The sequence below is a fragment of the Prinia subflava genome, chromosome Z, assembly GCF_021018805.1.
Source record: "Prinia subflava isolate CZ2003 ecotype Zambia chromosome Z, Cam_Psub_1.2, whole genome shotgun sequence".
NCBI lineage: Eukaryota > Metazoa > Chordata > Aves > Passeriformes > Cisticolidae > Prinia > Prinia subflava.
The window spans coordinates 22,775,138-22,898,141 of NC_086283.1; the positions used below are offsets into that span (position 1 = coordinate 22,775,138).

The 123,004-nt window shown below is 55.1% G+C and overlaps 1 protein-coding gene across 4 annotated transcripts; it reads right to left on the reverse strand.

Annotated features, from left to right (window-relative positions):
* Positions 1–76,790: 76,790 nt before the first annotated feature.
* On the reverse strand, positions 76,791–118,745 carry STARD8 (StAR related lipid transfer domain containing 8). Of its 4 annotated transcripts, XM_063421900.1 has the most exons (15): positions 118,623–118,745; positions 116,313–116,346; positions 86,358–86,429; positions 84,955–85,036; positions 83,818–83,881; positions 82,170–83,527; positions 81,451–81,624; positions 80,825–80,984; positions 80,363–80,561; positions 80,028–80,238; positions 79,763–79,877; positions 79,251–79,466; positions 78,823–79,040; positions 78,499–78,675; positions 76,791–78,390 (listed from the first exon to the last, which is right to left on the reverse strand). In XM_063421900.1, the coding sequence occupies exons 1-15, from the start codon at positions 118,665–118,667 to the stop codon at positions 78,273–78,275; spliced, it is 3,243 nt and encodes a 1,080-aa protein (XP_063277970.1). In that variant the 5' UTR covers positions 118,668–118,745; the 3' UTR covers positions 76,791–78,272. The 4 variants fall into 4 exon arrangements, with proteins under 4 accessions (XP_063277970.1, XP_063277973.1, XP_063277972.1 ...); XM_063421903.1 differs by lacking the exons at positions 116,313–116,346; positions 118,623–118,745 and adding an exon at positions 106,688–106,881; XM_063421902.1 differs by lacking the exons at positions 116,313–116,346; positions 118,623–118,745 and adding an exon at positions 106,638–106,701.
* Positions 118,746–123,004: the final 4,259 nt, after the last annotated feature.

A 123,004-nucleotide genomic window follows, 5' to 3' on the forward strand; every position in this document is an offset into this window, starting at 1 on the left:
ATAAACCTGCCTTGTCCCAGCTGCGGGACCTCCAGGTGCTTTGCTTCCTTCCCTGTTCTTAACTGAGTTTGACAAACATTTGGAGATAAGGAGCTATCATGAGATATAAAAAAAGGAGAAATCAACATCCTCCATTATATCAAAGAGGTTATCAAAATGCTTATTTCTTCCTTCCAAACAAAACTTAGCTGAAGATAATTTCTTCCTGCCGAAAGGCCGGTGTTCAGTGACATGGTGTTGGGAAGAGGATATAAAACCTTGTTCCATTTCTCTGTTGAAAGGGAGGGGGAGAAAATCCCAAAGCACCAAAGGCCTTAATGCTTCTCTCAGGGAATCTATAGAAAGCATGAGGCAGCCCAGGGACTGCCAGGAGCTGCAGCTTCTGCTTCCATGGAATTTCAGTGCTTCCCAGTCTGCAGGAAAAGCAGGGAATGGTTTTCCTTCCCCTCGCAGGATTTTGCAGACTTGTTGTGTGGGCCCTTGACTGGGTTTCATCCATCCAGACTCTGCCTCTTTTTTATTTTTTTTAAGCAAACTCTTCTCAGAGATGATAAATGCCAGCCCAGCCTCGGCCATTCCCCTCATGCCATCCACCAGACCATGACACCAACCCGAGCTGCAGAATCCCCTCTGGGTGCTGGCAGCCCACAATTAGCCGTGATGAATGGGAGGCTCCAAACAGAGATACTGAAAGATAAGTTGCTCAAGAGGTTTAAAAAATGAATTGTAAGGATTTGGGGTAAAGAATAAGTCGGTGTCTGCCAGGAGGGAGGGAAAGCTGGCTTTAACACCCTCATCATCCAGCCACAGCAGTCCCTGTGTGTGCACAGATCTGGAAGGAAATTTTGACCCATTCAGGCCTCTTTTCTGAGAGCACTAAGAGCACTAAATGTATAGTTCTCATGTGAAAACAAACTGCTGTTTAGTTGGGTTTAAATCCTTATCAGCATCGAGGCACTGTTTGTTCTTAAACAAGGAGAGGCCCGTGTGGAGTGAGATTTCTCAGTAGTTGGAAGGGACAGGGCAAGAAGTTTGTTTGCCTTTTAGCGCAGACCACATGTAAGAGACAACCTCATATTCTGAAGTACAATTATGAACCCATTTTCTCCCCACAAGCTCTGAAACACAGAAAAAGGGCTGTTAAATGCTGAAATATTTGCTTTGCTTTCCCAGCTGAGGAGCCAGAGGTGACAGCAGCGATTTTGTTGTGAGGAGACCACTCATCAGAGAATCAGGGAGTCATAGGATGGTTTGGGTGGGAAGGGACCTTAAAACTCATCCAGTCCCACCCCTGCTGTGGGCAGGGACACCTTCCACTATCCCAGGGTGGTCCAAGCCCCATCCTACCCGGCCTTGGACACTTCCATCTTCTCTGGGCACCCTGTGCCACTTCTGTGGTACATCCCTGTCACACAGGTATCACTGTGGCTGGTTCCCCTGGGTGTCTGGGGTGTCCTGGGCCCCTGTGATGATTTCTAGACCTCAAACCATTTTCTTTTACTGCTGAAAACCTGATTCTAAAGTTAATTTTTCCAGTCGACACACTGAGATCCATTAACTTGCCGGCCTTTGTGAAGCTCATTAGGTGTCTGGGGTCTTTCCCTTCTGCCTCGAGGCCAAGGGAATGGTCTCGTTAAATAAGATGGCAGAATCTCCACGGAGGAGTTTTGCAGTTTGCGCCAATTAACAAATTCAGCAATGCTTTTAACTTTTCTTTTTCAGGTAGCCCGGAGCCCGTGGGCCAGGCACACACTGCAGCGGGCTGTGTGTGTTCAGAAAGGGCTGTTAATAACTAGAATGGCTGCTCCAGGATTGGGAAGAGTTTGAAGCCACCGGGAAGCTCTGAATGCAGAGGAGTGTGGCTGTGGTGGAGGCCACCCTGCAGAGAAAAAGGGAGTGCTGGCCTGCAGGATGTCCTGGGATGGAGGACTGAGGCAGGCTGGCTGTCTGAGGCCTCCGCTGGAAATGATCACAAAGCCTTTAAAGCAAACAAAGTTCCCTGAAACTGAAAAGGTACCATTTGAATGCACTCGGAAAGAGGAGGTTTGAGCAGCACGATCCATTCTGTGTCCGAAATGTCACAAAACATTTGTACAGCTGCTCAGTTGGCATTAAAATCTAGGTCTTGTGCAGGAACATGGCAAACAGCTCCAGGTCACTGGGAGAAGTCCAGGACCTCCAGCCAGGGGTAGCTGGGGCCGCTGGCGTCCGGCAGCCGCGGCGGGAGCAGCTCCTCGGAGCAGATGAGCCGCAGCCGCGGGCAGTGCCAGCAGCAGCCACCGCTCCTGATCTTGGCGGAGCTCGGGCTGGAGAGCGCTTTCCCTGCACGCTGCAAGGGACCGCTTCCCGAAGGACTGCTTCCCGAAATACCGCATCTAGTGCAGGCAGAGCCGAGGAGGATGGAGAAAAGAAACAAAAGGAGAGGGAGGTGCCAATACGGGCAGAGATATCCCGTTCCCTTGGCTGTGAGAGCGGGAGCGGAGCTCCCTGGTGAGCGCACAGCCTCTCCTGATGGTGGGAGCCGGGAAAACAACAAGCAGGCGTTCCGGAGGACTGGCTACATCGGCAGGAGCGTGGCGGCTCTCTCTGCTCGTTACCTCCTCTCTCCACGGCTCCTGCTCCTCACAGGCTGCCTCACCCCGTCCCCCTACGCTGTCCCCTCCTTTGTCACCCGGCCGGAGGCCGATCCCACTGCGGGCACCCGCAGGCGCCTCGGTCCCTCCGGTGCCCGCGGGCAGCTCAGGCACCGCTGCCACCTCAGCAACCACGGGAGCAGGTGGGAGGGCCATGAGAGCCGTCCCTGCTGTCCCACTCCTGGGGAGCTGCCCCGCGCCCTCGCTGACAGCCCGGGGCGAGCACCGGCGCTTTCCTCCCGCTGACAGCCCGGGGCGAGCACCGGCGCTTTCCTCCAGCCCGGAGTAGAGGTCTGCGGCTTTGTGTGAATATCCCAGCTTTGATCCTTTCTCCTGGCTGCGGTTCCCTGTTTACACAGACAACCACAGCTCTTTGTATCCGCACTCATCAGCTCCTCGGAGGCGTTCCCTGATCCCCACGATACGGTCCCAGTGTCTGCGCGGGGCTGAGCCACATCTCCGCGCTTCCCAGCCTGCCCCGACACATCCCCCCGAGCTTCTCGGCACTGATCTGGGTTTGTTGATGGTGGCAGCCGTCCCAGACAAACCCAGGGGGGACGGAGCTCTCCTCCCCGGGCAAGCACGGCTTTTGTTCCCCAAAAGGCCAACGTAGGAGGAGACCCACCTGGAGCAGGCAGCGCACGGTGAGCAGCGGGCAGCGCTCCATGGAGGACATGCCTCGCTTACTCTGCCGCTCCTTCACGTGCGTTAGGTGGGTTTTGGTTCTGGTTTTATTTCTTTTTTCCCCCCTTCTTTTCTTTTATCCTCCCAGCCCTTCTGGCAGGCTTTTGACTGCACATAATGACTTGGAAGGTGCGGCGAAGGTTCTGGCAGCCGCGGCGCGGGGCGGGAGCTCGGCCAAGGCGCGGGGCCGCACGGTGGTTTCATCCCATTTGCAAACTATAAGGCTGCCTTTGAGCGGGGGGGCAGAGCAGGGAACATGTGCTAAACATCATGTCGGGAAGCTTAGCGCATTACGGGGAACAGCGCTGGCCACGCACAAGCAGAGCTGCTCTGCGAGCTGCGAGAGGCAGGCGCGGGCAGGAGCCGTCTCTGTTGATTTAGGGCTGAGTGAACAGTTCTGGCAGGGCAGGTAGGATGGGCTTCTCCAGGTGTTGCAGTCAAGTAGAGTGGCATAAATCAGAGAGCTCTGCCCATGTCTGTCGGACCCCCGAGGAGAACTCTGCTGTGTCTGAGGGCGCACAAAGGAGCACAGGCTAACGGGATGAAAAGAGAGCCCTTGGGAAAATAAAAGCCCAGACACCAGCCTGCAGCATGTGCTTCCAGGCTGGGCCCCCAAAACTGTCCCTCAGCCACCTGGGGTGGCACAGAGATGTCTGCTCCTGCTCAGCACTGCTGTGTCGCCAAGGGGCTCCCGTGCCAAGTGCCTCCAAGGGCCCCAGAGTAACCAGCACATAACCCTCAACCCACCCACGGTGTATGTGTGCTTCCCTTCCTGCTATCCAGAGGCCACGACTTTTGATGTCCTGAGGTGCACCCTGGGAGTCCAGGGTGCTCTCACAACCAAAATACCTGCAGGACTGACAGGCTTCATCCATCATCATGCTCCTTGGGATGGTGGCATGGACGGAAGAGTGAACTTCAGAGGTGGAGTTGTGTGTGCTGACTGACGGGATCGGCTGGGTCAGGTTCCCTGGGATTTCAGAGGAAGGTTCAAAGCTCCAGTGAAAAACTGACATCTCCCCTTCAAAGGAATCCTGGTGTGTCCCTCACTTTCCCCACCGCATGTGGCAGGAGAGCATCGCGTCCGGGCAGGGACTGCGGGCAGGGGCTGCTGACAGCAGCAGCCAGACGAGTGCCAGGGTTCTGCAGAGGCAGAAGGGCTTTTCCAGACCTTCTTGAACTCTGAGCACTCACAAAATGAAATGTCCGGGTATCAGTTTTGGGAAAGAAAAAGGATCAAAGCAGCAGAAGGAAAGCTGAGAGTCTTTTGGCAGATGGAGGAGGATATTCTCCTTGCCAGGCCAAGGGTGAGCACAGGCCATCCTACACACTCCACTGGCAGCCACAGCTCCTGCCTTGCTCAGCCTTGGAGCATCCACTGGATCAGGCAGTGGGAGCAGATCAGGATCAGAGTGGATTGGGCTGGGCTGTTCTGGGCAGAGCCAGCTGCTTCCAGCTGGGTGACAAAGATGCTGGTCCAACATCCCTAGTGTGCCCAAGCTCAGAGCTTCTTCCAACCACTCCAGAGCCCAGCTGCACATTGGGGAATGTGAGCCTAAGGCTGGACATGACTCCCCTTTCCCTGGCTTGGTAGAGCTCCCTGGTGATGCTCCATGTCCCAGAGCACAGAGAAGGGTCCTCAGTGGCATCTCAGTGGCTGTGACCTTCCCCACTGCTGTCCCCTCACGCCACACTGAAGCAGTAGCAGGTCCCACATGGATGCTGCATCACCAGGGCTGGAGAAATGCTTTTTGTGGTGCTCACTTTCCACCCCAGCACGTGAGCAAAGGGATGGAGCCCCAACCTGCCAACCAAAGCCCGCAGCTCCCATTATTTCTTGCAGCACAGCACTCACCTGCCTGCTCGGTACTTGGCAGCCCTGCAGCCAGAAAGGTTTGACACCCAGGAGCCTGGCATTGTCTGGGGGGTGACAGTCACACACATGGCACAGGGAAAGCTCCTTCCCTCCAGCACTCACAGCTCCAAAGGAGAGAGGTAATAACCCCATCTGTCAGGTGTGAAAGCAGCGTCTCCCCTCCATGACCCCTCTGAGAGGAGGGAGCAGCAATTCCAACATCAGAGCTCCCCAAACCAGTCTGACTCTGCAGGAGGCCCTAGCACTACCCCCCATGCCATTCTGGGTGACAGTAGCCCCAGTCAAGCGTGGGCAGAGGGACACAGTCAGCATCACCCTCTTTCCACGAGCAGCTCTCTCTGCTCCACTGCTCCCTCTCTTTTTCCATTTGTTTGTTCATTCCTTCTTTATTCGCCACAATTGTCCTTAATGGAAACAGCATCTCAGCAGAGTCACCCCGCAGGAAAGCTCCAGCACAGAGTGATTTTTGTCGATGGCTTTAATAAAAACATTGAAGGTCTGTTGTTCTTATAGTGCTGTGTGATCCATTAAGTCTATTAAATACAACAGAGGAAAACTGTGAAAAAAGCCAGAGGAGGCCATGATGTTACAAAAAACAAATGAGCTGGGGCTGCTTTCCTGCTCCTCTCCAGTTCCACGGCTCTGCCCTGTGCCTCCCTGGTCCTGCCAGCAGAACAGGGACTGTGCTTGGCCACCCCTCACTTGCCACATGTGCAGGTCTCTGTGTGTATAGTTGGGTTCCCATAAATGTGTTGTTCCTAGATATTAATCCAGAGGATATTAATGCTGAGGACCTGGGAGATCTGCTCCTCCCCGCTGCTCCTCCTCAACACACGTATGCTGGGCTGTGTCAGCTGGGGCCTGACCATGCTTTCTGTGCCCCTTAAAACATCTTTGTAGCCCCTAAAACATCTCTGCACCCCTTAAAACACCTCTGTGCCCCTTAAAACATCTCTGCACCCTTTAACACCTCTGTGTGCTCCACAGAATGCTCACCAGCAGCAGACAGCCTAGATATGAGGATATGTGTCCCCTGCCACCTGCCACAGCTCAGGTCTGGCCAGAAGCTCCAACCTGAGTCTAAGCACTGCTGGAATCCAGCCTTGGCTCCAGGACAGATTCTCCATCCTGCCCAGAACCAAGTGGCTGTGGAGGGGTGGAGGCAAGTGTACTGGGGGGGGAAGTTTTCATGCCTGGGGAGCAGCTGGAGGCATGAAAGTCTTTCTGCCAGGACAAGAGGTGGAGGTGAAGCCAGGAATGGATGGCTGAGAGCAGGCAGGGGCATCATGGCATGGGATCAGCATGGCATGGATCATCAGAGTGTGGAATTGTCATGGCATGGGATCCCCCCTGTATGTCACACACATCTCTAGCTCTCCTGAACCACTCGGGCTTCCCTCATCACCAAATACTCCTCAAACACAAAGGCTGGACTTCCCTGAGCTCCAGGTCTGATGTGCCTTCTGGGCTGTGTCCTCTGGCAAAGCTGTGGGTGTCACCCCCAACCCTCTCCTGACCCTGCAGTGAGGATGGACTGCCTGAGAAGTGCTTGGAGATCCTCTGCTTGGAGAGTGTAAGGATTACTTTGCTTTTAGCTCTTTATCTCTTGTACGTCTTTGTGCATCCTGGCTAGATCTTGCTCTGATCTAAGCCTCTATTCCTAGAAAAGGGATTTAAGTAAGGCTTAAGGCAGGAGGCAGGGAAGCAGGGATGCTGGGGGTCTCAGCTTTGTGGTTCACCCAAGAACAGGAGGAGAAGATGCCCATGGGTATGAGGGGCTGAACTCCCTGCACCTCTTTAGCACATGGCCACACCACAGCCTGGGAAGGTGACCCAGAGCAGCTCCCTCCATGAGCCCAAGGAAATAGTGGGACAGGCTGGAGCCAGCCCCCTGTGGAAAACCAGCCCAGGCCCCCGGCAGCTCTGGGAAGCGCCGTAGCGAGCAGGCATTCCAGCAATTCCCTGTGCAAACAACACGGGATAATCCATCTCTCCTGTTTATTTGCACAAGATAATTTTTTTGTTGACACTCCAGAACCTTCTTCCTCTGGTCCCCCTTCCCTGGGTTCTAGGAAATGCTAACTCCTGGGCTGGCAGTGGCACCAGAGCCCTCCCAAATGCCAAATTAGGAAAGCTGATGGGATCTGGACAGGCAGTGGCCAGGAGCCACTGCAGAAGTGGCTCACACTGGGTTTGAGCCTGGGTATGGTGAGCAGGGAGAGCTGCTGATGCTCTGTCCCCAGTCACTCCCTGCAGTGTCCTATCCTCTCCACAGCATTCCCCTGGCTGCCTCAGTCACTGCTTGCCCACCCCCTTGGTCACCCCCCCAGAGCCCACCTGTCCCCACCAAAGCTCCTCTGTTGGTATTTCAGCTGATAGACAAAAATACATCCCCTGGCAAAGCACCCTCGGAGCTTGGGATGCTCCAGCCCCAGCCAGATGGGCTTTCTCCAGGAAGAGCACAAGGAATCTGTCATGTACAGGGTGATTTTATCCCCTGGGTGTCCTCCTACATTCTGCTGGGCTGTGGTTTGTACTTCTGGAGTTTCTTAATCACCCCTTTGGACCTGCCTTCAAAGACGGTGCCTAATCCCTCCTGGAAACTTCCTAATACCTTTGGCTACTTCCCCGCTTTGTGGCCATGAATTACGGAGGCCCTGGACAGTCCTTCCTCAGCATCAGCTCTCTTGGCTATTTGCCATCCCCAACGGCTTCAGAGGGGTGTTCAGACTTCAAACAGACCCCCAAAACCTGTCATCCCTGCACATCCGCTGCTCCAGTCACCAGCCCTTGGAACGGTATTCCGTGGCTGGGGCTCTGGGGAACCGTAGACAGTACTTGGGACCAAAGCAGCAGAGAAGGGCTCTGTGTGTGGTTTCCAGCAGAAAGAACAATTTGTAATTCTTCTTTTATTGTCCTGCTACACAAGGGAAACATCACTTTGCCAGGAAGTCGTGCCACAATGATTCACAAGAATCAGCTTGGGCTGCTCAAGTTAAAAAAAAAAAAAAAAAAAAAAAAAAAAAAAAAAAAAAAAAAAAGGAGTAAATCACAGAATCCCAGAATGGTTTTTGTTAGACAGGATCTTAAAGCTCATCTTGCTGGTTTATGTGCCCACAATTCCACCCACCACAGCCACAGCTCCCAGCTCCGCTCTGGAGCGGGGCATCCCCAGAGGGTCATCACCAAGGATCATCCCCACCTGGCCATATGTCCCCATGGGGACAGCTCTGGCATAACCACGTCTAAGAGTCATCACAGAAAGCAGAAAACACCCAACACGAATTCCAGAACCCACATCAAAACCCGCTCACAGTACAAAACCTGCCATTTCCTCTTGCTTTTTGGGGCACACACAGACCCCATAGGGCAGCTTGTCCAGACCAGTCCTCAGATTAGGACCCCTTGAGGCATGAGGCTTTTCCTCTTCCATCAGGGGCAAAGTGCAGGTGTCTCTGCAGGGCTCTGCCTCGAAGCAGGAGACTCCTTGATTGCAGAATTGGGTCTGAATAAAGAAGTCTGGTCTAGGAATAACAACACTCACAGCGACAGAGTGCATTATATAATGTCCTATAATAAACAGTATTACGGCATATACCCGGAGACAGGAATGCAGAGGGAAGGAAGGAACAGACGTGACAGTGATAAATCAATCTGGAGAAGAAACACCAAACACAATATAATCTTTGCCTCCTTTTGTCTGGGGCTCTGTAGATGCTTCCAGGTTCGAATAACGGAGCTTGCAGGAACCTGCTCCTGCACTGAGCAGAGTTTATTAAACCCCTCCGTAAACAACCTCTGCAAGGCACCTCTCCCACTCCCGCTGTTCCTCTCTGGCAGCTGTTGGACAGATGTGCAGCGCTGCCGGGCAGGAGGGGCAGCACTTCCAGGTGAGATAATTCATCCTCAAATTGCTCCCAATGAGGATAATATGGGATGTAAGGAAGCTGACAATAAAATTGGTTCTAAAAGTTGCCAATTAGGAAGGAAACGGCGAAAGGGGCAAGAAGAGATGGCGGCTCCCTGATGTGAGTGGTGAAAGACTGTGGGCTCAGGGAGCTGGAGCTGGGGGGCAGAGCTCTCCCCCAGCCTGCACCCCAAAGCACAGAGCAGGGCTCCCGGCAATGGGCAGAGAATGCTCCCCATTCCTGAGACTGTTTCACTGCTGTGGTTATGAGATAATTTAACTTTCGGGGCCTCCCTTCAGCAAGCGGCTTAATCACACATCTCATTTCCAACACTTAAGTGAGTCCATTGACTTCAATGATTTTCTTCAAAGGAACAACAGAGACATTTAAGGCATTGAGCCCTGCTGGATCAGCCCTGAGCTCTCCTCCCAGGGCTTCAAACTGACCACTTGCTTTTATGTAGGGCTGGGTTTTTGCCCTATCTTTGATGCTGTTAATTTACTGCTCTTATGACTTTTAACCAGAGGGAACAAGAGGGCTGCGAGTATTTTTTTAAAAAAACTCTGGAAATTAGCAGGAAAAAATGGTGACCTATGACTCCATCCCAAGGTATGAGGTTGTCATTCCTCATAAGATCTCCTGGAGTTTCACTCAGTCTGTCACGCTGCTCTGGCCAGGAGTTTTAATATTGGCACGAAGGAAAATGATGGGACAACTGCCAATGCTTGGAGCTGCTATCTTAAGTAACATTAATCCAGCACTTCTAGAGTATTCCAGGTGGATTTGGGGTTTCCTAGCAAAAAGGAAACTTTTTTTGCACTTTGGGGTGCAGCTCAATGGAAAAGGAAACCCTTTTTTTTGCACTTTGGGGTGCAGCTCAACAGCTGGTGTGCAGCACCGCTGGTGGGAGGCTGCACAGCCTCAGCTGCCTCTCTGTCACACAAACGGACCTTCTGGGGACAACTGAGGGACACAGCCTGGCCCAGTGCCACAACTTAATCCCCCTGGGCCCACAGGCCCTGAAGGCTCTGAAGACTAAAGGATTTGCAGCCATGACTTTAATGAGCTTTGCCTCTCCATTCCCCTATTTATCTTTACATGGGGAAAAAAAGGAACATTTCCTCCCTTTCTGATGAGCCTGGGGAAAATAGGAATGATTGTACCTCACGCCACCAGCAGCTCCTCTCCAGCAATGACCCCAGGACAAGGAGCCAGACTCTGGAGGACCAGGTCCCTCCTGCCCATGGGCTGTGCTGAGGTGGGGGGCAGGCTTTCCTGGGATGGGGAGCGAGCAGGAGGGAAGAGGTGGGCCAGGAGCAGGGCTGGGGTCCCAGCAGGATCCTGGTTTTCTGGATTGCAGAAGAGAGATCATCTGGGCTCAGCGAGGAGGGTGCTCCTCCATCCATTTTTCCCTCAGAAGGAGGCACAGGAGCAAAGCTGACAGGGCTGGGTCCTCAGGAGCCCTTCCCTCTGTGCCACCCCTCTGCCTCATGCACTCTCCAACCAATCTCCCTTCTCTTCTCCGCTCTTGCCTGTTTGTCTCCTTCCATTTCTGCTCCCACCATGACTCCCCCTCACCATCACCTCCACGCACGCCCTCCCCCGTGCTTTATCTCTGGATACCAAGGAAGATTAGACTTTTTTAATTACGGATCAGTTTGGCTGCGGTGTCTCCAAGCCTGGCCCGGCAGCCGGGCTGGCTCAGATGTTCCCGCGTGCAGCCTTTCTGCCTGGCTACCCTTGTTTATTCCTCGTTCATTAGCTTTTTTGCGTTGCTGGAGATCTGAGGCATTCACATGGCGCAGGAGGCTCGAAGTGACAGCAGTAAAAGCCGCTGCTAGTGAGATTATAGCTGCTCTGAGCTGCTGCTGGCGCGGGTGGGAGCGCTCGGAGGGCAGGGGCAGAGCACTGCCTTTGTGCCAGCTCAAAGGGCCCTGTCAGAGCGCGTCAGGCAGCCTCCTGGAAAAAAGGAACTTTCCAAAACCCCATGAGGACTGGTTAAATTAACCCTTTCCCTGGTGGCCACCCCTTGGGAGGCTCCAGGCAGAGGCAGGGAGCTCCCTGTGCCTGCTCTAGCCCCCATGATGGATTGTGCTTGTGCCTCGTGCTCAGCACAAACCCACCGTGCCCTTTATCATCAGGTTTATTTCTATCAAATCAGGACAGAAACTTGGAAATCTTGCTGTAAGTCAAGTGGAAAACTATCGGTCCACAGTTGAAATGCTCCCCTTTGTCCTTAATACAGGGAATAATTAATTCCCTGAGCTGGCTCTACTCACACACTGGGCATCTCAGAGCCCTTGGCACTGGCGCGGTGGCCCACCCAAATCTGCAGCCACCCAAAGTGGTCCCTTCTCTCTTTCCTGCCCTCATTCCTGTGAGATCCTGTGGGAGAGGAGCAGGAGGGGATGCAGAGCTGAGCCCTGCACATGGCTGTGTGCTGCTGCAGCAAGCGAGTATATCTCCATTAAACCCAAATTCCATTTAATTGCAGAGCATTCCTGAACTAGTGGGGCAGAGGAAGCTGGGTGGTGAAGAGGCCAAATGGTCCTAATCAGCTACTCCATAGCCATCCCTGGAAGTGTTCAAAAAATGTGTGGATGTGGCCTTGGCAGTGCTGGGGGAACAGTTGGAATCAGTGATCTCAGAGGCCTTTTCCACTTTTTAGATTCTGTGACTCCATGGCCGCACAAAGCTCCCCGTGGCCAGCCCAGGCAGACCCAGCTGTGCTGTCACAGTGCTGTGATCCCTCAGGAGAGCCAGGGTGTCTGCAGGCAGCTCCAGTGGTCCCCTGGACAGCGGGGGAAGAGCCCGGATGTGTTGTCATCCCCCAGAGCCCTGCTCCTGGGAAGGGGGCTCCCTGCTCCCACTCCAGGGTGTTTACACTGAGCCCTGACAGATGGGCCTGGGCTGTGGATGTTTATACAGCATGTCCCAAAGGCTCCAGATGGCCCCAGAGCTCCCAGGCCGTGCTCCCCTCTCTACTCCCAGCTGGGCTCCTGAGCCCAGGGCTCTGCCAGAGGGGCACCATCAGGACAGGGATGGTGCTGCCCTCTGAACCGCTCTGGGCTCATCCCTCCCCATTAAACACTGCTGGCAGCATTGCTGGGGACTCTCAGGTGTCACCACTGCCATCAAAGTCCCCAGTAACCATTGGCTGAGGTACCACCAAAGCCAGGGAGGAGAGGGGATGGAAGCCCTAGAGGGCAGGGAACATCCCAGATCCCAGCATCAGCTTCTCAAAAGGGCTGTCCCCAGAGGACAGCCAGCACCAGTGTCACCATGGGCTGGAGCAGGACACTGGTCCCCGTGGTTTTGCGTGGGGGATGGCTGTGGGGCACATGGCATCAGGGGATAAAAACCCTGCAGAAGCAACATCCCTGTGCTGTGTGCGTGTGCAGTGTGCTGTGGTGTGCCACGCTGTGGCCCCGTGTGGTGTGGCGTGACTCCACGTGGTGTGGCATGGTCCCTCCTGGTGTGGAACTGTATGGTGCTGTGGTGTCCCACGGAACGTTGTGGTGTCCCAAGGGGTGACACGCTGTGGTGCCTCAGTGCCATAACCAAGCCGTGGCACAGGCTCCGGGTCTCGGAGCACCCTGCCACCCCAGCCCCGGGGCTGCCAGGGCACAGCTGCTGTCTCACATACAGCGCCTGTCCCCCAACCAGCCTCTGCCAGGAGCCCCACGAACGCCTGGACTCCTCCAGGGACCTTTCCCTGGCTTGGCAGAGGACGGGGCACGGGGACCACACACCAGCCGTGACATTTCCCTTCCCCCCGGCCCTTCCGAACGCACCCAGAACGGGCTGGAAGGGGGATAATTGGTCCCCTCCACCCCGTGCCCGGGGGCACACGCGTGAGAACGGGTCCCTTTCACAATTTGCATCGTTCCAAGGGAAGCACATTTTTTCCCAAGTCCTAATGAATATTGCAGATTCCAAGGGCTCGGGGAGATGAGTCCTGCCAGGCCGGATCGCGCTCTGCAGAAACACTTTGTCACTTGCTGTTCCCGTCACGGCGCTTTAACAGCCCGGCACAGTCGAGCTCATGATTCGGGACAGCGAATGCCTTCAAAGCCCGCACGGCCCCGGCTCCGCTTTCAGGTCATGGAAATGCCACTGTCACTTCGATGTCGAAATGTCCCCAACACGTTGTCAATAGGGATGTGGAATGTCCCCTCAAGGGGAAAGGAGACAAAGGGAGAGGGGCAGCCGCTGCTCCCGGTGCCCCAGACAGCGATCCCAGAGACACAGCTCCCACACTGCCGGAGACACAGCTCCCACACTCCCAGAGATACAGCACCCATATTCCCAGTGACACAGCGCCCACATTCCTGGACTCACAGCACCCACATTCCCAGAGATACAGCACCCATATTCCCAGTGACACAGCGCCCACGTTCCTGGACTCACAGCACCCACATTCCCAGAGATACAGCACCCATATTCCCGGGGACACAGCACCCACATTCCCGGAGGTATAGTGCCCACATTCCCAGTGACACAGCACCCACATTTCCAGTGACAGAGCACCCACATTCCTGGAGATACAGCACCATCATTCCCAGAGACACAGCATCTACATTCCTGGACTCACAGCACCCACATTCCGGAAACACAGCAGCCGCATTTCTGGAGATACAGCACCCACATTCTCAGAGATACAGCGCCCACATTTCCAGAGACACAGTGCCCATGTTCCTGGAGATACAGCACCCACATTCCCGGAGACACAACACCCACATTCCCGGAGACACAGCACCCACATTCCCAGAGACACGGTGCCCACCAGTCTGGCCCTGAGCCCGGAGGTTCAGCACCTCCCTCAGAATTTCACTCAGCACCTCTCTCAGCACTCACACTGGCACCCTGCCACAGGGACATCCCTAAAAAACAGACAGGAAAAGGCCTTAAGGAGCAGCACAGCCCTGTGTCACCCAGCTGCAGCACAGGGACAGTGCCAGCACTGCCACTCCCTGCCTGTGCCCGTGTGTGTGCTCCTGCCTGTGCACAGGCATCGACAGCCATCCCACACACATCCCACACACATCAACCCGCACACATCCAGCGTGCATCTGGCATGCCACCACGATTCAGTGGCTTCAGGACATGTGCCAGTCTGTTCAGGGACAGCCAGACGCCGGGGTGAGGGGCAGCGTCCCCAAAGCTGTTTAATGCCCGGCCATGGAGCACTGATTGCTCGGCTGGGATGCGAGCATGGCCACAGGGCTGAGCACGGCAGCAGCAACAGCAACCATGGACTGGGAGCACAGTCCCTGCCCAGCCAGGGGGGATTCTCAGGAGAGTGGGAATGGAGCTGGCAGTGTGCCGGAGCTGTTCCATTAGCGCTCGCTGCCTCGGCTACCGCTGGTTTGCTGAGCTAAATAACAATAATATCACTCATCCCCAGAGGCAAGAGGCTGCTCTGAGGAGAAGGGACAGCAAGGAGGAAGCTGCTGTGCCTCATGAAAAGGCCGGGGATGTGTGCCAGCAGGCACGGCCCAGGTCCTGCAGGTGACAGGGACAGGGTGGTGGCATTGCCCACTGCACCAAGACAGACAGGTGACACCTGGATAATATTTACCAACAGCCCCAAGTTAATCCTTCTTTTTTTTTTTTCACGGTGTCATGGCACCACATTTTATGGCAAATCATTGTAAAATTGCTGTGAGCACTTTATCTGCCATTCTCCTACAAAAATGCAGTGAATTCCACATCCCAGCCAAGCCTCAGCGCTTGTGGGGACACACTTCCCTTGGCTGCAGGATGTTCATAGGTTGCCACTAATATTTACTACTTGTTTCTATAAATATTTAAACACACTAGGCAAACGTTGGCCCAGTGAATCAAAATGTTTTGCTGTTGCTGAAGGAAATGTGGGGAAAACCCAAGACAAGGTGGTTTCATCCTTGTCTTCCACCCCTGCTCACGTGTGGATCCCAGTCTGCTTTATTCATCACTAATGGAATAGGATACAGGCAGTTAACCCAATAAATGAAAAATTCATTATTATTATTATTATTATTATTATTATTATTATTATTATTATTATTATTATTATTATTATTCACCAGGAATTATCATCTCTACCAGGCTGGCAGGAGTGAGGGCTTCCATCCTTCCTGGTGCTTCTGGAAGGCCTCAGGGAACACCAGAAAGAGCATTTTTCAGCAAGCAGGGGCTGGTGATTGATCAACCAGTCCTTGTGGCTTTCCCCCTTTTTTTTTTTTTTTTTTTTTTTTTTTTTTTTTTTTTTTTTTAATAATTGACACAATAGTTCTCTTTCACACCTCTCTGTACTTTAATCACCTCTAACAGGGGCGCTTCTCAGGTAATCTGACATTTTCAATCTCTCTGTGCACATCCCCCAGCAGCCTTTGGGCTGAGAACAAAACAAACACTAAAATTAAACCTTGTTTTTAATCCTGGGTATTTTTGGTAGTGCTCTGCACTGCTGCTCCTTATTCCTCCAACCCATTTTTTGGCAATCACTTCTCAGATACTTTAAACTCCTTCATCCATGGAATGCTCTTTGGGGAAACAGGAGCCAGAGGAGTTCTCTGAAACCCTCAGCATCAACTCCCTGGTTTGGGTAATTTTGTTTGTTGGTTTTAAAACTGTCATGAGAAATGAACTGCAAAGGGAAGCAGCTTTACTGTGTGGGGTAAATAATTAGAACCTGAAAAAAAAAATTCCCAATTTTTCAATGCAGTGAACCAAGAGGGAACTTTGCCATTTGCACCCTGACCAGAGGGGGTGACACCTACACCTCTCAGCCTGTTGGGGACATCTTGACATCAGCAAATCCTCGTGGCCTTTATATACAAAGGAAATATTTAAAGTGCCCAAGTGCTCCCAGGATGAAGTTTGAGGCAGTTTCTCTCTGCAAGGGCACCCACAAGAGCATGGCCATGGCCTCTCCAGCACAGCCAGGAGACCTGCAGTTGCCTGACCCCAGTGATGGGGCACAGAAGCTCCTGAATAGGTATTTCTCAGATCATCAAAAACATTTCTTTAGGCATTTTCATCTTGTACAGGGAGATTTGCAGTAAAATCCTTCATTTCGATTCTAATACAATCAAATTTTAAGGAAGAAACAGGAATATTGGTTTCCTGGATTTTGATTTTTTTTTTTTATTAAAAGAAAAAAATAGACGAAGAGTAATAACTGAGCACAGCCTCATATATAAAAAAACCTCCCAACATTCAAGTCCATTCTCTTCGAGATTAAACTGAGCTGGTTTGGCTTTTATAGCAGAAAGGAAGAAGGTTTGTGGATTTGTTCACCTTGTGCTTGCACTGAAGGGCAAAAGTGCAAAGGGAGCATAAAAACCTCCCTGACACCTTTCCTTAGGCGGACAGAGCAGTGGGAATGCAAACAGCAATAGCAGTGATCAGTGAAATGCGCCCCAAAAGACAGAGCTCGTGTTGGTGCTGCAGAACTTGGGTCTGATTTGTGGGGTCTGCACACCGAGGGGAGAGGAAAACCCTTTCATTCCCGAGGAGCTTCTGCTGTGGTGCTCGGGATGTGCCACACTGGCGCTTCCAGGGAAATCCTGGGCAGCACAGCCTCCTGAGCTCCTGGGCATGGCTCCCCTGGGCTCCAAAGCCCCCCTGGGTGCTGGCTGTTCCTGTGGGAAGTGTGTCAGGGGTGGGGGTCCCACTCCCCCCCGGACATGGTGGCAGTGATGAGGTCCCTCCCGCCCTGTCAGGAGCCATCGCTGCCTCCCACCTCTGGGTGCCGCACCCAGGGCAAGGGGCCGATGAGCTGGAGCCAGTGGGGTGCTTTTATCTCGCCGTGATAACAAACTGTGGGGGTAACCCAAGCCCTTTCTCTGCTCGTCCCTGTGGCCGCCGGCGTCGCTCCTCCAGCGGGTTGGCTGCCAACAATTCATCTGCTGCCTCAGCTCATTATCTCTGTGGCGCAGCCAGGACATGTTCTGGGTGGGAGAATTTGGGTCAGTGGGTTTCACAGACTGTTCCTTGAGATGCCCTGGCACGTATTTAGCGTTTGGCATTCCATGTGGGACCAGCCACTCATCCCCACGCCCGTGTCTCTGCATCGTCCCAGCTCGGGGCGAGTGTCACGGGGACAGCGAGGGGGCCTCAGGCAGCCCCAGGGAGTGGGTGGGGAGAAGGCTGCAAGGGACAGACAGAGCTGGGAGATTTCAGTCTCCTTCTGTTTTCTTTTGTACAAGTCTGAATATTTTATCTGGCTGCGTGCGTCGTCCCTGAACTTAAAAATAGCCGGGTTCCTTCCTGGTGGAATGGAGCAGTTTGCTTTTCCTAGATTTTTCACGCAGATTTCTTGTTCCCCTCACACCCAGTAATTGCTCTTGGAGCCAGGCAGGCTCAGGGAGGGTACCTGGCCCTGCACACACACACTCCCCTCCCCTCTGTGCAGCAGGAACAGGGCAGGTTTGGGCAGGAGGGTGTTTCCCACCTCCCCAGGTCCTGTTCATGCTGATGCTCCCATCCCTCGGGGTGCTCAGGACAGGACACTGATGGGGACAGCAGATCCCAGTCCTGCTCCTTAATAACCAGCCACCCCCGCAGTGAGTGAACCCACCGGGTGGGCAGGGGTGGGTGAGGCACACATTGGTCCAGGTCATGGAGTGATTAACACCCTGTGCTTAGAAACACATGGAGTTTTGGGGATGGCTCCTGAAGTTTGGTTGACTCTTGTGATATCTCCCATTCTCTTTTGTTTTGTGCAGGGAAATAATGAAAAACAAGGATTGACAGACCTACAGACACAAAATCTCTTTTTCCTGACACTGTGCAAGGGTTAGAGACCATCACAGGACAGGAAGAGTGGCACACCTAAGCTGGGGTGGAGAAGCAAAGGTTTCTCCAGCAGCCACATCTGCAGTGGAGGTTCTGGGCTCCTGGTTCTGGGCTGGTTCAGGTCAGGGTGAGTGAGGAGGCATCACTCTGTGCTGCATTTCCACAGCAGGTTGCATTGGTACATGGATGCATCTCCTCACATTCCCAGAAAATCTCCCTGACAAAGGCAGCATGGCAATTTGGACCCTGGGTGCAGCTTTCCCTCAGCACATGGCGTGAAGGAACGGGTGGTACCACACAGTCAGGTGCCAGCAGCAGCCCCTTCCCTTGTGCACTGTGAGAGCTGTGTCCAGAGCTGTGTCCAGAGCAGTGTCCAGCTCCATGTCCAGAGCTGTGTCCAGAGCTGTGTCCAGAACGGTGTCCAAAGGCTCTGGCTGGTGACAGTGTGAGCAAACTGGCAGTGCTGGTGTGGCCCATCCCCTCAGCCTCTCTCGCACACTCTGCTCCCCAGCCCTGCAGATCTGGGAGATGGGATGGGTGAAGACACGTTGCTGGGCCCACAGGGGACATCAGTAACTGGAAGTGACACGTGCCAGACACTGTCACCCTCTCGCTGGCCACACGCGCAGCCCTGCCAGAGCTTCTCTGACATTTCTTGTCCTGGCGTCTATTTTAAAGGAATGTGACAGTCTAGCTGTGCAAATGCCGTCTCTTGAGCTGGGAATGCTGCGCTGTAGAGATGCCTGTGCAGGCAGTCAGTCCCCATTCCCAGGAACTCCAAGGTCCTGCCACATCCCAGGGATGGAGTGGTGATGCCAGCAGGAGCTGTGCAACAATACCACACCTTCCTTACTGCCTGGGCATTGCATGCAGTGACACAAGGGATCCACGTCCCCTTTCTCAGCCCACCTTCCTTGACCCAAAGGCAGGATTTTTCCCTTCTCACAAGGCCAAATGAGCTGCAGTTCCAGGCTGGGAGCAGAGGGCACAGGGCCTCTTACCTTGGCAGGGATGGTGGTGGGGCTGGGCCACCATCTGCGGCACCTCAGAGCCCTGGAATTCCATCCAGCCCATTGCCTTGCTCCCCTCCATGTGGAGGATTCTCGTCTCATGCTCCCGGAGTGCTGGGCATGCGTAACTCTGAGTCCCTCGTGTTCCCGGGCCGGTGTGAGCAGCTCCCGGCGCCCTCACAGCTCCCCGGACGTGCTGCGTGTGGTGAACTTTTCCCTCCCCCGGCTCCCCCATCCTCCCCCAGCCTCTCCACCATACGGACACAGCTGAGCAGCTACCAGATATTCAGAGCCGTGAAGGTTGATAAACAAAAGTGAGATAGGACATGGCACCAGAAAGACCTCAGCTAATGGAATTTTTAAGCTACTTAATTTGGGGGCTTGTCAACCTTGACGGCAACCCTTTAATAAATGATGTGTTGTAATTCCCACCCAGCTCCCTGGGTGCGGGGGCCGCTGCGGGGCTGGGCGGGTGGGATCTGGCGGCTGGGGATGGCAGCGCAGGCAGCGCGGCGGCGGCGGGGTGGCAGCGCGTCCGGCTGAGCCGCGGCTCTCCCGGTGCTCCCCCAGCTGGGAGGGGTCGGGGACCGGGACGGGAGGACACAGCTACAGCCCAGTGCTGCGCACGGGTGGCCGGGCTGTGCAGCCTCTCTCTGGTGATGCTCTGGACTCGGGGAGCAGCGGGGACCCCAACAGGGCAGAGCTGCGGACCGCAGGGATCGCAGGGACCCCCCGAGCCGCGGGCTGGCCGGGGGAGGGGGAGGGCGGTAAATCTTCCTCCCCACCCCTCAATCTCTGCGCTTTCCTCCGGAAAAATCCTGCTGGCAGCTCCCGTGCCAAGGCGTGCGAGTGCCACCCAGTGTCTGCAGTGAGGGGACCCCGAGGGGGCACAGCCCTGCTGGAGGGCTGGGAAGGGGGCCACCCGGAGAATGCGGTCCCTTGGTGTCCCCACAGTGTCCCCGCAGAGCCCAGCAAACCAGCGAGCAAACCCCCAGCCTGGGGTGCCCCCAAAAGGTCCTCCAGCCACCACCGTGGCGTCGGGGCTGCTCCAGCAGCGGGGGCTGGACGAGGCTGTGGCAGACCCCCACAAGGCTGCTGGCAGACCCGCACCCTGTGTGATCCAAGGTCACTGCCAGCAGGAGTGGGGGGACATGGCTGAGGGGGCACTGGGGGAGCCCCTGATCTCTGGGGGGCTCTGTGAAGAAGAAAGGATGGGGTGTCCTGGAGCCTGCTGCAGGAGGCTTTGCTCCCAGGATGAGGGCAGAGCACATGTTTGATTTAGAAGAGGATTTAAGGCGTTCTGGTCCACTCCTCATAATTTTGTTGTGGCAACTGAGATTTGGCTCGAGTCGCTCTGCTCCACACCCTGGCTGCTCCCAGCCCTGGAAGCCCTTTCCCTCCTCCTGCCCAGATGCTGAAGCACATCTGTCACATATTGGGCTCACATCTGTCACACACAAGCCTGCCTGTCCTCAGCACCATGGCTGTGTAGGACCAGGCTGGGCTGGCAGAGGCAGGTGGTGGCACAGCGACACCCATCCCCTCCCAGCCCTGCCATCCCAGGGGTCTTGCTCTTGCTCCTAAAGGCTCCCCAGACAAAGACCCAGAACAGCTCAGTTCAGGAAGATGAAGTAACATGGATTAAAACTGAAAACAGGAGGTGCAGCAAACCCTCTGGGCATTCCCAATGGGCTTCCTGGGAATGGGGCAGGAGGCAGCAAGGGGGGGTAGCCACAGGCACTGTCCCAACCGGAGCACAGAGATGATTTCAGAGCACTGATGGCTGGGAGATGGCAGCAGCAGCCAGGGCTCCACTGGAGCAGGGGACCCTGGGGGAGATGCAAAGGTGTGAGGAAGAAGTGTCCAGCTGGGAAAGAGCCAGATGGCAGCAAGCAAGGAGCAGATGGGAGATGGAAAACAACCTGCACAGCCCAGAGAGCCAAGGCCTTGGTCCCATGGCTGCATGGAGGAACATCCCACAGCCCCAGGAGCCATGAAGCTGCCACAGGGATGGCGAGGAACCTGCCCAGGGCTGGCAAGGCAGCAGCATCTGGAGTGAGTCCGTGGGTCTCCTGCCCACAGCTCCAGGCTCCTGCAGCACCTCCAGCTCCAGTAGCTGCCCTGCTCTGTTGTGCCCATCTGCTGGCAGCTGGCTGTCTTTGGAAAGCCTCTTTTATTTGAAAAGTAAAGTGTTTAACCATGAGGATTTGTGAGGAGTTGGCCTTGTCTCCCAAAAACTCAACCATCACCTTGCAGAGTGAACACAATGAGGATGGGCTGGAAAAGGGTGTCCAGTATCCTGGGAATAGTACTAAGGAATGGCATCAGCGCTGTACCCCAGCTCTGGGCTGCAGGATGGGAAGCTTCCACTTCTGGTGGCTTGTGCTGACCCTTCAGCCCTGAGGAAAGAAATCTCCAACTAGGAATATTCAGGGAAATTATCTGAAAATCCTGCCTAGGTGTGAGACGGCTGAAATCACATCTTAAAGCAAATTTCTCATTTCCCAAGTCACTCCTGTTGCCTTTAGAAATGTGTGCAGGAGGCCCCAGTCCTGTGGGAAGAGGGAAGTGGATGAAGAGCCAGAGGACCGGGCGGGATCAGCAGCACAGGACCCAGGCCAGGCCGAGGGGCTCAGGATGGGCCAGATGGCTCCAAAGGCTGCAGAGAGAGATCCCGCCTGGAGCCAGCTGAGCCCAGCACTCAGCAGCACTCACCGGGGCTTTATAGCCAGGGAAATTAATTTTTTAAGAGTCCTTCTATGATCTCTGGTCTCTGGTGTTTGGCTGAGCAGGCAGGTGGTCTCCAGCCACCCGACTCCAGTTCCAGACGGCAGGGAGAGGTGGGGAAACCAGAGCCTTCTCCAGACCCTCATTCCCAGGTGTTTGCTTTGGGACCCTCACCCCCGGTGTCTGCTCTGGGATCCTCATTCCCAGCATTTTCTCTGGAAACCTCATTCCTTGGTGTTTTCTCTGGTATTCTTACTCCCAGAGTTTTCTCTGCAATCAGCAGCAGCTTTTCTGCCCATCCCATTGCTTGACACCAGGGTTCTGGAGATGCCAGATGGACACGGCTTTCCCTGCAGCAGGAGGAATGCTCTGAGTCTCTCCTCTGTGCTCTGGTGATGTTTTGGGCTCCTCTCTCCTGCAGGGCACTGGGAGGCTCAGCCTGTTCATCCCATGATCCTGGACAGACTGACAGCTCGCTGGGAATCAGCAGCCTCTGCTTTCCCAGCGACGGTGGGTGAGGGTGCCGGGGAAGCAACACTTCACCACTCCAAGCAATTACTCAGGATTTTATCATTCAAAACTAAAACCAGAGCCTATAAATAACCAGGATCTCTGTCCTAATAGCTGCATTTCAGCGTATTTTTAATTATCATTTTATGAATGGGTGCATTAGAGGATATTTAAATACCACGTCAGCCGTGCTGGTAATGAGGCAGGATTGTTACAGGCCAGGGCTGGCCATATATTACCCCAGTATATACATATGCTTCGACATCACTTTTAAAAATTAGCTATTTCAAGCGTAAAATTATAATTGGTTTGTCTAATAAAAGGATAAATAAATATCTATTTAACTTCATTACTGTCAAAGGCAGGAGGCTTTTCTCCATTGTCTCCTTAGGGTTTTATGGCAGAAAAGCTAATTAGCTGTAATTGGGTGGATCCAAGGCAAGGAAGGCAGGGGCAGCGGTGGTGCTGGCTGGGAATGGGGCACTGGTGGCTTTCCCGGACCCGGTCTCTGCAGGGATGGGAGTCCTGCTGGCACCATGGGCAGGCTCTGCCCCAGTGCCCAGCTCAGGGGTGTCTATAGGGTGATGCCCGTAGAGTGGGGCAGTGTCGGGCGCTGCTTTCCAGGGTCACCTTGGGGTCCGCACATGGCTTTCTGTGTTTTGGTGGTCCCTCTGCCAATCATCCCTCCGCTGTGCCTTGTCTGATGGGCACTGGGATCCCATCTGCTGGCCAGGGCTTGTTCATCCCTGCTTTGGGAGGGATCCTGCTCAACACCCATGTACACATCCCACATTTTCACCTTTAAGAACCAAAGCTCAAATGTCTCCGGCCACCTGAATGATACAAGCACCAGTCAAGACCCCACCAGCCAGCAGAAGGGATGTAAATGTCCTTTTTGGACAGTTCCTGGCCCAAAGAAGAAGTTTGTGTGACACCCCACACAGCCCAGGCTGGAGCACAGACCCTGCCTGATCCCCCACTGCTGACTCCCCAAAACATTCTGAGCACCCCGGTCCAGTGAAAGGCGTCCCTGCCCATGGAGGTGCTGGGATGAGATGGTCTGTAAGGTCACTTCCAAACCAATCTATGATTCTACTCCTTGCTTTTCCCTCCCCCTCTCCCCAGGATCTTCCCTCCCAGCCACTGGGAGAGGGAGGGTGCCTGTCGGGGGGCAGCGGATGTCACACACAGCGACGCCTTGTGCGTGTGTACAAATCTCCTTTGCATATGGGATTTGACACAAGGAGAGACAGGAGCAGGCCTGACACCCGTAGCAAATCTCCAAGCTGCCAGCAACAGCTTTCCTTTCTTAATTTTTTAAAGGAAAGGAAAAAGAAGGAAGGTTAATAATCGCACATTCGCCCCTCGTGATGTGCTGGTGGAGGGGGGGGAGTGTCTGTGCGGGGGCATCAGTGCGGAGAACACGGTCTGGGTTTGCTTATCAGTTCTGCTTGTTGAGTGTGATCCAGGGCTGGGAGAAACACCAACAGACAGCGTGGAAAATTAATTTTTAATGCCTTTTATTAGTGCTTAAGCCATTCTGAGAGGATGAAATAATCCCTGTTTAGGCGGAGTGCAAAGGTCTCTCAGGGCTGTCAGGAGCTGAGTCACTCCACCAGCCAAACTGATCCAAATGCGTCTTCCCAGTCTGAAATCTTCGGGAGCCCGATCCCCCACACACCCCCAACTCCTGCAGCATCTTCCTACACAGCCACTCAAAATAGAGCTTTCCTCCCATGCAAGGGAGCAAAGAGCTTTGTCTTTCCCCTTCCACTCTCTGTCACAGAGTGCCACAATTGCCACCAATGCAGGGACAAGCACTGGCAGCAGGTCACGTAGGTCCTGCCCAGAGTGGGGACAATGTCCCCAAGCGGTCCTTGCAGGTGGGATGGGCTGCATCCTCCTCACAATGGGCACCAGCATCCTTTGTGGTACTGAGAGCTGAGCAGGAGAGCCAGAGCCGTCCCCAGGCCTTGGGTTCTCTGCCCTGCAGAGCCACTGAGGCTGGACAGGACTGGAAACAGCTGCCACACATCTCTAGGAGTCCCAGCAGCTCCAGGCTGGCACAGGCAGTGGCAGGGAAGGGGCTTAATACCTGTCTAACACTAACAGCACATTTGCCTCTGTAGGGGAGGCTATAGGTCAGGCTGGTGCTGGAGAACCAGAGCTTTCCATTGCTTGTCCTCTCCCCAGGCCCTGGAAAGAGCCTCTTAATGAAGATGGAAAAGAAATTTACCAAGGCTGGAGCATGAGGAGCGCTGGAAGGGGATCAGGATCCAGCACTGGGCAGCCTGGGGCTGTTGGAAATAAGTTTGTTTGCCTGGGGCTGGTGCTCACCAGGTGATCTTGGTGATGCCACCTGGACTCACGGTCATCACCTCTCCTCTTTAGTGTGGCAGGCATCCATCAGGATCAGCTCTGAGGGGCCGTGCCCAGCTGTCCCAGGCAGAGCCAGCAGCCACAGCCAGGCACAGGGAGCATCCCCTGCTGGGGCCTTTGTCCCTAGCACTGCAAGCACCCAGCTGGGCTGACAGTCCCTGCACACAGCCTGAAGGCTCCATTTCCACGGGAACATCTCAGCCAGGCCCCTGGGGAATGGGAAAATGGGTTTCCTTCCAATTAAAAAGGATAGTATCAGTTCAGTGAGGAATTAACACATCTCACATATGAGGGCTGAGGGCTGCCCTGGAATCAGAGCTGCAGCCCTGCAGGAGGGACAGCAAGAGTTGGGAGAATTAAAACCTGTATCATAACACACAGTCACAAGAGGGATGAGCCAGACCCACGCAGATGACCCCTTTTTGTTCCTGGAATGTATTCCCTGCTGCCATCTACTTGCCTTCCAGTGCATCTTATTAAGCCCTAATAATACATTCTCTGCCCACTTCTAATGAATTTTATCTCTGTGTGCTCATGAATGTGTGGATATTGCACACACAGAGGTGCATCCCGACACAGCCCACAGGTGTGGGTACAGCACAGACCTGCCCCAATACCTGAGAACTCATCCACATCCCTGGAGGTACCCCAGGCTGAGAGCAACAGTACAGCAGGGTGAGAGCCCAGCCTGCACTGCCCACCTGCATCTCCCAGGCTCAGACACCCATTCTGGGGTGTCAGAGAAGGCAGAGATCTCTCCCCAGGAGGAAGGAAGCTCCAAAGAGCCTCCTCACATGATGAATTTTAACATTTCTCTCCATGTCCAGCCCAAGCACAAATCCCCTCAAAGGCCCAGCCCAGCGCAGCAGAACTAATTTGAAATGTCACTGAGGTCAAGCCCGGCTTCCCCAGCCATTAACCTGCCTCTCAACTCCACACTCCTATTTATTTACATAGGCACATATTTATTTAAGCCCCCGATCCCAGCTCCAGGCAGGAACGATGTTGGGAAGGGAGGAAATTCCCTGCCTGCAGGACCATGAGCAGCTGCTGCTGCCACAGGGGGGACTCTCCCAGGGGCTCCACGTTCAGAGCACGACGTGCAGGATGAGCAGGGGGCTCTGCAGAGAATTGGTTGTTCCAGCCCAGCTCTCTGGTCACGCTTTCATTCGATCCATTCCTGTCCAGAAACAGAAAGCACAGCTTTGAATTTCCAGGCAGATCTTCCACAGGTACAAACCAGAATAACTGCTCCAGGACATGGATTCATAGGAGCTCTGCATTCCCTGTCTTTTCATCTTTTCTTCTGCTCCCAAGCAGATGAGAGTGTAGGGACTTTGGGAGTGCTTCTGCAGGTGCATTTGCTGCAGAAATTTGATCCTATTCCTGTTTTATTTCTGGCTTCCCAACCACCATGATGGACCAGGAGACCCAGAGAGCATCTGGCAAACTCCTCCAGACCCACCTGATCTCTGTCCCTGTCCCCTCGCCACTGTCCTCAGCATCACTGCAGCTTTGTGCTGCCTGGGGATAAAGCCAGAATTCCTTTCTCCCTGCTGTGCATTGTGCTGCCACTCAAAGCCCTCATGTCAGTGCCCTATTTGTCCTGCTTCCCCCCTGGACCAGTCCCACTGTCACAGGTGAGCCAGCCCAACTTGCTGGGCACAGGACATACCAGCACTGCCAGGACAGACACCAGCACAAGCACTCCCATGGGAGAAGGGCCTCCTGAGAGCACCAGGATCTTCCTAAATGCTTTTCCACCAGGACGTGCCAATTAGGAGATTAAAACCTCCTGCTGAGACATGCCTGGGACCAGCTGGGACTGCTTATGTGTGAGTGGGTGCAAAGTGGGTCTCTGGGAAAAGGAAGACCCAGAGGGATGCTGGGGAGGAGGAAGGCTGGAATAGAGATGGTCTGGCCTGGCCAAGCCAGCCTAGGGAGGACTGGAGCATCCCTGTCATAGAGCTGTGCCACACCAGCTTCCCTTCCCCCGCCTCATGCCCAGCAGGTGCTTTGCAGAGAAAGCAGAGGAGATTGGCTGTTGTCCACTGGTTCCTGTGGACTCATATCTCCTGGATCCCCAGGGTCTGGACAGGCTGGACGAGCACACCACCAAGGGGGCTGTCCCCCTTCCCCCCTTCCTGCTGGGCAGCAGCTTGTGTGCCTTGTGAACACAGCCTGACCTTTCTCTTTTTAAATTACTGTTCTCATTGCTCCCTTGCATGTTCAATTCGAGGCTGTGGAGCTGGCTAGCCTGTGGTTTTAAAAAAAAAATATTTTGAAAGCCCTGGCAGGGAATTAAAGGAGCTTGGAGTAACTTGAAATTAGCAGGACAATGTGAGACAGATGTTGTGAAGGCGGGAAGAAGTGCACACTTGCTGTGTCTCCTCTCTGCTGTTGTTTAAAAGACCTTAATTTTATGCTTTTTTCTTAAAAGGAGGCACCTCTAGGTCAGGATAATGAAATCACATTGTCCTCTTATGATATTCCAGCACCTTCTTCTCTTGCTTTCTTCCTCTTCTCGTGTGCCTGGCTCCCAACCCACGGGGCCTGCAGGCATGGATCTGACTCCTGCTGCCTGAGCTGACTCCAGGGTGCTTGGGTAGGGGATGAAAGGGGAGAAAGCAATAAAAAGTGGGGTAATTCTCCCATTTCCAAGCTGATCTCTGATGTGATCTGAGGGAGGGCAGGTGAAGGAGCCTCCTCAGGGATGCTCTGTCTCCTGCAGCAGAGCTGGGAAGTTCATTCCCAGAAGGATGCACTGGCTGGACAGAGCATCTGCCTCTCCACAGCTGCAGCAATTCCCCTTTCAGGGGTGCCCCGCCACCATCACCAGAGCAGGGAGAGAGGCTTTTAACGAGGTTAATCTGCAGCTGCTCCTCCTCAACAAGGCTGGTATGGGGCAGGGAGAGGAGCTTCGAGCTGCCATCACATCAGGGAGAGGGATCCCAAACCCACAGGAATAAAAGGCAAGACAGGTTTTGAGGAAAAAAATCCTTTTGCCAGCAAAGCTTTCAGTGGGTGAAGGTACAGAGCACCTGCCACCTTCCCAGAAGTAGTGGCTCCGCTCCCAGAGTCAGGAGCGGGGCTGGAAATAGTCCCATGGTGGGCTGGAGCAGGGACACAACCAGTGTCCTGCTCTGCTCCTGCCTCCTCCTCACTTTAAACTTCCCTGTTATTTGGGAGCTGCAGCCCTGAGCCCTGCCGCAGCCTGATGGTGCCGTGGGATGGGCTCAGAAGGGAGCCCCAGCTTCCAGCCAGCCAGGGAGGCCTGGCCAGGGAAATTCATGGGTTGGGACAACGTAAATGCCTATGAGACTCCCCCTCAGCATTCCTCCTCTTGCATGAGGTGGCAGACTGGCTCTGGGGTACAGGATTCGTGCAGAGGCAGTGGTGTCTGTGGGCATTTTCCCCATTGCTTTGTAACATCGGATGCCCCAGCTGTCCAGGAAGGTCACACCTTGGAGATTCTCCACCAACTGTGTCCAAATCCAGCCTGACATCATTCTTGGGACAGCTGGGTGCAGGCTGCCTCTGCTTCAGCCTTTACAGCTGCTTGGGGGGAATGTTTCCTGAAGGGGGAGAACATCCTCCTCCCTGTTATGGGGAGCCGGGCAGGTGGGAGGCAGGGAGCAGATCCTCCATGCTGTAACATCTCTGTGGATGCTCTGGTGCCACTGCTCTTCGGTGCTGGGTGTTATGGAGCATCCAAGGCCTGGAATGACTCCAGGACCATGGACTGGAATTATGCAGGAGCTAAGGGAAAGTACCTGCCAGCCCCCCAGTTGTCCCAGAAGTTAATGAGTCTCACTGTCTGATGTCTTGCAGTCGATTCCACTCCCCCTGACTGACCCAGAGGTGGATGTCAATGCTACTGGGATGTGTCACCCCTGAGTGACATCCCCACTTCCATCCCTGATGCCAAAGGGGATTGCTGGATGGCAGCAGTGTGTAGCCCAAGGTAGGGCTGGGGAGGGATGTAATGTTTGTGAATGCTTGGCCCAGAGAAGATTTCGTCTGAGGTACAACCACCTATGAAAACTCTTCCCTCTCCCTCCACCAAATAAAATCCCCCTGTGGTCAGGAGAAAACATGTCAAGCTCTCAGGGAAGGTGGATGTGGCAACGAGCACTGTGGAGAACATGGTGAGCTAAGGCTGCTTATTAAAAACAGGAGATCAACCAATTCCTCCTCTTGGGTGCAGGCTGGGGTCCAAAGCCCTGATCTGGACCCCAGCCCTGGGAGAGAGATCCCAAAACCAGCTCCTGCCCAGGCACCATCAAGGCAGAGCAAGGTGAGCATCCAGTGCCAGCTGGGATGCTCCTGCTTGGAGGAACTGCTGGGGCAGGTGGGCAGGAAGGACTTTTTGGCCATCCTGAAGCCTCTGGAAATCCTCCCTTGTGGAAGAAGCACCAAGAGATAGTTAACCAGGTTAGTCTGGACTTGACAATCACAAAGATCTTTTCCAACCCAAATGATTCTCTGACTGAATGAAGAGGAAAGACACATCCCTGTGTTTGCTCTTTATTTTCCATCACTAAAGCTGTGGGATGGGTTTTGGCTGTTCAGCATCTCTTATTGCTTTGCCAGCCTGGGGGTGGGGCTCACAGGCCCCTGATGAAAGCGACGTGTCACGTTCAGCTCCTGTCACTGCCTGTCACACACAGACCCAGCAGGCAAATCCCTGCAAGTTTCCATAAGGCCACAGAATCTATTTTCTCCTCTCCCTCCTTGGAAGCTGGGCACAGAGAAGCTCAATAAGGACCAGCACACTGAGGGACAAGCCAAGGCCACCGTGGGGAGGGACAGGATGATGCTCCTGGCTGTGAAAGGATACAGCCAATCTGAATGTGACCAGAGAGGAGACGTGAGACATTGCCCTGGGACTGCCAGCGGTGCGGGAGAGCCAGGCTGTCCCAGTCACGCACTGCAGCTGGCAGGTGACGCTTGTGCCTTTGATCTGGAAAGGAAAGAGCCATGAAGCAGCTCCTGGAGCCCTGCTGTGCTTGTGAGGTGCTGCTCAGGGCCCTGGGGAGCACCACAGTGCCAGGAGCTGCAGGTGGGGTGGGCGGTGAAGAGGGGACAAAAGGCAGCTTGTGTGAAGGTGGGGACCCAGGACGATGCCTTAAATCACCCCGCTTTACTTACAGCTCAGATGGCATCAGAGGCAAATACCAGCCCATGAATGCAGCTTTGTTTTTCATTTGGAAAAGTGAAATCCTTGTCGTCTCTGTAGTCAGAGATCCCAAAGACAGCAGGAGTGTTGACTTTGCTCCTGACGGGAACAAGCTCTTCTGCAGATAACTTTAGAAATAACAATGACAGATGATCCTGACCTCTCCCAGGAGATCAGTGTAGGTTCTCACTTGTCCCTCTCTGTCCAGGCCAGACAGGGGAGGTGACATGAGCAGTTGTGTCAGCTGTAGTTACACAGCTGCGGTGGCAGAAGGTGCCCGGCTCCAAGGCTGCTGTGGGTGATGCTTTCACCACCCTTGCTGTCTGCCATCCAGATACCTCAGGTCAGTTCTGCTCTTGCCATTCCTGCTCCGCAGGAGGAGCAGGTTGGGCTATTCCCAGTCTTGCATCTCTGCTGTCCTGTGCAGAGAGGGAAAGGGATGGGGAGCTGCTGGGTCTGTGGGCAGGCTGCAGCAGCCAGAGGCGCTCTGCTCCTCCCTGCTCTGCTCCACGGGCTCCTGCTCCTCATGTGAGTGCTTGTACTGCCTGAAAGGTGCCTCAGTGTCTTGGGTTATGTAACCAAAAAAAGTGTATTCTATTTCATATGCAGAAAGCAGTTGGGAGATGGTTTCTTTTTTCTTTATGTCTTGTAACTCCAGGGGGGAGGAGGGTGGATACCTTCTGATAATAGACCATCTGCTAAAACCAGGTGGGGCAGTGTTTCTTATCTCTTTCATCAATTTTGTCCATCCTCGGGGAATATCTTCTGTTAATGGGCCATTCAGGCTCACCAGTGACATGACACATTGCATCATCCCATTGTGAGATGCTCCACTTAGTGGGGAGGAGCCAACAATTCCCTACCCAGATAAAAACAGGGACACAGGGAACCCAGATATCCCCTTTTCAACTGGATTCTCAGAAGAAGACCAGACTCATCTCACCATCACTGAACCTGTCTACAGGATCATCTCTACTCCAACAGAACCACATCTTTGATCATCTCTACTCAAACAGAACCACATGGGTCACTCCAGGAGGACTTATTTGGACTGCTTCCAACACCCTGACCAACAGGGTGTCAGGTAGTATTCCTGACTGTCAGAGCTTTCTAGGACTTCTTGTTTGTTTGCTTGCTGGTTTGGTTTTGTTTTTTTTGTTTTGGTTTGGTTTGGTTTGGTTTGGGTTTTTTTTGTACTACTGCATTTGTATTTTTTAGTATTCCTAGTAAAGGACTGTTATTCCTATTCCAAATTTTTTGTCTGAAAGCTCCTAATTGCAAAATTGTAGTAATTTGGAGGGAGAGGGTTTTACATTCTCTGTTCCAAGGGAAACTCCAGTTTTCCCTGACAGATACCTGTCTTTCCAAACCAAGACACTCAGGGCTACTGTGCTCCCACATCTGTCTCGCTGTGGTCTGGTTGAGTAATACCAGTGAGGCTCAGGTCTGATGGCAGTGAGCCTCACTGTGCAGAGGGGCTCATCCAGGGGGCCCTGCAGCCACCCCCACCCCATCTGTGTGGTGTAAGATGCTGCAAAACCCTCCTCCCTTGATGAGCACATGCAGAGATGCTCTGCAGAGCCTCGATGCCTCCCAGTGCCCCTTGACCAGCTCTGGAGGGCGCGGAGCCACCTGCTCCTCCTGGTGAATGCTTCCCTGGAAAGGCAGCTCAGAGCCACCTGCTCCCGCTCATGAGTCCTTCCACGGAAAGGCAGCTCAGAGCATTTTCCTCTAGCCCCAGGGCTCTCCGCTCTGCCCATGATGGTATCTTTGGTTCTTTGGCATCCAGTGAAGCACAACAGTCCCTGTCAGCTTTATGGATCTTTCTCGTGCCTCAGGGAGCCCGGCCTGAGACAAGAGGAAGGGCCAGTGGATGTAAATTACTGGCAGCTCTGCTGGCTCCGTTCTGTGGCACAGAAACCCCTTGGCTCAGCGCTTCCCCCAGCCATGGATGAGCAGCAGCTGTCCCAGCACTAGCTCTGCTCTGGGCCCATGCTGGGAGAGAAGGAAAGTCTGGGAAGTGTCTGTGCACTCCATGTCCATGTGTAAGCTGATATATAGATCCGGGTATGTGTGTTCATAAAAATGTTCTGCAGAAGCCAATATTTGATCCAGCACAACCTCCAACTGTTAATCATAATAAATGGGAAAGGGAAATAAATCGAAATAAATGGGAAATGGCTGTTAATAAAGAGGTGCTGTGGTGCTGGTGGGATGAAAGGTAGTGAGCAGATCTCCACTCTCAAGCCCCCTCCTCCACTCTCTCCTGAGCCCATAGTCCCCCAGGGCTGCCCCACAGCTGCTCTTGCAGCTCTTGCAAGGCTCTCATTCCCCAGTCCAGTGTGGGTGGGATGTGTCCCCAGCCTTCCCTATGGACATCTCAGTGAGGGGGAGCGGGGCCAGAGAGAGCTGGAACACCTCGGTGACTGCCCCAGCTCCTTAAGGACCCTGCTCTTGTGAGCCACAGCCACCACCCATGGCTCCTAAAGCCTCTCCAGGGAGGACTTGATGAGGATCATTCAGCAGGAATTCCCTTGGCTGTCAGGCACCACGGCCCTGGTGCCAGAGGACTGTGCCTCATCCCTCTGCTTACATTCCACGAGGGCCTGTGATGTTTGCTGCTCAACCCACAGCGAGATGGGGAGGGAAACTGAGCCTTGTTTGAGTTGGCCATGCCATGGAGAGAGGGGCCCTGGGGACAGACATCCCATTCCATTGGTAGGGAGTAATTTTAGGATTCCCTCCTGTTCAACACTAATGCAGCGCAACCAGCACCTCTCCTCTTTTCCGTTTCAGGTCCATAAAACAGGCGCTGACAGAATTATTTGACAGGCTGGGGGCAGCAGCCTGGGGCTGGCTGGGTGGCCCCATGGTGCTGGGCTGTCCTGCCATGGGTCCCTCATGGCCCCACAGTGCCAGACTGTCCTGCCCCATGACCCTCACAGCTTCCGCAGCCCTGTAGCTCCCGTTATGGAGCACAAGGAGTGGGTGCCTTGCTCTGTGATAAAGGGATGTGTGATTTTATCACCCTTTATAGCATTTTGACCTGGCAGCTTGTCACCAGCCAGGCTGTTAAAATTCCCTTGAGAAATGAGAGGTTCATGGCACATTACTGTTTATAGGATGGTACTTTAACCCCAGACCCAACCCAGCCCCATGCAGCCACTGTCTCATTGTGTCTGGGCTGTTCTCGGGCTGTGCCCCCTCATTCTGCTTGGGAAAGGGACAAGGAAGAGCCTGGTGCTAGAGAAGGGGAAATTTTGACCACCTGTGCCACAGCTTACCGGTGTCAAGTGCCAGCAGGAGCCGTGTGTCAGTCCTAACCCTTCCCCAGACTTTTTGGGGGAGCAAGAACAGGGCACAGAGGGTGGGAGCTACATGGATTGCAGAGCCTTTTCCTGGCTCTTCCCTTACATCAAGGAGGGGCAGCAACGAGGCAGCTCAGTGGAATGGCATGAGAAGGGGAGGGGACCCCTTGGAGATGTTGAAGCAAGTCAGAAATGAGGAGGCACTTGTGGAAATCCAATGTGTCGCTTCGTATATTTGACCACACCAATTCCTAACAAAAGAAAACCCGAGCTCATTACACAGAAACATCAAACCAGCCAAGATAATTATCTCTAATTAGTGCTAATTTAAAAGCGAGGTCTGTTCTAGAGCTGAATTGTTGCATATTTCATTAGTTCATTAGATGCTGAGCAGACAGTGCAGATAAGAGGATCAGTTCAGTGGGATGATATAAATTTCATCCTCCCCTCACTGCAAAGACCTTGGGGGTCCATGTTCACAGCACACACCATGTGCTGGGCCACGGAGCCCAGACAGCCCCCCCAGATCACTCTGTGCTTCATCCGCCAGGGAAGGCTCGTGGAATGCTGCATTAACTGCAGAAATTAAAAAGAGAGACAGGGAGAAACAAGCAGTTTGTCAGTCAATGTTGTCATCTCACTGTCTCCAAATATCAGTCAAATCATTCTGGCTCTCCTTCAGTGCCTGGGTGGGAAGGAAAAATATTGGGCCCCTCAGATTCAGATCCTTGGGAAAAGGAGAAGCCTACCAAGTGGGGAGCGGGTTCCAGTGAGGGTGTGCTTTGGGCTGTCCCATCCTCCCACAGGCTGCAGAGAGGGGGCAGAGGGATAACCCAGGGTGAAGTATGCCCCATGTCATTTTCAATGAATTGTCACCTCCTATCCCATCTCTCCTCCAACCCCTTTTCTCACTTCTCCACACCCTTTTCCATCTCTTCTTCACCCTTTTTCCACCTCTTCTCTCTCTCCTTTTCAGTTTCTTCTCCATGCCTTTTCCTCTCTCCTGCATCTCACAGAACAGTGGAGGTTCCTGTGCAGCAGAGTTGTTCATCCTCTGGAGTCACAGCCATGAATTCCAGCTGTCCCCTGAAGAATCTCTGGAGGAGCCAGTGCAGGCATGCTGCCATGGGCATCTGCCCCTTCCAGATCCAGCACCCACAACCCCACCTTGACTGCTATCCCTGACCCTTTTCCCTCCTGCCACAGCCCTGCCTGGCCCCAGGCAGCCACTACTGAGATGAAGAGCAAAACTGGGGACTTTAAATGGTGATAATGTGAGCAGAAATGAAGGTTTTGGCTTTCAGATCCACTCCAAGATTGCAGGAAAGTAACCCTTCCATGGGCAGGATCCTTGGGAGACTGGAAAACAGCCCCTCTCTGCACACTGCAGGGTTTTAGTCAGATTAACCCGAATTTATGGCTCTTTCAGCTGTAACTGCCAGTGGGGCCTGGGCCTTGCTCAGAGCAAGATTTTGTCAAGTGAAAGGCAGAAGAAGTTTTAATCCTCAAGAAGTTCCTGAGCAGAATCCCAGTAATTGAAGGAAGTTACTGCAGGTGTTTGAAGCTATAATTAATCTCTGAGAAAGAGAGGAAAGCTTTGAGTCCTTTGAAGGAGCAAACCTCGGAGCTTTAGCGCATTTCAGAAGGGAAAATTGAACAGGGATGAGCTATGCAAAGGAAGGAGCAGATACGGATGTCAGCTTTGGAAAATGAGATGCTGGGATGGGGGGGAGAGTGGGAACCCTCTCCCAGGACCTGCAGCGAGGGACCCCAGAGCAGGAGTGCAGGAGGGAAGGGGTGGTAATGAGGACAACAGGATCACCCCAAACTTCCCAGGATCAGCACATGCCAGGCATCGGACCCAAATCCTAGACCTGATTAGCGAGGTTCCTGATGCCAAAATGCTGTTTTGTTTTCTGAAGTGCTGCTGGAGAGGCTGGAGATGGCCAGGGAAGTGCACACATGGCAGAGACAAGAGGGAGCGAAGTGGAAACAACACCAAAGAGCCCAGGTCCAGCACCCGGAAGAATCAATTAGTTAATGGCTGCTTTTCCACATAGGGAATGGTGATTTAATGAAAGCAAAACTGATTTATTGATTACTCTGGAAGCTCACCTTGCTAAGGAGACAGCTCATCCCTGCCTGATCCATGCTCTCCCTCACTGCCAGCTGGGCCAAATGGCAGGAATTTGGGGAGCAGGAGCTCAGGGAAGTGGCTGACAGGATCAGGCTTGCTCATGTCTGAGCATCCTCTGAGTCCCATTTCTACAACACCATCTTGAAATCTGCCCTGTTTCTTCTGCTTTAACTGTATTCTGAGGATGGAGTTGGAGATGCTGCACTCTGAGAAGCCACCACTGGTGGAAAGCTGCTGAGGTTTGTGATGATCTCTAGGATTTTGGGGAGGTTCTTTCCACAGGCTAGGAACCACTCTCCCAAACCATTCTTCAGCAGCATCCTCTGGCCTCATCTGATTCACGAGGGCTCGAGGTGGGTCTTGGAAGTGACCACACAGTCTCCTGGCTGGGTGAGGTTGTCTGTGGTGCACATATTAGTGAGACCTCTCTCTGACAATCCTCTGACTGTGTGTTCCTGCTGCCTCCACAGGACACAGTCCTGTCCAGTGGCCCAGGCAGCAAAGCTCAGGAGGCAGAGCCCAGGGCATGATGTTTATAGCCCATCTCGAGCTCTCCTGATATCAAAGTCGCTCAAAATGTGGGTCTGGTTGGGTGCTGTGCCCTAGCTGCAGAGCCCCCCAAGCTCTGGATCTCCCTGGCCCCCTTGGTCTCCCTCTCCCCCAAGGAATGGTAGAGGCTCCTCCGTTATCCCTCACCGTGTCTTCCCTTGGCTGCCACCAGAAGGAATGTTTGGATTTCATGCTCAATATTCTGGATGCAAGCTGAACATCAAAACCTCAGCAGGGTGCCTGGGAGCATCTGAGGGAGAATATCAGAGGAATCTGTTTCTACAAAGGAAGAGAAACCAACAAAGCCTCTGTTTGGGGATGGTTTTTTCATCCTCGGCTGTACATACAAGTAATAACTTTAGACATGGGTGTTTTTTTATTATTATCACCCTTCCTGATATCAATCTCTTTTTTTCATTATAATAAATATTGATTTGTGCTGTTAGAAAATGACTTCCCCAATCAGCTGCTGATCTTCCCGCAGGCACAACAACGGGGGATGAGGACAGTGGAATCATCATCCCCAGGAAAAAACATCGTGCTTGTGACCCCCTCCCTGCCAGCAGCACCGGGGGGATGGAGCTCGGGGGCAAAGGGGACCATGAGTGACACTTGGGCTCCTCTGGATGGAGGTGGCTGTGACCTGCTGTGGTGGGGGACAGCTAAAACAGCCCCTCCCTCAAATCCCACTTCTCCCTTCTCTCTCCTGCCACAAGGCAGGACAAACACCTTCATAAACCACTAATGACAGCTTTTCTTGTCAGTGAACATTTTCTTACTCCCAGGCATCTTCAGGGCTCTGGCCTCATTCCTCTGCCGTGTCTGTATCCTTCCCACTGCAGCTCTGGGGCCACATTAATTCTCTTCCACGTGGAATTTGTTTTGTGCCTGCAGAAATGTGCTCGGGTTGGTGTAAGAACTGAAATAAAAATAGCTGCTTTCCCCAGAAGAACTCTCTGGTTATCCAAGATGGATCAAACCCTGGAGCAAAGGGAAAGGTAACACCAGGGACTGGGTTGCAGAGTCAGCCCTCCCTGAGCATCCCAGTTCAGCTGTAACTCGGGATGGATTTGGAAATGGGGACAGTCAGGGGAGCCAGGGAAAAGAGCACTGCTTGGGAAGAAAGCACCAGGCAGCTGGGAGGAGGAGGAGGAGGAAGAGGAGGAGGAGGGGATGAAGGCAATTGGAGCAGGGCTTCACTAAGCATTGGGCTTGATCTGTGTCCAGGAGGAACCTGGACACCCCCTCTCTGTGCCTTACTCAGGTGGGAGAGCCATGGCATTGTAAAATCCTAGAATCATTTACAAAAGATTGGAAACGCCCATGGAATCCAACTGTTCCCCAGCACTGCCAAAGCCACCACTAACCCGTGTCCCCAAGTGCCACATCCATGTGTCTGTTAAATCCCTTCAGGGATGGCGACTCCACCACTGCCCTGGGTAGCTTGTGCCTGGACTGGACCACTCTTTCCATGAAGGATGTGTTCCTGATATCCAACTAAACCTCCCCTGGCTCGTCTGGAGGCCGTTCCCAGCACCACACACTCACAGAGCTGGTGGGACACTGCAAATGATGTCCCCGGAGGGGAGACAGGAGACTCCCACCCCGCATCTTCCAGGCCAAGCCCTGGCTGGCATATGAGTGGGAAAATGCAATTTTCCAGCCCGGCAAACCCTACACCACCTTTGCCGGAGGCTGGGGAGGAGGGAGAGTGAGGAGGGGGTTTGGCAACCCAAACATTTCCAGCCTCTGCTTGGCAAAGAACAGGCTTTGCCCTCAGATGTCAGAGCTCCCAGCCTGAACCATGAGTGCAGCCAAAATCATTTTCATGAGATATCAACAGGATCTACAGGAATACAGGATAACAGAGTTTGCTTCTAATCCAGGGAGCCCGTTTAAGAGCCAGAGCCTGGGCTCGGAGCACCTGCCAGCCCTGGAGCAAACCACAGGCAATTTCTGCCAGGGAACAAACCCACAACCTTCTTGTTTCACACCCTCTCTGTGCCCTCGGGCCCTCCCAAGCTACGCCTGAGCCTGGGGGGCCACGGGGAGGGAGGGAAAACAATTGTGTTGCATTTTAAGAAGTGATTTTTATCAGAAAGCTGCTATTTATCAGTTTTATTAAAGTGCCATCTCCCAGACTCCGGGGTCATGAGTTAATCTCAGCTTTCATTAACTAAAAACACACGTTTCTCACAGTGGGAGCCGAGAAGTTGGCTGAAGTGAGGAGAACCTGGCAATGATTTCTGCTTCCCAGGACCCTGTTTGGGGGGAAAGTGGCTCTGGAGGCTTTGCAGCTGAACAACGTTGGGCAATCAGCTGGAGCTCCCAAAAAAGCTTTTGAGATCTGTGCTGGGTGCGGGTGCCTGGCTGTCCTGCAGCACCCAAAGGGACATCACCCTGTCCCCTGGTCCGGGGCAGTGCCAGCCTTCAAGTGAGCTCCAAGAGCCTGGGCAGAGCCATCCAGCTCTGAACAGATCCACTGGAGGAGTTTCTGCCTTGTCGGGACCCCTCTGCCCTTGCTGCATCCCGGCGGGAAGACATCCCCATCCCAGGCCCCCATCCCCGGCTCCCAGCCGGGCGGGAGCAGGATTTGCAAGCTGCTGACACGGACATCCTGCGTGGGCGAGGGAGGGTCTGCCGCGGAGCAGGGCCCTCCAGCAGCCGCTTTCACTCATAGATTTATTGGCGCTGCCAGGAAAACGAAACCATGTGGAGCTGAGGTGCGGAGCCAGGCAAGGAGCTCGCAGAGCAGACGGAAATTTCCTGAAAGGTGAATATGGCAGAGCATTAAAAGACAAATAAATACAAAAGCTTTGCTTTATTCCTCTGTCTCAGCTGTGCTCCAGCTTGCCCCAAAGCCCAAGGAGTAGGAGAGCCCAAGAGTTTACAGTGGACAAAAAGCCAAACCAGAGCTCCCTGTACCCCAAACACCCCAATGTCCCCCAATGCCCACAGCCAGAGGCACATCCCATAAAGGACATGGATAGGACAGCCTGCCCAGCCGGGATTTTCCTCCCCTGCCCCAGGGTGTCTGGAGATGCTTTAGGAGTGGAGGGGGGAAGGTTTATCTCTCCCATATTTCTCTCCTGCAGCAGCACGAATCTTTCCGGTGGAGCCAGAGCACGGCTATTCCTGAGCATTTCCAGGGGGTTTATCTCCAAGTTGTGGGAGATATCTCCCGTGACTTCTCTCCTGGAAGTCATGGGAAAGCCAAATCTCCCCTCGCTGCAGCAAATCAGAGATCCTTGGCCAAAGATCCCCGGTCCAGGGAGCCTCCTGGCACTGCCAGGAGGGTGGGCATGTCCTGGTCCAGGTCCCAGCTTGGCACAGGGCGAGCTTCCGCATGGATTGCATGCAGGGACGGTGTTTTTCCTGCACATACCTCTCCCTGCACCCATCCCCACTCTCCAGCCTCTCCCTTGCCTGCCACGTTGAGCCCAGATGTCTCCTTTAAAGGGGAACGGCAAAGTTTTGTTTAAAATAACACTATTAACAAAAAAAAAAAAAAAAAAAAAAAAAAAAAAAAAAAAAAAAAAAAAGTACAGCCTTTACAAGATGGCCAGCAATTAATCAACTCTCCGTGCAGGCTCCAAACTTGCACACACATTTGAAAGCAATGCCCGTGCAGACGAGTTTCCCTGCTCACCTGCCAGTCCCAGCCCTGAGATTTCAGGTTTCCCCTGCCAGGAGCCGATGGAGCCTTGCTGAGCCAGACCTGGGTCCTGGCCCAGGCACAGCTCCAGGAGATGCAGAGGGAGAATTCCAAGGCTGGAGCTACCCTGCTCCTGCATTCCTTAGGCACGGAGCTTTAGATGCTTAACTGAGAAAACAGGAGAGCTGGATGCCCTGCTTGCACATTCCCCCTGTGCTCCACTGCAGCAGGAATTTTAGGCCTGAAAAATGGGAACTGGGTCTTTTTCCCTTGTGCATCCCTATGCGCCTCTCCTGTGTCACCCCTAAACCAGCCCTGCACAGGCTGTGGAGTGGGAGGGAGCAGAGACCAGGTCCTGCAGGGCTGTCCCAGCTCCTCATCCCCAAGGGGGAAGGCCCATGGCCCCATCTCAGCCCGGGATGGCTTCCCAAGCCCTAAATCTCTAAACAACTCCCCTCCCCCATGACCTGCTCCCTGTCCCCCCCACCCGAGGTTTTCATTTATCAGGAGAATTATTAAAACAGCCATTTCTCAGCTGTCTAACGTTTCAAACCCTGCTCCCATTCATCTGATAAATATTTACAGAGCTTGACATTGTCTTCAGCTCATTCCCTTCTGCAGCAAACAATCCCAAACACCCGCTTCCCTTCTGGGGCTCACGGAGTAGGACTGCCCACCCCGGCACAGCCATGTGCCCCCTCCTACTGCTCTCCTCAGGGGTATGAGGGGGGAATTGCCCACCCTCTTTTGGAATCACCCTCTGTCCCTCTGCACGGGCCGTGGCACGGTGCCAGAGCTGTGGGGGTGCCCCATGGCGCTGGCCACGCAGACCCCATCTAGCCCCACCGGTGTCACCAGCTTCACACCACCATCCCACAGCCACCACCCCCAGAGTGACAGATATCCCAGGTTATTCCAAGCCCCATGCAACCTTGCCTGGGATGCTTCCAGGCATCAGGCAGCCACAGTTTCTCTGGGCACGCTGTGGCAGGGCCTCTCCACCCTGGCTCAGCTGTTTCCCCTCTCAGAGCCGATTTTCTGTGGGGCACAGAGGCGTTGTACCTTCACAGCTGCTTCTGCCACCCAGTATCTGATTGTTCTGCAGGCAAAGGAGGAGGCACAAGAAGCTGAAGTGCTCATTTGTCAGACATCATGTAGAAGCCCAAACCCATGAGGTTTATGTGGTGAACTGTGACACAGCTGAGCCCAGCCATGACCACAAGGAGCCCCATGGGATCTCTTCACATTCCCAGTCTTGACCAGATGTCACCCAGGAGCCCACACCAACCTGTCCTTTGGCTGCCAGCAGCTCCACGGGCATCACCTCCAACCAACCCCAGCCCCTGTAACTCCCCCATGGTCATTAACTTCAGACAACATCCCCTCACCCTCCTATCCCTGGCTGCGCTCAGAGCCGCTCAGCCCGTGAGTGACAGCAAACACGGCGACGGTGGCAGCAGAGACATCAAGTGACACAGCTTTAGCTGCAGCTGGGGCTTTGCAGTACTGAAGTGATGTCTCACTGCTCTGCTGCACTGATCATGTTAAACACCAGTTGAAACCCTGATCACAAAAGAGCTGAGCCCAATATTCCAGCCCGAGGAGGGATGGATGGCAGGAAAGGGAGATCTGCAACCTGCCCTTCACTGCCATGCCATGGAGAGCAATGAAAGGGACCTTTTTGTCTCTCACCCTCTCTCCCTGGGCCAATACAGGCCCTGCATTAACCTCCAGGGCTTCCTCAGCCTAAATTTAAACAGCTCAAGGTTTCCAGCGCTCCCTTTAGGATACTGCTCTGCAGCCTATGGAGCTGTTGTACTCTATGCCGTTTCCCTGGGAGTCAGCCTAAACACTTCATTTCTCCCCCCACTTTGTCCTAATTAGAGCTAGCAAAGTAATGAGAACATTATTTACAAATTATTTGGAGCTGAGGTTTGCACACAGAATTCCAAGCAGCCGGAACACGTTTGCAGGAAGCACGTGTGCCACGTGCAGTGTGTGATATCCAGTTAATACCCACCTGGACCTGTCTGAGTTCACTCCTTAAGGACTTCCCCAAGCCATTGGGTGCTCACAGCCTTCCAGCCCTCAGACAAACCCTCATAAATGCCTTTTCCACCCTCTGGAGGACAAAACATCAACTGGAACATGGGGTGACAATGCAGGGTACCTGCATCCCGTGGGGTGATGGCCTGGGGTATTCCCCAGGCAGCCTCAGAACACACAGGCTCCTTGCCTTGCACCAAGCATGGGGCTTTTTGGGAGCTGCTCTGTCCTAGGATGTGTCTGGAGCTATGTCTCCTTTCTCGGTGGTCTCTTGATGCTCCCCCCAGCCAAACTCTGCCACAGGAAAAGGTCCCTGCTTGCCTGGGAGTCACCTCCAGCAGGACACTAACAGCAGAGCAGCGGTACACTGTCCCTGTCACAGAAAAAAGCCTTCAGAAGAGGCCGAGCAGGATATGAACACACTGCAATCCCCCACATGCTGCCCTTGAGTGGAGAGGGTCTGTGGAGACTCCAGTTTTAAGCCCCCCTTTCAAAGGCTTTTATTACAGACTTAGTCATAAAACTCTGCCTGGGGCGGATTTGGCACTCGGGGCCTCGGCCCGGAAGCCAAACCCTTTTCATTTTTTAATAACATTTCATGAAAATCCATTTGGCCCTTTGTAGCTTGGACAGGTGGGAAAACAATAGAGATTTCTACTCCCTCGCTCCAGCCCAGGACTTGTCCCAGCAGGCTGGGGGCTGCTCCCTTCCCCAGGATCCTCAGGACCCTACAGCCAGGGGTGGGACAGCTGTGGTGACAGGGACCCTTTGGCAAAGCCCCGAATTATTGAGGGGTGTGTGAGGGCTGCGCATCCCTCCCAGTCTCCAGGTCCATCTGCAGGAGGCTGGGGACGTTTTATCCACCCCAGAGCTGAGATGAGGGGATGCTGTTGTCCCCCATTGCCTTGCCCAGGATCGGAACCCCTGGCAGTGCCAGCACCAGGCAAGCTCTGTGCCTGTCCCCAGCTGGGCACTCACATGTCCTCCCTTCCGTCTGGGCCAGGATCTGGATACTCCCTCTACCCATCACTCCAGAACCACTGTCCCCCCTAAAGACAAGCCACGCTGGACCCGCTGTCATAAACGCTGGAGATGCTGCTCAGGGGAGGGATGTGAAACCCGAGCCCCGGGGGCAGCGGCGGGAGGGCCGCATCAGCCTCGGAGCCCTGTGCGAGGGCTCCTGGCATCAGGCTCTATTTTTACAGCTTGTACCTTAATGCTCCCAAAGTTTAGACAATTGGGAGGGAGCAGCATCTCTGCAGGGAAGAACACGCTGGGTTTAGCGCAGCCGGTGTGAGCTGAGCCCTTGGGAAGGGTGCCAAAATCCCAGGCACACGAGTTCCCAGTGAAGCACGACAGACACCAGGGCTGTCCCAGGGACAGCGAGAGGGCACAGCCTGGGGACCAAGGGACAAGCTGTGCCTGCCGCCTGCACCTAGAACAGGGATGCTGCAGCCCTGGGAGCTGGGAAGAGGGGTCTGAGGGCACAGGAGTGCCTGTGCACCCCATGCCGTGTTTGAGTTCACTCCTTGAGGACTTCCCCAAGCCGTGGGCTCAGTGCCCTGCAGGGGAGCAGGGTCCCCAGGCAGGCAGAGGGGAGCAGCCCCCCAGCATCAGCCCCATGATGCTCCCCCCGTGTCATTCGGGTCCCCTCCTCGGAGGGCTGCAGGGGCAGTTTAACACCAGATCTGTGTTTGAAAGGTTGGAATTATGAGTCTGTCAGCATTTCCATTATGGGCCCTGATTAATTTGGGGGTACAGGGTAGGGTTAGGAGTTGTCATTCCAGATGTGAATTTTTGCTTTAATTCCCCTTAAAAAAATGGAGGGGGGTTGTGGAGGGGTGTTTAAATCCTTTAACTTTGTGTTTTCCCTTTCAAAGGAAGGAAAATATGTGCCGTCCGGTCTGTTTTGTTTTTGCTGCAGAGCTCCAAATGCTGTTTGCCAGGTTCATGGCCATGAGGGATTTCACTCAAGCTGGGATCTCCTCTGTCCTTTATGGGATCACCACATTTTTATCATGGAACCCTGACTGCGGGATCTCCCTGGAAACAGCATAGATGTATGGAAAGGGACCTCTGAGCCTCTTGGGGTGGTGCTGAGGTAGTGCAGCGGGTACCTGCTCCTAGAGAACAAGCTGTGACTGGAAGAGGTAGGTTTAGATGGAAAATATTTAGATATTGGGAAAAAAAGCCTTCCCGGTGAGGGTGGTGAGGCCCTAGCACAGCTTGCTTAGAAAAGCTGTGGCTGCCCCACCTTGGAAATATTCAAAGCCAAATTGGATTGTGCTTGGAGCAAGTGTCACCATGGCAGGGGAATGGAAGAAGATGAGCTTTAAGGTCCCTTCCAACCCAGATTTTTCTGGGATTTGATGATTCCCACTGTTGGATGGAGGCAGTGTGCTGGCAGCTGAAAGCATGCATGCTCTGGCAGTACAGCCAAGGCACAGCTTTCCATTCACCCAGGAAAAGTCTAAACCCTGTGGAGGGGGCTCTCTCCAGGCTGCTCCATTCTCCCTGGCTCTCGTGCTCTCTTCTGCTCCCAGCCACGTGCTGCAGCAGGACTGGAGGAAGCTGCCTTCCCTCCCACCTCCGCTGCTTGGAAACATCACTGAGAGCTGGTGAGCTCAGGATGCAAGAGATGGGTCCAGAGCTCTGCAGAGACAAGCCCAGAACACCAGGACTCGCTGCAGCTGCGTGGGGAGGCGGGGGCTGTGCTATGGCCAGGGCCCTTTCATTGCCATCTTTTCACTTGAGAATCTGCCTGGCAGCTTTTCAGCTCCTTGAAGAGACATGGTTGCTGCTGTTGCTGCTGCTGCTGCCAGGAGAAGACTCACAACTCCCCATTAATGCTGCTGTTGTATCAAAGTTGGTATCAGCATTTTGCAGCGAGGAAGGAGCTGAAGGAGCTGCATCTGCTCACATGGCCTTAGGGGGCTGTGGAGCTGCCAGGGAGCAAGGGACTGCCAGTGGAGCCCAGCACCAGCCCAGCCAGCCCCTGCTTCCCTTGTTCCACTCCCTCCCTCTGTGGCAGGGTGGGTAGAGGAGTCAGAGGCAAGCCAGAGCTGGACCAGGATATCCCAAGGAATACAGAGCTGGGAGTGAGAGCAGCTGACAGCAGACCTTAAAACTTTTCTGTCTGTAGGGGCCATTTAACAAATAGCTCTAAGCCCCATGGCACTGTAAGTTGTGTGACCATGCAGGGTCCTGCATCCCTAGAAGTCTGCAGCATCATTGTCCCCAGCCATAACCTCCACACATATCCATCCCACGGGAAGTGTCTGTGTTTGTGGGGACCCATGGGGACCCTCCCTGCCACCAGCCCCTCACATCCCACGTGTGGTCCTGCCCTGTTCACGTGTGGCACAACCGAATTACTTTCTTCCCAGGGAAATTCATGCTTCCTCATGAGGGGCAACAGATTAATTGCTGACATAAAGAAAAACTGCAGGAAGAGCAGAGTTAAAAACCCAAGAGTGATCAAGGGAAAGGAAACCCTTGGCAAACACGGGCTATCTCTGGCAGATCTGGTGCTGCCCCCTGAGCCCCACAGGCTGCACCTCAGCCTCTGTTTGCTGAAGGTCCCAGGAGCAGCAGAAGCAGCAGTAGGAGCCCATGTTCCAAGAGGGAATGCTGATGGATAGGGGACTGCCAGGTGGAGGCAGGAGGGAGAGGGGAATCAGGAATCACCTTGGCCTGGGGAAGTGAGCATGCCAGTGCCCACACTCACGTGCTGCTGTGCCACAGGGGCTCCCCCCCATCTCACTCTGGTCCCTGACCCCTGTTCCCAGCCCCTATCCATGATCCCTGACCCCTGTTCCAGCCCCAGTCTTGGGTACTCATCTGTACCCTTCCCTTGTAGGTGCTGAGCAGCCAAAACCCCAATATTCCAGCTCTGTGCCCTTCCAAAGCAACTCACAGGATGATTCCCACAGCTTTGGAAAATCATTCCTTTGGTCTCTATGACTTGATACGATTTAGGAGCCTGAATGTGGGAATGGAAGTTCCATGTACCCATTGTCCCCAGCTCCAGGCCACAGGATATTGCCACAGTCAGTGAGTGCCTGGAGAAGAAGTCCGGTAGAGAAGTGGGAACAGCTCTCAGGATCAGCACGGGGAGTGCAGGGAGCACTGGGCAGAGGGTGCTCATTCTCCCCTCTGGAAATAATACCTGGGCTCTTCATGGGGGAGCAAGGATGGGATCAGGTCCCCTCCTTGCTTTGGGGGCAGCCACAGAGAAAAGAGGGTGAGGTAATTAGACATCGAGGGCTGATGGGTCTTCCTGACCTCCATCCTCCCCCAGCACCAGGGCATGAGCACAGACCCACATGGAATGTTCTCATCAGGTCTTGGAAAGCCTGCCTGGAAGGTGATGCTGGGTGCAGTGACAGTCTGCTGCCTTTTCCTGTCTTTCCTTCCTCTTTTCTGCTGTTTTTCCATGTTTTTGCTGTCACAGCTCGGAGTGTGGGGAACAGATGGAGGTGGAAAAGGGTGAAGGGGAGGGGGCTTCTCAGTGCAGATGAAATTAGTCATGAAAACACAGTCAGCATGTGCCTTTGCACGTCAGCCCTCAGTAAGTGTGTGGGGGTTTGTGCTTCCCAAATGAGGCTGGGAAGTGGACAAATAATTGTTTCAGGGTTTGGTATAGTTAATTGATTTTTTTTTTTTTTTCCCAGTGAATTCTCACAATGTGGGAAGCTGGAGCAGTGGCCGGACGAGAGAACTCTCAGTGAGAGCAGCCCTGCAGCCCAGAGTGGGAGAAACCCACACCAGGGTCTCCTGCGGGCCCATCCCTCCTCCGCTGCTGTGGTGCCACGGGGTGGGCAGTACAGGACAGTCCCTCTGCCACTCCCAGCTGCCCTGCACTGCCGGCACCGCAGCCATGTCCCAGGGGCTGTGGAGTGTCCTGGTGTGAGCAGGACCATCTGTCAGCCCCGGCTCCCCGCGATGTAGTTGTGACTGCCCGGAGAAGCCCATTAATTAGCGGGCAGCCCGGGCTGTCGGAGCTGCCGGCCGGGCAGCTCGGGGAGGAGGAGGCACCAGCCAGGGAGAGAAAACGGGTCATTTTTCAAAGTGATAAATGGGAGGAAAAGAAAGTGGAAAGGCGGACAAGGGGAAGAGAAGGGAACTGATTTCCAGATAAAGTTTTCAGGACTCTTAAATAAACATCTCAGCCGGCGGAGCAGGGTGGGGGCACGGGGGATGTGTGCGAGCTGGGCAGTGCAGGGAGCACTTCGGCAGGACACTTCAAATAAACAGCGTTTTAAACCATGTGTGCTCTCCCTCCCAGGAGTTTTCCTCTGAGATTATCTCGCTGCAGTTCTCACTGTGTCTTCAGACTGGCCCAAAGCCTGACAGCATTTTTAGTCCTACTTTGCCCTCTTCAGCAAGGCATGTCCCAAGCAGGGGGACCCTTGCCATGGCTGAGAGGTCTCTCCTTGCTCCCAGCCCTCCTCCTTGATGTGGACAAGAGTGGCTGTGGATCCCTGGGACCTCATTCCTGGAGAAGAAGGAGCAGAGGAGGCAAAGCCATCATGCCCATCACACTCCGCTGTGTCCTGCTGCCTCCTCTTCCTCCCATCAAGAACAAAAGAGCAAAGGAGGGAGAGCAGGAATTGCTGAGCCATTAAAATCAAAAACTAAAGCCCATCAAATGAATTAATACAGCATTAAATGTTAATAATTAGGGGATCATAAACGTTTATGAGAACAGATTAAAGCCAAGTTCTGCTCCATTAAGTTGCTCATGTGGCCTCTGATTCCCACCCACCCCATGGGAGGAAGAGCCACAACAGGAGAGGAGCCCTGGAGGTGCTCAGTGCTCTGGGGGTCCCAGCAGCTCCAGCCCTTCCAGCTGCCCCAGGGGCATCCCTGGGAGCAGGGATGGTGGATACCAAGGACAATGTGCTCTCTGGTGGGATTAGCTCCAAGAAGCAGAGCTGTGTGTGTCCAGGGCACGGCAGCTCCATGGCAGCAGGGTGGGGTGTGGCGAACACCCCGAGACAGGGATGTTCACAGTGGAAATTACATGTTTTGAGCATCTGAGGGGTGATAGCACCACGATTAATCATCCACACTGCACCCAGTGTTTTCACTGGGATTATTAAGGATGTATTTGCAGTCAGGAGAGTGGGGCTGAGGTGGTTAAACACCAAACAAAGGCAGAGAATCTCCTGGGCTACATTTGCCTCCCAGCCCTTCTGCTGTGTGTCCCTGTCAGAGTCAAAAGGATGGGAGGTTTCTACCCCACAGAGAAAAAATATGTTTTATTTTTATCATTTCAGTCTTTGTTTCTTGGGGGAAAATTTGTAATTTTTTCAGGGACTGGATCTTTAACTTTTTTTCCTAAACATTTTTTTAATGCCAGAAGTTTTCTGAAAATATGGTTTTTCAAGCACTTTCATTTACCCAAAAACCCATTGAAATTTTTGTCAACAGCCGAAAAAAAAACCAACAGTGAAACACTCTTGAAATAAAGGAATGTCAGTAGCTCCAAGGGCTCTGCAGGGCTGCCTCTGCCAGATCTGATTTACCTATCACTGCTTGCTGCTTCCCCTACCAAAATAACCACTTCCAAGCTTGTAGTGGGATCACAGGAGGAACGGGAGGGATCTGTCAGCCATCCCTGCACTGCTGAGAACACCTCCTGGTGATTCCAGTCAGAGCTGGCAGTAAGAGTATCCCTGGATCTGTGATGTTCGGGGGAAGCAGGGCAGCTCTGTTGGAATTTCCAGCCATGGGGAAGCGACTGGGGAAGGAGGAAGGTTCCCCACACTGACACAGCTGGAACACATCCCAGCTTTGGACTGAGGCCACGCTGGTGGGAAGCTGGGTGGGATGCAGGAGCAGCCAAACTCTGGGCTGCTGGAGATGGGCAGCTGTGGCCATTTCAAGGGGCTGTCCCTGTCCTGACAGGGATTGGAGAGCGCAGCCAGAGCAGCCCTTTGCTTCATCCCTCGGGAAAAGTCCCGTGTGCAGCTGGAGCACTGCAGGGCTGTGCGTCCGTGGGCAGGCAGCGGGCAGGGAACACATCTGGGCCCCCCAGAGCCCATCCCAGTGGGATGATGTTGTTGTTGGCCGTGCTGGGGGCTGAGGCTGGGGGTCCACGGCAGCGGGGGCCCTTTGCAATCGAAAGCTTCCTGCTGGGGACCCTTCAAGGGCAGCCCTTGTAGCAGATCTAATTATACAAACAATTTTGTTCTGCTTCTCCAAATAAACACAGTGAGGTCTGCGGGACACGGCACGACGGGAAATTAGAACGGAGAACACTTGCTAATGGGCTCCTTAGCTGCAGGGGTAAACAGATTATTTGAAAAGGCCCCGGCCCCTCCGACAGATCCACTCACTCCGCTCCCCTCTCCTCCCACCCCTTGCTCCCCCCCGTCGCACCAAATATTAACCAAGCTTGCAATTTAATCAGATCTCTGAACTGTGAAAGGAGACTTCTGGAGATTTGATTTCAAGGCTTTTCCCTGTTAAGATTTGCATTGAGAAAATTAGATTAAAATCCTGCATGTAAAAGGAAAAAGGGTCTGGGGGCAGGGAGTGGGCATGGTGGGAACTGGGGAGGAGGGGAGGGGGCACAGAGGGGACCTCAAGTCTGGCTGAGGAGTCAGGAGGTGATTGGCAATGGGGTGAGATGGGGGACACCCTTCTCTCCCCAGCACCCAAAGTTTTGGGCACAACCCTCCCACTGCTCTCCCGTCTTCCCAGCTGGGAGATGTTCCAGATCACTCATACAGAAAAGTAGCTTATTTTGAGCTGGGAATGGGTGATGCCAGGAGTGAGGCTGGGAATGGGGGACACCATTGGCATCCTTGGATGAGAATCTCTCAGTGCCAGTGAAATGGGAGAACAGGATCCCATCCCAAGCACAGCTGCTCCAAGAGTTGGAGCTGAGCTCTTGGAACAGCCATGCCCCGGGATCCACAACACTACCGGATCCCGGTGCCAGGATGTTGTGGCTGAGCCAGGGGGCCCTGGTGTGACCCCCAGCAGTGGCAGTGGCACAGGGTGTCCGTGTGCACCCTCCTTGGGGTCTATCTACACCCACCACTCCAGCACCTGATTGGAGCCAGAGCCCTGTGAGGGTGCCTTGGCAGGAGCAGCTCTTGGCCCAGACTTTGTTTTCATTCCTGCCCTATGGAATTTCTAACTGTATCAAACCGAAGAGCTGATTGCTCTGCTGGCCCATCCCAGCCCTGCCAGCACTGGGATGAAGGAGGGCTGCTCCCATCCTGGGCTGTCGGACAGAGTACTGTGCCAGGGCACAGCCAAGGATTCCCCTGGGATCAGGGGTCCCGCAGCACTGGAGCTGCCATTGGAGCCCCCACAATGGGAAATCATCCTGTTCTGTATAAGTTTCCTTGGCCAGCTACTCCAACTCTCCTCTTTCTGCCTTCATTTCAGTCACACTCAGATCTTGAAATTAAATTTTCTTTTTCCCAGATTAAGAACCTCCCTTTGACATTTTGACAATGGAATGTGTTGATTTTGCTCTCCAAAATCCCTCACTTTTTAAAAACACCCTTCAATCCTACTTTTTAAAAATCAGCACTTCAGAACAAACCAAATGTTCCCCTGAGAGTAAAATGTAACATTTCATTAAACCCGGATCAATTCCTTTTTCTTTTTTTTCATTCCCTAAGCCCGAGCTTCTCCCAGCAGCAGCTCTGACCGAGTCCCTCTGCTCTGCTTGAAGCATCCCAGCCTGAGAAGCTCCAGGAATAAAAGGTGTTAGGGACACCCAGGCCAGCAAAATTCAGTGAGAAAGGAAAAACAAGGAGGGGAACGGGCTGAGGGATGGAAGTAAGAGCTGGTAAGGGAAACCCAGTGTTCCAAGCAAACCAGGGCAGGCGCTGGACCTTCTGCTTCTCTGGCGGTTGAATCCCAGAGCGGAGTGGTTTCCTCTCCACCTCACCGGGGTGCAGCTTTTATGTTCCACTGAAAAGGTATCCTGCTCAGACAGGCGGAGGCATAATGGGAGAGATCCATTAACCGGGAGGAAACGAGGGCATGTTAAACATGAAATATTCATGGGGGCTCTCACCAGCTTGTTAATGCATTTGTGTTTGCAAAATACCTCTGGCTGGGGAAGCGGGGAGGAAGAGAAGGATGCAGCAGGTCGGGAGCACCCTGGGCATGGCGCGGACGGGAGGAGGGTGTGGAGAGCAGGCTGGAGCAGGGACAAAGGCAATTGTGTCTGGTGGGAGAGTAGTTTGGTCACGAAAGACCTGCTTGATACTGCAAAGGGAAATAAGAGCAGCTGCATCTCGATTCAGCCCAGCCCTGTCACAGGGGTCCCCGGTGCTGGGGCCTAGGGGGGTCAGGCACTGCTTTCCCTTCCCTGTGCACCTTTCAGCCCTGCTCCCCACAAAGGCTTGCCAGCATTTCTACAGGGACCTCCCTGTTCCCACAAAACTCACTTCCACATGTTTACTGGGACATTATGAGATAGTATCAATAATTAAAAATAAGCTGCAGCTGCCGAAAGGGGCAATCCCAGTGCATAAGGTGATGGATGACCCTGGCTGTGGGACGGGACTCTCCAAGCCACAGATTTCATTAACTCACCCCGGGTCCGCCAGTCATTTACTGTAGATTAGGGAAGCTCAATTGTGTTATTCCTGTTGTTACTGTTATTGTTCTGTAACACAGTCTCCTGGGTGAGTGTTGCTCGCCAGAGCTGCCCTCCCTCTCCAGGGGACAGATGCAGGAGAGTGACCTCTGGAATAGGGACAAGTCCCAGCCCTGGGGTGTCTCCAAGCACTGCAGAAAATCCTGGGTTGGGAATTTGCCTCTTCCCAGCTTGGGCAGATTGTCCAGGTCTCAGACAACAGCTGTACATCCTTTCCTCGTCTCTGGTATTGCCATCCATCCATCCATGCCATCTTTCCAGGATGTTCTTGCCAGCGTCAACACTTGTCAAAACTCCCCAGAGGGTTCTGTCCCTGTCGTGTGAGGCTGCCCACCCCTCCTGCCACGGCTTTTGGTGACAGTGCTTGGAGGCCAGGACAATCCCGTGTCCCCTGTGGCTCCACTGTGGGAAGAGGAGCTGGGGAGAGGGAAAAAGGGAGGAGGGACCCAAAGGGGCTCTTCACAGAGCAAGTAATGGGATGGAGCAACAGCAGATGAGAAGGACAGAATAGAAATTGATAAAGAAACTGTTTTAATGGTTGGGTTTTTTACCTCCAAATTAATGAAAGAGGGTTTGTGACACACAAGCAGGAGTGGGGCAGAGAGGACTGAAGTGGATTTGCCACTGATGTCACTGAAGGTGCCTGTGGCTCCCAGCCCAGCAGCAAAAGGGAAGTGATATCCCACGGACCTGGGCTGAAAGGAGTGGAAAAATCAGCACGAGAAAGAACAGTTAAAAAATGCTGGCTGTGCTGTTGTAAAAGTCTCACTTGGAGGAGGAGGTTGGGCAGGGCAAGGGTCCCACTGGGAAGCCAGAAGTCAGGGAGTCTCCTGGCCACTGACAGGGACCCAGAGACCACCTGACAAACTCTTCACAGGGTGAGCTTCTCACACCTCGAAACCTGGGAAATAGGACCAAAGTGTAAAGGGGAAAATGTTGACACAGATCAGGTTTATGCTGTGCAAATACATCCTTGCACTGGTATTAGGGAAATGCAATCCCAGCTGTGGCCAAGGAGGGATTAACAGCAGGTTCAAAGGCAGCTCAGGCTGAATATTTGATCAGAAATTGTCTGTTTCTGCAGTGCCTGCCTGACTTTGCTCCCCAGCCTCTGAGAGTGGGAGTCCACCCGAGCCCAAGGCCATGTACAGCTTTCCCCAGGCTCATATTGAGGTTCATTCTGCCAAAATCCAACTGGAATAAAAGCCAGAGGGGTGGAAATAGCCTACAGTGTCCTGAGGAGCCGAGAGCAGCTCCTATCCCAGGAGGGGACACCACACATCCAACCATGCTGCAGCTCTAGCCAGCCACAGGGCTCATGAAGACCCCAAATCCATCTCCAAGGGTTTCCAGCCAAGCTGAGGGCTCCTTGGAAAGCCCATCCTCAAATGCTGCTCACAAGTCTGGCCTCTTCTTCAGACACAGCCACATGGCTTGGCCCGACACAAAGTTCTGGGCTATTAATTCATCTCCCCATTGCAAACTTCCCAGGGATTTGCTTTGTGAAGGGGAAGTGAGCTGATCATTCCAAACTGATGTTCAGGATCACCAGCCGAGCTCCTTCCCAGACAGTAACTCCAGCCACCTCCTGCTCACTCCGTGGTTTCAGCTCCCACCAGTCCTTAGAGCTTTGACATGCCCAGGATGGTTTATTCCTGCACCATCCCATGCAAACAAAGCTTGATGGAACATTTATCTAAAATTTCTCTCCCTTTTTGTTTCCAAAGTTCAGGGCAATGAACTCAGTAGCTGCTTGGACGAAACCCCAGCTAAAGGCATGAACAGGGACTGGGGAATGGGCAGGGAGCTGCAGGCAGAGCAGGGGGCAGATGGATGGCTCTACCCATGCACTAGGAGGATCAGGACTGGGAGGGCAGCAGAGGATGGGCAGATGTGGTGACCCTGCAGTAGGACAAGGCTCTGGGCCATCCTTGGCCCTGAGTCTCTGCTGACCCTCCTGGACTGGAGCCTTCCTATCACTCCAGTGACCCCATCCAGCCCAAGGCATGTCCCAATCCCCACCCTGGAAAAGGCACCACCCTGAGGCCTGGTGTGCCTGGACACCCCTGCTTGGACCTCAGATGGGGCTCACTGAGAAGAGCAGCTCCAGATGTACCTTCAGAGCTCACCCCAATTCCACCCAGACCCAGTTATTTACCGCAGGGCTTATACATTCTTCCTTTCTTTTTTTCCCCCTTCTTTTTCTTTTCTTCCACTAGCATTGAGAGCCTAAAAATAACCTAAAAATAGACGTGCTTCCCAGTGCAGCCGGCAACACAAAACCAGGTTACCAGTGCCGCACAACAGCAGCCAGCTCGTTTGCTCTGAAATCAAATTTGTTAAGGCATTAGTCTCCTGTCTCCTCTCTCCTCCCTCCCTCCCTCATCACAGCCAGCCCAAGCTTCCCTGCAGCCACTGCCACAGCTGGCTCTGGGCGTGGGGGGATGCCGTGGGGTCAGAGCGAGGGGCAGCCACGGCCAGGGGCTCAGCACGTCCACCCACGGGCACCTTGGGAGTCTCCTTGCTGGCCGTGCCCCATCCAGCCCCATCAGAGCTCACCCCTCAGCTCTGGGAGCAGCCTGGGGGCGAGGGGATGGATGGAAACTGATGGTTCTCCCTCAGGCTGCGGCGGGAAAGGGGTGAGAAGCAATGCCTGGCCAGGACAGCTTGAGCTGCGGGCTCCTGCCAGCCCCACCTCAGGACACAAGGAGGAAACAGCTCCGAGGAGAGTGACCCTCAGGCTGGGCAGAGGCAGAAGGCAGCTGGACCCTCCAGGGGCAGGCAGAGGCTGTGGACAAGGCTCACCGTGTGCTCTGACCACAGGTCGTTACAGACCAGTGGGATCCTTCATGAATTATGAACCGATATCGATCGCCTTTGCCAGTAAACACAGAGTGACCTTTATTAAAAATACAAGAAAAACTCACTTAGGGAAACTCACTGACTTCTTGCTGCTGACAGATTTACACAAAAAGCAGATTTGTCCCACAACAGGAAATGTGGTGAATGAGGCAGGAGAGGGGAGCAAGGCTCCAGCACAGTAAGCGCTACATCCCTGCCAGCTCCTGCACACTGGGACCAGCTGCCTGCTCATCTGGCAGAACTGCCCACGTGGGCACCCACTACCTCCCCCTCAGACCCCCCAGGGCAAGGGTGCTGGTCTCTGCCCTGGGGGAAGCTGCAGGGTGAAAGATGCTGGTCCCTGATGAATGCAATTATGTGGGACAGGAGAGGGACAGAGTAAATCTGGGAATTCACTGGGAGCTGCCCACCATTGCTCAGGTCTCTTAGGTTAGAACAATTAATTTTGTGCAGTACAATAGCACAACCCTTCCTCCTGGACAAGGTTAAACATCCCAGTGCTGCAGACGAGCCTTTGTGTTGGCCCAACATAAACCCCTAGTGCTCCCTCGGGAATGCTGCTGCTCCTGATGTCATGTCAACGGATTAGAGAAAGGAACAGCTGTGGCTCAGAACTGGATGGAGATGAAGAGCTCCTCACCCCTCAGCCACCACTTGAGCTGTGAGTGACTCCTTGGACTCAGCTGTAGGCAAATCACACAGGATTCACAAGGATCACTGAGTCCAACTCCTGGCCGTGCACACGACAGCCCCAAAATCCTTTCATGTTCCTGAGAACATTGTCCTCTGTGAACTCTTGGGGCCATGACCACTTTCCTGGGGAGCCTGTTCCCATGTCCCATTCCCTGTGCTGCTGAGGGTCAGAACTGCATGGTCTCCAACCAGTAGATCCCTCCAGCCAGGGAGCCCACAACAGTCACAAGTGCATTTGAGATCTGATTAATTTATAAATCGGAACACATAGCACCTCCAGCTCAATGATCTTGGAGGCCTTTTCCAACCTAATGATTCTGTGCTCCTGTAAACCTATGCAGAGCATCTTCAGGATGATGCTTCAGGAGATCTCAGCAACCCAGCCCAGGAGTGGGAACCAGTCCCACAAACTGACCGGCAGTTTTCATCTTTTTTTGTAATTTCTTTTTCCTAGACATCAGCATGAATCTGGCTTTTAAGGCTTGTGGGTATTTTTCAGACAAACAAATAGAGCACAACTGGTAAATGCACACAATGATAAATTAATGGGTCAATTTGCCCTTGTTTTTTTACCCAGTGCTGAGGAGAGCTGCGTGTAATAAATATGTACGGAAATGGAAATGATGGATCAGTTCCCAAACCAGCTCAGGTGTTTAGTTTGGGAAGCTGTGAATACCTGGGGCCATGTTTGCTCCTCACCTCCGTGACCTGCGCTGTGCTGGGATCCAAGCCAGAGGGACAGGATTTGCATTTTGAGCAAATTTCCTAACTTTACAAGTTGATTGTGCTCAGCTTCCCACAGACGCCTCTCGGCAGAAGGGCCTTCTGGCAGACAAAAACCCCCTTCTCTCTAGAATCCTTGAAATATTCCATTTTGGAGCAGCCAGAGCAGATGATGGAGGAGAACAGACTCTCCAATCAGTGCCGGGGCAGGAGGGCTGGGAGCGAGCGGATGCGGCACAGAATGGGATGTGCAGTGGGATGAGATAAACTCCCCAGCTTGTTTGGGCCCATTATGGCACATTATTCATCAAAACACTCAGCTGAAATCAGCCAGCTCCGGGGTTTGTTAATTCATTCTGTTCAAAAAAAACCTCAGGCTTCGGAGAAAAAAAGTATGCCCAAAATATCTCTTTAACAGACTGCAGCCAAGTGGTCCTAGAGAGGAGCCCAGCATCCCAAGTTATTGCCTTGCTTACATCCCTAAGGAAATTTGGGAATGGTTTCTCTGAGCAGAGAGGGGAGGTGAGGAGCTGGATAACTCTCTGCCTTGTTAAAACGTTCAGGATATTTTCCTGCATGGAAAGGGGCTGCCAGGATTAAGTCCTTATCCTGGGAGCCATGTTATTGCAGCACGCCTGGGTGAATTCCTTGCACAGACGAAGGTGATCCCTGTGTCCCATGGGAGGGGGGCCCTCACTCTGCCCTGATGCTGCTGGTGAGAGATAAATGAACCCAAGAGAGAAAACCTGGGGGCTAACGAGCAAATCTGGGATCTGTGTGCAGATCTGAGTTATGTGAGCTAATCTGGAGTTTGTGAGCAAATCTGGGGTCCATGAGCAGCTATCGGGTCTGTGAGCACACCTGAGGTGTCTCTAAGCACATCTGGGTGGCTGCACCCACCATCTCCCTGCCTGGTGAACAGGGATACTTTCCCAGGGAGGGAAGGCAGGGAGCAGGCTGGGGTCCTGGACCAGCCACCCTCCTTCACCCCGCAAGCCTGTCACTGTCCCATCAGGGGCAGAGGGACAGTGCCAGGTGGGATGGTGCCTCTGATTTCCAAGTGCTGGTGGTTGGGGTAGGCTGGACCTCACTGGAGCTCCTTAGCAACACAAATGCTGATGCTTTTGCTGCCCAGAAATTGCAGGTGCAAACAAAGCCCTTCCATCAGCCCCTCCATGGCATGTATACCAGAACCCTCGGGAATGGTGTGAGACCCCCGCCACACCTCAGCAGTGACTCAGAGGGTCTCACTGCAATCCCCCCAACCTGTATCTCCTCCTGCTATATTGAATGGCAGTCTGCCATGGCTGGAGGGTTTTATCATGTTGCCCATCCCCTTCCATTCCTGGGGGCAGATGAGCGCCCTTGGAGACCCCATCAAAGCCCCCTGGACATCCAGAACCCTCCCTGAGCTCCTCAAGGCTCAGTCCCAAATCCAGGTTTGTGAACCAAGAACAAATCCTCGGGTTTTTGTTCAGACTTTCTAGCCCTTGCTCCAAGCATGTGGCAGCACTTGCCAGCTGGTGACATCATTGAGCCCCTGTGTGAACCTCTCTTGTATCTGCTTGGCTCACCAGGGCTGATTTGCATCGGTCTGGAATCTCCAGGCTTTGCAGCATTTCCAGAAGAAATCCAGTTTTGTCCTTGTGCTCTCTCAGTCCAGGGATGCTCCAGTGCTACAATTTCCCTGTACCACCACCACAAAGATAAGGGATCCCAGGTTTTCATGGTTTTGCTCATTTCAATCATGACCTCTGGGATGAATCTGGGCTCCACAGGGGGACGTGGGCTGGGACTGTGTGGGAACTGTGAGGGCTTCAAGGAGCCCCTCCAGATCCTGGCAGTGCCTGATCCACCTTCCTAAAAGCACATGTCCATGTTGTGAGTGTGGGCAAGGCTGTGGCGGGAACACGGCCAGCTGGCCTCTCCTGTGTCCCCCTCGCCGCTCCCCTCGCAGCCCGGGCAGCTCCCAGGGGCTGCTGGACGTGCTGAACCTGCTGGAGCAGTGGCTGAAAGATGGAGCCGACGATCTGGTTTCAATAAAATCAGCAGATTGTTTCATGGCTGGATGGGAAAGTTGTGAGGCTCCAGGATTTGCTCCTCTGGCAGCTGGATCCTGTTTGTCCATCGCTACAGCTCCCACCCCACGTCTCCGGAACAGCCTTCCCAGGGAGGGGGTCAATGTCCCAAGCCTGTCAGGGTGTCAGAGGAATTTGGAGAGTGCCCTTAACGTGCTTCAGTTTCCTGAAAGAATCAGGTGGTTGGAACAGATTGATTTTGTCAGTCTCTTCCAGCTGAAAAAGTAATACTCATTCTTATTCTTATTCTTATTCTTATTCTTATTCTTATTCTTATTCTTATTCTTATTCTTATTCTTATTCTTATTCTTATTCTTATTCTTATTCTTATTCTTATTCTTATTCTTATTCTTATTCTTATTCTGCTTCATTCTGTTCCATCCCATTCCATCTCATCCCACTCTGGGTGCTCTGCTGCTCAGAGCACGGCACCCACCCTCAGTCCAGGTGGATGCAGTGCGGTTTTCTAGGCTTTCTCTACACCTTTAAATTCCAAAAGCACTGTGACTTCTAAGGGAAAAGCCAACCCTTTAAAGCTGTAAACAGCTGGTTTCCCTCGTCCTATATAAGAACAATCTTTAAAAAACCTCTAAAACTTTAACAACCTTATTGTTTTTTGAAGTATTTTGTGGAGCTAGGCCATTCCTGGGCTCAGTCTGTTATCCAGGCAAACTGGATAACAGCAGGACATATCCAGAACAGCATCCCCAAGAGCCAGCCTCGCCTTCCTCCCTTGCCTGTTTGCAGTCCCCAGACTGGCCCAACAGGAATTTCTACTCCATACTGAAATGAATTTGAGGCAGTAAAGGAGTAAATGTGTAAAGAGAGGGGTGAGCGCTTTGTCAGCTTGATGCAGTGGAACTCCTTCACTTACAGCCCCTTTATCTTCTGAGTTCTGGCAGTGGCAGAGGCACTGACTCACTCCCAGAGCCTCCATCCTGCAGCGCCGTGAATCCCAAACCCGCGGCTGCACTCTCAGCGTTCTGCTCCTGCCAGGACAGAAAAAGCGCAGAGCAGGACAGAGCAGCTGTGTTTAGCGCCCCATCAGCTAAATTTCGATGAAATCATTTTGATGAATTGTTTAGGAAGGGAAAAGCCCCATTAACTGTACATTTGCTGTTAATTAATAGGCTGCTTTTTCCTCCTCTGGCACAGCACTTCCGAGCTGCCTCATGCTCCGCTCTGCGAGCAGCATCCTGGGGGGCACAGGGAGGTGGGGAGGGGGACCCAGGCAGGGTGGGACCTGCAGCAGCCTGACCCCCTGGAGAATGGCTGTTCCCAGCTCCATGCCCTGCTCCAAACGTGAAACATGAGGATGGGAAAATCAAACATCCCCATTCTTCCCCCAAACCTGTGCAAGGCTGCCCCACCCAGTTCATGGGCAGACCCCTGGGCACTGTGCAATGCCAGCAGGGCAGGAGAGGAGTCCACAGCTTCTCAGCTTTTTTTTTTTTTTTTTTTTTTTTTTTTGTGTGTATTTATTTTCAGTATGTATCTTGTAAAGATCTCTGGAATGTTATTCAAGGAGAACACTGGCTGACATGCCCCAGGAATGAGAGGCTGGAGCTGCTGGGGGTGGGAGCAGGGCACTGCCCAGTGCCTCATGGTGCTGGGTGCCCAGGGCTTGCACGAGCCCAAAACACACAGCAGGGAGCTGTGATGAGTGAAAAGTCTTGGCAAACCATTTTCATTCACAACTATTCTGTCAAAATGTCCACAGGATGCCAAAACACATGGGAGAGGAGGGAGCAGTCACACATGTCCATCTCCCACACAGCCTCTGGCCCATGGCTAAGGGGGCATCCACAGTGCCCCCCGTCCTGGCCCTGGGTAGCACAGGCAGGGCCCCAGCAAAGAGTTCAGGCTGGGAGAGCTGGAGCTGCTCACCTGGAGAAGAGAAGGCTTCAGGGAGACCTCAGAGCCCCTTCCAGTGCCTGAAGTGGCTTCAAGAGAGCTGGAGAGGAACTTGGGACAAGGGATGGGGAGACAGGTTACAGAATGGCTTCCTTCCACCCCAAGACACAAAGAGAAGGGTCAGGTGGGAATTCTTCCCTCTGTGGTGAGGCCCTGGCACATGGCTCCCAGAGAAGAAGCTGTGGAAGTTCCCTGGAAGTGCTCAAGGCTGTGCCACTTGCTTCACTACACGGGCCAGAGAAAAGAGCCCTGCAACTTTTGGTCCAAATTAAGGATGGTTTGTTTTGAGATGCAAATAGTTTGTAATCAGAGAGGGAAAGGTGGAAATAGCCACAACTTAATTTCTGCAGTCTAAAATGAATCAGGCATGTGTGGGGTTTTTTTTAATATGTATTTCTTTTAATAGGGTGAGTAACTTTTGTGTGGGCTGAATTAGCTCTAAATGAAAGCAAACAAGGCATAATTAGAAACTGGTTCAGTTTTTTCCTGATTTCTTCCCCTCTGGAAGGGCAGCAAGGTGTGCATCTGGAAGGGATGGACAAGCCCAGCAGAGGGGTCGATCTGGGAGGGCGAGGAGGGGGCAGCAGGAGCTGCCAGCACAGCTGACACAGGAGCTGGGCATGCACTGGGAACCAGCCAGTGGCTTTAAGGTTTCTGGAGGTGCAGGATAAGGTCCCCCTCCCAGCTGCCAGCCCTACCAGTGGCTGTGGCACTGTGGGTCCCTGTCCCCACAGCCAGACGTCCCTCCTATGGGAACCTACCTCTGCCAAGCAGCAGGAGAAGGGCTGTTTTGCAAAGGCAGCTCCATGTGTAAATCTGGGAAGCTCCCACTTGGGAAGTACATGAGTTTCTCATTTAATATGGTACCACACTGCATTCTTTCTTTATAAAGAGCACTCATTTAACTTTAGGCGTGTTTGTACATCTAATTAAAAATGGGTCATGTTTAATTGATTTCATATATCACTGCTGCCGCTGCCAGCACAGTCCAGTGACAGTGGCAGTGCTGCATCCCTGGCACAGGCACATGGCTGGGTCCCAGGTGTCGCTTCTGCTCTGCCCTCATTCTGTTGGCATTGCCACAAGCGTCACCAGCCCTCAGTGTCACCATCTCCAGGGAGCTCCCCCTGGCCAGAGGAGCACCAGGCTGAGCAGGGCAGGGATAGCCTCTCCTTCTGTTCCATGGCTTCCCTCCAGCTCCAGCGTGCCCACACACAACCACTGTGGTCTGGTGGTTTCCAAACCCTTGGGCTGGGGAGAAGGACGCTGCTTTCAGGGCACGGCAGGAGCTGGAGACCTCTACCCATGTCCCTGTCACCCCTGCATGGGCGCTAGGGCTGAGCTGCAGTCATGGCACTGCCTGTGCTTCCCATAGCCCTGTGCTCGATGTCCCCAGTGTCCCTGCTGCGGCACCACCATGGCAAGGGATGCACCAGCTCCTCGGGGCAAGAGCCTCTCTGGAACACAGGGACAACAGGACAGCAGAGAGGCGGACAGCACTGGGGGACAGGGAGCATCACTGGGGAGCCCAATCCTCGCAGGACATGTGCCCAGTGTGTGTGCCCAGTGACTGTGCCCACCCTGCCAGCCCCGGAGCTGCAGCAATGATGGGCACTGCTTGCCCTGCCCCTGTCACAGCTCTCCCAGGGAACTGAATCCAACTGTTAGCAAAGAGGGGATGATGAGTCAGCTTCCATCAAATGCTACACTATTACCTAGCAGCTTAATAATGAAAACTGTCATCATTCCTGCAATAAGGAAAGATAAATAAGTTATTAAAAGAAGAGCCTGCCACCCTGCCTGGGCAGGGCACTGCGCCAGAGGATATTAACAGCTGGCCACAGCCTGTGTGTTTGGGCCACAGAGAGGGATACCCTGAATGCTCTGAGGAAGAACTCTTCCTCCTCCAGCTGGCTTGGAGAGAGCTTGTGTGCCTACCACAGTGAGGGCCACCACTCCTGCTGCCATTGCTACTCCTCCTCAAAACTGCAAAGACCAACACAGCCCCAGGAAGGCAGCTGGATCTAGGGGAAGGACTGAGCGTGAGATGGGGCCAGAGCAGGCTCTGAAGATCTGATCACCCTAAATCCAGAGCAAGGAGTGCATTGATGAGAGCTTCGCTGAGCACTGTCAGTGGGACCCTCCACAGCAAAAGCACCAAGGGACCAACAACTGGAGCATCCCTGTGGCAGAACCCGCAGCTGATGCTGTGCAGAGAAGCTGTGCAGCTCCCACACTGGACCCCACTCAGCTCCACAACCAAAACCATTTTCTCCTCTCTCCCAAGCTTCCCCGGATGGGGCTCAACTTTAGCACCTGTCAATATGTGACGCAGCAAAAGACAGCTCTGAAGTGGTGAGAGAAAGGTGTGAAATGGTAGAGGAAGGAGGAAAGAAGTGACCTTCCTTGCCCAGGTGTATTTTACTGGGAGAACATCCACGAGCTGGCCAGGAGTGGTGAGGCCCTGGCTGTTCTGCAGAGCAGAATAAATGACCTTCATAACACTTTCTCTCTGAAATCCTCCAACTTTCCACTAATAAACAATGTGGTTGTCAGGGGAGTCCAGTCACTTTACCTAAAAATTACTCCTTCCTTCTTCCCTGAACAGTCAGAGAACCTTCCCTGGACCCTACAGCAACACATTCTCCTCTCTGCTGGCTTCTGGGGGTGACTCATCCCCAGGCCTTCATCCCCTCCCACATCCCCAGCTGTGCCCCCCTCCCCATTCGTGTGAGCTCCTGGGGGCGTAAAAACCCAGATCATTTATTGTGGCACCCCCTCAATCTCAGTGCCATTTTTAGCCTCAGCACAGCCCCTGGAACCCCATTAATTTTAATCGCTGTGTTTACATGCATCTTCTGGAGCTGCTGAAGTGTCCTGACAAGCCTCTGGAATCAAAGGCTCGGAGCCGCCCCAGGGGCAGGGAGCAAGGAGAAAGAATCACTTGGGCCGCCGTGGGGATGGCCCAGGAACAGGGCTGCAGGAACACGCCTGGCACGGGCGGGTGGGCTCCGGGCCATGGCTGTGCCACCCACGGCGGCGCAGGCCCCAGCACGCCGCGCTCCGGCGGCACGGCCCACAGACGCCGCCGGGGACCACAGGCGAGTTTCCACTCTGGGCCAGGAAAGAGCCCGTAAAGTTAGCGAACATCTTAAAAATTAAGCACCTAGTTAGGCCCATCCCACAGCCAAGCGCGGGCTCCGTGCTGTGCCCTGCCCGTCCCGGCGGGTGAATCCCACAGCACCCGCGTGGGTGCGGGGCTGTGGGGACAGAGCAGGCCCCGGGACACGGACACTCCTTAAATGGCCTGGGGACACTGGAGAGAACTGGGGAAGATCTGGCGTGACACTGAATTGTCTCACCAAAGCCCTTCGACTCCCACAAACATTTTACTTCTTGAAAACCCACTTTCATGTCTTGTCGTCACTGGTTCATGTTGCCTCAGTCACCAAGACATGGCTGTCTGGGAAAGGTGTCTCCTGTGCCCTCAGGCTAAAGCCAAGGGCCTGTCCATGGTGCCCTGATGAAAAATTCCGTAGAAGTTTCTAAGAGAGGCTCCTTTCCTAAAAGAACTGATGAAAGATTATTTTTAAATAGTGAAACTGACTGAAAATTACAAGTTTTGTCTCTTTATATTGTATATGAGAAAGTGAACCATTGGTGGGGGGAAGGGGAGTGCTTTGAAAGCTTTCATTTTAATTTTTTTTTCCTCTTCCCTCCCTTTTCTCCAGGTGGTGCTTTGCTTTTTTTTTTAGTTCTCAGTGGGAATTGAACTTGGGTCTCCCCTGCATGGTGGGCAGGGGATGCCGTGGTGCCCTGATGCCATGGTGCCATCTCCTCCATGCTGTGCATCCTCACTGCTGGAGCCGCCCAGTGGCAGTGCCCCCTGTGCCATCTCAGAGGGACCTGAGGGCCAGGCTGAGGGCAATTTGTCAGAGCTTTCCATCCCTCTGTGCTTTCCCAGCTGTGAACAAAGCAGCATCCAGGATGTGGATGAGAAAGCCGTCGGATGTCTTGGCTCTTGCTGCAGGAGGGGACAGCCTCATCCCAGCCCACAGCGCAGGATTTCCTCTCACATCCCACTGGGCAAAGCTGACTGGGGCCATGCCCCCTTTCCAGCCACCCCTCCCTCCTCCTGTTCTGCTCTGGCTGTGCTGAAACTGACCCATCTCTCCTGCAGGTGCTGCTCCCCTACCTCTGCCCCAGCCCAGGTCCTGCTTCCAGGGTACTTGCCCACCTTGTTGCTCCTCTGGAAACTCTTTCCCCCAGCCTCCCTCCTCCTGGCCAGCCTCCTTCTGTCCCTGCCCTCTACTGCTCTCCTGCCACCCATAAAAATATATAGAATATAGAACATTATTTTATGACGTACTATTAAAAAAAAAAAACAACCTGGAACTAGGAGACACGTGCCAAACCTCAGCAGCACATGCAGGAATGCCTTTGTCCCAGCTGTTGCTGGATTGCCTGAGTCTGAAGGCTTTTCAGCACAGGAAACTTGTTTTCTGGGTTTATTGATTTTTTTCCTGGCACTGGGCAGCAGTGGTGGCTGTGCACAGTCAGTGATGCCATCTGTCCTTTGGGTCCCCTCTCCCGAGGCCCTGCCCAGGGCTTCCCAAACCAGAGCTGGGAGTGTGGGTATCAGTGGAGCTGCAAGGTGTGAGGAGGGGCAGGAGCAGGGGCCTCTCATTGTCCTGAGGATGCTGCTGCAGTTATTGCTCTTCAGATCCTGTACCTGTCAGAGCCCTCTCCCTCCTTCCTCAGGTTTGAGCCTGGGCCCATCTGGGACCCCTCAGCTTTTTGTAGGATTTCACAGAACTGCTGGTTCCTCTACAGATGATTTGGGGCACCCATGAGCAGGGAGCTGCTTGTCTTTCCTATCAGAGCTGCCGTCAGACCCTAAACAATCAAGGGATTCCATCTCACATCAGTACCCACATTCTGAAGTGCCAGCCCCACTCCCCAGGGTGCCAGCCCCACTCTAGAAGGTGCCAGCTTCTGGTCCTCCCTATTTTCCTTCTCCTCCTAGGCTGGTGAACTTTCCTGCAGCCCTTCAGCCCTAGCTCCATAAAGCTCCCGATTCATTCCGCAGATATTTCCTGCACTGGGGCTTTCCGCAGCATCTGCTGGTTTGAAGTGCTCCGTTTATTCGTCCTGGGGGCACCATTACTTTCTGCTTTAGCAGTTCTGCCTGCTCTGAAGTCTCTGCCAGGCTCCATCCATGGGAGAGAAAATTGATGAAAGAATAATAATGATGATTGTTATAAATATATATTTCATTGCGGTGGCCCATGGTGCACGTGTGCGTCACTGATGAGGAGACCAGAGGGCGAGGGGGTGCTCAACTCCCAACAGGCTCCCAATAGCAGATGTGTGTCCTTACCCTGCTGCCCTCCTCCTCCTTCCCTTCCTCCTCCTCCTCCTCCCCCTCCTACCAAGGCACCCCTGTCTGTTCTCCCTAGAGGGTCTCAGGTGGGTCTTGTGGCCAGAAGGGCTGGACATCTCTGGAGACAGGATTCTGGCAGTGCCTGTAGGACGTGTCCTGGGCAAGCAGGAGACACTTCCAAGCTCATCCATCCACTGGGATGGGAGGAACAGGGATCAGTGGAGAGAGCAGCTAAGTTGGCAATAGAGCCTTACGAAGTGGAGCATGGGGAAGAGACAAACAGCCAAGTCTCCTGGCCTCTGTCTCCATTTCTCCATGGATTTCTGCTCTCATCCAGCTAAGTGGAAACATAAATCACTAATAATTTCACCCATAAATGAGCCCCATCGGCACCAGCAGCACATTTCCCCTCTGCTCAGGGAATTATCCAACCAGGGATTCTGTAAGCGAGTGCAGAGGATCCTTCCCCTTCTCTTAAAGGAAATCTTTTTCCTTTGTTTCACCAGTTGTGGATAATCCCTTTCCCTCCACATTCTCAGCCACGGCAGACTGAGGATGCTCTGGGCCAGTGTCCCGGCCCTCGCGGCCACTTAGCCTCCTCCACTTCCATTTCCTGATGCACAGAGTTTCAGGTATTTCCTGTAGACACTTTAAAATTCCTCAAGGGCTTCTCCGTTTCATCCACAGTGGGATGTCCTGGAAGCAGGACAGCAGGAGCTGCGTGGAGTGGGGTACCTGGGAAGGCTTTGTACGGATCAGCATTCTTTGGCTCATTTTCCCACTGGTCTTCCCACTCGGAGCAGCCCTCCCCTCGCTGCAGGTCAGACCAGAGAGCTGCACACGGGCCCTCCTGGGTCTGAATATCAGTAAGTGCAATTCCATCTGCAGCAAGGATAACATTACCACTGCCGGCTCATCCCTGCTCCGGCCAGGAGCCATCTGTGTGCTGGGGGCTGTGCTGGGGACACACACGGATGCACGGAGAGCACCAGCCCATGGGGGTACTGTTACCTACAGATGGAAATTCATCTCTGAGGTACTTGATCTCCCCTAAACTCCTCTGCTGTAACTCTTCCAGAAGACATCTGTTAAATCCCTCCAGGGATGGAGACTCCAGCACTGCCTAGGGAGCCTCTCTCACTGCCTCACCACCCTTCAGGGGAAGAAATTATTCCTAATGTCCAACTGAGCCTCCCCTGGCACAGCTTGAGGCTGTTTGCTCTCATCCTGTCCCTGTTCCCTGGGAGCAGAGCCTGATCCTGACCTGGCTGCACCCTCCTGTCAGGGAGTTGTGCAGAGGCAGAAGGACCCCCTGAGCCTCATTTTCTCCAGGCTGAGCTCCTGCCCAGCTCTCTCTGCCACTTCTGGTGCTCCAGACCATTCCCCAGCTTTGTCCCCTTCCCTGGACATGCTCCAGCCCCTCAGTGTCTTCTTTGTCTCTCCAACTCTACATCTTGCCACCCAGGAAGGTGGAAGAAAGAGATGGAAATACATCAATGACCAGAGCTTGCACAAAGGTAGATGCAAAATCTGGAATTTTTTATTCCTTGTCTGCTGTTAGACCAGTCATAACCTCTGCTGGAGCCTCCTCCCAGCACGATCAGAGGCAGCAGAGCTCCACTGTCCCCTCGGGGTAACCATCTCCTTCCCCACCTCCCATGCTGCTCCAGTGGAGCATCCTGCAGGAGGGAGAAGCTCCCTCCCTGCTGTGGCCATGCCAGCCTCACGCTTGTGGCACATCCTTCCCAAACACTCTGAGATCCAAATGTAAATGGACAATTCCATGGAAAACCTGCAGCTCAGCTCAAGCAGCAGGTCAGAGATGTTAGCTGAAAGGCTGTTTCAGAGCCCAGAGAGACACCATACAGCCCACAGGGTCTCAGCTTCCCTTGTTTGCTTCCGAGGAAGTTGGTTCTTATGGCAATTTGTGCTTCAATAAACGTGAAATAAAATCCATTCTGCCCTTTCCCTGCTGGCGTCATCCCCATTTCCCTCTGTTTATCATATCATATCCATTGCCCCGGCAACCACGGCAGCCCAGGCAGGGATGCTGGTGGCAGGTGGGGCCTGTGCCAGCCCCACACCCCGGCACGAGGATCCTGCTGTCACACAGGTGTCTCTAGTGGGACACACCACAGGGAGGGAGGGGGGCTGGGAACAAACCCAAGATGGGAGAAAACAGCCACAGAAGAGGATGGTCCTGGCAGGAGCAGGTGCTGGCCCAGGCAGTGACTCTGGAAGTGTGTGCCTGTGGGATCTGCAGGTGTGGACATCCACCCCCATGACCTGGCTCTGGCTCCAGGATGGACACAAACAGAATCCCAGCTCAGAGGGAGAGTCTGGGAACAGTTGGGCGATTTGCTCCCAGTGCAGATCCCTCTCTGCACTCACTCGTGCCCTCACACCTCGTGGGGCCCATCCTCTCTGCCTGTGCCTCCCCTGTCCTGTCACCCTCCAAGTTCACCCCTTCCCCCCTGCAGTCGGGAGCCCATTCCCGGTGGATTCGTTCCCTCTAGTCCTGTATCGGTTCGGATTCGGATTCGTTGTCCCACCGCTTCCTACAGAGCTTGCGGACAGCGCAGCCCGCGGGGTTGCCCCTGCTCCAGGCTTCGCCTCCATCCAGGAGACATTCCCAAAGGAGCGATAGCCCGGTCCCGCTCTCCTCCCGCGGTCTCCGCCTGCCCCCGCGCGGCTGCTCCGGGCACGGACCCGCACCCACGAACGGACCGGCACCCACACTGACAGAGGGACACACATCCACCGGGTAACCGTGCCCAGACACACGGACAGACCCGCAGCAGTGTGAGACAGACGAGGGTCACCAGGAGAGAAGAATGATGGGAAGGATGGGAGGGAAATGTGGAAACTGTGAGGGAGATTTACCTGAGAGAGACGACTCAGGCTATTCAGAGGGTGGCAGGGCCCTGGGACAGGTTTCCCAGGGAAGCTGTGGCTGCCCCATCCCCAAGGCCAGGTTGGACAGGGTTTGGAGCAACCTGGGGTAGTGAAAGGCATCTTAACTTAAGCTTCTCGTGCCAGTGGGGATGGGATGGGTTCCATCTATGCTGGAAACAGAACCTCCTGGAGTCTCCAGAGGCAGCCTCAGGTGGATTGACCCTACAGGCAGCTCTCATGTCTCCCTGCCCCACACTCTCTGTGGGCACCAGACCCTCACTGCCACGTGCCCAGGAGGGACACAAGGACTGTTGAGCAGCCCAGGGAGGGGGTTGAGTGCTGAGATCACCAAGCCTTGTGCAAGACTCCACTGGCAGCGTCAGTGAACGAAGATTAACCAGCCACAGGGAGTTGCTTCACCTCTTATCACAGAGCTGCTCTCCCCTCCCCTGTAGTGACTCATGCTCTGCTGAGCCCTTCCTAACTCATCTGGGACGTGTTACAGCCCTAGACCATACTCCCTCTCCATATAGATGGGGATTGTCGTGGAATGTCTGCTGCTTCCTCCTCCTTCTCCTCTTCCTTCTCTCCAGTGTTTCTGCTTCTCGAGTGTGTCCTGCCCAGGTAACACAGCTGTCCCCTAAGAAGGCTCCCTTTGGCTTGTCCTCACTCTGGAGCCGGCCCTGGAAGGGGGATGCTCCCCAAAGTCTTCCCCTTTCCTCCCAGAAGGTGTTCATGCCCGTTTTCTGCCATCTTGGTTTGGCAGCCAATCCTCACCCAGGCCAGTGTAACTGCGCTGCAAGGGGAAGGAGGCAGACACCCAGATTCCAGGGAGTGAACCCAGATCCATGGGTTCCTGGTGATGAGCTGCCAGCTGACATTTCTGAGGAGCTGAGTATGTGCCCCTCAGTTGGGTGAGGTTTAATTTAACCGTCTCAGAAGCACATGTGTCTTTCAGAGCTGGGGACAGCGGTGACTTGAGGAGGGAGCAGAGCTAAATCAGATGTCAAACACTGATTCCTCCACACAGGGGCTGACAGCTGGAGTCACTCTCACCATCTGTCTTCCCACTGCAGCCCCCAGAGAAGACACACTCTGTTAGCTGTTCCTCCAGCTAACAATGGAGACAGTGAGAGAACAAATGCACTCGTTTCCAGGCCTATGGATTTTCCATTCAGGGATTTCAGGAACACGCTGCGTTGGGGAACGTGTTCTGTTCATCCCAGTAACAGGACACAGCTCCTGTGCTTTGCTGTTACAGGGACACTGATGAACCAGCTTCTCCCTATCCCCTGCCCAGGTCGCCCTTTGGGCATGTGTGTCTGGGCTCTCTGATCCTTGGAGGAAAAACTGTCTGAAAGATCGTATTTATTGTTCCTCATGCTCTCGTCCTCACCCCAGGCAAGCTTGGAGACCAAAGGGGTTGGCCAGAATCTTGGGACACATGATAAAAGCATTTTGTCTCTAGATAGGACACATCTTGTCAGGAACGAGTCCAGAATTAATAAACCATCTACCGGCAGCCAAGCGCATTATGTTAACTCAGAAGTAATGAGGTCGTAGTGAATCACCAGGAGTCTGGGACGCAGGGGGAGAAACCAGCTCGGAAAAACACTAGATTAGAACCAAACCTGGATGAAAATCCTGCTTCTTTCTTCATGACTGAAACCAGTTAATAGTTAGTGTTCCTGTTGTTAGAGCTCCATCGCAAGCTCCCAGGAAAGCAGAAAGGAAAAACCACAGGTACCACAGGAACCAACCCGGCCCAGTGGGATGCCGGAGCTGGCAAGGGGGTGGGGCCTTGGGCAGGTCTGGCCTCTGTCCACCCAGAAAAGGCCCCCTCAGGAATCCCAGAGCCCTGGCCTGGCCCTGCAGGGACCTGTCCCCACCCTGCCCATGATGGGGGCTGTGGATGATGCTGCTGTGCCAGATGAACGAGAGGGAGGGCTGCAGGCTCTGCCAGCCCAACGCATCCCAGGGAGCAGGAGGAGGAGGCTGAGGGCACCTTCCTGCTCTCTCGAGTTGTCCTCCCCCACAGCAGCTGTTCCCAAAGGGTTCTTGCTCCTCAGTGGCAGTGCAAAACGTGGGCAGAGCATCCCTTTGCAGAGGTTTTCCAGCTTACAGGTGTCTGGGCTTTGGGAAAATGACTCCGTGGTGAGGTGACATCTGAATCAGAGATCTCACACGGAGAGGGAGCTGCAGTGGGACAAACCCTTCTCCCCAGCTTTGCACATTCTTTAATTACGATTTACAGGCTAATCCTGTGCTCCTCCCTGCGCCCTGACAGCCTCAGCACCCACCCATACTTGAATCACCTTTTTCCCTGCAGACTCTGCCTTAGACCACCCACGGGAGTGCCAAGGCCTCCTCCTACCCACTGCCCTCCATGTCTCAGGAGAGCCACATCCCTCTGAGCGTCACCCAAGGGTGTGGAAAGCAGCTGGGAGCAAACCTGAGCTCTGAACATTTCTGTGCGTGGGAGGCTGAGCTTCAAATCCCAACCACGGTCCAGCCAAAGCTGGTCTCTGCTCTGCTGTGTCTCTGCCACACTCTTCCCCAGTCCTTCTTCCCATGCTTGTGTTCTAGCAGGTTTTCCTCATCTTCCCCATCCAGCCACTCCAGATGTCTCTTCCTCAGCCACTGCAGAGGTGCAAGAATGTCTCTTGCATAGGCACAGTCATGCCTCATTTTCCTCCCGTCCTCCTTGTGGGCCTCTGACCCACATTCCCACTCCCACCCCTAGTATTTAGCTGTGCCAACAGTCCACGAATTCCTGAGACACTGCCTGCAGCAGAAGCATTATTCCAGGGCTGGTGAAATCTCCCAGAGGCTGCTGGACAGAGGGTTCCTGCCCTCACTCCTCACTCCTCACTCCTCTGCCTTTGTTCTGGAAATGCTCCTGGGCAATCCCAATACCGTGGAGGTTAATCCAGGTTCTTGTGCATGAAAACCAAGCCAGATGAAGGGACATATCAGCTCTTCAAGCTGCAAAGAGACAGCAAACGAAACAGAGGGTTCAGTCATGCCCCACTAAGAGCAGTGATATTTTATTCAGCACTGATTTGCAGGTCTTTGCATTCACAACAACGTTGAAATGGCTCTGGTTTCCAACAATGGCAAAACCAGGCTTGGGCAGGACGGGAGGGAGCTCATCCTCTCCTGGCAGCTCGGCTCCCTCAGCATTTCACACTAGCGCAGGGAACAATTCTGCAAACTGTGAGCTGAACAGTGACACATCGCCCTCCTTTGTTTTCTCATCAATCAGCTCAAATTTTCCCCTTCCCTCGTTCCTGGAAGGCTCTCTTTTGTAATTAACTTCCCAGGAACACAGGAGCCCCACCGTGCTGTGAGCTCCTCGGCAGCAGAGGTGGCTGAGCAGAACAATCCATGGGAAGCTGCTTCGGGAACATCTGGCCTGAGCCTGGTGCTCCCCTCGCCCCGAGGTCTCCCTGGGTGTGTGGACACGGATGGGCTGTCCGGAGAGGGCAGGGCCTGCGCACACCCTGACCCCCGGGGGCTCATCCCGCGTCAGCCCTGGCGGCTCCCCCATCCCAGGGATTTTGTTCAATCCAGGTGCACTTTTTATTGGATTTTGTTAAATTAAACATGTGATCCCATATTATCTGACCCAGCTCTGAAGTCTCCTAGGCCCAGGCAAACTCTGCTGCCTCAGCTTTTCATTTTCATGTTTATTTACTGCCTTTCAGATCGCCTGGGCTGCACGGTGCAGCCTCTGATGAATAAATAACCGGTGCCCTTCCAGGCCAGATTGATTAGATGGATTTAATTAACGAGCCCAGCTCCCCTTGAGGACTATCCCAACTAAAATATTGGAACCAGCCAGTGTATTACAGAGCCAGGACCTATTGATTTACGGGAATATGAACAAGGGATCATTTAGTGACTTCATCGATGCCATAACAAGAGGTTGCAAGGGGTTGGGTCACAGCTGGTTCATCACAGGGAGATTGTTCCCTCCCACTGCTCAGCCAAGCAGTGCCTGCAAACATGCATCCATCCTCCCCAGCCCAGCCTGACCTATGTGGCCGGGGGAGTAGGGACTCCTCGACTCGACCTCAGTGGGATTGAGCACACACGGGCGCTGGAAACCACAGGGGAAAGGCAAAATCCTCAGGAGAGCACAGTGCGGGTTTATCCACACCGACGGCAAACCTTTGTCGGGAAGGGGAAGCGGGGCAGAAACACAGAACTCACTCTGGGCTGGGGTGGAGGCAGTTGTGCTGTGCTGTGCTGTGCTGTGCTGTGCTGTGCTGTGCTGTGCTGTGGGGAGCTGCCAGGACCAGCCTGAGCCCCCGAGTGCCCAGGACCATGTCTCTAAAGGGAACAGACGTGTGACAGGGCGCTCAGCCCAGCCGTCCCCTCCCCAACTCCATAGCAGACGGCACCTCCCGCACAGACCTCACCCCGCCCGCCCCGCAGCAACCCGGAGAAGGTGCCACATGGGTTTATTAATTAGTCCATTAAATTGTTGCAGAAGTAATTGTGACCCACGTTTTCCCCCTGCCCGCCAGCCGTGTCACGGGCAGGAGCCGTGAAGCGGGATCAGGAGCGTGCGGATAATGAGCTGCCATGGGGAGCATCCAGTGCCGTGCCACCTGCCCTGTCCCTGTCCCTGTGCCACCTGCCCTGTCCCTGTCCCCGTGCCGCCTGCCTTGTCCCCCCGCCGCCTGGCACGGGCGGCTGCCAGGCTCGTCACGGTGACAATCGTCAGGTTTTAATTAGTCTCCAACACGATTCCTGTCACAAACACTCTGCTGGGGGTTGTTTGTTTTAATTTGATCAGGGACAGGCACAGAGAGGGGGAAGAAGGAAGGTAATTAAATTTGACTAAAAATCTTGGAATGCCATTAAAGCGGATGTCCTCATTTGCATAATCCGCTCCCCGCGGCGCCCTAAACTGCCACCAGTTCACTGTGACTCTCCCGAGGTGTTCCACAGCGGCCTGGTGTGGATGACCGAGTCCCAGCCAAGAGGCAGGGGGACGCGGGGGTGCCATGTCCTGCTGGGGGCACAGTGACAAGGCAGATGGAGCCAGCTGTGCCTCCAGATCCCAGCCTCCGGGAGCTGTGGGTTCAGGCCCCTGTGCAAGGCTAGCCAAGCAGGAGGTGGTGTAAGGTCAGAGCGGGTGTCTCTCCCCATTTTGTAGCCTTAAACAGTAACTCTTGCCCTTTAGTACTCTCTTTCCCTACTTGTGTTTCCCTGTATAACATGGAGAAAATGGTGTTCCCTGGTTGGCTGTCCATAGAGCAATTACCTGTAATTATTTCTGCCCATTGGCAAGTTGTTACTAATGATATTTGCTAAAGGTTTGGTTATTACTGCAAAGGCTGCTTCTGCATCTGGAGTTTGGGTTGGGATGCTGGGGAAGTTTCTGAGAAAAGCAGGTTTTCCAGGGAGGGGTTGTGCTTTATGGAGATATCTCAGTTGGAACCAGAGATCGTGGAGCTGTTGGGGTGGGCTTTATTTGATGGGGGGTGTAAGATTGATAAAACAACAGATGTGATAATTTCACACTGGGTGACAAACAAAGGTTTTATGAGAGACAGTAAAAATCCTGGACAGTTTTTGAAGAAACATGAAATGCCACCAGCTCCTGGCTGGGCTGCAGAAGCAGCAGCCCCTTTGGGAGAGCATCCACAGTGGAACTGTCTTTTTTCTAGAGGCACTGAGGGAACAGTGAGAGCAGGGCAGGGCCGGGGCAGCAGGAGCTGCTCGCCTGCCAGCTGTCCCACAGCACACACAACTTCAGCAGGTGATGTGATGTGATCCTGCCCTAGAAATCCTCTCATAGCCCCAGCAGAAACAGGATGTCATAAGAATGAATTGCACTTAGGAGCAGGATCATATCTGCTGTGGCCATGGATGTGCCCTTGGAGTGCCTCAATGCTGCCCCAGCTCCGGCTGCAGCAGCCACGTGCACTGAGGATGGACCAGCTGGGGGAGGATGGGATCCCCTCCTGACCTCTGCAACCACAGTGAGGGATCTGCAGGGCATCATCATTCCAGTCAAAAACCATGGGACTGACACAGTGACTCACCAAAAGGACAGCTGGAGCATCATCTGAGCACCTCACCCAAATACCTTTCCATCCTGTTTTGTAGCTCTGCCACTGAACTATCTCTGCTTCTAAGAAAGATTTATTTCCTGCTTCTTTCAGCACAGGGGTCCTCCCCTTGCCACGAGGACAGTCTGACTTCACTTACCTACAGGATCTGGTCAGGTTTGTACAATCTGTTTCCAGCATGACTTTGCCTGTGTTCTTTTTCTGACTTTCAAAGTCCCAGTTAAAGCAGTGTTATCTTCCACTTGCCCACTTCCATCTCTTTTCTGCCTGAAGGATCTTCTCCTACATCTGAGGACAGAAAAGGAATGCAGAGCTCAATGAGGTGCCTCAGGCTGGAAGCTGCAGATGGATAATCTGTGCTCTGAAGTGGGCTGATCCCTCAGGATTCCTGCTAGGACCACTCACCATTCCACAGAACACATGGCAGGCCCTTCTCCAAGATGGGTGTGTGAACCCAGGAGGAGCCGTGTCTGTCAAGGTACCTATGCAGTGCTGGCAGGGTCGGGTGAAGTGTGAACTGCATGGGTTCACAGCCCCTTCTTTTGTGTAAAAATGAGTGGTTTTGTCCCAAATCTCTGTCAGTGGAGTCAGGCAGTGAGGATGCCTGAATTCCCATCTTGTCCATGACCAGACAACGTCTGTTCTGCAGGGATGATGAAATTGGAGTGCCTGCTTGTGTGACTGCCAGGCCAGGCAGGTGGCATGGTCTTCATCCAGAGAGAGGGAAAAAGCTCCAGGGAAGGCAGGCCTGAGTGAGAACTGGGGGGTGATCCCAGTGGCAAACAAATCAAAAGGAAAACCTGGCTTGCTCAAACACAATGTTATCCCAGCAGGAAGGGGCCTACTCAGCCTTGCTGGAGCGGGAGCTTCCTGGGACATGACTGCAGAGCTCTGCCACGGAGGTCACACCTTTGAAATCCCAGGATATAAATCTGTGCCGTGAGGTTGCACAAGCCTTCCCTGAGCCCCTCGGGGTCTGTATTGTAACATTTTCTGGGCTGCACAGCCCAGAGGCTGAACTCGTGTAGGGAGGTGTCCAACAGCCATACATCATCCCAGGCTTGGGAGGAGATGCAATCCCAGGAGCTGGACATGGACTGCTGCCAAAGGGTGGGAAATTCTTGGACCACAAACAAAGCCCATGTTGAGAAATACAACCAGAGTGTAAAGATGCTGTGACAGCAGGGGCTGGGTGATTGTATTGGGCATCACTTGTTTCTCCTGGGTTTTATTTCTCTCTCTTCGTTAGCATTGTAATAATTTTTGTAATAATTGCCAAGTTGTTCTTATCTCAACCCACAAAGTTGCCCTTTTCTTTCCCTTTCTCATCCCCACATGGGGAGTGGTGGGGGTGAGTGACTGTGGTGCTGAGCTACTGCCTGGGGTTAAAAACCCTTTCTGAGTGCAGGAAGAGAAACCAGTTCACTCCTATTCCCCGAGAAAGTTACTCCAGCCCACTGGAAGCCCCCCAGCATGAAGACGCTGCTTAAATCCCCTGGGACAAGAGGGTCTCTCCTGGCTGGGGCTGATTTGGGGCAAGGGGAACATTCTGCCCATGAAAACAGAGAAGTTGCAGGGTTCTGGGGGCCCCATCCTGGCACAGGTGTGTCACAGAGGGAGGTGTATTGATGAAGGTGCACACTGGATAGGTGGGGTGGGGGGAAGGTAGACTCCACCAGCCAGGTGCTACCTGTGCACTGACAGCTGTGGTTTGAACAACGCCTCTAAAGGTCCTTCTGCCAGGGCTGAGGTCCCAGCAGGGATCCCAGGGATGGGCAAATGGTCAGGCTGGATAAGCATCACTCCTGTGCTGGGGATGGCCCACACAGCCAGCTGGGATGGCTGCAGCTTCTCTTTGGAAGGAGAGAATTATCATAAATTCTCCCCAGATGCACGTTTTCAAGTACCTGTAATGAAAGACAACTGTGCATGTTCCTCCCTGTAATTGGGCTGTTTGCACTCTAAATACAGTACAGCTTCTACCTGACTGGCTAATAAGGAATGATTTTCTCTCCTTTTATCTCTAATTAAGCCAAACTGAGCCTGGCATTGCTGCTCTGCAATAATTTCCCAGTACAGGGGTTTGCTAAGTTGTAGGGATTGGCTTTTCTAAGGTTTTAAAAGATTAATCTGTAACAATGTGCAGGGGAAAAACACAAATCTCTGTTAATGAAACTTGGAGGATTTCAGTAAGAAATTGATTTTAAACGTTACTGTCTGCAAAGCAGGGGTTGGAGGAAAACACTCTTGGACTGATCAGCCAACGGTGCTGAGCAGAGGTAGATTTGGGAGCGTGACTGGGGCAACTCCAAAAGCCCCAGGATGGCTCCAGTCAGCTTTGCAGAGGCTTTGGGGTGTTATTTAATGTCTGCACATCGTGCAGAGATGTGGGAAACCTCTTCATTCAATCCGGTGGGGACTTGGGACCTGCGGATTGGGACGATATAAGGCAGGACAGGGTTCCCTGTGAGAGTGGGGGTCCCTGAGAGCTCACACCCCTCCATCAGTGGGATGCCTGGATGGATCTGCAGAGTGCTGCCATTACGCTGGGGCCCTGGAAGATGGGAGATGCCAGCTTGGCCTCCATCCCAGGGTGGGGAGGGTACCCTCTCCATCCCAGTGCTGGAGCCCTGGGCATGGGTGGATTTGGGATGAGCCACGGCTGCCCCAAAGTCTCTGCCGATTGGTGCTAAAAGCCAGAGCAGCCTTGATGCTGCCAATCCCACATTTTAGCCAAGCTCAGAGAGGGATTTCTTCCTCTCCAGGCTTTACTCTTGCAGCCTTCATCACCATCATCTTCATCTACTCCAGCATGTTCCACACCATTCCCATCACTACTTCCAAAACAGCGACGAGAGGTGTTTGCTCCAGGGAATTCAAGAGCACAATGTGGTTCTTCATCGGCATCACTGATGCTGGATGCTCCTCTTCCTCCTCCTCAAGGTGCTCTCCCTGCTGCAGGTGGCAATGCCAGGAGAACCCCAAACCCTGGAAAGGCCCTGGAGCACAGCTGGATGTGGAAAATGCTGGATTTGAGTCTCTTCACCCACGCAGGGACTGCCCCAAGGCCATACATTGCTCAGCATTGCTCTGGTGCTGGAGAATCCCTGACCACAAGTTTCCTCATCAGCCAGCAGATTTTGTTAGTACTTTATTAATTGCACAGATGGGAAGAGCAGCCCCAATCCAAGTCAAACAACTGCTGCAGTTTCATATGATACAAAACAAAACTCCCTTAAATACAAAATAGCCAGCTCTAAGTGAGCATCACCTGGTGCTGACCTCTGCCACCAGAGTTATATATTAATATTCCACCTGTACAAGTATTTATAGATAGAAAAAAAGAAATACTTTAAAAAAATATCAAGAGAAAATTCAATCCCCAACATGTTAGTTATATTTTTATATATATGTATATAGAATACATATATATAAAAATACAGACTAGAGGCTCATTTGTGCTTTTCTTTTTACCAAAAGACAGACAGTTATGGCCAAATTGACACCGGAGGTCCCCAGCTCATGGGTCGTGTTGCCTTCCAGTTGGAACGATGTCTCGGAATTTGGGTCCCTGCCTCAGTGGAGAAACCAGGTCATCTCCTGGGTGCTGACAGCTCCAGTGGACAGTTCCTTCATGCAGGGAAGGAAGGGGTGGAAAGGGGAGCAATGTGTCTGCAGGGAGTAGGTGGGCATGGGCCATGTGTAGCTGCCCAAAGAGAGGTGAATCCCAAACAACTGCCCCTCCTGCCATCCCTCCTCCCTCTCCAGGTACAGCCCTCAACACGAAGGGCAGCACAAAGGGGGAGCTGATCTGGGGAGTCTCTCTCCACCTCTTTCCAGGACTTGCCCCTTCCCACTCAGGTGCAGCTGCACCGGGGCTTCAGCAATGTCCTGCCCCATGCAAATAATGGGTCAGCTGTTTGAGGGATGGCCTTGGCTTGGAACCTGGTCCATCCACCCCTCCTCTCAGTGACACCCAGTGCAGAGAGCGGGTTTTTAGCCAAGGAAGAGCAAGGCACAAGAGTACAGGGCTGCTTCTTCCATGAATTCAGCATCAATGCTGCAACAGGTTCCATCTGCCCCTTGACAGGGGCTGGCACTCGAGCTCTACCTATGTATCTATAGGCAGCTCCCTCCTCCCAGAACAGCAGCCTCTTCCACTACCACACAGTGACTCCCTGCCTGTCCCCACGGGATGACACCACACACACCATCTACCCCCTCACTGCCCACCCTCCACTTCCCGACCCTGCGCTGCGACCTGCGGACACGGCCCCATTTTCCCCATTCACTCCTCCCGCCTCACTCCGTGCTCATTCACCCCTGCTGTTGTTCCTGGCTTGTGCGGGGGACCCCGCCCCAGCTCCTGCGACAGGCTGCATTCAGGGGTCACCCCATGGCCACTCTTTCCCTCTGCTCGCCCTCTGTGGCCACCCTGCCCCACAGCACTCGGGCCGTGGGACGAGACTGCCCAGCCCGGGGTGAAAGGATGTTTATAAATATGTGCCTCTGCCTCCCCCTCCATGGGAACTGTGCCACACCGTGCTTCCTGCTGAGAGCCCCAGTCTGGATCCACTGGCAAGTCCAACTCTGAAAGGAAAGAGCATCTTCCTGGTGCCTCAGATCTTTGTCTCGGGGCCATTGGGACTCAGGGCTGGGAAAGAGTCTCGGATCCTCGCCAGCTCCATGGCACACAGGTGGCCAAAAACCCTGTTATACCATTCGGGAGACCGGCCCCTGGAGGAGGGAAGAGGCAGAAGGGGGTGAGCGGACAGGAGAGACCCTGGCACTTCCATGGAGCAGCACATCCTGCTGCTCCATCCCCTGCCCGGAGGGTCACGTTACCTGAGGTCAGCCCTGCAGATGTGCGTCACCCGGGAGCGGCCCATGGTGCTGGGCTCGATGAGGTACTGGGACGTCAGCACGATGGCCTTGACACCTCCCTCCACTGGCACCTTGTCATGTTCCACCGAGAGGGAGCTGAGCAGGCAGGCTCCCCGCGGCAGGTCCGTGCGCCAGCGCCTGCGACAGAGCAGGAGTCACTGCATGCCCGCCACGGGATCGGGCAAAGCGGGACACCGCACCGCCCGGGAAGGAGGAGGTGGGGCAGGAGCAGAGGGGATGCACCAAGCTGAGCCCAAACCCGCCGCGAGTTGCGGCCGCCCTCACCGGAGCACCATGCAGTCCCTGCGCGGGTGCGGGGCCATGCTGTCCGTCACGTAGTGGTACACCTCCATGTCCTTGTCCAGCGCCTCCACCACCCGGCTCTGCAGCAGGTCCTCGTCCCACAGGTGCCGCTCCCGCAGCACCCGGTGCAGCACCGTGGCGGGAGGGGCCTCAACATCCGTGGAGACCTTCCACAGGCGCAGAGGGTGCCCATCCCCAACCTGAGCGGACGAGGTGAGGGTCACACAGACTGTCCCACAGGACCCCCAGTGCCAACCCCTGAGCGGGTTCACTGATGGCTCCCACGGCCACAGAGCAGCACAGTCCCACCTGCTGGCTAGTGAGGGATGGGGTGGGACCTGCTCTGGCTACTGGAGAGGCCACCCCATTTCCCTGCATGTTCTCAAGCCCCTCCACACAGTGGCATTTACCTTTTTGCAGGACAGCTCCGTGTTCAGGGGCCCCGGCGTGCTCAGCCACCCCTTGAATTTCTCTGACGACTCTTTGAGCAGGTTCTGGACACTTTGCTCAAAGTAGGAGTGTAAATCCTTGCTCTCCCCCTGGCACACCAAATCAGCCAGGGGGTGGGGATAGGTGTCTGCAGCCATATAGGAGCTGCTCAGCTGCAGCAAGATGTCATGGGAGACCTGAAAGCCAAAAGCATACAGACGTTCAGTGAGGCAAAGAGATCCTGTGGGGACTTTGTGAGTAGTCCTGGACAGACAGAGAATCATAACTCATTCCCCAGGGAGTGGGGAGGATGGACATACAGCCTGCACCACCTCCTGCCCCAGGACATAGTTGGGCTTGGCTCCGGGGTGAATGGCTGGCTGGCTGCTGCTGTCCCACTGAGAGAAGGGTGCCCTCAGCTCGTCCTAGGACCAGCACCTGCCAGCAAGGTCCCACCTCCCATGGGCAGCGCTGGGACACCATTGCCACCCACCTGGAAGAGCTTCTTGCAGTCGGTGATCATGTGGGAGAGCCCCTGCGTCGCGGCCATGTTCTCATTGAGGTCCTTCTGGTCCGGCTTCCCCATGGTGCCCCTCTTGTGCATGGCCCTGTGGGGGATCAGGTAGTGCTGGCACCGGTGGGCACCTCTAGACCCCCATGGCTCATTTGTGTCTCCATGTCTCACCATTCCCTGCTGGCCCTCTCCCACAGCAAGCAGGGAAGGGACACTGGAGAGCTGGGGCTCAGCCAGTCTTTACCTGGGCGATGTGCTTTCCTTCTTGGACACGTTGAGGTGGAAGATGGAGGGGGCCAGGCACACAGCCAGGTTCCCAGCCGTCATCTGGTTCTCCTCAGCCGAGGCAATGTCGCTGAGGAAGTAGAGCAGGGTCTGCAGCACCTCCCGGTTCTCGTCCGGCATGAGGATGATGGCTGCCTGCACCGCCTGCAGCCGCTGCTCCTTGGACACGACTGTGGGCATGGGGCAGCATCAGCGGGGTGTCCCCAAGGCCACCCCCCACCCGCTCCCAGCCCCTCCACCCAGGGAGATCCCTCCTCCCCGAAGACCCTGAGCTGCCCCCAGCCCGGCCCTTACACTGGTAGATCTGCAGGAAGGTGTCGGTCAGCTTGCTGGTGAAGATGGGCTCGGGCAGGTCACGGAAGTATTGCTTCAGCAGGTCGGCCACATCATACGCCGACTGCCCCGAGTAGTTGACGTTGTCGGGGCTGGTCTCGTTCATGTGCCGGAGAGCCTGGATCCGGGACTTCACCCCGGACTTGCGGAAAATGCCAACCTGCCAGGGCAGAGCATGGTGTGAGTGGGCACCGGCCTGGGTGGGCACCTGTGGGACAGGCAAAGACACTCCCTCCCCAAAGGGATCATCCCTGAACCCACAGGAGACACTGAGTGAGGGATGGCCAGGGGGATGCTGCTGCGTTCCCACAGACAATCCCACCCTCCCACTTCAGCACACACCACAAGAGGTGAACAACAGGACTCCTAAAGCCTTTTTGCCCCCCAAATCCCAGTGGTGCTGCCCAGCAGCCACAGCCTCACCTGGTCCAGGCACTGACTGCGCAGGTAGCGCATGGCCTGCTGGATGCTCTGGGGCAGGGGCTGACCCGTCCGCTGCACGTTGACGATGGGTGGCACCCCAAAAACCATCTTGTCCCTGTAATCAGGGACTTTACTCCGCTTCATGAACTTGGGGACAGTCCTGCAGAGTGAGACAGAGAGTCATCAGTGCAATGATCATTGCCCTCAGCACGCCTTCACAGAGAGGGCAGGACCCTGGGAACACACACACACACACACACACACACTTCTGCAGTATTTGGAATATAAGCAAGGCAGCTTCCCAGCAGGAATGGCAGCACCTTTTATTAAGCTAAAATATTTTGATACTTGGCTATGGAAAGAAACCACTGTCCCACTCTCTTATGTTGCTGCAGCACTTTTAATGTCCCATGGAACGCCTGCAGCCCCTACAGTGGTCAGGGGCCCCCCTGGAAGCCAGGAGCCAGGATGATGCCAGGAGCCTGGAGCTCAGCTCTGGCTCACACTTGCCAGAGCAGACAGCCCTTGGTTTAGCTTTTCCCCCTCCACACGCTGAAGCTGCCCCAGACTGGGGGCACGAGCTGCAGCATGTGGGCCCCATCCTGGTCCCCCTCGCCCCAGCTCACCATGTCCAGGCCTGCTTGTGGGGCACAGAGTACTTCTCCATGATGGCTGTGAGCCGGAGCAGCGAGCACTTCTGGAGCAGGTTGAGCTGGGCCGATGACTGCCGGTTGATCTCCAGCGAGGCCGAGTTCAGGCTGGGCCGGTGTGAGTTCTGGAAGCTGTGCCAACGCAGCTTTCTGTGGACACATGGGACATTCCCAGCTAAGGAAACCCCCACTGCTCTCCACTCCTTCATGGCTACTGCCACATCACCCTCTAGCGCCAGCCGAACTGGGTGAGGAAAGCCACAGGACTCGGCAACAGCCGCAGCTTTCCTGGGGAGGGCCCCAGGGAATACTGGCACAGGGGAGGCACGTGCCCCCTGCGTTTACACGTGTTATTAGTTAATGAAAAACCTTTTAATCACGGGTCTGTGCAGGCCCGCAGTGGTGGCAGTGCTGAGGTGCTGGCAGCGGTGGCAGTGGTGTCCTGCGGCCACCAGAGCGCACCAGCGCCCCGCGCTGCGCTCCCCTGCCCGCACCGTGCGGCTCCCGCGGCACTCCCCTCCCTCCGCCCGCTTCTGCCTCCCGGGAAGTGACGATCATCCAGGCCCCGGACAGGCTGAGCGGGGCTTGGAGCAATATGGTCTAGTGGAAAGTGTCCCTGTCCATAGCAGGGGCCGTGGAACGATGTGGTCTCTGTGCTCCCTTCCCACCCAAACCACGTCAGGATTCTGTGATACCTGCAGGGTCTTGTGAGTGATGCTCCCACCCCCGAATCCCGGCGCTCCCGTGTCTCCATCTCTTCAGCCTCGTTGAGGGAGTTCCCAGTGCTATCAAAGTCACTGGCAGAGGTGCCAACATCCGACATGGACTGTTCTTCGAAATGCAGGTTGGAGGGCTCCCCTCCCGAGTCCGACTCCTCTTCCTCCTCTTCCTCGCCACCTTCCTCCCCATCCAGGCCAGGGGAGACGGCTTTACACCAGAGCTCCACCTTCTGCTGCAGCACCCACACGTCCTGCAGGATGTCGTCGAGGTTCTCGTAGATGACCTCCCCGTCCTTGCAGAAATCCTCGCTGCTGCCGATCTCCAGCACGTTGTCGTAGACGCTGACGCGGCTGCCCAGGGAGCTGCAGGAGCCCCGGCGCCGGCGGGCAAAGCCCCTCGGGGAGGACGAGCCCTCCACGCTGCTGCTGCTGCCGCCCCCACCCAGCCCCACGGCCATGCTCCCTGCGTTCCAGCGGGTCAGGGAGCTGCCGGCCAGGGGACACAAGCTCTCGATGGAGAGGGATTTGGGGAAGGTGCCGGGCTTGTGGTCACAGGGGATGTAGACCAGGCAATCGCCATGGCGAGCCCGGCGCTGGCACTCGGCAGCAGCCCAGGCACCGCCGGCAGCAGTGGCTGTGTCGTAGTCCTCCAAGTAGACTCCACTGCGTTTGGGGTCAGAGCTCCCCTTGGTGCCCCCGGAGCCGAGCAGGCGGTTAGTCCTGTACGATACCGAGAAGAAGTGTTTTTTGCTGTTGCAAGAGGCAGGTATCCCTCTTTTAGAGGAGTTGGTCCTGGTGGCTGTAAGATCCCCATTACTCTTCAGAGAGCCCCATCCCGGTGGGAGAGTGGCGCTGCTGTGTGGAGCCACCCTCCTGTCTGGGCTGGGTTTCTCCTTGTCCTTCTTCCGCAGGGACTCGATCCGCTTCAGGAAGCTGCGAGACCGTCGCTTCTTCAGCTTCTCCTTGGAGCCCTCTTCCTGGCCCGAGGGCTGCTCGGGCGCAGAACCCTCGCTCTGGCTGCAGCTGGAGGTGTTTGCGGCGGCACGGAGGGGGGACAGGGGCTCAGACAGCATGGCCGTGGTGCACAGTGTGCCACCCCTGCCTCCCACGCTGCCCACGCTGCCCGTGCTGTGCAGGGATGTGGCCTCGGGGTTGGTGCTGAGGTCCGTGAGGACGCTCTCGCGGCTGGACACCGGGCACATGGTGCAGCTCAGGGCCTCTGAGCCCTGGGACAGGACATCGGCGGACCCCACCCGTGACCACCTTTTGCTGTCCCTCTGGAAGGTCCACCGGTTGCTGATGGCACACTGGTCTTCCTCCTCAGAGTCTTCATTCTGTGGGTGGTTGAGGACAGGGGATGATCAATCGGTTGGAGCCAAGGAGGGTCAGCACATCCCCCCACCTCAGAGGAGCACAGCCACCAGCATTGCCCCAGGTGAGCAGGAGAGCAGCGTGTTCACCCCCTTAAACCAGCTCAGGACCACTTTGGCAGTGGAGGCCTCCAGGAGCCACTCTGTGCCCAATCTGGGCAATCCCAGAGTTCACCAGGACACTGCTCCACCATCGAGCACATGATCCTCTGCACCCCTCAGCCCCTCACCTGCCTCTAGCGTCCAGGACGTACCTGTTTACGCTGAAAGTGAACATCCAGTTTCATGGAGGCACAAGTGTTCAGGGTCATCAGCCTCCTGCAAGAAACAGAGTGGCTTTACCCTGGTCCCAGGCCCTGTCCCAGCCCTGCTGCAGTCACAGGGATGGCTTTGGCTTCTTTTGATTTTCCTGCCTTAGAGCCTTGGCTGTGCCTGTCACCTGTCACCCATCACCTGCTGCTGTGGCTCCACAGTCAGAAGGACACCTGACTAACAAGGGGACAATGCCAGCAGATGGTAGCCCAAGCCAGGCCATGCTAGCTGCTGGGGCCCAAGCTAGCCCATGCCAGTTGCTAGGGCCACTGCTTCTGCAAGCGGACAGGGGTGGTGTGCTCTAGGCTATTAAAGCAAAATCACCTCAGAAGCTCCTGTGCCCCAGACAAGGAATGACTAAAGGACCATAACACTCAGAGAGGGAGGGGCAGAGACCTCCCATCAGCTCCTGCCTCACTGCACCCAGGAAACCGCTCCGGGATCCCCTCCTGCCTGGCACAGCAGCCTCTCTGCTGGGAAACAAACAGGAAACAGACCCTGTTCCCACTTCTTCTCTGTCCGGGGTGGCAGGGACAGAGTGGAGCCAGAACAGGGACACGGGTGTGATGACGTGTCCCGAGAGCCAAGGCAGGGCTGAGTCACCCACAGCCCTGAGTGACACACGGTCCACCCAGACTGACCATCCAGTCAGTGCCCTGCTTTGGCTGCCAGCCCTGGCTTGCTCTGCCTGAGTCCCTCGTACACTGCTCCCTGCACACCCCCTCCTGGGCAGCTCCCAAACCTGCAGCTGCAGCAGCGCCATGCCCAGGTGGAAACACATGGCCTGGTACTGGGACGACCAGCATCACGTGGAGCATAAAAACCTGTTGGTTCCCTGGAACCACCAGCAATGTTCCCTGATCATTTAACTCCCTTAAGACCAAGTTCTCACTGCACTGGGAGTGACAGTACTGAAGCAGGCTCTGAGCCCTGCCAAGGTGCAAGGCAGGCACCCTACTAAACCCACCACGCCATCAGACACTCCCCTGAGCCCACCACCACATCAGCCTTGGCCACTGCCCTTGTCTGTGGCACATCCCCATGCTGATTCCATGTGCGGGGGTCCAAGGGAGCGTTACCTGCACAGGGATTTGAGGGAATCCTGGTCCAGGAAGCTGTGGTCCTTCTTCACAGCACTGATGTCAATAGGGAATGATGACTCTGGGGAGGGAAGTGACATCAGTGGCAAATCCTGAGCCAGCTGCTCCATCAGGGACAAAGGAGTGGGCATGGGAAGAGGAGGAGAAACCCAAGTGGCTGGAGATGAGGTGGTGCATGGCCAGGGTCCCTGGGCATGGCTCTTCCCAGGTACATTAGGTGAGGGTGATAAAGGTGCCCAAGGGCCTCCATTCAGTTCTCTGCTCCTCCCTGAGCATTCAAAGACAGCTCTGCTGGGATCATGTATGTGGGACCTGGACCCTCAGCCCCAAGGGTCTCAGTCCATCTGTTCATAAAGCCACAGAGCGTGATCACCCCGGGAAAGGAAATAGAGGGAAACACTTGGAGGATGTGGGAGGTTCTGTGGACAGAGGCTAGAGAATGGTTGGCTCATTCACAGACTCCAGCACCAGCCCCACTCCTCACTGCCCAGCTGTGAGCACTGTCTGGGGCCAGCACCTGGGGCTGGACGTCCCAGCAGGCACCTGGCCTGTCCTTGCACGTGGGGCCTGCCCCCCAAAATAGGCACTGGCAGCAAACAGGCTGCTCCTAAAGCCATCACCGGGGAGCTGGTGCTGCGGGGGGCAGGGGAAGTGCCCGGCCGAACAATGGCCGTGGCTGCGGCCGCCGGAGCCCCGCTTCCCGCTATTGTCCAGCCAGACGGGGCCAGCTGCAGCCGCCGCTCCCCGCACCACCCGGGACCAGGATCCCACTGCGGCTTCCAAGTAAACACAGCTCAGCCTGAGGCAAGAGCCACCACCACAGCAGCCTGCCACCACCCTGGGCACCTAGCACAGGAGCTGGGAGTAGAAATGCCAGCCGGGGAATGCCCATGTCCTGTGCCCAGGTAGGCACAGGGACACGGACTGCACCAGGCAGGGCTTGCTGAGCGCTCAGGAAGGACAGGCTGGAGCAGGGCAGGGGTCGTGGGAGTGGGGAGAGGCAGAAGGAGGGAAAACATGCTCGTTCTCCGCTTTTCTTACATTGGCTGTCCCTATGCTCCCACCCACAGCAAACACTCCCTGAACCTCTTCAGCACTGATGGCTCTCCAAAGCCTGGCTGCCCTTGGCCAGAACAGCCGCCCCAGGATTCCTTAGAGACCTGCCTGAAGGGGAAAAGTTCAGGAATGCAGGGAAGTTAACTGGCTGGTTCTCCAGGCCGTGGCCAAGGGCTCAAAGTGTAACAAACAATCATATAATCAGTGAGCAACCCCCTCTGTCCCCTCCTCTCCCGGGAGCTGTGGGCGCTGTCCCTGCAGCCCCCCTTGGAATCTGGATGAGATACAGGCTCTGAGCAGGGCCAGTGGCAGGAGGCAGCTCTCACCTTCATACAGCTGGGCATACTGGGGGAATCCCGCTGCCCGGAGCCAGTCACACGCTTTCTTGGCTTCGATTTCTGCAAGAAAGAAAAGAACCACCCTGAGCATCCTGCCAGCAGCAGCAACACCCCAAGAAGGCAGCCCGCTCCCCCCAGAGCCCTGACACTGAGCCCACGTTCCATGTGCACAGAGGAGGTGCACGGCTGCAGAGCCAGGGGTCCCAGCAGCAGCAGCGGGGTCCTGGGCAGACATAGCTCAGCTGCAGCTCTCTGCCAGCACCCGGCAAAGAGCGGGAGGTGACAGTGATGCCACCTGAATGACAGGGCCACAAGACACAGTTTTAACCTTCTGATCAAATCAGAAGTTTTAACCTTCTGAGCCCATCAAAACACACATAGTTCTTGGCCAGGCAGGAGAGGAAGGTCTTTCTTTGTAATCATGAGTTCAGAGCTCATCAAAGCTCGGTGCTGATCACTTCTGCAAACATCCCTGAGCAAAGGCTGCCAAAGGAGCCCTTCCTCCCCACATCCTTCCTCCCACTCAGCCCTCTCCACCTCTGCTTTCATGCTGGTGTTCATCCCAGTGGGCACCAAACCTCTGATGGGCCTCTTCACCCCTCGCCCAGCTGGTTCCCACCCCTCACACAGGGATCAGCCATCGCCCAGATGAGCCCATTCAGCAGCCAGCAGTATGGGAAATTCCTCCAGTTTAGAGAACTTGAATTCCTACAGTTTAGAGAAGTTGAGGGAAAACAGCCCAGAGTTCCTGCTGCCACAGCAAGTCATTGCCAAATGTCAGCACCCATCAGCCTGATGACATTTCTACTGCTGAGGGTGACAACATTTGACCTCAAGGGTAGAAAATGCCTTGGCAGCCTCAGGGTCTGGTCTGTCTTTCCCGGAGGCACCACCCAGCACAGAGTGGGCTGAGGTCAGACCCACCCAGCACTGGAATACCCTGATTCCATCCTCATCCACCCACTGCCTCGGGCCAGAGCCCTGGCTACAGTTTGCATTCCCAATTTCAAACTTGCAGCAGCAGAAAAAAAAAAAAGAAAGAAAGAATAAAAGCTCCAAATAAGCAGCTCAGTTCAGGACAGGACCAAGCCAAAACCCCAGACTCAAATACTTGGCAAGTTTTGGGAAGAAGTTTCGGAATGAGCATCTGGATCTGGATCCAAACCTCACAGCTGTCATTAGCCGTGCCATGAGTCCTGCCAAAACTCAGGGTGACCCCTCTGCCCCAACAGGGCTCAGATCCAGCAATCCCAGTGGGGAACTCAACCTTGGAGCTATCCCGGGTCAGCTGGTCCATGTGAGCACCACATCCCTCCCAAAGAACCCAACACCCCATGGGGAGGACACCCCATGGCTGCATCTGTCAAGCAGGAGGGCACCAAGACTGTAGGTCCCTGGGAATGCTCTTGGGCCATGCCAGCTCTGGAAGCAGATCCCTCCCACACTCCTGGGGTGGGCAGGACCCAGAGACAGGCATTTCCCACAGCCCCTGCCAACAGACCTGCCAGTTCCCGCTCCTGCCCGACTCTGCTGCCCCTTTGCTCCCGATGGAAATTCCATGGGGCCAATCCCAGCCAGCAACTGCAGCTCCATGTGCCCCCAACCATGAGCAAAAGCACCAACCTCCCACCTGTGCCATGGATCCTGCCTCATGGATGGGTCTGGAGGAGAGCTGCAGGAGCAGGGCTGTGGCTGAGCTTACCCCTGCCCGCAGCGGGGCTCAGCTGGCACCAGAGCATGGCCGGGCACTGACTGGGGCCACGCTGGAGCCTGGTGAAAGCCAGCGTGACAACAGCCACCCCTCCAGGCCGGGAGCAGCCAGGGCCCAGGGCTGCAGCAGGATGCTCTGTGCAGGACTGGGCTCGGCCACCCATCATCGTGGTGGAAATGCGGAGTCAGAGCACGGCATTTCCTTCCCTCCGCCGCCTCCCCCATGCATGGGCTGGCAGGGGGCCAGGGCCCCAAACCTCCACCTCTTCTCTCCTCTCTGGGAGCCAGATCCCAGGCTCTGCCTGCTGTTGCAAGTCCTGCATCCCCCCAGAGTCCCTCAAACAGAGAGAAGCCCCCTAGAGCAGAGGGGCTTTGACCAGCCCAGGCTGAGCTCTCCTCATGTAGAAGTGCTGTCACAGAAAAGGTTTCCAAGTGTCCTGTCCCAGAGGGAGCCAGCAGTCAGCTTCCTCCTCTTCCCACCCTTCCCATGGACGTGCTTTCCCAGGGAAGTGCAGGAAAGGCTGGGCAGGCAAACACTCCTGCTGTGGGGCATGGCCGAGTGCTGGGAACAGGGTCACTCATTCCAGCTGTGTCCCCTGCCCTCCCTGTCACCTCTCAGGAGCCCCACTGTCGGGCAGGGTGATGGGACCTGAGCCCAGCACACATCTCTGGCTGCAGCCTCTGCCAAGAATCCAGCCTGAGCCCACGGGTTGCTGCCTGGAGACCCTCTACCCTCCACCCAGCTCAGCCTGAGCCCCAGGCAGCAGCAACAGAGATGGGCTTCCAACATCTCCAGATGCCAGGATTTTCTCATGTCTAATACAGGCTCATCAAACACTACAACCACCCTCAGCAGGGCACAAAGACAGTCTCCTTGCCTCCACTGGTCAGAAAACAACTTCCAGGAGCTTATAGCAACTCAGTATCTTTGAGATCTGTAGTTTAAATGCTGCAGAAATCATCCCACTCCAGCTGCATAGCAGGAGGAGCAGGCACAGGGTACTGGCAGAGTCCATACATCCTGGAGAAACAAGGGGATAAATCCCATCAATTTCCTGACTGCAGGCAGGGAAGGTAGACCAGGAGCCCCACTATGTTTCATGCTCCAGAGGAAGTTCTCCATGGGAGATGAACCTTCAGGAAACGTCTGGACATCCCCACGTGGGAAACCAACACCAACACCTTCAGTGGAGAAAGTTCCCAATGGTGCACAATCCTATGAACCACCAGAGAATCCTGCCCCAGCAAAGCCTCTGCCTTTATCCAGCAGCTCCTGAGGCTGGATGGTGTTTCTCAAGGGAAATGTATCCACAGCAGCTCTCCCATCCTCTGCTCCCAGCAAGGGGCTGCCCCGAGGGGGTCCAGCCCCCCCAGCCTGTTCCCTCCCAGCCAGGGAACCCTGATGCCCCAACACCCCCAGGAAGAGGTGGAGATCAAAAACAAAGAAAGACAAGAGGCTCCCATTGTTCCAGAATAAAAGGATGAAAGCCAACACTGAAGTGGAAAAAAAAAGGAAAAAAAATCTCCAATCCCCTTCTTGCAGTCACTGCACTGCGGCATTTCCCTGGGGCAACCCACTGGTGGCTCCAGCAGGAATGGCTCATGGCTGTGGGGTGGCTGGAGCCTGATAGCTCTCTCTCAAGTGCTTTTGGTGCTCGATCCACCCCACCCTGGCCTGGAACAGGCATGGACACGGAAAAGCCCAGGACATTCCGTAAAAGCTCTAAAATGAGCAACCTGGAACACTGGAGGCCAGCAGAATTACAGGCAGGAAAGCCACTTCCCAGAACCCCAGCTCTGCTCTTTCACTTTAACAATCAAAACTGACAAGAAGTCCCAGGCCAGGCTCTCAGCTTCCCACAGCAAGGTTCCAAATCCCCATAAAACATCCCACACGGCAAATTAAACGTGTGAGGAGAAAACCCCGTCATGAAATCGCTCACATGTTACCTCATGGAAAGCTGGAAGCAGCTGCCTGGCACTGCGGGGGAAGCTTCAACCCCAGCACCAAGAGGAGAAAACTGATCTTTTTTCTTTCTTTTTGGTGTGATTTCTTTCCATCCTGACTGAAAGTAAAACCGCCTACAACAGGGACTTTCCTTCCTGGCTATAAGCAGAAATTTCTTGCCTGCTTTTTACAGGAATGACAGAAAGTCTATAAGCAGAAGTTTCTTGCCTGCTTTTTACAGGAATGACAGAAATTCCCAACACCTCTCCTGAACCAGGAGGATGTGCCTTAACTGCTTGACAACATGAGGTGGAGGAAGCCCCCATGGTGTCCTCCCGGCACTGGGCACAGCTGGGACTCACTGCTCACCCAGCTGGGCTCTTTAGGGCAGGAGGCACACAGAGCTCCACACAGCCACGGGCACCTCCTGCTTCCAGCTCCCAGCTCCACTCAGCAAAGTGCAAAGATTTTGGAGCTGCCAGAGCAGACACAGACAGGGCACATGGACAGGAATGAGGAATGCTCTTGGATGTTCTCCCAGACACAGCGCTTTTCCATAATTAACCTTCATTAAGGTCTCATAAGTTTTGGGAACTGCTCCTTGCCATGTCACCAGCCAGAAATTGCTGAAATGCCTCCTTCACCTCCTACTCTGAAATGTCTGCTCCAAGGGCATCACTCCCTGGGGGTGGCACCTGGCAGGGGAAATGGCAGCAGAGCCTCTGCCACCCTGCTCCTGTCCCAGACAGCTGATGGGGACTTGAACACGAAAGACATCCAGGGGTAGAAATAATCCTACAGGTTGCACAGGAATTGCTGGATGGTGTCTGTGAGCACTGGCTGGTAAAACCCAGACAGGAACCCCTCTGGCCACCACAGGGCAGGGACACTGTAGCTGTTGGGTGTCTGGATCAGATCTGGATCATAATCTGTGCAGGCTGGGCATGGATACACCCAGCAGCACCATCAGAACCCCCCAGAGCACTCCCTGCCTTATCTCTGCCCCACTCATCCCTCGGCTGGGCTCCTGGGCTGTGTGTGACCACCCTTATCAGCTGAATGGGGTAGCTCTCATTTCCTCCCTTCAAACGAGCCCAACAGCAGCCTCAGGTCTTGTTTATTCTGTTCTAAAAGCTCAAATAGCCTTTTGCGTTTGCAGTGTGCAGAGCTTTGTGCTGCACAACACAGGAACGCGGCCACCAGGAACCCGTGGTGATGCTGCAGCACCTGTCCACCCAAAAGCAGCTCCTGCCCTCCAGGCTGGCACCTGGGCGAGGAGCTGGGCCCAGCCTGCACAGAGAACACCTCTGCTTCCACAAACAGCACTCAGAACAACCTAAATTCAGGTTTGCAGCCTGTCTTTAGTAAAGATGAGAAGGAAGCACAGAGGCAGACACATTAGCCACAAAAAAAAAAAAAAAAAAAGAGACGCATAGGATCATGGAATCATGGGATGGTTTAAGCCGGGAAAGCCGTTTCAGATTAAGTCTAGCACTGTCAAGGCCACCACTAACCCAAGTCTCTTCTCCACCAAAACATCTTCACAGACCCCATCTTCACTGGGCAGGGTTGAAGAGGGGACAGCCAAGCTCAGGGGCATGGGATGCACCAGAAGAGAAGGACCAGAGGGCTCTGGGACATGCCGTCTGATGGACATTGGCAGCAGGACAAGGTGGGATGGCAGAGACCAAGTTGGTGTCCCCTGGCACTGCTGTGATGGCTACAGGAGTGTCTTACAGCACATCATAGATTCCTACTCCCCCAGGCAGCTCCTCAAAGTCCTGTAGCCCCTTTGGCCTACAGGACACCTCCTCCCAGCAGCTCCAGAGCACTTGGGAGCAGGAGCTCTGTGGCAGCTCGGGGGTTACACATCCCACTGCTCGGACTGCAGCTGCAGAGCAGATGTCTGGGGAGAGCAAGGGATGGAAAAAAAGGAACAGAAACAAAGGGCCAGGAAGGTGAGGATCCTGATCCGTCCTTGCCTCCCCCACCTGCATTTCTGCAGCTGTTCTGACCCCAGAGGAATAACAGAGAGGGCAGGACCGTCCCACTGTGCTGGGAGCACACAGCAGCAGCCCCTCATGCCTGAGGAGAAGTCCAGCATGGAGGGAACCTGGGGTTCCATCTCTGGAAAGGCAATGGCAAAGCAAGCTCAGAGCAGAGAGAGTCTCTGGCTCCAGCCCACCCTGTGCACCACCCCAGTGCCAGCACAGCCACCACCCACCTGTGTCAGATCTAACCTTGGGGTGAAGTTTCTTCCTTCTCTTTGGTGTTTGCTGAAGCCAGAAAGAAAAATCCAGAAGAGAATCCCAGATAGTTTGGGTTGGAAAGGACCTTAGAGATCATCTTGTTCTGGCCATCTGCCATGGACAGGGACACCTTCTACTACCCCAGGTTGCTCAGAGCTCCATCCAACCTGGCCTAGAACACTTCGAGGCATGAGGCTTCCACAAGGAGCAAGATGAAAACTGCCCCTCCTATGCTGAAGAAAATTAATCCATCTTGCCCATCCTGTAGTCCACCCTTTCTAAAATTGCACTGTTTTCCTGTGGACCATCCCATGGATCTCACATGCACTTTGTTTGGACAAGCAGGTGCCGTCGCTCCGAGGGCAGGCAGTGGTGCTGGAGCTTCGGCAGCGCCGGGCACGGCACCCATCACCCACCACAGGCACCACCAGCCAGGCTGCACCTCCCGAAGAGGAGCCATCGCATCTCACATTTCTCTACACAGACAACAGCAAAAATCCAGTGGTCACCACCTGGAGGAGCATTAAACCCAGCACAAACTGAGGTCAGCGTCCAGAGTACTGCACGAGACCCAACGCCAGCCATCACCAAAGGCCAAGGAAGGCCAAGTCAAAGGAAAACACCAACAGTTCTGCTAGAAAAACAGAACCAGCAGCAGCTCTGGCTCTGCGGGGAGCTCTCAGCTCCAATCACCCACTGGAGCATTTGCATCTCCCATGGATGTGACCTGCTGCAGCTGCTCTTCTGCTTCCCACGCCGAGGAACGACCCCCCAGCCCCTACTGCTAAATCCAGGCACTAAAGAACAGTTACTTCCTTAATACACAAGGGAACTCCCTCCTGCCTTTATGCATTTATTTAGCATAAACACTTGTGTTACCAGAGGAACCCATGGAGCAGGATTCCCTTGTGGTCTTGCTGCAGCTTTTTCCATGTTGTACAGAATCACAAACCCACCCCGTTCCTGGCTGAAGAACGCTCAGGCTCCAGCAGCCTTGGTGGGAGCCCTACACTCTCCCAGGGACAAGGAGCCCCAAGCACGGCTGTCACACCCAGCTGGTGGCCACTGCCACAGCCCTGTCATGGGCACAAGACTTCGCAGGAAGGAACAAGCATTCAATTCCCAGAAGAGGCACGAAGGGTTACATTAGGACTCTCTTCTTCCCTTCTTAAAGGCTGCAATAGAAAAATAACCCCAAATCAAGTATTTCCCAGCTCAGCACAAGATCCTGCCTCCTTCCCCACCAGCCTGTTTTGGTTTATTGACTGGTCCCTGAAGCCTGGGAGAAGTGCCTGCATGGGCTCCTCGCTAAACTCCTGAAATCCCATCCCACAACAGAAAAACCTGCAAAATCGAGGAGTTTAACCCCAAGGAGTCCTGGATGTGCAGTCGAGCGCAAGGCCCCGCTCAGCCCGCGGGGGTGCAGGCACAGAACCCCTGTCCATGCAGGGACCCCTCCAGGCACAGCCGTAAATCGAGGCATAACCTCAACTCCGAGTTTCAAAATGCAGCCAAGGGACATTTCTCAGGGGAACAGAGGTCTGTGTGCACAGGGGAAGGACTGTCACCAGCTCACAGGGCCCTCGCATCAGGACCTCCTTCTCCTGCACCCCACACCACCTGGCCATCGCTCACCACAGCTCCGGAGGCATTTCCACCTCCACCCCACAGCTCCAAACCCCGCTCTTTTCTCATTCCTCCTCTCCTCCTTCTGAAAACTGCTTTTAAATCAATGAATCGGTGTCAGCAGGTGATGCCACATCCCAGACCACGGCTGGCACCAGCACCACCGCACCCTGGCCATGCCGGCTGCCGCCGTCACCGCCTGCCAGAGCCGGGGGCTCAGGCTCACGCAGAAGTGTTTTGGCTCAGAAAACAATCGGAGATCAGGAGGAGCCGGGACGCGGCGCTTCCCGCGCTCCCACCGGCTCGGCTGGTTGTGGCCAGAAATAAACCCAAATATTGCCAGGGCCGCCGGTCTCTCCTGCCCGCTGCACCCTACGTGGGGAGCAGGGCGGGGAAGGAAAAGCCCCACGCGGTGCGGCTGAGGCCAGCCCGTGCTCTGTCACTGCCATCGCCCCTGTCATCCCTGCCCCGCTCAGCCGCATCCCGGGTGCCAGCGCCGTGTCCCAGCAGGGCACAGGGCTCCCTGCACACCGCGCTGAGCCGGCTCCGGGCACACGCTCCGGCAGGGCGGAACCTGCAGAGCGCTTCACGGGCAAAAAAAAAAAAAAAAAAAAAAAAAAAAAAAAAAAAAAAAAAAAAAAAAAGTGAAAACTTCTGGGGCTTGAGAGAAGATAAAAAGAAAAAACACAAACCCAACAACTTTAGAACAACACAAGCGACACATCTGAACCCTGCCCTGGCCCCGCCGCGTAAAAGCCAGAGCAAACCGCCCTGCTGCACAGGAAACGCTGCCTCCAAGAAATCTTTAACAAGAAGAAAGGTCATTTTGCAGCCTTTACCACCTCCCCCGAGAGCGTTTGCTGGCTGGAGCCACCCAGTCCAAACACAGAGCCGGGACACGAGCAGACTCACCATGGCAGGAGCTGTTAATCCCGGCTTTGTTCATTGAAACCCGTGGATGAAACGCCGAAAAGAGTATCAGCATGACCCCCAGGCTCCTTCACGCCCTCCTCGGCCACCCAGCGCTGTCCCCCGGCGGCGAGAGACCTTCCCCCAGGCGCTCCATGGCAGAGCCGCAGTTTTCCCCCGCAGGGCTGTGCCGTGCCGAGCCGAGCCGAGCCGACGTGTCCCCGGCAAACAGGACATCCCGGCCCCGCAGGGCTGAGCGCCACGGGCGGGGGTGGCTCCATCCGGTCCCGCTCCCAGCCCCGCCGCGGCGCGGGCAGCCGGGGCTGTCCTGCCCGGCACGGCACCCCGGCGCCGCCAGGTGAGCCGCAGCTTTCCGATCCAACCGGAGAAATAAAGGGCTGGGGGCAAAACGTCCCGCAGGGAGACATGGTGCCGGCTCCAGGAGCTGGGAGTGGGGCTGGTGGGGGGGAGTCTGACACTGTCCGGCAGTACACCGGCATGGAGGAGAGGGATGGGCACCCCAAAAACCCCTCTCATCATCAGACATCAACTAATCAAACCACTTGAACCTCAGCTGAGGCTCCTCTCGGTTGGCTGTTGGCAAGCAGCAGGAGCTGCCAGCAGGTTCTGTGTGCAAGGAATGGGAAAACTGGCAGCCAAGGCTGGGCTGTCATAAATTTCCCAGTCCCTCAAGATACCAAAGAGGACTAAAAGCTCAAAAAGATGGTTCAGGGACAAAACAGCAGTGCCTGCAATCTAAGATATCCAGACTAAATCATGCAATTCCCTACTAATTTACAGTTTGTGCTAAGCCCAGTGTGCTCCCCCTGCCCAGAGAATGCTTATTCCCCATGGAGCTGGAGTTGACTCACCTATCAGCCCAAAGCAGAGGGATCAGCACAGTCCAAGCAAGAAGTTGTGGCTGACACAGGATTAGTCTCCACAATGAAAACCATATTCCCTGTGCCTGCACTTGCCAAACTGGTGCTTTGGCACAAATCATTCCCAGAATGAGCTGTGAGATCCCTGGAGCTGAGCATCATCTCACCTTGCTTCTGATTTCCAGTGAGAAACACCGTAGGTCTCTCATCCCTGTCCAGGGATATGGCATTGGAAAACATCCCGCCCATTCTCAGCCCACACCTGGCAGGTCAGACCCTGCAGATCCAGGGGGGATCCAGCCCATCAGACCTTGCTGTCCTGACAGGCTGTGACAAGGATGGAAGCTCATGTAACAGGCCCAATATCACTCCCCAAAACATGACGGGCAGTGAAACCTGCACATAGGGGTGGAAGCACAGCGGGAACATCAGGTTTAGGAAGGTCACTGAGTCAAACATGAGCACATGGTCTAGCTCTTTCTTTGTTCCCTTTCCTCCCAACTGTAAGGAGATGTTGTTGGGGCTGGAGTTGAAACTCAAGGCTTCCCGTTCTTTATGAAGCTAACAGGAGATGCCAGGACAGCAGGACAGCAGCATTTTGGAGAAGTCTTATAGGGTGCACAGCTTTTCAAAGAGACGAAGGAACATTTCAAAAAAATACAGAAGTCTCCTTGCCAGGAATGTGGGGAATGTCAGGAATATTATAAAACAGGATGCAAAAGCTGACCTCAAGCAACATTAGAGACTCTTGTGCTGGTCTGTGAAGATGCTGAATCCCAATGGAAGACCAATCATGGGAATGGCAGAGTCAGCTTACATGGTCCCATCCATCTGCCTCCCACCAGAGAATCCAGCACAGCCAGGTCTGCCTGTGCCACTTCCCACAGCCAAGTCCACTCTGTGCCTGGCCATAGACTGAAACAGGGCCCTTTATGTAGAAAACAGCATTTCTGAGGAGCCAAGGCAAGCAAAGCCTTGTGGGACACAGAGGAGAGCCATGGACTGGGAAGGATCCAAGGATGCACAAAGGAGTCTGGGCTGCTCCATGGCTAAAAGACAGTCCCAAATCCAAGACCTTTGCTGTAAGCCAGGTGGAACACTTCCCAGACATGGCTCAAACAAATTTAAAGTTTGGTTAATTAACCAAGCACTTCCCAGCCTTCTGAGGGGTTTACAGGCACAGGAGCTCACACCCCTGGCACAGCTATTCCAGCTCACGGGAAGTTATGACAGCAAACACACCGGAGCCAGAGTGGTGGCTGCCGACAGCAGTGTCAGGAGCAGAGAAACAGCTCCCGAGGTCAGGCCAAGGAGAAGTCCAGGGGTCAGCAGGCAGCAGGAAGCCCCAATTCCACACATCAACCGCTTGCAGTAGGAAGCAGAGGCCAGTTACTGGCAAAGCAGCACCTTTGGCAGGAACGGGCATGTTTGTTCCAGCTTCCCTTCCATGTGAAAGCCCCTCTGTAAGGAAAAGATTTGTCACAGCAAGACCCGCTTGGGGTTTTCTCATCTGGGCCCAACTGCACAGTGGCCTCACTGGTGCTCACAGCTGGACAAGGTGAGGATGAGGCTGCTCGTGGGTGACAGACCCCTCCTGATGGTGGGCTGATGCCAGGGCTGGCAAAGGCTCCAGCCTGTGCTCAGAGCTTCTCAGGTGTGATACCGAGAACACTTTGCCATCAAGACAGCCATTCTGGAATAGCCACTGCGATCACACAAGGATGAGCGTCCCCAGCCCAACCCCCACCACAGCGGCCGTGCACAGTGGGGGAGCCATCCCAGCACTCAGGGCTGTGTCCTTCAGAACAACACTAAAATATCCATCTTTCCCCAAGCAAACATTCCTTTCAAGTCCCAGAAGTGTGCAGCAGTTGGCCCACTGTTTTTTTCTGAGGAAGCCTCTGCCTCAGCAAAGCTCTCCCCTAGTGCTGCTGGCTGATGTGTTTGTGGCCAATCAATCAGCTCACACCCCTCTAGAACTTTGTCAATTTTAGGACTAATTTTTGACTCACATGCAAGTTTTCAGAAAACGACCTGAGGCCCCTAAAACACATTTCAGCAACCTCAGCATCTTCAGGGACAAGTGGCACCCACCCCCAGCCACGTCCAAGACAGTCCATGCCTTGATTTGCCCAAAATCTCAGTCCCGGTGCCTGGACACATGGCTGCTCAGCCAACCCTGCCTCGCTGAGCCACAGCCGTGTGCACACAGCTGGCCACGCCCCGCTGCCCTGCCTGCCATGTGACAGGTGACACTGACCCGTGACCGCCGCACAAGGACTCGCTGCTCTTCCCGTCGGCTGCTCACCAAGTGTTTCATTCCCACCTGCCCACAAGGAGGACTGTGGAGTGTCACAAGGTCCCTGCAGGCTGAGAGCACCAAGCGGGGCTGCAGGAGCTGCTCTTTGCCCTCCTTGGTCTCCAGAGCATTCCCAGAGAGAGAGGTGGGATATGGCATCTCCTCCCCCTTTCACTGGAAAACGCCCCTGTGCCCATCTCCACCCAGGACCTCCACAGAGCTGGAGACGAGCTGAAGGGCAGCAATGCTGGAAAAACAGGGAAAGCACTGACAAAGCCACTGGTGCTTCACTCTGTGCCACAATGGGCTGAGGAGCCTGGCCAAGAAACACAAATGCTCAATAATCCATGGAACCCAGTCTTACACAACATCCTCCGTGCTGCCAGGAGCCCTTCACGGCTCAGTCCCTGCTCAAGGAGCAGCACGAACCACCTGAGAGTAGGTAAATCCCAGGTGAAGCAGCTGGGCAGGTGACTGGCTCTGCCAGCACAGCCAGAGAACAGCCCAAGGACAGCCAAGATCTCTGTGGGCACTGGCAGTAAAGACACTGGGATCTCCAAGGATTTGAGTTCCATCCTGAGCACTCGGGGGGGATGTGGCTTGCCAAGACAGATGTTCTTAACTCACAAAGTTTCCTTCTGTCCTTGGAAACCACTGATAAAATATCAGTGAACCTTATCAAAAGCCAATCATTGAGACTGACCTTGCTATCTCTGCCTTCTCCAGCCACTGTGGCCAAAGAAACAGAGACACGAGACTCAGGCTTCTTCCTCAGGACCCTGCCTGGGGAACCCTCAAAGCAAAAATTGACACCTAAAGCAAGGAGGGAGTAGGGGCTGAGGTGGGGGCAGCCGCAGCACAGCAAAGTGAGTTTGCTTTGCTGAGAAGGGCAAGAAGGAAAAGCATCAAACCATGAGCTCAGCCAAGGGTCCAGCACTGCTTCCTGCCACAGTTCTGCAGAACTTCATTAATGAGGCAACAGCTGCAGCTCCCCAGCCTACAACAGTGTGCACAGAAACAAAAAATTAATTAAAAAGCAATCCCTGCTGCTTCAGCAGGTGGGAAGACCATGGAGAGCAGGCAAAGAGAGGCACCCTCACAGTGTGGCTGCAGCACGGCAGCAGTGCCTGAGCTCCAAGGACACCGTGATCCCCTCCACGGCTTCCTCAGTCAGAGGAAGAGATTTGGGCACACCCAGCTCCTCTCAAAGCAGTCTCTGCCAGTGGGGAAGGACGATCCACCCAAAACTCACCAGGTCCCAGCCTGCTCCTGCTGCACCTCCCCGTGCCCAGGATCCTGCAGCTACCCAGAGCCGGCCGGAGCCGCAGCTGCCAGACACTCACCCAAGGTCAGGCTGGCAGCAGCCACATGCCCACAGGGAACATGAGGCACAAAGCTGCAGCTCACCAACAAACTCTGACTACTACCACTTCTTCAATCCCCCACCACATTCCACACCACCACAGGGATCACAGAATCTTGGAACTACAGGGTGGTTTATGTTGGAGAGGACATTTCAGCTCATCCAGTTCCAACCCCTGCCATAGGCAAGGACACCTTCCACCGGACCAGGTTACTCCAAACCTCATCCAACCCAGCCTTGGACACTTCCAAGGATGTGGCAGTCACTTCTCTAGGCAACCTGTGCCACCACCCTAACAGGAAAACATTTCTTCCCAGTGCTTCAACAGCACCTGAGGGTCACCTCTGAACCATCTCTTTGTATTTAAACACTTAAAAAAAAAAAAAAAAAAAAAAGGGAATTAAAAATGTGTGCTGCTTCTTTTGTGCTGGGAAGTGTTCTCACTACACCAACCAACACCACCTCATTACCTCATTTTATTTACCCCCTCTTCCCTGCTTCCTGCAATGCGGACACCATCAGTCAGACCAGCGCTACCTCTGTGCCTGGCCCAGCACACAACGACCCCAGTTCGCAGGTGATTTTCGCAGCCAATGGAGCCAGCACCCTGCCAGCTCGATGCCTTTAACCTGAGGCAGCACCAGGGAGCCCCCCAGGTGCTTTCAGAGGCTGCCGACAGAGCACCAGTGCTCCCAGTCCAGCCACTCCATGCTGGGACCACCGCTCCTCCAGCTGCCGGAGCGGAGCGACACCCCAGCGTTGCCGGGGCCAGGAGCCAAGGCAAAACAATGGGAACCATTTACAGGGCAGGAAGCTGCATCTGCTGGATGAAACGCTATCTTCAAACAAGACGTGTTTGGATAACTCCAGTTTCATAACTCGCCTCTTCCGATGTTAGGAAATCACGGTAATAAAAAGAAAACAAAATGGGGGAGAAGAAATTTGGCACGGGGAACATCGGGGAGCAGCTCGAGCCCCGGCGCTGCCCGCGGGAAGCCCAGCCTGTGGCATCGGGGTCTGGCTGCAGCCCCTGCCCCAGGATCAAGGTGGGATCAAATACCCACGGGGAAAGGGTTCAATCTGCACTACCGACCCCAGGGGCACAGTGAATGTTGATCTGGTGCATTTCCACCTTGGCTTGCCTGACTTTTCAATGGCAATCAAAGCCACCCTGGGGGAAGGAACGCAGCCACACCAAGCACAGATGATACGGGGTTCAGCAGCTCTTATCATCATCACCTTAAAGATAACGGGAGGGATGGCCGGAAATGCACCCTCAACACCCCGTGGATGCCAGCTCAGCCTCCCCACAGCGACAGCAGCACTGTGGGGCACAGTGGGACCCCGCAGGACCCCGCCTCTCGCCCCGCTGTGACAGCCGGCCCGGCCCGCGCCTCCCGCAGCTGCCATCTCCACAATTCGGGACAAGCAGCCAAAAGCTGAGGTCACCCGGCTCGGCCGCGGACCCTCCCCAGCACCCACCTCCTCTCCCCACCCTCCACTGGCCAAATATAAACTTGCTTACAGGAAATGCCTTAAAGAAAAGGCACCTCCCTGCGTCCCGAAGAATGCCCAGAAAATAAACTGTCTCTGGACATGAAGGAAATGGCTTTTTTTTTTTTTTTTTTTTTTTCAACCACGCTGCAAAGCAGCTTTAACCCCTTCAGTCCCTGCTGTAAATTCAGCTCCTGTGTGCCTCAGGGAATCTCAAGGTGTCTGGACTCTGGATTGGTGACATGTGAGGAGCCTCTCACCAGAGGCTATTTGTGGCATCGCCAAATCCTGAAAAAAATGCCACAAAAACCAGAAGCTAAACATAAACTCTCTGTCTGGCACAGAAAGCACGGCACCCTCGAAGGGGGCTCATAGCTGGGGCACACTCTTGGTTCCACAAAAGCCCTGGCTCCATTCCCAGAGCCGTTGGGCAGAACGGGAACTTGCACAGCTGCTGGCATTGCAGGAGGTCCTGCAGAGCAGCCAGGGGGGCAGAGGGCTGCACCTGTGCCCCACTCCGCACCCAGACCCTTTCTTCCAGGGCCCTGAGTGGGGTGTGTCAGTCAGCACCCCCTCCGAGGGTCCCTCAGGGGTGGGCTGGGATCTCCGGCAGATGGAAATGCAGCTCCCAAGTTTCCTGTGGAGGGCAGGGATGGGGCACCCCAGCAATGCAGCCCCCTGCAGCCCCCCCAGCCCAGCACTGCAGCTGCTCCAGCCCAGCAGGGACACACATGGAGGCTTCAGGAGCACAAACACTGCCTTCACACCAATGTCCTGACACAAGGCACAAGAAAGCAAAAAGAAGAAATACAGGAAATCCAGGACGTGGACAAGCAGCTGCCTCAAACAGTCAGTCAAGGACAGAGCAAAGCCAACAGCCCCATAAGGAGAGAAGAGAGCTCACTCTCCCCGGGCCCTTCACCACAGGACAGCACAATAAATAAAACAATAAATAAGCTCAGTGCCAGGATCTGGCAGTGTTCCCGTGCACTCACAGGTCACAGCCACGGAGAGGGCAATTCCAATCTCTCTGTACAGCAGAGGACACCAAAGCAGGGGCAAGGCCAAGGGCACAGCCAAAGCACTCCCTGTGTCACCAGCCCCCCAGAACACCCCTGAATGTCCCCTTTAATAACCAGGCACTTGGGGCTTTCAGCCTCAGAGGCTCTACGTGGTTTGATCCAATTCAGCTGCTGCTGTAAAACGCCTCCAGTGCCTGCTGTGATTTGGAATTGCTTGGCACAGCAGCGGTGCTAGAAGAGCTGTGTGGAGGTGTGAGGCCAGGCGTGGGAAAGGGAAGCGTGGGGTCAGCCACTTGGCTGGGAAGCAAATGTCTGTCCAGAGCAGCAGCCAGGGCTCAGGGTTCAGCAGGAGATCACCTGCCTGGAGAAGAGAGGCAATTTCTGTCTTGTCTCTGATTTTGTACTTTGTGTATATCCATTATATTTGGCTGGGGGAGAACCACTGCTTCCTACATCCTTGCTGCTCACAAGAAAGCAGGACCACAACTCCCAGGACTCCATTCCAGGAGAAATCACACAGCTACAGCCCATGTGTGGCCCCCAGTGTGTCTGTGTCCAGGAGGCTCATGGCAGTGGCTCTCACCATGCAACAGCCATCCTGGGATGTGCTAAGGAAGGTGTCCGGAAGCTATGGTACAACCCTCTGCCTGGAAAAATAGAGCTGGAACGCCAGCCCTGGCTGCCCAGACATCCTGCTCTTCCCCAATGACACTGATGAAATGAGGTCAAGTGCACTCTGCGTCACTGCAGAGCCTTGTGACACCTCTGCCAGCCGCTGCCCAGGGTCAGTTCCAGTTTCAGCAGGAGCAGCAGAGGGAATCGGCCACCAGCCAGCCCTCTCAAACCCCACAGAGCAAACCCCCACCTGCAGCCTCAGAACCACCCCTGCCCCCAGCCTTGCTCACTGCCCCAGCCCAGCCTTCAGCACTGGCAGCAAACCCTTGTCCTCTTCAGTCCTTTTCCTTATTTCTTCCTTTTTCCTTTAAATGCCAGTTTTCTTGTCCTCTCCACTTGCAGGGCAGGAAATCCCCCAGCTCACCCAGCCTGAGGCGCACGGGACTCCTCGGGTTCAGCACCAAGATACCCTGTGAGAAGCCTCCAGCTCCTGCTCTCACTTAAGCAACGGGACCAAGCCTTGGCTGCAGCACCCATGGAAATCCAGATGTTCATCCCAGGACCATGCCAGAAGCCAGGCATCCCAGGACTTATCCTTACCACCCCACCAGCCTCATCTCCCCTACAGACCCCCAGCCTTTGACGCTGCACCCCTGCTGGGATTCCATGTGCCTCCAGTGCAACAGGATAAGAACTGAGGCCCTGCGGAAGGGCTCCTGAGCTGTTGACGCTGTTCCCAGCAGCGGGGCCGTTAACGTTTACTCTGCCTGTAACTGGCACGGGGTGACAAGTGCCCCGTGGTGATAAGGGCTCTGCAAACAGCCAGGCCAGCACCCACGTGGCACAGGGACCTGTCGATGATTAACCCAGCAGCTGCAGGGGACAGCAGCAAGCTGGGGACATGGCCACCCATGGGTGTCACAGCACCCAGAGGCAGGGGACACATGGGGACCCACTAGGAACCACATCCTGTGGGATCAGGGTCACACCTGCATCATCAGGCAGAGGGTGATGAGCATGGAATGGGGCAGAGTGAGGCCAGCACAGCTCCACACTGATAACGATCCTCATGCAGAACGTGCAGGTAACACACCCAATGAATCAGAAAGCAAACAGACAGCAAAATCCAGAAACCATCACCTTCTGCCAGCAGAAAAGCATCCTCCTACTGGAAATGTAGGGACAGACCCTGCCTCTTTAAATCCCCATACCCAGCCCCGCAGCCTGGAAAGGTTCACATGTTCCCGAGGTGCCTCTCCAAATGGCAGGAACCAAAGGGCCATAGCAGCTCAATCATTAACCCTGCGGAGACCCCCGGCCTCGCTGGAATGTGCTGCCACTGCTGCCAGTCCCCTCCGGAGCTCTGCCCAAAGGTTCACAGCAGCTCCTCTGCCCTGCCCACCAGCCCCTGGAGGCTCTGGCCGCTTTCCAGCACAGCTTTCCTCCAGTGCTAAATCACCCCAAACACATCTGTCACACGTCCCAGCAGGGCTGGAACACCATGTGCAAGAAGGGAAGTTGAGAAATAAGAAACCCCAAGTTCCAGGGAGACATTCCCATGCTCAGTTCACCTGCGACATGGGCTGGGGAGCTGTTACTCCCTGTGGCTCCTCTTGCCTTGAAGTACCATTGCTGCTGCAGCAGGACACGGTGTGGGATGGGGAGACTGGCAGAGCAACAGCATCCCAGCTTTTACAACCCCCATGCCACTTCTAAAGCTTTTTACATGCACAAAACCAGCTCAGCTTTCATCCCTGGGCTCTGGTAATCCTTGTCACCAAATCCAATGGGCAGAAGGGATGGAGCAACATCTCTGCTATGGGGCTGGGGGGAGGAAAGGAGACCCCCGTGTTAGGGGATGCTCTGCTGGTCCAGGGAGATTAGCCCTGGCACAGAGCAGGAGTCCCACCACACCACAGGACTCCCCAGCTCTCCATGCATCAGGGCCACAGCGACCATTGCAAAGGCATTCCCTTCCCCACAGCCCTGCTGCCAGCACACTGCCTGAATTTGGGGGTTAAACTCCCACAGACACCAAAAGCCCTTCCAAAGCCACACTGAGGACAAAGGCAAATCCCAAATCCCTTCAACAGGCAAACGGTTTCAGGCTTTTCATGGGGTGATCACTTGAAGGAAGGAGACTTTGTTCTCCTCTCTACTGGCAGTGATTTACCCTCGGCACTGTCTGCACCCTTCAGTGCCAGCCAACTTCACAGCTTGGTCCTTCTGCCCTAAGTCATGCAGCAACCTCAGTATGCCCTCAGGGAAAGAGCGACCTTCCGTTCCCCCACTCACTCCAACTGACTCTGAGAACCTTCAAATCTGTTTGAAATTAGTACAAAACCAAAGGGAAGTACTGATGTGCCCTTGGGCACAACCACATTTTGTTCCCTTACGAAATGGAACCGCTGGCAGCCTGTCCTGTGAGCACACACTGGGGTTTGGGCATTGGAGGCGATGCAGACAAGGAACGCTCAGCGGAAGCGTGGCAAGATTTATGCAGTCAGTCTTTTATCAGAAAAGGATTTCTTGAAGGAAGTGCCAGCACATGGCACGAACGTGAGCTGCTCCTCAGACGGAGTTTTGATACCTGCTCTGTGCTGGGACTTCGTGTTTTGCCACACAGAGAAAATACTGACGAGCTTCCAGGATAAGGGTGGGAGCTGATTTTCCCGCCGCAAGAATGGAGGGAGACTGCTGGGATGCAAGCTGATCCATGGCCCCTGCTCCTGTTGGCACACACGTGCTGAGTGCAGCAAGGGGTGTCTGCAGAGCCACCTCCCCAGCTGTGCTTTGGTGAGAATGCAAACAGAAAAAGGCACAGCTATTGATAGCAGTTCATGTATGCAAGTGGAAAAGAGTGTGGATTTCTGCCAAAAATTCACGATATGCACTCCAACACCCAGGACTGTACAAAAGTCTTTAAGTAGAAGAGGCTCTACTGCCCTCGGCACACGGAACATTTCAGAACAGAAACCACAAATCCAAGTGCACAAAGAGCTGGTGTTTGAGCTCGGCACGATCAAACAGCCCCTGAGGAAGCAGCCTCTCACCTTGGCAGCACGCTTCCCCAGAGCACGGCTGGGTCACAATGTGACGAATGACACACTCACGGCAACCCCACCCGTCCCTACCAACAACAAAGGGCTCCGAAGGAGCCAGTCCACTGCAACCATGAGCCCAGGGCACTGAAAGCCAGGACACAGAGCCCAGTCTCCCCCACTGCAGTGAGAAGGCCTGATCTGGAGCCTCTTGACATCAGCACCATTTCTCCAAGAACTCACTGACTCTGAATCAGATGACAAATCCATGTTTTCCCAGCCACCAGGTTACTTGCACTAATCCCAGGTAGAGGAGGTGAGGAAGAGCTCTGGGAAAACCCAGATGGCCCAAACTCCACATCCCTGCTGAGCCCTGCCAGCAGCGTGCGGGTCAGCACGGCCAAGCCAGGAGCTGAACATGCCAAACCCAAACCCAGCTGCTCCAAAGGCGGCAGCAGCGGATTCTCGCCCCACACACTGCCGTGACTCAGCCCGGGAATGACAGAGGGGGATCCAGTTACTGCACGAGGCTGTCAGGAGCTGCGTACCAGCTCCAAGCTTCTCATCCTCTCCGGCTGCAGCAACAGCCAGTTCATCCAGTACCGTGTCTGTCCTGACACGGACACGGGTGCCAGAGCACACATATCCCACTTGCCGGCATCGTGGTGCTGCTGGAGGCAGCACTCTCTGAAGCCACAGGTGACTCACAGAACCTCATTTGGGTTAGAAAAGCCCACTGGGACCACTGAGCCCAACTGCTCCCCCAGCACTGCCAAGGCCACCGCTAACCCATGTCCCCCATGCCACAGCTACACAGATGTTAAATCTCCCCAGGGACAGTGACTCCACCGCTACCTTGGGTAGCCTGTGCCAGGGCTGGACAGCCCTTTCAGGGCAGAAATTGTTCCTAATATCCAAGTAAACCTCCCCTGGCACAACTTGAGGCCACTGTATCTCTCTATCACCTCCTGTCTACTTACTCCGTTACACACAGAGCCGTAAGCAGTTTCAGTAAGGATTCTGCCATGCACGTGCAACATTTGGAGCACAGCACAGCCCAAGCAAAGGAGCAAAGACAGCAGATTGCTGGGTGCTTTCTCCCAAAACCCACCTCCTCCTCTGCACTCACTCTCCGCACCCTACGGCAGCTTCCAGATTTACCTTCAGGCTGTTCCCCGTCCGGCCGTGCTCTCGGGAGACCTGTCGAGGGAGGGGGGGGGAGGAGAGAGGGGTCTGGAGGAGGATGGAGGGCGCAGAGGGGGACCCCCGGTGCCCGGGCCGCCGCGGGCAGCGGGCGGGCTCGGGCAGTGCCAGCCGGCGCTGCGGCTGTTGTCGGTGTGAGCGCGGCCGCGGCAGGTGCGGGGCTGCGCCGCGGGGACCGCCCGGAATCCGCCCCCACCCCGGGATCCGCCTCCCCATCCCCAGCACCGCCCGCCCCGGGAGCCGCCCGCTCCCCCCGGGACCGCCCCGCGCCCGCAGCCCCCGGCCCTGCGCTGGAGGTGCGGCGGCTCCCCGGTACCACACCGGCCGCTATCGCGACAGAGCAGGGGGGTGGAGATGCTCCAAGGGCTGGAACCCCTCTGTCGTGGAGCCAGGCTGGGAGAGCTGGGGGTGTTCACCTGGAGAAGAGAAGGCTCCAGGGAGACCTCAGAGCCCCTTCCAGTGCCTAAAGGGGCTCCAGGAGAGCTTGGGACAAGGGATGGAGGGACAGAACAAGGGGGAATGGCTTCTCACTGAAAAAGAGAAGTGTTAGGTGGGATACTGGGATGAAATTCTTCCTTATGAGGGTGGGGAAGGCTCTGGCACAGGTTGCTCAGAGAAGCTGTGGCCGCCCCATCCCTGGAAGTGTCCTAGGCCAGGCTGGGTGGGGCTTGGAGCAAGCTGGGCTAGTGGAAGGTGTCCCTCCACGGCAGAGGTTGGAATGAGATGAACTTTAAGGTCCCCTCCCACACAAACCATTCTGTGATCCTGTGCCACTTGTGAAACCCCAAACCTCATCCATGTCCCACACTGCCCCAGGACCCCGTGCCCCCCCCAGCTCAGCCTTCCCACTCCCTCCACTCCCAGACTGGCAACAGCAACTGCAGGGAGTGGCCTGGCCCATGGGACTGCAGGATGGGGACACCAACAGCTGCCACCTCCCTGCAGGGCTGAGCACCCACAGGGATCCCTCAGGCTGCTCCCCACACAAAGAGGCACCCCAGGACAATGTCTGGAGACACCTGGCTGTCCCCAGCTCTCCCTGTCTATCAGATCCAGCAGATGGAACAGCTGGGGTGGAAGCCACCACGAGGCATTGAGAGGAACAGTGGGGCTGCTCGCAGGGACTCGTGTCCCCAAAAATCCCCTTGCACTGCTCTGTAGTTACTATTCCAACAGCACAGAGTGAGGAGGGCCTTCTTCACAGCACGCACACCTCACAGCCTGGCTCTGGACCACACACTTCTGTCACACCAGAGGGGCACAGCCACAGGTGACTTTCAACAGGGAAAAGCAGTGCTTAAAATGGACTTGAAGGTGGACTTTTTTGTGAGCAATGAGAGGTGAAAGGGCTGGAGGTCAGGGAGCACCAGCCCGAGCATGGAGGGAGAGGCAGAGGAGCCAGAGGGTGAGATGGAGACAGGCAGCAACCTGGTGTGGCATGACCAGAAAAGCTGGAGAGAGACCAGGTACATTGCAGGGATGCCAGAAACCAGCTTTCCTTTGGAAATCACTGCTTGGAGGGATGCCCAAGATCCCAAAATGGGAGAGTCAAGTTAAAAAGCAGGATTTTTTCCCATTGTTTTCATAGTCTAAGAGGTGCATCTCCTTCCTTCCTTTCCAAGCTCCTGACTCTTCTCCCACCAACCTCCCTCCTGCCTCTGCCCCGCCTCAGCCCCCCCTCCCCTGGCTCTCCCCATGGAGGGAAGGGACTCCAGCACAGGCTGTTCAATGCTGCTCTTGTTGGCTACAAAGTCCTCCCGCAGCTTCATGGGCTGAGAGCCCCTCAGCAGCTGGAGCCCAGGGGCGGGCAGGGGGTGGCAGGGGGGTGACAGCAGGCAGCCGGTGCCCTCGGAGGTCAGCCCAGCGAAGGGAGCAGCTGTAGATCTAGGGGGATCACTGGAAGGTCATTTAAGCGAGGAGTGAAGGGCTGTGAGCAGCCGCAGGCAGAGGAGGGGTCCGGGTGTCAGGACCCAGCTGAGCCTTGACCTCCACAAATCCCAGCCCAGCCAGAGTCCAGCTCCCCGACTCGTGGGGAGGGGAAAAAAAGGGACAGAGGGCGAGCAAAGCCTCTGGAAACACGATGGGTGCAGAGTCTGGGCGTGCTGACTGACCCCCAAAGCCAGCACGCCGAGGGACAGACAGGTTGATTCACCCGGGTGGTCCCAGCACCGTGACGGCCACTGGAAAAGCGCCGGGCTCTGGAAAAGCGCCGAGTTCAGAGGTTTCAGGCATTTCTCCGCTCGTTCCTTGCGTGAAGCAGGAACAGGGGAGGGTGTGGAGGCAGAGAGCAGAAGATCTCGCGGAGATGCTGAGCTGGGAAGAGGCGGCTGCGGGCGCAGCGCGGGGCGGCCGCCGCCAGCGGGGCCCGGGGCTCCCAAAGCGCCACCCGCCCGCGGCCTCGCGGAACACGGCTCCCTCTGCTGCCCCCGGCACACGAAACCTCCGGAACAGTCACGGAAAGGAAACGGCGGAAAGCGACAAAAAACTACCCCGAGTCCGCGGGAAAAGCACATTTGCTCCAGCTGGGAACCCCCCGCAGAAGGGGGACCCGCGCACCCCCGGCGGCCACATCCTGCACCAGCACGCCACGGCCTTTTCACTGCTGCTCTTTTCCAACAACGCAAATAAACCCGGCGAGGGGAGGAGGATACAGTTTTCTTTCGGGTATGTAAATACAAACAGAGCCCAGAAAGGCACCCATAGGCGAGGGGGTCTGGGGCATGTGTGTCACACCCAGCTGCCAGGGGACTCCTGCTCTGCTAATGCATTATCCATGGCTCCTATTTTTCCACTGCTGTGGGTGGAGAACAGGAGAAACTAGTGTTATTTTCACACAAAGGGTGTCACTCCCTGGCAGAGCGGGCCCAGACCTGGGTGGGCACCCTTACCCACCTTGGGATGCCCCATTTATCTCTGTCCAACCACCCTAGTGCAGAACCCTTGTTGGCTTTTCCCAATCCCCAGCCCCAAAAGCAGAACCCAGGTGCCACTGCAGCCCTTCCAACCACATGGGTACCCAGCAAATCCCACAGGGAGCCCCAGGCCCACAGGGCATCCCCAACACCCTTGAGAATGGTGACTCTGCAGCGCAGAGAGCCCAGAAACCACCTTTGCCCCATCCACCTGGAGCTTCCAGGACCACAGGGATGTTTCAGCGCTGGCCTCAGCACTGAGCCTCACACCAGCAGGAAGTGAGCAAACCAGCTCCAGCCAGGAGGAGGAGGATGGCTGCAGTACCCTTCATGAGAGGAAAATCATGGGAAGGAGGTTGACTGGCACACCCGAAATGGCAGCTGGAGCCGTGTTGCCAGCTGCACGAACACAGCAGGCGGGATCTCACCAGTGCTGAATTCCCCAGCTTCCAAAGGAGGAGGGCAAGAGGGAGGAAAAGAGAAGCTCAGAAACACACACAACAGCATCATTCATGGGAGCTGGGTTTGTGCAACAAGGGTCCTGTGTCTGGCTCAGAGCTCCGGGCAATTAAAACAGCAGCCACAGATCTAGGAGAAACAGCAGGAATTTATCTGAGGAATCCGGATTATGTGGCCACTGCTGAAGCAGAGCAGAAAGCCCCCAGCTCATGGAAGGCAAAATGCTGGCAAGTGATGAGCAACCAGCTCCATTATTCAACTGTTCCTGCCTCACCCACCCGAGTCAGAGCCTCCTCTTGCCACATCGGGGGTGGGGGGATTACTGCTGCTGGTCCCCAGACAGGCTGGACAGATTTCTGTCCTTCAGACAGTCCCCAAAGGGAGGGTGAGGACTCAGGTCCCCAGCCACACGTGGATCTGGCTGCAGCAGGCAGGGGGGGCACTCCAGGGCTGCTCAGGGAACACATGGCAAAGCCAAGCAGTCTGTGGTCCTAAAGATAAGGGTGGCGCTGCAAGTCTAAGAATATGGTTTTCCATTCTGGTCCATCCTTGGAAGCACACACGGGGTTACCAGCACATGTGAAAAGAGCCAGGATGCTGAGCAATCTCATGAAAATCTTCCTGGCAGGGCTGGCTTCTGAGAGCAACCACTGACCCTCCAGAGAGGATCTGTGCTCCCTACTCTCATGTGGATGATCCCAAAGCAATCTCCTGTCCCCTGCAGGGACTTTGTCTCCTGATCTGTCAGGCCAACAGCCCTCGGCTACAACTTGCCCCATGTGCCAACACTAAGCCAGGCAACGTCACTGGCACGGGGTCCAGCAGTGGGAGATCTTCAGAGAGCTCCACTTCCCCCTCGCCTACAACAAATTAACCTTATCTTCTCATCCCTGAGGAATAACCCCTGTCCAATCAGCGTGTTTTGGGCCATTGCTGAAGGAAGCACTCATCAGCAGAAAGAATGAGTCTCCAGGTGTGAGGTGGAATTGTTCACTAAGCATCACAGCCGATGGAGAAACCAGGCAGCAGCAGTTCCTCCTTCACACAACACAAAATAAATGGCTTTCAAGATCATTACCCACACCCTGTTATCACAGGCATCTTTTCAAGCCACATCAAACCAGATTAGCACTGGAGTGCCAAATGAACAAAAACTCCTTAAGCATTTTCACAGCCTTGACAAGATGACTGATACAAGCATCATTAAAACATTATCAAATACAAAATAATGCTCTTTCTTTGATGAAAAGTGGAAGTTCTTTTCACCTGACCGACCCTCGGGCGGGTGATCTGCTCTACCAGTCGGCTCAGAACAGCCCCTGCCTCGGCTTCGGGACCTGCATCACTCAGATACGACAGGCAGCCCAGAACACCACCAAAATCGCTCGGGTGTGAAAAGAAAGCAGAGCCCGAGCCCCTCACCCGCGTACCCTGCCCGCGTTCTGCCCTTTGCATCCACGCAGTGACACGGAGCCCACCCTGCGCCAGTCCCGTCCCTCCCCTCGCCGCGCAGCAAACGCGGCGTCCCCGCTCTCGGCGCTGCGCCGCACCGGGCTCGCCCGCAGCCCCGGGCCCCGCACTCACCTGCCCGCCCGCTCCGTCCCCTCCCGCACGAAGCCGCGGCCGCGGCGCGGCGGAGCCGCAGCCCTAGGGAGCGCCCGGAGCCCCGGCGTGGAGCCGAGACCCCGGCCCCGTCCCGGCGACCCATCGCTGCTCCGGCGGGACGGGCGAGGGCGGCGGCTCCTCCCCCGCCGCGATGCCGGCACGGGACTGGGGCCACTCCCGGGGAACGCCCGCTCCCCTTCCGCCCGTTCCCCGCAGCCCCCGCGGAGCCTCCCGGCCGAGGAAGGCGCTCGTCCTGGAGAATGCTCCCGCCCGGCGGCCCCGCTCCCCGCGCCGGGTCCCGCAGCATCCCCGGGACGCGTCACCTTGGGACCCCGCTCAGCCCCTTCCCCCAGGGCCCGGCATCACCGGGGGCCGAGGTGAAGGTGATGCTGAGCCACGTGTTCCACCTGCATCTCCCAAACCTGAGTCACCCCCGCGCCGGTGCCACCGCGCTGAGCCTGGGCGCGCTCGCTGCCGCCTCCGCTCGCGGGGGCGGGCGGAGGTTCAAAGCCCTGCGGACGCGCCGGGCAGGGTTCAGGGGCTCCTCATTAAGAGGAGAAGGAATTAACGTGATCGGACTGGCCTGCCAACACCTCACACTGTTTTTTCCCCATCTCGGGAAGCCCTCTCGGGCTTTGAAAACAAACTCCCGTGAGCATCACACAGCCCCAGGAGGCTCCCACAGTCCCTGCCTGCTCCTTTTCGCACCACCTTTGCCCAGGACAGAGGGGCTACTTCAGGCACACGATTACCTTTCCTGTGCATGTTAAGGCAGTTTGCATGTCAAAGTTCTGACCAAAGAAAAACCATTGCCCAGCCAAACCTTTCCACCAGTTTTCAGTGTATTTTCTCATGATAATTTCAGGGAAATGACCACATTCAGAACTTCCCTCTTGATCTTTTCAGTCTCATGCAAGCCACCTGAGGATGCAGATAGAAATGTACTTTCCTGCCTGCAGTTACTTTCCGGTCAGTCTCAATCGCTTCTTGCTGCCCTGAGAAAAATCTGGGGACACTCCGGGCACGAGGTGGCCAAAGGGGCCTTTTCCCAGCTCATTCCCTGCACTTCCCACATGCTCTGAAGCTCACCAACACACAAAAACCTTCTCTCTAACCCAGGCTCTTCCTTTCTGGCCTTCAAAGAAAATCCCCCAACCTGTGAGCGGATCCTGCTGTCCAGAGGGGGGAATCTGTATTTTGTTAGCTACAGGAAATGGTAAAACTTCCAGCCCTGGAATTAAAGCCCAGAAGGAAGGAGCTGAGCTGGGGGAGGGGTCTCTGTCACTGCAGCAGTCATCAGAGGGTCAGAGCTACACAGATTTTACAGGCAGAGGGACATAAGAATCAGAACTGGTGATTCACCAGCCAAGCCTGAACCCAGGAGGGCAGGGAAGAGGAAGGAGCAGCACAGAATCCCCTCATCACATGTCCCACCAAAACCACAAATAATCACATTCAGTTCAGCTTCTCTACTTCCCACCTCTCTCACCCACACTCAATCCCATGACTGCCTTCTCCACCATGTAAGAGCAGCAGTTTCTCAACAAGTTCCAGAAGTGCCCAGAATGGGTCCCTGCTGCCACGTCCAGCATCCCACTCACTCCACGGGGCCCCTGTGATCTCCCTGGCTCTGATGCCACAGCCAGACTGTGGCCCCAGTGCCAACAGCAGCAGCACTGGCCCCTGCATGCCCACACATCCCAGGACAGCCCCCTGCCAGTCCCTGGCCCCTCTCCCTTCCAACACATTCAGACAATGACAAAACCAGATCCCAGTCCCTATTTTGCCCCACAAACCCAGGGAGCCATGCATGGGCTCAGGTCAGGTGAGGAACCGGGGCCTCATGCTCAGGCCACAAACCCACCAAGTCACTGCAGGAGATTTTTGTGTGAGGAGAGAAGAACAGCTCAGCTGTGACAACACATCAACAACAGCTAAATTTAGCAGGTTATTTTCGGTAATCCAGATGCTGGGTAAATACAACCTTATTATTTCATGCAGAGGCAAAAGTTCAGCCGAGTCTCTTGTGCTGCTTTTCCCTGTTAGTTCACCACATCCAGCCACAGGAGCCCACCCTGAAATGCTGCAATGTCACCACTGTCTGGCTGTGCTGGCAGGAGCCACCAGCTCTGTCCCTGTCCTTTAGCAGCAAGAGGAGCCGCTGCTCCATGGCATGGGCAGAGCACCTCCCGATCCCTTTTGGAGGGGCCTGGTGCTGCTGTTGGAAGGGATTTATTCTGAGGATGCAGTTTTCAGGTGCATGCCAGACTGCGAGCCTTTCCTTTCTTCAAGCTTTTCCTTTCTGCTCAGTCCAGAACAATACATGGGAAGTGAATGCTGGAGAGGAAGCAGAGGGTTAGGAAATCCATGGAAACCCGACCCAGCTGGGATTGTTCCAGTGGTCTGGTTTGGGGCTGTGCAGGGGCTCTGTGTCTCACCCAGCTGAGGGTGCTGCCGGAGGGGACTGCAGGGTGGGCCAGGGAGGGCTCTGCCACAGAGCAGGGCAGCAGGAGGGAGAGTAGGGACACAGGAGTCCCCAGGTGCTCCACAGCTGAAACATCACCTCCAAGAAGGCAGATGAAATCCAAGTTGGTTTCCACCATCACTGCTGCAGGAGCTGCCATGGCACACCCAGGTACTTTAGTGCTGGGGGAAGAAGCCCCAGTGACCTCATCCAGCCGCCACTCAGGGAAGGGGTTGTGGCAGCACAACCACAGCCCCAGACAGGGGGCTGGGAGTGGGTCTGTCCACACCTGGAAAGCAGCTCAGGGAGTTTGCCAGGTGTGCTGGGAGAGCAGCAGTGCTGAAGGAGGAAGTCAGAACCAAGCTCTGGGAATGGATGGAAGAGACACTTTGCTAAGAGCTGCTGGGATAAACCAGAACCAGCTCCAACCTGCCTCATGCCACCGTGTTGGGAGCTGATGTCCTCATGCCACCCATCCCAAGAGACTGAAAATCATCATAAGGGAAGGGAACCGTGTCCCCCAAGCCCATGGCCTGAATGCCCCTTTGTCCAAGCACCTTCTGGGGACAGTGAGTGAAGAGGACAGCAGGCACCTGCTCTGGCCCCTTCCCAGTGGAGGGCACAACCCCCCTGCAGGCTTGCTCCCTGTCCAGAAGAATCCATGGGAAAGGAAGAACTACAGCCTACCCCAGGCACTGTGTTACTGCAGGTCATAGTGACACCAGGAGACGCTATGGCCCCGTCATCACATCAAGTCACAGGTGACAAATCCCACAGTAAGAAACTGTGCAGCTGCTCAGGACACGAGGCTCCTCCTGCCCCAGAGCCCATGGCTGCCCAGCATCCCTCAAGCAGCCTGGGGCAAGGACATGTGACAGGCAGGTGTCAGCTGGGGTCATGTGAGCGTCATTGAGCCTTCACCAGGAGAGACTTGGATTCTACAGGCAGTTTTAACCAAGGGGAAAACACCTATAAACTTTCTTTGCCCCAAAATCCCAGTCACAGAGCGATCCATAGGAGCCTTCCCTGCCCCTCCCCTTCCACAGAGCTCTTTAACTCTTTTAACAAGCTCTTGACATTTATGTTCTTAATCTCTCCCGTGCAAGGGCCAGAGACCACCCAAGATACCTTTGGGGCTCTCTCACAAAGCACCTTTTGTTGCCCAGAGCTCTCCAGTGCTGTGGGCTCTTGCTGGCCAGACTCGGAGCTCACTTCACCCTTACGTACATGAGAACACAAGGCCCTCAGTGCATCACCCTTCAGGCAGGTAACCGCCTGGAGATCCCCAGGCACATGCCATGGGCTCCCTGCAAGGTGGGTTTCCTTTTTCATGAAGCCAGGGCTCCAGCCAGCAATGCGGACAGCCCCACTGACCCCAATTCTGACAGTAGAGCTGCCATCCACAGGGTGTGTCCTGAGCCCTGTGCCCAAAGCAGCAGAGCCACCCCAGCTCCAGGTCCCTCCACTTCCAGGGCCACCAGAGCCAATGGCTGTGGGCCACCTTGTTTAGGATGGAACAGGTTTAACTCTGGGTGTGTCACTGCACAAAGACTCCCATGGCACCAACCAGTGGGATGATGAAAGGCAGGACATCTACCCCCCGCCACAGCCCCATCCCTGGTTCCAGGTCCTGCTGACACACACACCCTTCCCCTCCTCCTCCTCTTGCTCCCAAAGATCAATCACCCGCCTCCCCAGCACCCACAAACCCCTCATGGCAAAGCAGCCCCAGCCCCAGAGGTTTGATCAGGGCAGCAGCAGCTGTGCACAACCCCCATGGATCAGCCTGCAGCTGTACTGTGAGTCCCTCCTGCCCCACAGTCATGGGTGAGACTCTCCAGTGACACAAAGCCGTGGGGCTCTGAGCCAGGGGTGGCCTTCCTGCCCATGGCATTGCAGTGTCAAGGCTCTGGAGCTCCCCATGGGATTACCTGCTCAGCACAAAGCTGCTCAACACAAAGACAAGAGGACCTGAAAAAGAACCAAGGTCCCTTTGCAAATATATTCTCTTGAAAATAGCAGGTTTTGGGGAAAATTACACTGCTGGCAGAAGAACCCAGCAACTGGACATTCCCCTTCCCATGACCCCTGCTCATCCCACAGCAAGGGCACTCCTGCCCCAAAAATTATTGCTGCAGCTTACCTGCATCTTTTTTATCTTCTAACAACGTGAATTTCTGTGAAAAGAAAGAAAGAAAGAAAAAAAAAAAACCAGAAATCATTTTTTAAAATCATTTTGATTCTTACATTTGTGGAATGCTACCCCTCATATCTGGGCTTGGTCCGTGCTCTAGCCTCCCCTCTGCCCAGAGGTGACCTGAGACCAGCAGTGTTGATCCGGAGCTTTGACCAGCAATGCTGCTCCTGCCACAGGACAAGCAGAGCCCTGACAAAGGCTTCTCCCAAGGGCATCCGCCCCACTGGTATTAAAACACCACGGCCACTCTCAGGGGCCCTGAGCACCAGGCCAACATGGTGTGCCCTGCAGGCACCCACCACCCTGGCTCCCGAGGGAAGCCACGAGAAATGGGAGTCACAGCAGCCAAGCCTCGGCAGCACTTCGGAAACAGCAGCAATTTGCAGAGGTGGAGGAGCGGCAGAAGGTCCCCATTCCTGGTCCTGAGGTGAGCACAGAGCCTGGGACGCTTCCCAGTCTCTCTCTGGGTGCACATGAGCCCCTCCAGTGCTGCTGCCCCACGAACGGGCCAGAAGTGCCGGCGGGATCACTGCAGGAATGCGCTGTGCTGCTGAGCCGGACTTTCCCACGGACCCCCGGGACCCCTCTTCCTGCCGGGGCAGCAGGGCTGAGGATGACCCAGGGAAGACAGGCTTAACCATGTCCCTGCTGCTGTGCTTCCCGCAGCACCGCCTGCCCGAGGGGAGCCATCCCCAGGGCTGGAGTCGTCGCTGTGGCCTCACAGCGTGCCCGTGTCCACAGGGGAGGTCACCCAGCTCCTCTGGAGGCTTTGGCATTGTCCAGTCTGTTCCCACACCTTTCTTTTCCCACAAAATCTTCCACCAGCCACAGATCCACCTCTTTTAACCTGGAAAGCTTTAATCTCACAGACAGAGCCCAGCATGTTTCTCCCTGTTCAAGAAATTCCTCAGCAAAGAAGGTGAGAATTCCTCGCCTGTTCATGGGGAGCAGCTAAGCAGCACTGGCATGGGGAGGAGAGCATGTCCAGGCTGAAGCAGAAGCCTCAGCCCTACAGGTGCCCACTGAAGGCAACCAGGAGGATGATGCCCTGGCCAGCTGGGTCACCAGACCCCATGTTGGGCAAAAGAGATGGGCTGAAGCCAGTGAACTGCTGGGTGCTTCCAAGGAGGCTGAAACCCATGGGCACCAGAGTCTGTACAGGCCAAGCTGGAACCATCCCACGCTGCAGCTCTGCCAGTGGCGCTGCAGGACCCAGTGTCCATGTCCGTGCCACCACCAGGATGATGGCAATGCCAACATGCAGCACACAGGGACGAGCAGGGTTAATGAGGACAGCTAAGCTCTCCAGAGACAGCAGGGACGAGACAGCAGGGACAAGACAGCCACTAATATTACCAGTGAATTTCACAAATGTCATTTTTAGACTCAACTATTTTAAGCATTGCACTGAAAGCCCGGGGGACAGTGTGCATTCCACATCCATTTCACCACAGCAGATCCACTCACCCAGCACAGCCCGGTGTACAGCACTGCCTGAAAAAGGGATTCTACCACTTTTCCCAATCTGAAACTCCTGAAATTCACACTAACTATAACTCCACAATCTCCCCAGCTCACCTCCCACCACACTGCATAGGCTGGGACAGAATAAACCAACAGTGATCAGGAGCAGGCAGGCACCTTGTTATTAAGGTGGCAGATGAAGAATTAAACCCTAACAAAAAATCTCAGATGCCACGCTGAGAACTGCATGCTGCAGGAAATGAAAAACTGGGGGCCCTTGGCTTCACTGCTCCTTTGTCATCTTGCTCACAGCTGCCCTGACCCTCCTCAGCCACGCCACGGGAGACCTGAGCCTCTGGGTTCGGAAGGATGTCCCAGCCTGGCCGCACCATGCAAGCAGGCACGGCAGGACCCTCTTGGCATGTGCTGAACATCTCGGGGGGCTGAGGGTGCACACAGACACGCAGACACACAGATGCACAGAGCCCAGTGCCGCGCTCGCCGGGCACAGCCCCCTGCCCACCCAGGGCTGCTGCTGCCGGGACACGGTGACCCAGCAAAGGGCAGCGGGCGAGCTCAGGGCACAGGGACCAGCGCGCCCACACATGGCCCGGCCAAAATTAAAACCTCTCACACGCACGTGAGGCGCGGGCACGACACCCCCCCGAGCAGACGTCGACACCGTGAGCAAGCTGAGCCCCGCCGGGGCCGCGTCCCCAGCGCCCTTTACGGAGGCTTCTCCTGAAACCGGAGGGTGTCAGGGACGGACACCGTGGAGCAGCGCTCTCTTACCTTGGCTCTTTTGAAGCAAGCCCAGAAGAAATCCAGCAATGGCATGATGTGCGGGGCGGGGGCCCGGCAGACCCCCCTAGACGGCGGCGGTGCCCCCGGCGGCGGGGAGAGACCCCCCCGGCACCCCCATGGCAGCGCGGCGGCGGCGGAGCCGGGCACAGCCCAGGGCGGGCAGCGGGGCCGGCGCGGAGGGAGGAGCGGGAGGCAGCGGCGGAGGCGGGCCAGCATTCAAACCCTGCACCGTTATTCAGTTGGTTGGGAACTTGGCTTGGGAGCGATTGAAATTCCCTGAAGATTGCGAGTTTTAAACAGCTCCAGGTTTTCCTTCCTGCCTGGAACGCACCGAGCTGCTCCCCATTCCCAGGCAGTGGGAAGGGGCGAGAGGTGACCGGCGCTCCAGAGCAGGAGAAAGGGGGATTTTGGCTGTCAAAGGCACACGTAGGACGTTAGAAGCCCGAGCCCTGGACGGTTCAGATTGTCACTCTGGTCCTGCCCGAGCTGACTGGCAGCTCCCGGTGCTCTCCTCTGCGAGGCACGGGGTGGACCCAGCCATGGCGCCATCCCTGGTTGCTCAGGTGCTGCTGGCATCACCAGGGGCACAGCAGGCATCTCTATCACAGAGCGGGGGCATCCAGGGCCAGCCTGCTGGTGGGATCCCAGCAGGGCAAACATCACAGGGGAATCCCCCCAGCCACCAAGTACAGCTGAGCCCTTCACTCCAGCTATCTACAGCTCCTTCTCTGCCTTCTGCAAACATTATCCTTTCAAAAGTGCCACAATAAAAGGTCACATCAGAAACATTTTTGCCAGCCCCCCACTCGCAGCCCCCCGGGCCAGAACTCTTCCTGCAGGCAAGTAAGAACATCCCACAAACTGGTGATTTGTGTCAGCAGTTCAGAAGGAGCAAGGGCAAGCAGATCCACAGTGATGCTTGGGCTCAGCCCTGCTCCCATGAGACCCTTGGTGGCTGTCACCCGCTCTGGACTGGCATCAGGCTCCCCAGTGGCATCACTCCTGCCCACTGCCCATCTCGGGCTGGTGTCAGCTCCACTCCAACGGGACCTGTGAGCGGGAACACGAGCCAGAGCAAAATGGTTCTGGTCAGGATGTGACATGTCTGTACCCAGCCCCCAGCAGTTGGTGCCTGTGGCAGCTGTGTCCAGTGCCACGTGTCAGACAGGGGAGGCCAGAACAGGGTGCAGGGTGCCTCCCCAAAGCATAAATATGGGGAGGATAAGGCAAGGACAAAAAGCACAGAAGGCCACGGCACAGCGGAGCTGGAACGTATGCACCTGCCTGGAGAGGATGGCGTGAGGCACTGCCTGCATACAGCATCCAGCAGACCTGACCAGCACCAGGGCCCTGGATTGGCAGCAGTGCCCTGGTGGCACCAGCACAGCTCTGCCATGGCCCAGCAGGGCCCTGCCGTGGCCCCAGCAGCAGCTCGCAGGCAGCATCAGTCCCAGCGCCAGCTCCAGCTGCCTCCTTCCATCTCCCCCTCACTCATTCCTCTGGCAGCGCTCCCGGCCTTGGCACCAGCTGCAGCTCCTCACCCTGTCCCCTGCATTACTGGTGTTACTGGGCCAGTGCAGCAGGGCTGGGGACACCAAGGCACAGCACAAGCTTTGTACATCAATCCCTTTCCTCCTCCCTTAAAAACCCAGGGCTGGGAAGACAGTCTCACCTCTGCGGCATGTTGCCCACCAGGATCACTTCTCCTAGCAAGGATTTTCCCCACAGGATTTAAAGCTCAACACCACTGCCCGACAGCCACCCACCTTCCATAACTTACCCACCGCTGCCTCAAGGGCTGCAGGTTTTACCCCAAGGACTTGCAAACAGTCCCCTGCAGGGTGAAGGCAGCTGAGGCACTGCTGACTGCCAGACATCCCCATTCAGCTCACTGGGCACTGCTCTCATAGGGCTGAGGCTGCCACGAGAACACTACCACAGCCAGGACATGGAAGGACACTGCCAGCACAGGGTCCTGTGCAAGGCTCTGCCACTGACACTCCAGAGAGTACAAGGAGACCCTTCAATGATTCTACAGGCTCTACTACCCCAAAGCAGGGCATCCAGGCCTGGGCTGGGGATGAAGGTAGCTCTCACAAGGAGGGACTGTCTCTTCAGGGAGGGTGGCACTGCCAGGCTTGGTGGCACTGGGCTCCTCTTCCCAACAGAGGCTCACCCTTCAGCACCATGCATGGTTCTGGAATGGGACAGGCCGTCCAGCTTCAGCCATAATCCTGCCAGGACCCAGAGAATTGCTCCTGCTCAGGTCCTGCTCCCACTTCCTCCAGAAGCCAAAAAAGCCAAGCTAGCACAAATAGAAGCAGTCTGTCTCCTTCCCAGGCCTGGGAGACAAACCACAGCAGTTTCTGCATACTTGTGTAGCTTCTTCCTACCCGGTCATCCCAAAAGCATTCCAGTAATGCTACATCTTGGATCCTTCCTCAGCGTGCCAGGACACTATCCTTGGCAGGAATAGCTCCTGGGGACTGGATCCCTGGGGAAGGGCAGGAGCTGTGCACACCAAGTGGGTATTTCTGAGTGGCAAAGGGACACAGACCCCACTGCTGCATTTGACTCTTCCCAAAATTCCTAAGGTACCCACTCCACAAACAAGCTCACAGGACAAGCAAAAGCAATATCCATTCATTCTATAAATAAATATATGTGTGTGTGTGACTATCCTCCTCAGACCCACATGAGAACCCATTTTAAACTTGAATTAATTTTGAGAAGCCGATTCCAAGGAAAACGTCACCCTGTGCACATTCACTATGAGCTTCCCACTGCTGCCCACAGTGCCCGAAGCTGGGACAGACACCAGGATGTCACCAGTCAGCCCCAGCACTGCCACACACATCCCGCGCTCTCCGAAGGTCATGGGATAGGGCCGGTATTTTGGAGGACAGGTACAGCCTCTTCCCACAACGGATCATTCCCTGGAGGATCCCGTGTCCCCGCGGCCGGAGCTATTTCTGTGCGCTGATGAGCTATTGCTGTCCCGGCTGTCGCACGGGATCAGTGACAGCTCGGGCTGGTGGCGGCCGGGCCGTGTCCCCGCAGCCACAGAAGCCCCCGCTGGCAGCGCCGGAGCCGTGGGGTGTGCGCAGGGGTGTGAGGGGGGGGCTCCCCTCGGCCAGCCGAGCCCAGAGCGGGCCGCACACGGGGATTTTCCACTTTCCGCCGTGCATCGGCATTTCCTGAGGCTGGGAAGGGCGCAGCTCCCGCCGAGCTGGTGTTTTCCCATTAGCATAGCGGGAACAGGGACCCTTTTCTTCTTCCGACGCCGGACACGGGGCGGGTGCTGGCGGTGCTGGGGCTGTGACACCACGAGGGCGGTGAGAGAGAGACGGGGGGGAGGGAGAACCCGAGGAACCCGCAGCCCCCGGGAATAGCAGCGGGCAGGTAGAGAGGGCAAGGACAGGGCTGAACCCCTCCGTATGCCCCCGAGCCAGGGGCTGCGAGGCTGTGCCCGGGAAGGGCCAGCACACAGAACCCCGTGGAACCTCACAGCTCCACTGTGGGGCCACCCCTGCTCAGATCTCTGTGCCATCTGGTCTCTGATGCCACAGAAGAGGCACCACCATGACCCGACCACAAGACGCCAGCTGAGAGATGTGGATGCCCAAGGGCAGCAGGAGACAATCCCCAGCTCCCCGCAGTCCCACAGCCACCCCATTCCACCAGTGAGCCCCCTGCCCTCTCGCCACCACTGCTTCTCCATTAAAAAGTTCCTCATTTAAAATAATCTCAATGAGCTCTGGTCTTCACTGGCTCACAGGTGGGAAGTGCTGGGCATGGACACTGCCTGCGAGGATGCAGGAGCTGTCAGGGTTGCCATGCAAGTCACAGGCTGCACCACTGCTCCAGCGCTGAGAGAAAGTCTCTCTCTGGGATGGACAATTAGGCAATTACTTAATCCCCACGTGCAGCTCCTGTGGCAGAAGGAAGCACTCAGCTGAGCAGGGCAGAGCCTCCTGGGGCCAAAGGCATCAATCCCCCCATCACACAAGGCTGGAGCAGCCAGCCGGTCCCATGGCACCCCCTCAGAATGCCCCTTTCCGAGGGCTAGGCAGTAGAGTGGGATGTCCCTTCTTCCAGCACTGGTGGCCCTTGTGTCCTGCTGAAGCTTCACCCTCCAAAGCCAGTGACACTTCTGCTTAGCCCAGATGTGCACTGGACTCCCAGAGACAAACCAAGGGCTTGTGACCTCAGCCAGGGCAGCAGGAAGCCCCCTGCACTCCCTGTCCCCAGGGGGATCCGGGCACAGACGTGTCTGTGCATTTCCCCACACAGGATGCCCCAGTTTGCAAACACCAGTGAGAGAATTCGCAAACACCGACTGATTTAGAACACACAAACAAACTTTGCAG

Coding starts and splice junctions, on each gene's coding strand:
- STARD8 (XM_063421900.1), bottom strand. CDS start 118,667: ATGCCATTGCTGGATTTCTTCTGGGCTTGCTTCAAAAGAGCCAAG. Junction 81,625..82,169: donor TCACTCACAAGACCCTGCAG/GTATCACAGAAT, acceptor ATGTGTCCACAG/AAAGCTGCGTTGGCACAGCT. Junction 80,562..80,824: donor GCAGTCAGTGCCTGGACCAG/GTGAGGCTGTGG, acceptor CTGCCCTGGCAG/GTTGGCATTTTCCGCAAGTC.